We start from the raw sequence: 136,192 nt of genomic DNA, 5'->3' as shown, positions 1-136,192 counted from the left end.
AATATGTATTCAACAAATTGTACAATGTGCGAAATTAGCTATTGACCACATCTCATTAACCTCTAGAGCAGTGGTTCTCAACCTTTTGGAGCTGCGACCCCCATTATAACAGGTAAAGGGGTTCGTGACCCCCCCGCCCGGGTCACACCGTGAGAAATAGGAACATTTGCCTACATAATTCTTAAAAAACAAAGAAAAAAACAAATGGCTGAAATAAAATTCATCAAACTACGATCAAATAATGGCACTCTGGTAAAATGGCAAACACATGCTACAATAAAACATTAGATTATATGCTAATGAAATTATGTATGTTTTATCTAAATGATCTGGCGACCCCCCAAATTTGTCTTGTCTTGTCCCGACCCCCAGGTTGAGAACCACTGCTCTAGAGCAGGGGTCACCAACCTTATTTCAGCTGAGGGCGACTTTAAGAGCATCAAGTTGTTCGAGGGCTACCAGTTAAAAACCAATCCTACAGACTTAAACGTACACTGTTCACTTATAGGATATTAACCCCATATTATATTTTTTTTAAAAACTCATACTGAGTCACAAGAAAAGAAATACAACAGAAACTGTAATTTTAAGAATTAGATTCAAGAAAATGAAGTGTTTTACACTTTAGAAAAAGTCCCAAGGGCTACTGGACATGCCCCAAAGGGGCCCACGTTGGTGACCCTGCTCTAGAGGACTACAAAACAAAGAACTACATTTCCACCTTTCAGGGAAGCTAGCTAAATTCCGGTTTGGTCAAAGTTGAATTTGTTGTTTTTTTTACTTAAACATGTGAGGAGGAAAAAAATAATAATAATATATAAATAAATATGTGAGGAAAATTATATATGTAAATGAGCGCATCAAAATTTTTAAATCTTATTAATAAAATATTTTCACAATAAGTAAAAAAAAAATACTACAAAAGTATTACTAAAAAAAATGTATTCAAGAAATGTACAGTGTGTGAAACTAGCTATTTGGCGAAAAACAAAACAAAAAAGACTACATTTAATTAACCTCTTAGCCCCCACCTGAACCAAGCACATTTTCTCCAGTTCGGCTTTACTCAAATCTAAAAGCTTCTCGACTGGAGCTCACAGCCTGTAGGTAGCGCCTCATTTGAAAGCTAAGACCTACAAAACTGATCTATTTAGTTATTTTTTATTTTGTGTAACTAGACTTGGATTGTGTAACACTTCACGTAACCATATTTAAACAGGGGAAACGTGGAAGAGCTTTGCAGCATCTGTCTTCACCTAGTTTGGAGCTATAGAGGAGGAGAGGCTAAATGCTAACACTATAGAGGAGGAAAGGCTAAATGCTAACGCTATAGAGGAGGAGAGGCTAAATGCTAACACTATAGAGGAGGAAAGGCTAAATGCTAACACTATAGAGGAGGAGAGGCTAAATGCTAACGCCGTCTGTGTTTACGTGACTGAGGACACGCGTGAAGAGCAGACAGGTACACATGAACTCGTCTAAGCTCAGGTAAGAACACATCTCAGTATGGAAAAACGGTGGCCTGTTCCTTTAATACAGAACCTGCAGTTACGTGTAAGACCTGAGGTGGCAGTAGTGAGTATAAAATGCATCTAGTCCCTTTAACTGAGTTAATTTTCTTCAGTTCGGCTCTCCCCAAATCTAAAAGCTACAGAACTGACCGAAACCTTTTTTGTTGTGTTGCCGCAGCACTTTTTTTTCACTTTTTTGTCACGTTTTTGTTGCTTTGTAGTCATGATTTCGACCACATTTTTTTGACACTCTTTTGTTGGTTCTTTGTAACTTTTTTTTGTCACTTATTTGTGTCTTTTTTTTGTTGCGTTTTCATCCCCGTCACTATTTTGACACTTTTTCCAAGAAGCTTTTAGATTTGAGTAAAGCCAAACTGGTGCAGGTGGAGGTTAGTAACAGGCCTCTGTGTAAACTGAGGGCCAGAGCTTCTGCGCTGGAGGGCCGGATTTGGCCCCCGGGCCTGCCGTTGCTTCCCCCTGTCCGCGGAAAGGGGCGTGGCTAAGCGGAAAGGGGCGTGGTTAAAGAGGAACAGCGCGTCACCGCTTCACATCGTTATTATTGTACCGTTATTTTTGACACCAAAGGCAACATTTCCAAACAAACGCGCTGGTTTTGTCTTATTTCCGGTGTTTTCCCGCGTTTCCCGCGCTGCGCAGATCCGCCCGAGGCTTTTGTCATTTCGTCTCATTCTAATGTTTTTAGCATTAGCCTAGCATCCGCGTCCCTGCGCCCATGTGGACGGTGTAACGCTGCGTCTCTGCGCGGGTCTAGCGGACGTTTCGCCTGTGCTTTAGTTCGACAGACGCGAAACGACCCCGGGAGTGTCTGTGAGGGGTGAACATGTCGAAGCGAGGCGAGATCCTGAGGGCTCTGGTGACGGAGCGGCTGACTGCGGCCGCGGAGGAGATCTTCACCCTGTTCGAGAGGACAATAGCGGAGTATGAGGAGGAGCTGGGTCGGTCTAAAGAAGAGGACAGGCTGAGGGGGGGACGGCGAGACGCGGCTGGTTTGTGTTTACTGTTTAGAGAACATGGATCATGGTCAGGCCAGTGTTCTCCTGGGCCTGGATTATTTCTTTACATTTTTATTCATATCTTTTTCTGGGTTATTCACCAATTTTCCCCATTATTTCCCCCATTTTTAACCCCTTAACTCCCACCTGGACCGAGCACATTTTCTCCAGTTTTACCCCAGTCCAAAAGCTTCTGGAAAAAAGCTGTGAAAATAGCAACAAAACTGAGACGAAAACAATGATGGAAATGTGACCAAAAAGTGAGAAAACATTAACAAAAAAGTGACGAAAAAATTACAAAAATGTAACAGAAGAAATACAAAAATTTGACAAAATTAAAAAAAAAAAATGACGGACAAAATGACAAAAAAATTGATAAAAAATGTGACAAATAATGTGACAAAATGTGACAAAAAATGACAAAAATATGACAAAAATGTGACAAAAAATGACGAAAAATTGACGAAAAAATGATAAAAATGTGACAAAAAAATTACAAAAAAAATGACAAAAATGTGACAAAAAAGTGATAAAAAAATTGACAAAAAAGTTAAAAGTTACAAAAATGAGTTGAACACCCAACAAAAAAATGATGGATAAATAATCTGCTGACGTGAGGAAATAGATCCTCTCGGTTCAGGCGGGAGTTAAGAGGTTAATATTTGTGGAACTACATGCACACTTGTAGTTTCAATCTGTTTTTGCGATACAGTCCCAATCACAATTTTAACCCTAGGACACTATTGCCGATTGTTTTTCACCCGAACAAATAGATTCATGTGATTTTCCTGATGCAGAGTTAATCTGAGTGTCCTGGGTCTCTGATGGCCTGGCTGTTTTCCTCCAAGACACACACATTTCCTACAGGCACATGTTGCAATAGTGATAGAAGGAATAGGGTTAGTGTATCGAGCTCAACTGTCCCACCCACTCCCGGTCACGTGTCGGGGTCCGACATAAAAAATCTCATGTATTATTAGCAATGACTTTTCGAAAAAGTCGACTATTAAAGAAACAGTTCACAGTTCTTCCAGACTGATCTGTTCTTTGACGAGATGATCCGTCTGGTCTCTGTGCTCGTGGAAGAGCTCGGTCGCTTCTAACTTCACCCCCGTTTGGAGCCATAGGAATTAGGGCTGAAACAACTAATCGATTAATCGACGACTATTCGATTATTGAAATAGTCGACAACTATTTAAGTAATCGATTAATCGTTTTCTGGTTCACAGAATCAAATAGAGCAAAAATGACATGTAGTATTTTTGATGAAAATCTACTTTGTTTTTCATAGTTTGGGTCTGTGGTGTTTTGTACATTTAAAATTTCATGAATATCTGTTTGTGTCTCATCCAATCAGAAAGCAGAATTAGCGCTAAGAGCCTCCTACAAACATTTACTTTAAGTTTACTCCATCACCACATCCTCAAGCAGAACCACTTTAGCTTTATGTGATAAAAAAAACCTTAAAAAAAAAATTCTGACACCAGCGATTAATCGTAAAAATAATCGTTAGTTGCAGCCCTAATAGGAATATACTGGGAGAGGCCAAAGCTAACAACATCTCTGGTCGTTTTGTGTGAGCGCACACACAAAGACCAGACAGGTACACATCAACTCGTCTAAGCTCAGGTAAGAACATACCTCAGTATGAAAAAACGGTGGCCTGTTCCTTTAAATAGCAAGGAAAAAAACAGCGACAGGAAAGCCACAAAAGGACGACAAAAAGTGGCCTATAGCTGTGAGCTCCAGTCGAGAAGCTTAAAGATTTGGGTAAAGCCGAACTGGAGAAAATGTGCTCGGTTAAAGTGGGAAACGTCAGCCGCCGCTCTGAGCCGGAGGATCCGATTGGCTGGGCGATCCTCGACCCAAATGACGGCCGTCGCTGGAGCACATTTAAAACAACCATTGTAACACAGCTGTTGTTTGTCTCGCAGATGTTCAGCCGAAGAGCGAAGAGTTCTCGGCGAGTCCGGGTTTGGACCAGTCTGAGATCCGTCAGATTAAGCTGGAACAGGAGGATCTGTTTGTGAAACAGGAGGAGGAGCTGGGCTTTCCTGCGCTGGTGGTGCAAGTCGACGACGAAGAGGAGCAGAGGTCTTCACCGGCCGAGTTCAGCGCCAAAGATCATCTGAACGAGCACGAGTTCACAGCTGCAGGTCAGTGGAGGAGAACAGCTTTCCCTCTGTCAGAGTGAAAACAGACCAAACTCTCTCTTTACCAGGTTTATTCCCTGACCTTTATCCAGGAAGTGACTCCAGCATGTCTGTGTCGCTCCCTGGTCTTTCCCACGCTTATTCATTCACAAATACTATGTTTGGTATCCACGTGTAGCATGAAAGGCTGTGACCGAGATGACGCTGTAATCCAAATGTGGTCATTTGTGGGAGACAGCAGTGGCTAAAGACAGGACTAATGTACACAGGTACAGTTGTACAGTTACATGTAGTAAAAGTAACAGTATTTCCTGCTCTGTCCGCAGCCTGCAGCTCCGCACAGATCCCCGTCTCCGACCCGAGCGTGGAGGACGTGTCCAAAGCCCCGCAGAAGAGTAAGGACTTCGTGTGTGACGAGTGTGGGAAGGCGTTCAGCTGGAGGGCGACCTGGCGGCGCCACGTGGCCACGCACTCGGACTCCAGCCCGTACACCTGCTCCGTCTGCGCCAAGCGCTTCCCTCAGAAGAGCCACCTGGTCACGCACATGGTCACGCACACGGGCGAGAAGCCCTTCGGCTGCTCGCAGTGCTCCGCCCGCTTCAGCCAGAAGCAGAACCTGGCCCGGCACATGAGCGTGCACGGCGGCAACGACAAGAGCTTCGTCTGCGCAGACTGCGGGAAAGTGTTCTCGCACCGGCACTCGCTGCGGCTGCACATGCTCACGCACACGGGCGAGAAACCCGTGGGCTGCTCCCTGTGCGAGGCCCGCTTCACCAACAAGACGCACCTGAACCGCCACGTCAAGTGCTGCCACCGCGGCGAGCGGCCGTTCAGCTGCACCGTGTGCGGGAAGGGCTTCACGCAGAGGTTCGACGTGCTGCGGCACATGAAGGTGCACGAGAAGGAGGAGGAGCAACCGGTCTGACGCCCACGGGACGCAGGAAGAGGAACGCTGGGCATCACGCAGGAACAAGCAACCTCCCACCGCTTCCTGCTCCGGTTTTAGGGGTTTAAAGCAGTACTAAGTAACTTATTTACCTTAATAAATCCTTTCCGTAGTCCCTGTGGGGGTAATACAAGTGTTTATGGGATGATTGGAGGGTCTCTCATCTCCCCCTGGTGTCTCTGGCCAGAAAACCATGTTTGCAACTTGACTGCCCCGGTGCGGAGAAAGCAATACACACTAATGTAATCACGAAGAAGCAGCTAACATGCTAACGGGCAAAGCTAGCTGCGGGCTAACGTCACTTTAAACAGTATTTACAGCCAAGTTTGAGTGAAAAAAAATATTTCCATTGTATAATTGGATGCACAGTATCCCTCTCTCCCTTCGCCTTTCCCGTCAGCGTAGTATTTACTCTCCAAGACAATTAATAAATTAAAAAATCGTAACTTGCTACTACACCTGCAGTTGCGCTTATGGCCTTTAGGGGGAAGAGTTACTTAGTACTGCTTTAAAACAGAGTATCAGTCGCCGCGCCGCCATCTTTAAAGGAACAGGCCACCTTCCATACTGAGATCTGTTCTTACCTGAGCTTAGACGAGTTGATCCGTACCTGTCTGGTCTTTGTGCCCGTGGAAGAGCTTGGTCACTTCTAACTCCACCCCCGTTTGGAGCTATGGGAATACACTGGGAGAGGCCGAATGCTAACAACATCTTTGGTCGTTTTAGGTGACTGAGCGCACGCACAAAGACCAGACAGGTATGTATCAACTCATCTAAGCTCAGGTAAGAACATCAGTATGGAAAAACACTGGCCTGTTCCTTTAATGTTTTGGAAGAGTGCGGCGACGGCTCCCGCCTCTCAGTCTGTGATTGGACCGATATTGGCAAAATCAAGGAACGACAGGCAGCGAACAGACGCCCAGACGCTTCTTCTTTTCAACAGGAGAGTCTGGCCTCCGGAGCGCCCGCAGGTCTGCGAGGAGCACGTTTGAAACCTGCTCTATTTCTATGTGGGGCTGAAACCAGCACTCCAGAGACAAAACACAAAAAAGAGGACATAAAAACCCAGGAACAAACCAAAAACATAAGGCAGATTGATATAAAAAGCGAAGCCAGGGGGAAAGTGAGTGATGCTTCCTGTTATACCTTCAGCAGAGGAACTATTTGTAGCGTCTTCCAACAGCTAAAGGTGACGGGAAGCTTTCCAGTAACACAGAAAACATCAATAAAGACAAACAGCCGAGTCACTGGATTAAAGCCTGAATATTAGCGTTTTTATCTGAGATCTGAAAACATTGAGCACAGATTTCAGGCGTGTTTGTAGAAAGGCAAAAGAAAAGTCACCAAACGAAGTGAAGAGATGGAGGAGCATGAAGTCCAGGCTGGATCATGTTCCTCATCCTGAGAACTATCCCTCCTGAAGGTTTCGAACTCTCCGATCTCTGCACTGGTGTGAAATGATGACGTTTCATTGAATAAAAGTATTAAAGCTGTTGCTCAGAGTCACTTTTTACTACAGTTTGTATCATCAGCCTCGTCCTAAACGCTCCTTCACTAACGTTTCAGTAAAATCAGGTCACAAAATATAATCCAGAAAGTTACGGCACAATATTTTTTGTTGTCTCAAATGTAACAAATGAACGTATTTCATGTGTGATCCTTCGATTTTGCCCCTTTCTAGACCCTAATGTCAAAAAAATGTACAAGCCTTAAAATAACCATACATTCATATTTTTCTCTGCTTCTTTTTACAAAAATGTTCAGTGGCTTCTGGGTCATTTTGATAAACCCACTGGAGCCGCAGCCTTCGGGTCAAAATGACACTTGGATATTTGACAAATAACACCAGTCAATGGGAAATGTTTATTAATTAATGTTCAGAGTTTCCCTGAAAATGAACAATGAGACTTAAAAGTTAATGAAAAGACACAAAACTACAGGTTCCACTGTAAGATAAGCCTTTGTTGATCTCACAGTGGAGATATTCACGCACAGCAGGGATTGTGACCTAAACTGGTCGCTCATGTGCCGGTGGCGCCCCCTGCAGGAGCCATCCTTTGGTTACTGATCACTTGGTTTTGAAAGTAACTTAAGTTAGGCTTTATTGTAGCGAGGTTTCGTGCGGTGTTTAATCCTGCTATAATTAAAATAATGTACTGTAGTTTGGGTATCTGAGCACTAGAGGGCACTACATTACTGCTGTTGATCGAGTCTGATTCACTTTAATGAGGATCGAGTTTGACCTCAGATCCACCTGCATTGTTTCATTAACGCCTTTTGTTTCTGCCACTCAGGATGTTTCTTAATGTGACGTTGTGTCTTTGAATCTCGATGACACTTGTTCAGCACAGAGCGTAAAGCAAACCTTTATCTTTGTTCGGTCCTTAGGCTGAAAACGACGAGCCTGGTATCCACAGTGACCCCCCTCTGTATATTTTATATATTTACTCCACTTCCTGTTTACTCGCGTATGTTATGTAGAAATCAGGAGGATGCAGAGTGTGGTCAGTCTGGATTTATCCATACAAAGAAAAACGACAAAATAGTTACAAACAATAGTAACACTGTCACTTGGAAAAGTAATCTGATTACTGGCTACGAAATAGTAATGCGTTAGATTACTCGTAACTGAAGTAGTCAGATTAAAGTAGGGCGTTGCTGGCGTCACTGTGACTGAGTAACTAAACAATCGAGTGGCGGCCATGTTTTAGCAAAAAGGTTTGCTTGTCCAACTGAAACGTGTGCAGGAACATAAGATTATAGGGAAGAGACACGAAAGAACTGTCAGCACCGCAATAACATCAGCACCAGTGTTCTGAGCGCTCCCACTGGCACCGCTGCTGTTTACAACCCCCTCTCAGGGTCCACGGGGGTCCACGAGACAAACACACTGACGTGACACGGCATGTCACGTTTACTTTAGTTTATTTCTGACCTTCTCCTCTCGCCTCCCGTTTGGTCGTGGTAGACGGTGTTTAGACGTGTGGTTCTCCAGCTCGTACTTCCTCTTGAACGTGTCCCGTTAGCTTCAGTTTAGTGGTGGGTAGACGGTGTTTGGACGTGTGGTGTTTGGACGTGTGGTGTTTGGACGTGTGGTTCTCCAGCTCGTTCTTCCTCTTGAACGCGTCCCGTTAGCTTCAGTTTAGTCGTGGGTAGACCGTGTTTGGACGTGTGGTGTTTGGACGTGTGGTGTTTGGACATGTGGTTCTCCAGCTCGTACTTCCTCTTGAACGTGTCCCGTTAGCTTCAGTTTAGTGGTGGGTAGACGGTGTTTGGACGTGTGGTGTTTGGACGTGTGGTTCTCCAGCTCGTTCTTCCTCTTGAACGCGTCCCGTTAGCTTCAGTTTAGTGGTGGGTAGACCGTGTTTGGACGTGTGGTGTTTGGACATGTGGTTCTCCAGCTCGTACTTCCTCTTGAACGTGTCCCGTTAGCTTCAGTTTAGTCGTGGGTAGACGGTATTTGGACGTGTGGTGTTTGGACATGTGGTTCTCCAGCTCGTACTTCCTCTTGAACGCGTCCCGTTAGCTTCAGTTTAGTCGTGGGTAGACCGTGTTTGGACGTGTGGTGTTTGGACGTGTGGTGTTTGGACATGTGGTTCTCCAGCTCGTACTTCCTCTTGAACGCGTCCCGTTAGCTTCAGTTTAGTCGTGGGTAGACGGTGTTTGGACATGTGGTTCTCCAGCTCGTTCTTCCTCTTGAACGCGTCCCGTTAGCTTCAGTTTAGTCGTGGGTAGACCGTGTTTGGACGTGTGGTGTTTGGACGTGTGGTGTTTGGACATGTGGTTCTCCAGCTCGTACTTCCTCTTGAACGTGTCCCGTTAGCTTCAGTTTAGTGGTGGGTAGACGGTGTTTGGACGTGTGGTGTTTGGACGTGTGGTTCTCCAGCTCGTTCTTCCTCTTGAACGCGTCCCGTTAGCTTCAGTTTAGTGGTGGGTAGACCGTGTTTGGACGTGTGGTGTTTGGACATGTGGTTCTCCAGCTCGTACTTCCTCTTGAACGTGTCCCGTTAGCTTCAGTTTAGTCGTGGGTAGACGGTATTTGGACGTGTGGTGTTTGGACATGTGGTTCTCCAGCTCGTACTTCCTCTTGAACGTGTCCCGTTAGCTTCAGTTTAGCCGTGGGTAGACGGTGTTTGGACATGTGGTTCTCCAGCTCGTGCTTCCTCTTGAACACGTCCCGTTAGCTTCAGTTTAGTCGTGGGTAGACGGTGTTTGGACATGTGGTTCTCCAGCTCGTGCTTCCTCTTGAACACGTCCCGTTAGCTTCAGTTTAGTCGTGGGTAGACGGTGTTTGGACATGTGGTGTTTGGACATGTGGTTCTCCAGCTCGTGCTTCCTCTTGAACACGTCCCGTTAGCTTCAGTTTAGTCGTGGGTAGACCGTGTTTGGACGTGTGGTGTTTGGACATGTGGTTCTCCAGCTCGTACTTCCTCTTGAACGTGTCCCGTTAGCTTCAGTTTAGTCGTGGGTAGACGGTATTTGGACGTGTGGTGTTTGGACATGTGGTTCTCCAGCTCGTACTTCCTCTTGAACGTGTCCCGTTAGCTTCAGTTTAGTCGTGGGTAGACGGTGTTTGGACATGTGGTTCTCCAGCTCGTGCTTCCTCTTGAACACGTCCCGTTAGCTTCAGTTTAGTCGTGGGTAGACGGTGTTTGGACATGTGGTTCTCCAGCTCGTGCTTCCTCTTGAACACGTCCCGTTAGCTTCAGTTTAGTCGTGGGTAGACGGTGTTTGGACATGTGGTGTTTGGACATGTGGTTCTCCAGCTCGTGCTTCCTCTTGAACACGTCCCGTTAGCTTCAGTTTAGTGGTGGGTAGACGGTGTTTGGACGTGTGGTGTTTGGACATGTGGTTCTCCAGCTCGTACTTCCTCTTGAACGTGTCCCGTTAGCTTCAGTTTAGTCGTGGGTAGACGGTGTTTGGACGTGTGGTGTTTGGACATGTGGTTCTCCAGCTCGTTCTTCCTCTTGAACGCGTCCCGTTAGCTTCAGTTTAGTCGTGGGTAGACGGTGTTTGGACGTGTGGTTCTCCAGCTCGTACTTCCTCTTGAACGTGTCCCGTTAGCTTCAGTTTAGTGGTGGGTAGACGGTGTTTGGACGTGTGGTTCTCCAGCTCGTTCTTCCTCTTGAACGTGTCCCGTTAGCTTCAGTTTAGTGGTGGGTAGACGGTGTTTGGACATGTGGTTCTCCAGCTCGTACTTCCTCTTGAACACGTCCCGTTAGCTTCAGTTTAGCCGTGGGTAGACGGTGTTTGGACGTGTCCCGTTAGCTTCAGTTTAGCCGTGGGTAGACGGTGTTTGGACATGTGGTTCTCCAGCTCGTACTTCCTCTTGAACACGTCCCGTTAGCTTCAGTTTAGTGGTGGGTAGACGGTGTTTGGACGTGTGGTGTTTGGACGTGTGGTTCTCCAGCTCGTACTTCCTCTTGAACACGTCCCGTTAGCTTCAGTTTAGTCGTGGGTAGACGGTGTTTGGACATGTGGTTCTCCAGCTCGTACTTCCTCTTGAACACGTCCCGTTAGCTTCAGTTTAGTCGTGGGTAGACGGTGTTTGGACATGTGGTTCTCCAGCTCGTACTTCCTCTTGAACACGTCCCGTTAGCTTCAGTTTAGTGGTGGGTAGACGGTGTTTGGACGTGTGGTGTTTGGACGTGTGGTTCTCCAGCTCGTACTTCCTCTTGAACACGTCCCGTTAGCTTCAGTTTAGTCGTGGGTAGACGGTGTTTGGACGTGTGGTGTTTGGACGTGTGGTTCTCCAGCTCGTACTTCCTCTTGAACGTGTCCCGTTAGCTTCAATTTAGTCGTGGGTAGACGGTGTTTGAACGTGTCCCGTTGGCTTCAGTTTAGCGGTGGGTAGACGGTGTTTGGACGTGTGGTGTTTGGACATGTGGTTCTCCAGCTCGTACTTCCTCTTGAACGTGTCCTGGCAGAGCGAGCAGCCGAAAGCCCTCCTCCCCGTGTGCTGGTACATGTGTTGCCTCAGCAGGTGCTTGGACATGAACGCCGCGCTGCACACCGAGCATTTGAAAGGTCTGATGGACGAGTGTTTCATCTTGATGTGGTTGTTGAGGAAGCCCCTGGACCTGAACCTCTTGTCGCAGGCGGGACACTGGAACGGCTGCTCGCCCGTGTGCAGCATCATGTGGAGCTTCAGGTTCTTCTCGCTGGGGCAGATCTTCTGACAAAACGAACAGCCGTGGACGACCATGTGCTTCCTTAACTGGCAGGGCCGAGCGAACTTCACCTTGCAGAACGAGCAGACCAGCGTTTTGTTTTTGGGGAAGACGCTGAACTCGCGCTGAGCCGCTGCCTCGTCAGCCGGGTCGTCTCTCAGCGGGACCGTCCAGTCCTGAACCTCCTCCTTCACATCCCTGGTTTCATAAGCGTTCTCCTCCATGTGAGACTCTCGGGGCAGAGTGACGGGCGGCTCCTCTGGATCCTCCTCTTTGACCTTCACCTCATGGATCAGCAGATCGTCACAGTTTTCCTGCTTCAAAACGGGACGAGCCGCTTCTGGGGGATTCTCTGAAAGAAGGATTTCTGCAAACACAGAAGTAACAGAATATTGTATAACGACTTTTGAAATCACTGACCTCAAATCTGCTCAAAGCACAATGTGACAAAAACAAAAGAACGAAACGTAGTATTTCATAACTTGGGCTGGGTACCGCAAAAAAAAAAAATCGATACCAGTACTTTAACAACACTTAGTTTTCGGTACCGATACCTGAACGATACTTTTTTCGGTACCGATACTTAATTATTTTTCATTTAGAACCATAAAACAGATGAATAATGTTAATTTATTCTTTTCCTTCCATTTAATTTGTATTAGTTGTTTGAGATGAAACTTCCTTTAACAACAGGCGGAAAAAACTTTCCACGTTTCTTATTCTTTCCCCCATTTTTAACAATTTAAAAGAAAAATGTCCCCTAAATTTTTCTTCAAATTTTCCCCCAATTTTTTGTGTTTTTTCCCAATTTTCCCCCTTTTTAAAAAAAAAAAATGTCCCCATAATTTACCCCCCAATTTTTTTTCTTTTCCCTTTTTTATATTTTTGATTCCCCAAGTTTTTCCCAAATTTAACCACTACAATTTGCATTTTTTTCTTTTTAAATTTGTGTAACCAACATGAAATATAAAGATTTTATATTTCTTTTCGGTACCTGCTTTCGATACTTTTATTTTTCCGATACCGGTAGTACCTAAACCTTCATTTTCGATTCCATATTGGTATCGTTTAACGGTACCCAGCCCTATTCATAACCGTTAGTGCAGAGCGTATGGAAATATTCAGACTGCAAGAAGCCACAATATGAATCTCACCAAGTCTTTACGGCTCTTTTCTGGGAGCCAAGTTTTTGGGATCCGTTCATTTCAAAGAGCCGTTCAAAAGACTGGCTCTTTTTAATATAAAAGTTTTTTTTTTTTTAAACTCACAATATCTAAGACGCCATCAATAAACTGCACTTTTTTAATTTAAACTCAACTGGACTCTCTCTGGAGGAGGTCGTGATGTCACAGTCCTGGCTGAACACTGATTGTGTTTTCATCCAAAAGTTTACAGAAAGTTTTAATTTCTTCCTCTGTCTTTTCCTGGTGTATGTAACAGCGCCGTCTACTGGACAAACACCTGCACTGCTTTGTCAATATTCTGCATGGGTTTTGTTCAAGCCTCATCATTTTATGTCAAACCAGATCGAGGGACGACGTAACCGCCGCCTTCTCCTGGTTGACTTCGAACAGCTCCTAAAGTAAATCACCCACCTGCTCCTCGTTGGCGCCGTCTCCTCTGGCTCTCCTCCTCCATGACCTCCTGTCTCCTCTGCTTCTCCTCCTCTTTACATCGACACAGCTCCTCCTCATACTCCGCTATCGTCCTCTCCACCACCTCAAAGATCTCCTCCGCCGCCGCCGCCAGCCGCTCCGTCACCAGAGCTCTCAGCGTCTGCTCCTCTGGCTCCTCTTTCATCTGTGCAGCCTCTGGGATTTCCAGCTCATTCCCTGTGAGACACGAGGAGGATAACATTGAGGTTATGCAGATGGAATCCCAGCATCCAGCATGTTTTGGAGGTCGAGGAAACCGTAACACCTGGAGGAAACCTGGCTGCCTTCAGTCTCCTCTGACCCTCGGGAACTATAATACGTCGGATTCTCCAGTGAACAAACTTTAGCCAGAACAAGAGCAGGCACAGAAGGCATGTGTGGCTTGGCTCTGAGTCTTGCCCGGATACCTCTTCGTTTGTCCCTTCCTTATTTCCTGTAGCGCCTCCTCTGTGCTGCGGCAGGTGTTTGTTTATTTTGTATAATGACAAATAAAGCACCTTAACCTTACCGTTTATCCAGACTGAGATCTGTTCTTACCTGAGCTTAGAGGAGTTCACACGTATCTGTCTGGTCTTTGTGCCCGTGGAAGAGCTCGGTCGCTTCTAACTTCACCCCCGTTTGGAGCTTTAGGAATACATTGGGAGAGGCCGAATGCTAACAACATCTTTGGTTGTTTTGCGTGACTGAGGGCACACACAAAGACCAGACAGGTACACATCAACTCGTCTAAGCTCAGGTAAGAACATGTCTCAGTGTGGAAAAACGGTGGCCTGTTCCTTTAACCTCTTAACTCCCGCCTGAACCAAGAGGATCGTTTTCCTCACGTCATCAGATTTTTTTCCATCATTATTTGTTGGATATTCAACTCATTTTTGTAACTTTTTTGTCATTTTTTTGTCATTTTTTGTCAAATTTTTGTCAATATTTTTGTCACATTTTGTCACATTTTTGTCAATTTTTTGTCAAATTTTTGTCATTTTTTTGTCGTTTTTTTTTGTCATTTTTTGTCACATTTTGTCACATTTTTGTCAATTTTTTGTCAAATTTTTTGTCATTTTTTTGTCATATTTTTGTCATTTTTTCGTCAATATTTTTATCACATTTTTGTCAATTTTTTGTCAAATTTTTATCAAATTTTTGTCCTTTTTTGTCCTTTTTTGTCACATTTTGTCACATTTTTGTCACATTTTTGTCATTTTTTCGTCAATATTTTTATCACATTATTGTCATTTTTTTGTCACATTTTTGTCCATTTTTTGTCACATTTTGGTCACATTTCCATCATTGTTTTCGTCTCAGTTTTGTCGTCATTTTCACCTCTTTTTTCCCAAAGATTTTGGATTGGGGTAAAGCCAATCTGGAGAAAATGTGCTCGGTTCAGGTGGGAGTTAAGGGGTTAACCTTAAAAGAAAAAAGTAACTAGAGCCACTGAGTAAATCTTCAAGCGACAAATCTTCATTTTGACGTAAAATGATGTGTTTTGTCAAATACTCAAGTAACATTTTACTTTTTACTTCTACTCGAGTAACATATTTCAAAGTAACGTTACTATTTTGTCTGCTCTCCCACCTCTGCGTTTGCACTAGTTGTAAAAGTGTGAATGAAGCACAGCCTGAACCCGAATTGTGGAGTAAAACTGTTTGTTCTTTTCTGTCAGAATAACTTTAAACCCACCGGTTCTGTGCAGCTTCAGAGTCGTAAATATCTCCTCCGCAGCCGCAGTCATCCTCTCACACACCAGAGCTCTCAGCCTCTGCCTCCGGGACATCTTCACAGACTTGTTTTTAGCTTTAGCTTTAGCACAGGAGCTAACCGGAAGCTACTCCGATGGGCTGTTCATCGGTGTCGATTCCCCCAAAACTATAGATTCTCTTCGCTGCGACGAGGAACGAGCGCGTTTCATCCACGAGACTGAACTAAATCTGTGAAAATGATGAATTTGTTTGACAGGAAGTTTTAACAGGAAGTCACTCGAATCACGCAGCGTCTCGTTGGAGGCTCAAACCTCGCGTGTGTTTGGAGCTTAACTTCTTCTTCTCTAGTTTGGAACTCAACAGACACGTTTTTTTTCATTTATTATTTTCATGTGGAAATAAATAAAAATGATAAAGATAAAAATTAGAGCGTGGAAGAGATTTACATATATCGTTGACTGGACTTAGTTTTTTCTCCATCTTCCATTTTTTAAAATATTTAGCAATATGTAGAATAATGAAAGGACCACTTTTTTTTAAAAACATTTTTCCAAATTTTTTCATATCCCCCCCAAAAAAATAATTCATATTGAACAAAAAAAATCCCTATATTTTCCAAATTTTCCCCCACATTTCGATATGGTCAAATCTCGGTTTATGGGTAATATCTCTGTAACGGTTATTAATAATAATTATTATAATAATGTCTTACACTTGTATTGCACTTTACAAGCTTGTGTTACCAAGTCTCTCAAAGCGCTACAGCAAAACTCACAAATGTAGCCCAAAGTAAAGCACCTTTTTTCTACAAATATAAGTTTTGCACATAATACATGACCTAATGCGGTGTTTTGCTGGGAAATGTGAAAATATTGACAGTATTTTTCACATTTTAAAGTCCTTTTCACATATTAGGTTTCTGACAAATGTTTCTTTCTCAAAATTCTCTTGGGGCCAAAGGCTTTATGCTGGAGGGCCGAATGTGGAACCCAGGCCTGACGCTGCCTACCCCTGCGCTACACTGTCATTATTCATTCACACCATACTGATGGTAGCCACAGCTGGTTGCCAGGGTTACGGAGTCATCATGGCGGCCAGCAGAGCCAGATACACTCAGAGAAGCTAGACCCGCCTCGATTGTCGACCACCACCGAGGGCTGCTCGATTATTGAAAAAATAATAATCACGATTATTTTTGTCATAATTGAAATCACGATTATTCAAACGACTATTTGTTTCCTTTAAAAAAAAGGCTTTATTTTATTGATATATTTATTAATAAAAAAAAACGATGCTGAATATTCTGTTTTCTGAGCAGTCATAAAAGTACAAATGATTTTAAGTTTGCCTCGAATAAGGAGAGGTCTCTGTTTCACACCTGCCCCCTGCTGGCCAGCCCTCACACCTGCGCAAGCAAACTGAGCAGCGCGGCCTGATGACATCATCACACAGCGCTGTTTGTTTTTATTTCAGACAAAAGCGTGAGCCATGGCAGGTGAAAAGCAAAGAGAAAATAATCCCAGCGCCGTGAAATAATGCAAGTCTGCTTTGCCAGAAAAAAAATGAAAAAAATAAATAAATAAATAAAAATAAATCGATTATGCTAATTTTGTAATCGTTTAGTGTAATAATCGAAATCGTAATCGAATTTTGATTATTTGCACAGCCCTACCACCACCAACCATTCACTCACTCATCCTGGCCTGTTGTACATGTTTTTAGTGGTAGGGGAAACCGGAGGAAACCTACGCAGACACAAGAACCTGCAAACTCCACAGAAAGACCCCGTCCAGGTGGGAATCGAACCCACACACGAAACAAAAACTGTCCCAAAGTCCAGCGTCTTCTCTCTCAGCACAGACAAGGTCACATGACTGTTATAAAGGCTTGAACGATGAAAAGGTCGCTGTTTTATTCCATTTCTTCAAGGAACAACAATAACACCCGGGTTCACGTTGCAGAAAATCCTTATTTAATCAAAGACGTACAGAGACAAATGACTCTTAAACATGCAAACGGACACGTGCCTCACACCTCCACTACGCCGCCGCCATTAACTTCACTTCTATCGAGACGTGACTTTGAAACAGTCTTTTTGGTGGAAGCAGTTCAGATATTCAGCTCGTACTAGAACAACTACTATCTACAAACTATTCTCATTATACGTCATATTTACAGCTCGTCGAGGCTTTATTAAATCCACTAACATTCAGTACATTCACCAGGGCGTCACAGGAGACAAGTCAGCAAAAGGATTCATTTATAGACTTTCAAAGCATTAAATTAACACTCAATACGTGTGTTCAGTGGTGACGTCACAGCTCGAATTCCGGGTTCACAGATGTGCAAGAAACTACAAAAAACTCTTTAAAACCACAATCAATGTTTGTGAAACTCCACAGAGAGTTACTGAACAGACTTATTTATCAGGCCCATGAGCCAAAAATGCTGAACCTACTGCTGTAAAAGTAATATTTACTAAAATCAGTACATCCGGGTTAGCGGAGATAAATGCTAACGCAGCTACGCTAACCCCGGAAGTAGTGACTTTAGTAAATAATACTTTTTTAGCAGTAGGTGCGGCATTTTTGGCTAATGAGTCTGAGAAATAAGTAGGTTCAGTAACTCTCTGTGGAGTTTCAGAAATATTGATGGTTGTTTTTAAGAGTTTTTAATGTTTTTTTTCTCACATATTCTCCGCTCTGCTCGGACCTGGAAGTAGAGCTGTGAGATCACACTTAACAAATGTATAGTTTTACCATTCACTGTGGGGAAAGATGATTTTGAACCCAGTGTGTCCCGGTTTTTAAATCTGGTCGCCCAATACGCGCTTTAATGATGCGTTTCCTGGTATTTACGACCTCAGAGCAACAACCAGGAACCGTTTTTTCACTAATACAAGAATGAGACAAAACGTTTACAATGACCCGACTTTGACTGGGTTTTATTTGTGTGTGATAAAAATGCGAACAGTTCACCAGAAAACCTCCAAAAACAGACCAAGTGTCTCTCCCTTAACGAGCTTCTTTCCATCTCGGATCCACCACATCATCACCACAGAGAATATAAGAGAAACAGTTAGGAAGTCGTCTAGACTGGGAGACTTTTCAGAATCCATTAGCATTAGCCTGCTCAGTGTATGTTTACTATAGCCGTTAGCATTAGCCTGCTCAGTGTATTTTTCCTATAGCCGTTAGCATTAGCCTGCTCAGTGTATTTTGTCCTATAGCCGTTAGCACTAGCCTGCTCAACGTATTTTTCCTATAGCCGTTGGCATTAAGCTGCTCAGTGTATTTTTCCTATAGCCGTTAGCATTAGCCTGCTCAGTGTATTTTTCCTATAGCCGTTAGCATTAGCCTGCTCAATGTAATTTTCCTATAGCTGCTAGCATTAGCCTGCTCAATGTAATTTTCCTATAGCCGTTAGCATTAGCCTGCTCAGTGTATTTTTACTATAGCCGTTAGCATTAGCCTGCTCAGTGTATTTTTCCTATAGCCGTTAGCATTAGCCTGCTCAGTGTATTTTTCCTATAGCCGTTAGCATTAGCCTGCTCAGTGTATTTTTCCTATAGCCGTTAGAGATTTTACTTCAGATCCAGGACAAATTAGCGCCAAAAGTGTCTCTGAGCTGAAGGCTAATACACATCCAGTGGTCACATCTGCCTGGTTCGGCTTTACCCAAATCTAAAAGCTTCTTGGCTGGAGCTTACAGACCTCATAACGCCTCATAAGGAAGAAAACTGGCTGTACCTATTTTTTTTTTGGCCTGTTTTTTTTATTTTTTATTAAGCATTTTTGTGTCGATTTTTTGTTGATTTTTTGCCACGTTTTTATAACTTTTTTGTTGCGCTGTTGCTTTCCTGTTATGTTTGGGTCAAGCCTTTTTTTGGTTGTATTTTCGTCGCTATTTTGATGCTTTTTTTCAAGAAACACTTTTTTGGGTTTTTGATTTGGGTAAAGCCAAACTGTATAAAATGTGCCCAGTTCAGGTGGAGGTTAAGAGGTTAATGACAAAGGGATTCAGAGCTAAAGGCGTTTCTGTGATTTCTAATACGAGACGGTCACATGTCACACGAGATGGGCGTGGCCTCGTGAGGAAATCATACTTTTTCTGGCGAACTATAAGACACAAACAAATAAAGTCAAAACCGGGTCATAGGAATGTCTCTTCGCTTCGGATTGTCCAGCAGAAGTGAAGGAACGACACTCACAGCTAGCGGTTAGCATGTAGCATGAAGCTAACGTTAGGATTTATGGCTAGCATTGCTTGTTAAAGGAACAGGCCAGCGTTTTTCCATACTGACATATGTTCTTACCTGAGCTTAGACGATTTGATGTGTACCCGTCTGGTCTTTGTGTGTGCGCTCAGTCACGCAAAACGACCAAAGATGTTGTTAGCATTTGGCCTCTCCCAGTGTATTCCTATAGCTCCAAACAGGGTGAAATTAGAAGTGGGCCCAAAGACCAGACAGGTACGCATCAACTCGTCTAAGCTCAGGTAAGAACAGATCTCAGGATGAAAAAAAACATGGCCTGCTCCTTTAACAATGCTAACCTTAGCTTCATGCTACATGCTAACCGCTAGCTGTGAGTGTCGTTCCTTCACTTCTGCTGGACAAAAACGGTGACCTGTTCCTTTAAATGCACAAACTTGGACCTTTTTGTCCTCCTTCGTGTCTCTGGATCTTTATTTTCCAGATAATAAACCCATAATTCAGCATTAGCTAAAGGAAGTTTGGACGAACAGTCATCGGTGAAAGAGAAGTTCTTTTTCCTCTTGGATTTGGCCATTTGTGGCAGTTCCCAAAGATGTCTATAGACTCGCTGCCGTCAAGAATAAATGAAATGGTGTTGAAAAGCTCTATATAAGACTGTATGTGTAGTGAAAGAATGATGCGTTTAAAGGTCCAAGAGGGAGGCAGTTGTGTTGATGGCTCTGGTTCTGGTCCATTCATCTTCCCCACAGGCTTTTACTCACAGACTTTGATGAAATGTGTTAAGTTAAAAGTGCAGATGCTGTTCCTCAAAGCTTAGTTTAGCTTTGGGTTGAATTGAAGGTTTTGCAGTGGGCTGTGTGGAGGAGGTGCTGCTCAAGATCACAGGCAGTGAGTTACTGATGAGTCACAGCATCTTTTTAAAAACATCACAAAGGAGGAGCTAACACCAATAGAAAAATAAATAGCAAGAAGATTTTGAACGAGCTGCTAAAGAAATAATCGGCCTGTCTTCAGTATAAAGGCTTTTTAGCGGTTTAACCTCTTAAACCTCGCCTTAACCGAGTGCATTTCCTCCAGATCAGCCTCTAGGCCAGTGTAGCGTCTCATTTGAAAGCGAAGACCTATAAAACTCATCTATATGGAACTTTTTCTTCATGTTGGACTTCAGCGATGCTTTCACAGCAGCACCGATGCCGCCATTTTGCAAAAACTCCCGGCATTTGGCTTGATGGTAAAATGCTGGCCTGGATTCGTGATTATCTAAGTAATTGTCTCCAGCAGACACGAATAGGGCATTCCTTTTCTTCACCTTTACCAGTGCAATCCGGAGTACCCCAGGGAAGTGTGGTTGCTCCAACTCTGTTTATATTATTTTGAAATGACCTACTGGCTGTTTTAGAAGACTGCTCTGTGTTAATGTTATTCCAGCAGCATATGCAGACGACACAATAGTCACAGTTTCCAGTGCACATCCAGCTTTAGCTATTGCTGGTCTGAGTTCTGCCGCTGGGCTAAAACCCGGGGCATGAAGTTTAATGCCTCCGAGACGGTGTGTCTGTGCTTCACAAAGCGATAAGCCAGCCGACTAAACAACCAGGATGTGTTTGAGGGTCACACCATTCCCTTCTCACATGACTAAACATCTGGAGGTCATCCCTACGAGTGACCTCAGATTCAAGCGTCACAGCGAGCAGCCACGAGAAACAACAATTAGGGTAAAGCCAAACTGGAGAAAGTGTTCTCGGTTGCAGTGGGGTTTAAGAGGTTCATTTCTGTGGTGTTTTTTAAGCGCGTCGTTAGCTCTGAGATGAAAACAACTATAACTCCCATCAGTGTCACTGTCGGTGATGCTCTGATCGATCACATTTAAGCCTTAGCACCTGATCAAACCCTCCAGCAAATACATGAACCTGGTCAAGTCTTTAGTAGAAGCAAAGTCAATGGGAAAAACAGAGGTTCCACCTGTAGAACCAGGGGGCGCTGTTGGGCTCCATGTTCAGGTCCAGAGTTAGATGTGAGGAGCGTCTTTAAAACTGAGGTAAATTCATACTTTATACAAACTTCTTTAAATATCTCACGATCAAACGTTTCTACTTACGACGTGTCTAATCTAGGATAAAGTTTGTCCAGCTCCCAGAGCCGTGGGGGGGGGAGGGGGGCGCGGGGGGGGCGTGTTTCTCGCACCAAAACACTAAAGTCAGGCTTAGTCCTTGTTCTGCACCGTTTCTCTTGTATCCGAGTAGTAACTGTTTTATCTGGTAAACTGACAGGAGAAGGGGCGGGCACAATTCATCATGGCGCCAACTTCCAGAATAAGGTGGATATTTATCCATAAATACGAAAGTGCAGACAGACACATGAAGGACGTGAGCATTAGCATTAGCATTAGCATTAGCGATGCAACGATCCAGGTTGATCGATACTGGGGTTTGAGTATTGCCGATATCCGATATGAACCTCTTTCTTCAAAGGGTTTCCTGAGTGAATGTTCCGCTTTTCTCCGGTGTCAGATTCTCTATCAGCAGAAGTAAGTGCTTTATGTGGCCGCTCCAGCAGTGCAAGCTTTAGCATACTGATGCTAACCGCTGCATTTTGCGCTAAAATCAAAAATGCGTTTATGGAGGTAAAAACTAACAGCGCTTGAAGCTTCATATATATGGAGGTCCATATATACGGATATATATCGGTTCAGAATCGGATATTTGAAGCTGATTCCAGATCTATTTTTTCAGTATCGGCTCTGATATCCGATACCAGTATGGTATCGGTGCATCTCTATGCTGCAGCGAGTGAGGAACACGCCCACATGAGAACAAGGCAAAGCACTCCTGAAGAACACTGTAAACCCTGAGGCGCTTCAGAAACACCGGCCCCGCCTCTGGCCCCGCCTCCAGCCCCGCCTCCAGCCCCGCCTCCGGCCCCGAGTCTCAGCGCTTCATTCGTTGGAGCTGCTGCCGTAGAACAGCGCGCCGCTCGAGTCGTTGGAAGCGTCCGTGCCGCCGGCCTCGGCTCCTCGCGTGGGCTGAACTCTCCTCTTCTTGGGCTTGGTCTCGCCCGTGTGCACCGCCATGTGCAGCCGCACGTGCTCCTTGCGTGTGAAGCTCTTGTCGCAGTAGGGGCAGCTGTAGGGCCGCTCGCCCGTGTGCAGCTGCATGTGCCGCAGCAGCGTCCGCTTGATGGGGAAGCGTGCGTCGCACTCCGTGCAGCCGAAGGGCTTCTCGCCCGTGTGCTGCGCCATGTGCGAGCGCAAGTTCCCCTTCTGCGTGAAGCCCCGGCTGCACACGGGGCAGGTGAAGGGCTTCTCGTGCATGTGCATGGCCATGTGCAGCTTCAGCGAGCCGTTCCGCGTGAACGTCCGCGAGCACACGGGGCAGCTGATGGGCTTGTCCCCGCCGTGCACCTCCAGCATGTGGTTCTGCAGCTCCTCTTTGTCGTCGAACTCCTGCTCGCACTCCGGGCACTTGGGCTGCCTCATGGCGGACTTCCTGGCGTTGGCGTTGTGGTCGTTGTGGTCGAGCGCCTGCATGTAAACCTGGCTGAAGTAATCCACGTCCACCTCAGCCTCGGCGTGTCGGAACGAGCTGCTGCACGGCGGCTCCCAGTCGCCCTCGCGCTCCTCGTCGCTCTTCCGGGAGTAGAGCCTGAAGCCCTGCAGCTGCTCGTGGCCCTGCAGCTGCTCGTGGCCCTGCAGCTGCTCGTCCTGCTCCTGTTTGATGCTGGCTTCCACGTATTCCTCTTTGACGATCGTCGTCTCCGTCTCGGTGTCGTCCAGGTCCTGCTCCACCTCCTCGTCTGTGTCCTCGGCCGCGTCGTCATCGGGCGACTTCACCTTCACCTCTGCGAAAACACAAAGCACCTGTGGTCAGGGTCCTGAGCTGCCTCTGGTGTTTGCTCTTATGGAAAAGGTGAATCAATATGAGGGAAAATGGAAAGAAATGTTTTGATATTTTCTGTTTTTGTATAGAAATAAGGCGTTTTAAAGTGTGGCGTCTGATGGAGCGACTAAAGTGCAGACGTTGTTAAAGTTTGGTCTCTTTGTCTGCACATGCTCCTGTGTATATTCCTCCCGTCTTTAGCCGCCGCTGTCTCCCACACAGGAAATGACCATATTTGGATTACAGCGTCGTCTCGGGCACAGCCTTTTGTGCTACACGTGGATACCAAACATGTCAGTATTTGTGAATGAATAAGCGTGGGAAAGACCAGGGAGCGACACAGACGTGTTGGAGTCACTTCCTGGATGAATCTCCTTCTCAAAGCCGCTAAACCCTGACCTGGGGCAGACTGACAGAGACGTGGCTGCCCTTCTGCACCAACAGCCTCTCGTTTGGGGTAAATTGATTCCACTCTTTTGAAACGAGGTGTTCTCGCGTCACCTCCTGAAGGCCAGAGGGACCACAGTTTGAAACCCCCTGAAGGCCTGTGTCCCTGAGGTCACGTGGGGGGTCGGGTCAGGGCACGAGGCTCTGACACAGCCCCGGTCAGGCAGATAAGTGTCCTGTGATGGAGAGCCTGTATTGAGCCTGTCCAGAGGTGTTTGGTGAAAGTGGGTCACGCTGCACAGAAGTGGGTCAGAATGTGTGGGTTAAACGTGGCTTTGTTGGAGGAGATGGAGCTGATGGTGCAGAGGAGATGGAGCTGATGGAGCTGATGGGCAGTGAAAGTGCACGCGAGCTGATGGACGTGTTTGTTGTTGCAGATGTCGGTGCAGATGTTGTGCAGACCTGGCTCCAGTGTGCGGTACTGCGCTGCGGTCACCTCCTCCAGCAGCCGCTGCTTGCGCTGGTTCTCCTCCCGGAACCTCCTCAGCTCCTCCTCGTACTCCACCACCGTCCTCTGGAACAGGAGGAAGATCTCCTCCGCCGCCGCCGTCAGCCGCTCGTTCACCAGCGCCCGGAACATCTGGCCCTTCTCCGCCATCTCCGTCTCCTTTACCTTTAGCCTTAGCTTAGCTTAGCTTTAGCCTGGAGCTAACGCAGCCGCAGCAGCCTTTGTTTATGAGGCGCTTCCGCCGCAGACACGCGCGCGGCGCCCCCTGCTGGACACATGACCAGGGCTGGGAGATACTTCGAGATTGTAGTTACTGAATACTTGCCTTAAAATGTACTTTGTAACGTATTCCGTTACTTTGAAGAGAACTGTATTCTGAATACTTTTAGATACTTTCACATTGATTGTCATTATATTTATGTATAAATATGGCGGATAATTGGGCCATTGACAAGACCCATGTTTTTGTGTCCGAGTTTTATATTTCTTTTAAAAATAATGTGATCTTTTCATTACATGTATCACTTTATTCTACAAACCTATTGAGTTTAAACACATTTTCATCACATTTCAATAATAAATATTTTTTGTATGTTTTCAGATAGCTGATTATAGCTGATTATAGCTGATTATAGCTGATTAGCCGGCGTCGTGACATTAAACCCTTAACCTTAACTCCCACCTGAACTGAGCACATTTTCTACAGTTTGGCTTTACCCCAATCCAAAAGCTTCTGGAAAAAAGCTGTGAAAAAGCAACAAAACTGAGACGAAAACAATGATGGAAATGTGACAAAAAGTGACGAAAAATGGATGAAAAAGTGGAAAAAATGTGGAAAAAAAGACAAAAAAATGACAAAAAATTGACAAAATGTGACCAAAAAATGACCAAAAAAATGACAAAAAATGCCAAGAATGTGACAAAAAATTTGACCAAAAAATTGACAAAAATTGACAAAAAAAGGAAAAAAAAAGACAAAAAATGTGACAAAAAATGACAAAAAAATGACAAAAAAGTTACAAAAATGAGTTGAATACCCAACAAAAAAATGATGGGAAAAAAATCTGATGACGTGAGGAAAAAGATCCTCTCGGTTCAGGCGGGAGTTAAGAGGTTAACTCTTAATAATTGACTTTTTCGAAAAGTCAATGCTAAAAATACATGGGATTTTTTGTGTCGGACCCGACAGCTCCATAGAGCTCCACAGTCCCAAAGGTAAAATGTCACACTTTCGGTGTCAGGTGGTGCGACCAATGTAAATATGGGGAGGAAAAAATGTATTATAAAATGTTTCAACTAGTTTTAAAAGAATGTCCATCCTTACAAATGGTAAAGCTCATGCAAGAGTCCACATTAAAGCCAATTTAATTTTAAATTAGTCGATAATGTCAGCTGGTGCAACGGCAAAAAAAAAGGTCAAATCCATCTAAAAATGATAGAGATGCACTGATCTAATACTGGTATAAGTTTCAGAGTCAATACTAGAAAAAAAGATCAGATATTGGTTTAAAACGTCTGATACTGTGGTTTTATTGCTGATTCCAGCATCATTCAGTTACACATTACAGATGAAATGCTCAGAGGAGAAAGACTGTCTAAGTTATACTCGGCAAAGATCTGACTTTGTACACATTTTTTGAAAATATTTAAATTTTAGAAAAAACTTTTGCGCCACATTTAGACAGAGAAGCTACAGAAACATCAAAAAACAAATTTAAATACTTTTAAATGTTATTTAACAAACATAACTTAAAACAAATCGACTCAAAAATAAATGTACATTTTCAGTAAACTACAGCAGAAACTTTGACCTTTTTCCTCCTCAGCGTCAACTTCCGGTGCGAGGTTTGAGCGACTTCCTGTTCGTGTCAAATCAAATCTGTAAATTTCACAGATTTGAGATTCAGCATTTGGATAAAACACCGGTGTCCCCGTCACAGCGAGGGGGAATAAGTGTTTAAGCTGAAACTACACCGAAACTCAGCGTCATTTCTCTTTCTGTTAGCTTCCGGTTAGCTTCAGTGCTAAAGCTAACGCTAAAGCTAAAAACAAGTGTGAAAATGTCCAAGAGGAGCCGGACTCTGAGAGCTCTGGTGACGGAGCGGCTGAGCGCGGCCGCGGAGGAGATCTGTGGGCTGGTGGAGAGGACCATAGCGGAGTATGAGGAGGAACTGTGTCGCTCCAAAGAGGAGAACCAGAGGAGACAGGAGGTTCTACAGGAGGAGAACCAGAGGAGACAGGAGGAGAACCAGAGGAGGAGACAGGAGGTTCTACAGGAGGAGAACCTGAGGAGACAGGAGGTTCTACAGGAGGAGAACCAGAGGAGGAGACAGGAGGAGAACCAGAGGAGACAGATCCAGCTACACAGAACAGGTGAGTCTTGGTTGGAGACCTGTTTAACTCACTGCACTGACTCTCCATAGATCATGGGGGGAATTGTACCGAGTCAGATTGATATTTCAAAAGTAAAAACATTACACTGATGTCAGTCTGCGATTCGTATAACCCCTTAACCCCCACCTGGACCGAGCACATTGTCCCCATTCAAAAGCGACAAAAGTGTGAAAACAAACTTTCCGGAAAAGCAACAAAAAAGTAACAAAAAGGTGCCGACAATGTGACAACAAAGTTCTGATCACTTTTGTGGGTCTTAGCTTTCAAATCAGGCATTACACTGTTGCTCTCCAGTCCAAAAACCTTTAGATTTGAGTAGTACCAAACTGCGGCGGGGGTTAAGAGGTTAAACGAACTTAAACAATATATGGTCATGTATTTATCAGTCATTACAATTGAAGTTACTTGAGTTACAAGAGAATTTAAATGCATTAGCGCAAAAATGCCAAACTACCCCATATATATAATGTATCACCAAATCAAGCTTAAGCTGACAAAAATGACAAAAACTCAACAAAAAAGTGACAAAAGAGCAACAAGAAAGCGCCAAAATCCAGCAGAAAAAAGACTAAAATTCAGAAAAAAGTGACAAAAATCCAGCAAAAAAATAAATAAAAAGTGACAAAAATCCAGAAAAAAAAGTGACAAAAATCCAGCAGAAAAAAGACTAAAATTCAGAAATAGTGACAAAAATCGAGCAAAAAAAGTGACAAAAATCCATTAAAAAAATGACAAAAATCCAGCAAAAATAGTGACAAAAATCCATCAAAAAAAGACAAAAATCCAGCAGAAAAAAGACAAAAATCCATCAAAAAAAAGACAAAAATCCAGCAGAAAAAAGACAAAAATCCAGCAAAAAAAGACAAAAATCCAGCAAAAAAATGACAAAAATCCATCAAAAAAAGACAAAAATCCAGCAGAAAAAAGACAAAAATCCAGCAGAAAAAAGACAAAAATCCAGCAGAAAAAAGACAAAAATCCATTAAAAAAAAGACAAAAATCCAGCAGAAAAAAGACAAAAATCCAGCAAAAAAAAAGACAAAAATCCAGCAAAAAAAAGTGACAAAAACCCAGCAAAAAGTGACAAAAATCCAGCAAAAAAAAGACAAAAATCCAGCAGAAAAAAGACTAAAATTCAGAAAAAAGTGACAAAATTCCAGGAAATAGTGACAAAAATCGAGCAAAAAAAGTGACAAAAATCGAGCAAAAAAAAGTGACAAAAATCCAGAAAAAAGTGACAATAATCCAGCAAAAAAAAGTAACAAAAATCCAGCAAAAAAAGTGACAATCCAGCAAAAAAAAGATAAAAATACAAAAAAAAGGGACAAAAATCCAGCAAAAAAAAGTGACAATGGCAAAGAGGAGAGAATGCATTTGTTTTTGGCGTGTGGTAAGAGGTTAAGACCAGAGGCGATCGCTCCTTCCAGGTGTTCGCCCGACCTTTCCTTGCACTCACTTGACTGTGTCGAGGTTTTTAACAGCAAACTGAAAACCTACTTGTTTCAGAAAGCGTTTTAATCCCGGTGGTTTATGGTTTGTTTTATGTTTCATGTTTTCTGACCCAAAACAGAAATCCACCACTTGGAGAATCTCACAGAAGCTCCGGATGTGAAGCAGGAACAAAGTCCACAAATCCTCGAAGCTCTGCGCGTCCGGGTGAAAAGGGAGGAGTCAGACGAGCTGCCCGTGGCCCAGGACGCGAGGGTCGCTGCGGAGGTCTGGACGGTTCCCCTGAGCGAGGACGTGAGGACGGACAGTTTGGAGACAGAGGACAGGGACGAGAGAGCGGCGGCCATGATGGCTTTCAAAAAGAGCCGCAAAACTAAACCTAAAGCCTGTTCGGTTTGTAACAAGATCTTCCTCAGAGGCTGCGACCTGAACAGACACAAGAAGATCCACTCCGGGGTGAAAACGTACAGCTGCTCCGTCTGTAACCGCAGCTTCCTCGGGGAGAAGTACGTGAAGATCCACATGATGCTGCACACGGGCGAGCTGCCGTTCCAGTGCCCGCAGTGCGAGAAGCGCCTGGCCACGAAGGGCGCCCTCAACCTGCACATGAACACCACGCACTCCCAGGCCCGGCCCTTCGGCTGCTCCGTCTGCGACCGGACCTTCAAGACCAAAGGACACCTGAAGGAGCACATGCTGCGGCACACGGAGTTCAGGCCGCTCACCTGCCCCGTGTGCGGGAAGGGCTACTGGAGGAACCGCGAGCTGCTGGTGCACGTGGCCAAGCACGGCAAGCAGCACATGGGAGAACACATGGGAGAACACGGAGAGCAGCACATGGGAGAACACATGGGAGAACACATGGGAGAACACATGGGAGAACACATGGGAGAACACATGGGAGAACACATGGGAGAACACATGGGAGAACACATGGGAGAACACATGGGAGAACACGTAGACGATCCAGCCGCCACGGAAAACTCACAACTGACTGAGCATTGTCAGGATTAAAGGGGGGGTATTATGCAAAATGGACGTTATGGATGTTATTCTGTCACTCCCTCATTAAAAACATGCCTGAAGTGTTGCCTTGGCACATTCACGTATTTTTGAGTAATCTGTAAAAACTCTGACGGCGGCCATTTTAGGGATAGGTTTGCCTGAGTCCACCTAGGAACGCCCCCACCTCCTGGAGACGCCTCCGAGCTTTCGTCACCAGCCGAGTAACCAACCACTGCTCCTCAGCAGAACCCCCTCCCCACTGATGCCACAGACAGCGTGTGGAGGGGGCGTGTCTAAAGGCTCAGAGGTTCTTAAAGAGACAGAGGCCTATTTCAAGACATTCACTACAGCCATTTTGAGAGAGACATTTTATACAAGGCAGTTATTCTAATTTACTGCATTTACAGACCAACAGAAGGTTTGTCATCATTGTAGTGTGATGTAGACTGGTGCTATGGGACTGAAAAAAGCACAATACCCCCTCTTTAACATTTCAAAGGTTAACCTCTTAATCCCCGCTGTGACCAAGCTCATTTTCTCCATGGTGGCACAGCGGTTAGCCTTAAGTTCTCCAGTCTTGGTGGCAAACAAACCAAAGCTATGAGGGGGATCGTCGTCACATCCGAGGCACTGGTGGGCAACGCAAATGTGTTAAATATATATGAATAGTTCTATGGTGGGTCAAAACATGGTTCACAAACAGAGCGTTGGTGCCGTAAAAGATCTGTGATTTAAATAAACAGCTCCTCAAGCTCGGAAAAATCATCTGTTTACAAACCAGTTAAATAAAGAATAACAGCGATCCTCCTGTACTTACTGTACTCCCTGTACTGTAAATACTGAGTCTGAATGAATGAATGTTTTTGGACATGTGCATTTGTATTTGGCTTTTCAAGGGAACTGACAAGTTTGCTTTTGTCTTTTTGATTTGTAATAGCCTTTACGTTTAAAATTTGTAAAGGTGTGTTGTGTTGCTCACATGTTCAAAATAAAATAACGAATGAACGAACAAATGTTTTATAAACTTTGCGCTGTAAGTGAAAAGTGAAGTTGTTCTTCTGTTGCCTGGTTGGATCTTAAAAAGGTTCCAAGTATCTGTTTAGCAGCTGATCAAAAGTTGAAGACCACATGCCTTTGTCATTTCCTGTCAGGTTTTCCCTCAGTCATGACGTCCTGATGGAAAAGGCACAAATGTTCTCGTTTAGACCGTGGTTGGTTGTTGAGCTCGATGCTCTGCCACCAGGCTGGTTTTCATAAAAACATTTTAGAAATGTCGTACTAACGAGGGCTGTTGGCATCGGAGCTGCACAGAGAAGATCCCGCCCCTGAGGAACAGATGACTCTGAATAAGTCGTCTCCTCTGACTTTACACACGAGTTTTAACACATTTCTGTTGCATGAGTCGTGTTCCATGACTGCTCAGATCAGGTTTAGTTCAGATCCATTTATTCTGCAGTCTCACATGTTTCCAAACATAAATAATATGCAGCTTATATATAGGCCATGTAAATGCAACAGTAACCATGGAAACAGAGGATTAAACTCTTCATCTTTCAGTGTGCGATGTTGGTGAAGTCCTTCAGCCTCTGATGGTGACTGAGCTGCAGGAACGGCCTGGATGTGGGACCAGGACCTGACTGTTCCTGTGGAGGCTCCACCACCATCACGGTCAGGACACACTGAAAACCTGACAGAAAATGATCCAACTTTGATCAGCTGCTCAGTCTCATTTCTTCTTGTTGCAGAAGTTCTAGTTTTTGTATCACAAAGAGAAGTTTTAGAGTAATTTAGCAGCACTACATGTATGTGTGATTGTAAACAGTGTGAAAGGCCCAAAGTAGGAATGTGGATAAAATGTTCAAACTCAATAGGCAAGGCAACTTTATTTATACCGCGCATTTCGTACACAAGGCAACTCAATGCGCCAATAGAAAGGCAAGTAAATAGTTTAAGTGGAAAGATGCAGTAACCTCCTACAATATGCAATGATATGTGTGTGTGTTCAGTATGAAGAAAGTTACAGCGGTTTCTAGTTCAAAATCAGCATCTGTCTTTAGTCCCGCCCCTTCCATTGAAACGAATGGAGGTCAGACCAGAACTTTTTACATATTCAAGATTCTTTCATCAACATTTCAGTAAACATTGATTTAATATATTTCCATTGGTTGTACGTGTTAAAACATAATGTTATATTTTAGCTCCTTTGGTTCATTTAAACATTGGAGTTTGGTTTAATGAGGCTGTTTTCAGTTGTGTCAGTGCAGAGTAAACAAAACTAATGATCGTGGACAGAAAGTGGAGCTGAGTAACTGAATGGTGTTGGAAAGATCACACAACTTTGAGCAGCAAACGACAACAAGACCCTCTTCATGTCCAGCTCCTTCTCCACAGTGTCCACCTCCTTCTCCACAGTGTCCAGCTCCTTCTCCACAGTGTCCAGCTCCTTCTCCACAGTGTCCACCTCCTTCTCCACAGTGTCCACCTCCTCCACAGTGTCCAGCTCCTTCTCCACAGTGTCCAGCTCCTTCTCCACAGTGTCCACCTCCTTCTCCACAGTGTCCAGCTCCTTCTCCACAGTGTCCAGCTCCTTCTCCACAGCGTCCAGCTCCTTCTCCACAGCGTCCAGCTCCTTCTCCACAGTGTCCAGCTCCTTCTCCACAGTGTTTGAAAGCTGTTTATTACATTCTTGCATATTGAAGTTAAAAATGAAATGACTCGCAACTTACTCTGGGAATGACCGTCTAATTTCAGCCAAACAGGCCATTTGCCGTCCCGCTCTAACAATGATCAGGGCAAAACCCGGTCACAGATATTGGGGACAAAAATGGCGACTCCATTTAACAAATCTCCACATACCTAGTTATTGCTGGGTTATAAATGCCTAATACTATTATATAGAGGAAAAACATTTTATTTTTGAGGACAGAGAGATCATGGACCCAGTGACTGATATTAATGATGATTTTTCTAATTCATTCATTTTCTTTTTAGCTACGACTTGTGAAAGTGTAATGCTGTCAATAGGAAAAACTGGCTCCTCCCCCCGCAGTGACGTCATCACGTTGTAGGACCTGCGACCCAGCATTAACGATGTTCTCGATGATGTTCGAGAGGCCAATTGCTTCTTCTTTGTCAGTCTTTGAGACTGTTGTGGGCAAAATCTGTTTTGCCTCCAGTCCCTCCATGAGTAACAAACAAATCAGAGCTTTACTTCAGAAAGATATTGCTACTGTGCCTTATGTCATTCACTACTGGAGGCAGTTTGTACCTGACATAAAATGGATCACTGTATGGACTTTACCTTCTAAATACCTGGTTACAAACACATTTTGGGATGTGTGTTTTAAACTGCTCCACAGGTGCTTCCCAGCAAAGCAATCTCTACACAAGGACATTGACTGTAGCTGCTCCTTTTGTCATCAGGACAATGAAACTGTCATCCACCTATTTTGGAAATGCCCCTTCACTGTAGCTTTTTGGAAAGACTTTAATCGTTATATACACACTTATATCCTTAATAACCTTTCACTTACATACTCTGATGTGCTTTTTGGTTTTTACAATCCCTGTGGCTCTAAACGAAAATAATTTTATGTGATAAATCTTTTTATTATTTTTGCGAAATTTCATATTAATAAATGTAAATTTTCCGGTAAAAATCCCCTTTTTAAACTCTACTTACTCGAAATGGTGCAATATAAAGAATCAATACGTTCCTCTTCAAACCCCAAAGCTATTAAGACTCTGGATGCTTTAACCTGTTTTGGGTGCTGCTGCTAAGGGCTGCCTCTCTAATTTTTGTGTGTTTTTTAATTATTTTTTATTATTATTTTTTTTATTATTATTATTATTTCTTTATTATGTTATTTTTTTTTTGTTTAACCCCTGGCATAAATGTTTATGACATTAAAATAACTGTTCAATAAAAAAATAAATAAATAAATAAAAAAAAGCATAAACGATGTTGATATAACTACGGAGCTGCGCATCCCGTTCTTGTTTCTCATCGACCCAAATGTTTCACTGGGAATTAATAAATAAACCTTAAATGAGAAGTGACTGCTCTGGGACTGGTTTGTGAACTTTCATGTATTTACGTTTGCATCGAACTCTCGTGTGATCTGAGACGGAGGTGCCGCATGGTACTTCCGGTTTGTTTCCGCTCGAACAAAACTCGTGTATAAACGTTAAAACCGTGATAAAACCGTGTAGACCGTGATCAGCCGGTGTTAACGGAAGCAGGAGATGGACGGTCCGCGGGGCTGTCCGCCGGAATGAAGGATTTCTGGACTTCTTGTTGAATCTCCGCCGAGTTCTCGTTTTATCCTTGTGTTTTCTTCCGGTTAGCTCCCGCGGCTAAAGCTAAAGTTGTTAAAATGTCCATAAGGAGTAAAAGGAGTAAAAGGAGCATAAGGAGCCTGGCCCTGAGGGGCTTTGTGACTGCGCGGCTGTCTGCGGCTGCGGAGGAGATGTTTGCCCTGGTGGAAAGAGCTGGTAGGTCTGTGTGATCTTCTGAGAAGTTTAAAAACTCTAAGGACATTTGAGCTGAAGCGTCACAACAAAGAAACTCTGACCCGCGTCTCCTCTTTTACGGAGCATTATTATTAGTATTATTATTATTATTTTTTTAATTATTATTATTTTTATTATTATTATTTTTATTATTATTATTACTGGAACCGTTGTGACAGATCAACGTAGGGATCAGATCATCGTAGGGAAAACAAAGCGGAAGTGCGCGACGCGGACGCGCAGCAGAGACGCGCCGCGCACCAAACAAAGAATTCAAAGAATAATTCCCCTGGAATCCACACATCGTAGAAACTTTGCGTGTGGTTCTTAGACCAAGGCATCATCCACTTCACACCGATGAAGGACCTGCTGTTTAGAGTTTCATCACGGTCAAATCTTTGGCCACCCAGGCGAATCGCAATAAATTTGCTACACTTGATATTGCTTAACTCGTAAAGGCACTACACATTTTTCTACAAAACAGTCTGGGATAATGCAGCTACACATGTCATGCTCGCCTAGACACATAGGTAGAGCGTTGAACTCCCGTCCATGAGAGTATCTGTTCAATTCCTACCCGTGTTCATTTTTTATTTATTTAAACTGGGAACCCACTTGCAGTTGCCTAATATAACAACTTGTATAAAGGCAATGTCTCATCATTTCCTCATAACCACCCAAACAGCTAAGCACCGATATAAGTTCCCTTAAGTTTCATTTTAGATATCTATTTTTTAAATTTACAACTTCTTATAATTTTGATCATTGCACTTGTTAGAACAATAAAAAAAACATGCCATCCTTCTTTTTTCTTGGTAGCTTATAAATGCAGCCAGTAGATGTTTATTTTAATACTCAGTTTGTATGACACATGCAATAACAATTGGAAGCATTCTTTTCCAGTGGTTTTATTAGGCAAAAATAATGTTACAACAATATTTGTGCAAAAGCCATTTTTGTTCCATCTTTGATGGCAGGAGTCAAGATGTGTGCCACTGGAAATTACACAAACGTCCTCTGTGATCCAATGTCCAAATATTCAAAATGCTGTAGGCTTGAACAGGTAATGATGCAGCACATGTCCTCATCTGAAACGTGAAAAAGTAGAAACAAATAATATTTATTAATTCAAACTTTTATTTAACCAGGAGAGAAAAAAAAACCCTCATTGAGATAAAAAAAAAAAAAATACTGTTTTGAGTGACACTAAATATGGTTGATGACGCCTTGATGTGGTCTATGGGTCATATAGCTTGATGGGCTGTTGGCATTTCAGTGTATCATTGCGCACAAAGCTCATGTTAGATACAGTTACTTAATCCCATCATGTAGAAGCCTAAGTCTATGCCTTGCGCAATACCCACAGGATATGTGTAGTGTTTTACAGATACATAGATAGGCTATATAATCTTGCTCCATCGCACAAATGCTCGATGTACTATAGGCTATATCTTGTTGGAACATTAAATGTAGGCTCTGTTTTTGGAGATTAACTGCATATTCCTTTAACCTCCCTCCAAAGTGCTTTGAGTGACATTACCGATTTGAAGAACTGTGATGTTAGCTCTGATACCAAGCACGCGTCCAACCTTGTTTGTTTGTATGCTACTAGCATTCAACACAAGCAATGTTGTGACACGTGACACTATTGTTGATGCCTGTGTTTATCATAACACGTAAACATAGCTTACGCATGCCATTTTTCATCCTCATATGGATGTCACTTGTTCATTAAGTATGGTGTCATAACAACAATTTTAACTTGCTTACTATATCAAGGAGGCCTCATGCTGAACATCCGAAGAGTGGTTGTCACATTTCCTCGCGTGTGGTACAGTGTGGCTCAGCCACATGACATGGTCCACTCAAAGCGTTGTGAAGAACCTCTAAAGTAGATGATGCCTTGGTCTAAGAATTCCATGCAAAGTTACTCCGATGGGTTGATACCAAGCATAGAACTAATCCAAGGGAATAACCATGGGAAAAACTCGTTGATTTCATGGTTTGGTGCGCGCCGCGTCTCTGCTGCGCGTCCGCGTCGCGCACTTCTGCTTTGTTTTCCCTTCGTTGATTTGATCCCTACGTTGATCTGTCACACCGTCCGGGTCTAAATCAGTGCCTGGACAGATGTTTATGCTCATGGTTATATCAGTGTTGGCAGGGGACGTTTATTGTTAATCTATTAATCTATCAATTAATTGATTAATCACTTGGCTGTGAAGGGTTTAGGAAAATGTTGTTTTAATCACATAAAGCTAAAGTGGCGCCGCTAACTTAAGCTAAACATTTACCTAAGAGCCTCCAACAAACATTCACTTTAAGTAAATGTTTGTTCTTTGTTGGACGAGACTCAGAAATTCAGGAAATTTACATTGTAAGAAACACTACAGATATAAAACCATCAGAAATACTGCATTTTCATCTATTTGAGTCTGTGTGAACCAGAAAACGATTAATCAATTACTGAAATAGTTCAATAATCTATTAGTCGTCGATCAGTCGTTTCAGCCCTGACTGAAAGTGACTTTGGAAAGAGCTCAGTCAGAGCTTTATGATGAGTTCTCCCATCAAGGGGAAAATCGCTCATAAGTTTGTTCACCTTTATGTTGTAAACTTTCAGAACCATAAGAGACTTAGAGTCTCCTCTTTCTGGAACTATTGTCAATTTGAGAGATTCAAAAAAATTACATCAAATTAAATTACTCAAAATATCTTCCAACCCTTTTCATATCGGTCGAGCCGCAGCAGCGAGCGTGACCAGGGTTCTACTAAAGTCAGGAGGAAAACAAATCCTGGTCTCACAGAGTCTGCCTGACCAGATGATCCACCTCAAAGGAAAATGGAAATGTTCCGTGTGAAGTTTAAATGTCAGTCCTTCATTTCTAAAGTTCAGACTGAAGGATTTAAAGCAGCGCTTTGTCTCTTTGACAAATTGACAAATTCTATTTTTGTTTCTTTCAGCGAATGAGGCCAGTTTGAAGCAGGAGTTCCAAGTGACTCCACAGATTAAAGAGGAGCCAGAGGAGCCAGAGGAGCAGACGCTGAGGGCTCTGGTGACGGAGCGGCTGAGCGCGGCCGCGGAGGAGATCTGTGAGCTGGTGGAGAGGACCATCGCGGAGTATGAGGAGGAACTGTGTCGCTCCAAAGAGGAGAACCAGCAGGTCCTGGAGGAGAACCAGAGGAGACAGCAGGTCCTGGAGGAGAACCAGAGGAGACAGCAGGTCCTGGAGGAGAACCAGAGGAGACAGCAGGTCCTGGAGGAGAACCAGAGGAGACAGCAGGTCCTGGAGGAGGTGCTAAGGCTCCACACATCACGTAGGTCCTTCTCTCAGGGGTCAGGAGGGTCGTGTGAAGGGCATAAACCTCCAGTGTGGAGTCAAACCTGTCAGTGCAGAGCAGGAGTGGCCTCCTCACTCGGGTCGGTGGCACAGTGGTTGGCTCTCATGCTTCACAGCAGAAGGTCGGGGGTCGGTGTTTGCCTCTACATAGGTCAGGATGAATGTGAGTGTGGGACGGCTGATGGACATGAGCCCAAATTAACAATAACTAACAGATTTTTTTTTGCCCACCGTAAGCCCCATTTTCCCAAATTTGTGGTTCAATTCTGGTTCAATATGACAAATATTTTAGTGGTATAAAAGATGAAGTATTGTTAAAGTACTGCTCTGGACGTGTATATATCGAGTATGTGTTTTAGTTTCAGTCGGTTTTATGGATCAGTCACAGAAACTTGACGTTCTCTGTTTTTGTTTCCCTCAGAGGAATCGCTTCAGGAAAACCCCGACGCTCCTCGTGTGGAGGTGAAGGAGGAGGAGCCTGACGAGCTGCCCGTCGCCATGGAGACGGCCTCAGAGTGGCGTTTGAACGAGTACATGCGTAAATACATGGACGTGTGCGGCGGTGACGAGGCGGAGGACGAGGCTCAGACCTGGAGGCTGAACCAGGACGAGCGAGACGACTTCAGCGTTTCCCCCAAACGCAGGAGAGACGGAGCTCAGGCGAACTCCTGCCCCGCCCCTGGACTCTGGCGCTTAGAGGAACACGTGGACGCTCACACGGGCCCGTTCGGTCAGAAGGTTTTCTCTCAGAAGAAGAAACGCTCGACGCCGCACGCGGAGCAGCGGCCGATTCCGTGCGCCGCGTGCGAGAAGACGTTCCTGACGAGGAGCGGCCTCAGCGCACACCTGAAGGCGGCGCACTCACAGGTGAGACCATTCAGCTGATCACCAGTTTATTCTGATGAGGTCCAGAGGTCACATTAACCCAACATTCTCCGTCATTTACAGAATGTCATTAGCTTTTTGAAGGCCGTCCGTCATTTTGATTGAAATAAAGACTCTCCCCAAAAGCACCGCGTGGTTTCGCTTCTGCATGGAAACTAAAGCGCGTTTTAGCGCCGCGGTGGATCTGCATCGGAGCTGAGAACATAAATATGTGAAGGACTGAGAGAGAGAAGGTGTGTGGAGCTCAGACTTAAGGCTCATTCATGCTTCACGTCTTGTTCTTGCGCCCTGAGCTGCAGAACAAAATGAAGTCACTTTTGCCTTGTCGCCATGAAACTGTCGTCAGATACAAAACGTTTCCATGGCTACAAGGCAAAAGTGACGTCATTTTGTTCTGCAGCTCAGGGCGCAAGAACAAGAAGTTCTTGTGTCTTGTGAAGTATGAATAAGCCTTAAATGAAGTCTACCTGTCTAATCTGTATATTCATGTTTGTGGTCCACAGCCTGGCCAAAGTTAAAGGGGGCGGAGACTTATGCGCACACTGTAGCTCTTGAAGAACTTCCCGTGTTTTGTTTTTTATACATTGGGACGAGCTCAGTCAGAGCTTTACGAAGAGCTCTCACATATTTTACACGTTTTATGTTGTAGACTGTTGTGCATAATTTCATAAGAGACATAGGGCCAGATCTTGTGGTTCACAGCGCAGGCTGTAGAGCAGACGACTGCGCAGACGGTGGCGCTCCTTGCAATCTTCAGTGTCATACCTGGTGCAAAAAGTGGGCAGGACATGAGGGGGGACAGACTCGCATTGCGATGTTGTGGTGCCGCCCCCTCCCCATGCTTTCCCCAGACCTGCGGAAGGCGGTGGGTTACGAGGGGGGGGTTCTCTTGTACACGCGTAACATGCTGATGCAGCGCAATGTTCAATAAAGATTAAAGAAATAAAAGTGTCCCTCCACTGCTGCAGCCGCTCACTGCAGATCCAAGGTGAGCGGGCGGGACAGAGAGGCAGCAGCCTCGCGTTCAAATGCACAAAGTTCCGAAATGTCAAATGTGAGAAACTGTCATTTCAGGAGTTGCAGAGTGAAAAACTGTAGCGTATTGGAACATTTGAGCTACAGCTGCAGGATTCTTGGAGCGGCTGAATTGGAAAAAAAAAAGTTGCTCTGCTCCCTGTAAAATGTGCTTCTTTCTTTTGGACTGAGCTGTGGCTACAGGAGCATCATCAGGAGGTAAAGACTGACACACGATGGAAATGTCTCCTTAAAACTCAGATCAGACCTGGTGTTGTGGCACTTGAGGCGCGCACCACGTTGCCTTTAGAGTTGCGCACGGACTGCGCCAGTCACAAGATCTGGCCCAGAGACTTACTGTTGTTTTGTTTTGGAATCTGATGACTTTTATGTTTCCTCTGAAGAACCACCTAAACATGAATGTCCTGATTTATGCTTCTCATACAGCGCCCCCTGCTGTCCCAGTTCAACACTGCCACGTTAAAATGTAGCTGGTGCAGATCGGCCTCAGAGAAACCTCATCGACCTCTAATCGACGTATTTCTATATATTTGTTTGATTGAAATCTTTACTGTGATAATACATGGTTAGCTCGAGGCTATTTGAGAGACATTACTGCCCAACCCCGCCATGTCGTTATCGGACCCAAACGGTCGAGCTTTAGTCCATGTTTGTAATGAACATTTCTCACGTGTTGCAGATGGTCACGCCCAGAGTCTTTGTGAGAAACACGGATCGGACGACGTACCTGGAAAGCCTTAAGAAAGCGGCGGAACAGCACGAAAAACACGGAGTTTCCGTCCGAAAAGCCGCAGCTAACTTCGGCCTGTCAAACTCAACCTTACAAAGATTTCTAAAGCAGAACGAGGACGGAAGGGCGAACTTCGGGTACCAGAACTGCGTGACCGGCCTGGTGATTTCCAACCACATGGAGAAGACGTTGGCCGAGCACATCAGAGAGCTCGATCAGCGGTTTCACGGTCTCACGGCGAGGAAGTGTCGAGCTCTGGCCTACGAGTTCGCCCGACGGAATCGCCTCGATAAAACCCCGAGAGGCTGGGAGGAGAACCGGATGGCAGGTAATATCAGCAGGTACCTAAACCTCATTTACGGCACTGAACCGGTATTGCTGCAAACATATGGCTTTATCATTATCGAGAAAGTCCCAGAAAATGTAAGATGTACATGTTTGTCAGTATCGCCCAGGCCAGTGTTGATTATAAAGCAAAGATTCTGCCTTTCAGGAGAAGACTGGTTCGAGGGGTTTAAGAAGCGACATAACCTCACATGTCGGAAACCGGAGGCGAGCTCAGCGGCAAAGTCTATGGCCTTTAACAAAACTGCAGTCGGGGAATTCTTTAGAAAACTCAAGGATGTGTACGACAGGTAAGGCCGTGAAAGTGAGATGAATATTAAGCCGAGACGCTGCCGGTGAAAGCGGAAAATATTAGAATTAAGAGATATCGAGCCAGATCTCCGTCCTGTTCGAGGACAGTGAACTGATCTGACACAGGAGAAAATGCTTTCAGAAAGTCTCAGTATTGGTTAATAGTGGACATTTCCAAATCGGCCCTAGAAAACATTAAAACATTACAGTTCTTAAACGTGGCCTAAAGAATGGTTTCCTCTTGTTTCAGACATCACTTCAGTCCTCACGATGTTTATAACCTGGATGAGACTGGGTTTACCATCGAGCAGAACCCTGGAATGGTCGTCTCCACTCCTGGTAAAAGACTAGCTGGGGCTGTCACCGCGGTTTGTTCGATAAATGCGTCGGGGAACGCGCTTCCTCCGTTTTACGCCTTTCCTAGCGTCCAGATGAAGCCAGCGTTCCTCGCGGGAGCCGTCCCAGGAGCTGCTGGAGCCGCCTCGGAGTCCGGCTGGACCAGTGAGGTGTTCAGTGAGAGCTTCCTCCCGTTCTTCATCACTCAAACTCATTGTTCTTCTGAACGTCCAGTATTACTGATCATGGACAACCACGAGTCACACATTTCACTGGAAGCTGCATTTCTGGCCAAGGCCAGTGGTATTGTCATCGTCACGCTTCCCCCACATACGTCTCGTCGATTACAGCCACTCGATCGAACCGTGTACGGTCCAATGAAGACCTTCTTCAACAGAGCAACAGCCAGCTGGATGAGGATGAATAATGGTAGAACCATCTCCATCAAGGACATCGCAGCTCTTAGTGGACAAGCTCTAACTTCAGCCATGACACCATCAAACATCCTGTCTGGCTTTAAGTCCACAGGGATCTGTCCACTCAATCCAGAAGTGTTTACTGAGCAGAACTTTCTACCTGACGATGTCGGACACAGACCGACGCCTGACGATGTCAGACACAGACCGACGCCTGACGATGTCGGACACAGACCGACGCCTGACGATGTCGGACACAGACCTGTGCCTGACGATGTCGGACACAGACCTGTGCCTGACGATGTCGGACACAGACCTGTGCCTGACGATGTCGGACACAGACCTGTGCCTGACGATGTCGGACACAGACCGACGCCTGACGATGTTCGACACAGACCTGTGCCTGACGATGTCGGACACAGACCTGTGCCTGACGATGTCGGACACAGACCGGCGCCTGACGATGTCGGACACAGACCTGTGCCTGACGATGTCGGACACAGACCTGTGCCTGACGATGTCGGACACAGACCTGTGCCTGACGATGTCGGACACAGACCGGCGCCTGACGATGTCGGACACAGACCTGTGCCTGACGATGTCGGACACAGACCGGCGCCTGACGATGTCGGACACAGACCTGTGCCTGACGATGTCGGACACAGACCTGTGCCTGACGATGTCGGACACAGACCGGCGCCTGACGATGTCGGACACAGACCTGTGCCTGACGATGTCGGACACAGACCGGCGCCTGACGATGTCGGACACAGACCTGCGCCTGACGATGTCGGACACAGACCTGTGCCTGACGATGTCGGACACAGACCGGCGCCTGACGATGTCGGACACAGACCGACGCCTGACGATGTCGGACACAGACCGACGCCTGACGATGTCGGACACAGACCGACGCCTGACGATGTCGGACACAGACCTGTGCCTGACGATGTCGGACACAGACCGACGCCTGACGATGTCGGACACAGACCGACGCCTGACGATGTCGGACACAGACCGACGCCTGACGATGTTCGACACAGACCTGTGCCTGACGATGTCGGACACAGACCTGTGCCTGACGATGTCGGACACAGACCTGTGCCTGACGATGTCGGACACAGACCTGTGCCTGACGATGTCGGACACAGACCGGCGCCTGACGATGTCGGACACAGACCTGTGCCTGACGATGTCGGACACAGACCTGTGCCTGACGATGTCGGACACAGACCTGTGCCTGACGATGTCGGACACAGACCTGTGCCTGACGATGTCGGACACAGACCGGCGCCTGACGATGTCGGACACAGACCGACGCCTGACGATGTCGGACACAGACCGACGCCTGACGATGTCGGACACAGACCGACGCCTGACGATGTCGGACACAGACCTGTGCCTGACGATGTCGGACACAGACCGACGCCTGACGATGTTCGACACAGACCTGTGCCTGACGATGTCGGACACAGACCGACGCCTGACGATGTCGGACACAGACCTGTGCCTGACGATGTCGGACACAGACCGACGCCTGACGATGTCGGACACAGACCGACGCCTGACGATGTTCGACACAGACCTGTGCCTGACGATGTCGGACACAGACCGACGCCTGACGATGTCGGACACAGACCTGTGCCTGACGATGTCGGACACAGACCTGTGCCTGACGATGTCGGACACAGACCTGTGCCTGACGATGTCGGACACAGACCTGTGCCTGACGATGTCGGACACAGACCTGTGCCTGACGATGTCGGACACAGACCTGTGCCTGACGATGTCGGACACAGACCTGTGCCTGACGATGTCGGACACAGACCTGTGCCTGACGATGTCGGACACAGACCTGTGCCTGACGATGTCGGACACAGACCTGTGCCTGACGATGTCGGACACAGACCTGTGCCTGACGATGTCGGACACAGACCGACGCCTGACGATGTCGGACACAGACCTGTGCCTGACGATGTCCATGCAGACGTTGTCTCTGACTCTGACCATCTGATGGTTGTTGATAATTCACATTTCTCTTCTGATACCTTGATTCCATCCACCAGCAGCGCTTCTGCGTCAGCCCCTCAGGACAGTGACCCCACCGTGCTTTGGACTGACTCTACCCCCCACAGTCACTGGGAGGGTTGGGTCACATCATCGCAATAATTCAAATTGGTTTATTCTGTTTCTATTGAATATTAAAGCCTCATGGTTTGATCTACTCATTGTTCTGGAGAGTTTGCAGACATGGTGTCTTTGGCAAAATGTTGAAACCCTTGACTGTAAAGCAAAGACATGTTTTTATGACCCTCCCTGCTCTAGGGCTGAAACGACTAAACAAGGATTTAAATAACTGACAGAGTCTGTAGAGTGTTTTATTGTAAATGTGTCTGGGTCTCAGGACAATTCTTCAATCTGAACAAGCTCCAGATCGTAGAGTTTAAACCAGTTTGGAAATAACGGGGCAGAGGCCTTTCGGGTGTTCACTCTGTGAGAACAGCTTCATGAAGAAGCGGAGCTGCAGAGGCACTTTACATAAACATGGTTCTGGTGACGACTAAATAATTATTTATCAAGGAAATATTTCTGTGGCTCTAATTGGACTAAAACAAAATGACATTTTTCTTTTGCTGTTTTTATATCCCTCTGTGAGGCCAAACTGCTATGATTTTCTTTCTGTTCAGTCATAAATTTACACAAAAGACATTTGTGAAACTTTAATGTCTCTGTAAATGTTCACCCAGAGTCGGTTATTAATCCATAAACATTAACATGCTTCTGTTTGGGAGATGAATCCGGCCGTAGCAATTTAGGTAAAAATGACTTTTATAGCAGTAGGTTCAGCATGTTTGGCTCATGGGCCTGATGAAAAAGTCTGTTCAGTAACTCTCGAAAAACAGTTTCAAAACATTGATTATGGTTTTAAAGATTTTTTTCGGAAATCTGCGAACCCGGAAGTAAACGCATTACCCACTCTTACACATTACCCACTCTCACACATCACCTACTCTCACACATTACCCACTCTCACACATTACTCTCTCACACATTACCCACTCTCACACGTTACCTGCTCTCACACATCACCTACTCTCACACATTACCCACTCTCACACATTACTCTCTCACACATTACCCGCTCTCACACATTACCCGCTCTCACACATTACCCACTCTTACACATTACCCACTCTCACACATCACCTACTCTCACACATTACCCACTCTCACACATTACTCTCTCACACATTACCCACTCTCACACGTTACCTGCTCTCACACATCACCTACTCTCACACATTACCCACTCTCACACATTACTCTCTCACACATTACCCACTCTCACACATTACCCGCTCTCACACATTACCCGCTCTCACACATTACCCGCTCTCACACATTACCCACTCTCACACATTACCCGCTCTCACACATTACCCGCTCTCACACATTACCCACTCTCACACATTACCCACTCTCTCACATTACCCGCTCTCACACATTACCCACTCTCACACATTACCCGCTCTCACACATTACCCACTCTCACACATTACCCACTCTCTCACATTACCCGCTCTCACACATTACCCACTCTCTCACATTACCCGCTCTCACACATTACCCACTCTCACACATTACCCGCTCTCACACATTACCCACTCTCTCACATTACCCGCTCTCACACATTACCCGCTCTCACACATTACCCACTCTCACACATTAACCGCTCTCTCACATTACCCACTCTCCCACATTACCCACTCTCACACATTACCCGCTCTCACACATTACACTCTCACACATTACCCACTCTCACACATTACCCGCTCTCACACATTACCCACTCTCTCACATTACCCGCTCTCACACATTACCCACTCTCTCACATTACCCGCTCTCACACATTACCCACTCTCTCACATTACCCACTCTCACACATTACCCACTCTCACACATTACCCGCTCTCTCACATTACCCACTCTCTCACATTGCCCGCTCTCACACATTACCCACTCTCACACATTAACCGCTCTCTCACATTACCCACTCTCCCACATTACCCACTCTCTCACATTGCCCGCTCTCACACATTACCCACTCTCACACATTAACCGCTCTCTCACATTACCCACTCTCCCACATTACCCACTCTCACACATTACCCACTCTCACACATTACCCGCTCTCACACATTAACCGCTCTCTCACATTACCCACTCTCCCACATTACCCACTCTCACACATTACCCACTCTCACACATTACCCACTCTCTCACATTACCCGCTCTCTCACATTACCCACTCTCACACATTACCCTCTCTCACACATTACCCGCTCTCACACATTACCCACTCTCACACATAACCCGCTCTCTCACATTACCCTCTCTCACACATTACCCGCTCTCACACATTACCCGCTCTCACACATAACCCGCTCTCACACATAACCCGCTCTCACACATAACCCGCTCTCACACATAACCCGCTCTCACACATAACCCGCTCTCACACATTACCCACTCTCACACATAACCCGCTCTCTCACATTACCCTCTCTCACACATTACCCGCTCTCACACATTACCCGCTCTCACACATAACCCGCTCTCACACATAACCCGCTCTCACACATTACCCACTCTCACACATCACCCACTCTCACATTACCCGCTCTCCCACATCACCAACTCTCCCACATTACCCACTCTCACACATTACCCTCTCTCACACATTACCCACTCTCACACATTACCCACTCTCACACATTACCCTCTCTCACACATTACCCACTCTCACACATTACCCACTCTCACACATTACCCTCTCTCACACATTACCCACTCTCACACATAACCCGCTCTCTCACATTACACTCTCACACATTACCCGCTCTCACACATTACTTTCTGCACAATTAAGGGACCGTCAACAAATGACTAAACTAGACTCGATGGAAAAACAATATGTATTTATTTTTAAGGGTATTTTACCCAGTGATCTCAAATCACTCTACAATTAGTACTAGCTTTTTGCCAAGTGGCCCATAAGGCGTCCCAATATTCTAAAGTGGGTCAAATGCCCTAAAAACAAAGCTTCCATTGAGTTTAGCAGAGTCATTTGGTGACGGTCCCTTAATAGAGCGGTTATGAGGAAAGCCATCACCGAGCACCGCCAGCAAGTAGTAGTCACAAGCATCTCTCCCACAGGCTCCCACTAGACCATCACCCTGGCCTGTGCAGGGCTTGTTCGAAGGCTAGGCTAGTTTTTGACCAGCTAAAGCAGGGGTGTCCAAAGTGCGGCCCGGGGGCCAAATGCGGCCCTCAGACCAATTTTGGTGGCCCTCTGCCTTTTTGCTGAATCGGGACGCATCATCAGAGATGGTCCTTTTTATTTGAAATGTAATAATTCCACACAATTCTAACCAAACAACTAACCTTTTACTGTGAGACAGAGCTGGCATGAAGGTTTGGAGCAGAAATAAAGGTGTGGGGGCAATTTAAACCTCTGCTAGTCAAAGGTTTTGCGGCACTAACTACCGATCTATGGCCCCTGTGTACACTTCAGTATGCGGCCCCCCATGAAAAAAGTTTGGACACCCCTGAGCTAAAGCCATGAATAGTGTCGGATTCAGTCAACGTAATGTTGAACATCTGAATAGTCTATCTGAATGTCATCTAACTTCACCACAGGCGCACAGCACACACGACATAATGACCCTTTATCACTCATGTCACCTCCCCAGGGCTTAGGCATTTTTGGTCATAAAAACAGAAACTTTTCTCGTAAAAACAGAATCTATTCTCGTGAAAACAAAAACTTTTTTTTTTTTTAAATGAATGCAATAAGTTGCCGTAATTTTGCAACTCTTTTCAAGACGATTTAAGAAAATGTGCTCAGTTAAGAAGTGAAACAAAAACATTTAAAATATGGACTTAAACGTATTAATGTCCCTCTAATAAGAAACCCAGAGACTTTTTTTTTTTTTTTATCAATGTCGAAAGTGCTTCCGCCTGTCGCGCAGCCACGACGCGGCGTCATTAGAACGACTTCCTCTTCGTCTTCAATCATAATTCACACATATTATTTCAAACACGTGGAGAAATCGTGTGTGTTTCTTGTAACGAATAATCTTTGGTGTTTTTTGTGTGAAAACCCTGAAGTTGAGGCGCATCAGCTAAACCTGTTTCTACTTATGTTAGCTTCCGGTTAGCTTCAGTGCTAAAGCTAAAGCTAAAAACTGTTTGTGAACATGTCCAAAAGGAGCCAGACTCTGAGGGCTTTGGTGACGGAGCGGCTGAATGCGGCTGCGGAGGAGATCTTTGAGCTGGTGGAGAGGACGATATTGGAGTATGAGGAGGAACTGTGTCGCTCCAAAGAGGAGAACCGGAGGAGGCAGGAGGTCCTGGAGGAGGCGCTGAAGCTCCGCAGAGTCCACGCCACAGGTCGGTCCCACAGACACGGCGTGAGGAGAAAATAAACTTCAGTGTTGTGTAGCTTCTTAACCTCTTAACTCCCACCTGAACATGTTTTCTCCAAAAATCCAGCAAAAAAAGTGACACAAATATAGCAAAAAAGCGACAAAAATCCAGCAAAAAAGCGACAAAAATCCAGCAAAAAAGCGGCAAAAGTCCAGCAAAAAAGCGGCAAAAATCCAGCAAAAAAGTGACAATAATCCAGCAAAAAAGCAACAAAAATCCAGCAAAAAAGCAACAAAAATCCAGCAAAAAAGCGGCAAAAATCCAGCTAAAAAAAAATCCAACAAAAAGTGACAAAAGTGACATAAAAAAAAGTGACAAAAACACATAAAGGAAATAAAAAGTGACGACAATGGAAAAGAGGAGAGACTGCATTTGGTTTTGGCGGGTGGTAAGAGGTTTTAATCCACACCTGAACCGAGCGATTTTCTCCACTTTCTAAATGTAAAAGCTTCTTGAAAAAAAGCCTCTAAATAGCGATGAAAATGAGACATAAACAAGGTTGAAAATCAACAAAAAAGCGACAAAAGAAAAACAAAAGTGCAATGTAAAAAGTGACACAAATGTTACAAAAATGTGACAGTGAAGCCATTAAAGAGTGAACAAATAAGTGACAAAAATCTGCTAAAAACCCCAAAAAAAAAAAAATGCAGACAACATTTGGGTAAAGACAGCGGGTCGAATTGGTGCGGGTCAGAAAAAAAAGCCGCCCCGCGCATCTCCAGTTTACAGAAGCAGCACTACTCCAGTTTACAGAAGCAGCACTACTACAACAGTTTAAGTACATTTTGAACAGTTATTACACATAGGCTGATCTGATTTGATTTTGGACACAAGAAATGATTTAGTTTATTTACCAAAAATGATTCCAATTCATTGTTTCTGTGTATATTTTGTTTCCCTCAGGAGAAACGGTTCCTGGTGTGAAGCAGGAACAGCTCGACGGTTCACAAGTCCACAGAGCTCCACCTGTCAAGGTCAAAGAGGAGAATCCAGACCAGCTGCCCATCCCTCTGCCCCGAGAGGAGCCGGACGAGGAGCCGGGCGAGCCCTCAGAGCCGCAGTGGGAGTTACAGACCGCGGAGGAGCCGCAGTGGGAGTTACAGACCGCGGAGGAGCCGCAGTGGGAGTTACAGACCGCGGAGGAGCCGCAGTGGGAGTTACTGACCGCGGAGGAGCCGCGGTGGGAGTTACAGACCTCAGAGCCGCAGTGGGAGTTACTTATGGATAAGTATGTGAACGTGAATGCATACTTTTCAGATAATAATGACATGGAGGAGGACGTTCAGGACTGGACTGTCCCGCTGAACGAGGAAGAAGACGACAATGATGGAGCAACTCCAGAGACTCAGACTCAGACTCAGACTCAGGGCAAAACACTTGTGTGCTCGTTTTGTCAGATGACTTTTGCGCGGCTTTGCCTATTGAAGAGACACATGACCCTTCACGGCTGTTCGATTTGTAAAAAGATTTGCCCCGATGAGGAGAGCCTGAGGGTTCACATGCTGCTGCACACGGAGAAAGGCAAAAAGCGAAAGAAGAACAGTGACGAGAGGCCGTTCATATGCCACGTCTGCAAGATGGCGTTTAAGGGCAGCTTGACTCTGAGTCAGCACATGTACCAGCACACGGGGAAGAGGCCCTTCCAGTGCTCGCGCTGTGACGACAGCTTCAAGAGGAAGTGGGAGCTGGACCAGCACATGGCCAAACACGGCATTCCCTACAGGCCCAAAGTCAGCAAGAAACGATACAAGTGGCCTTAGGAGCTTTCTGTTCTTTAAACATGTTCGACAGTTTAGGAGATAAAGTCCGACAAGTGGTCTTACCCCTTTGACCTGTGTGTTTTTGAAACAATCACTGCTGCTGGACCGTGGTTTGGAAGTTTTAGGTTTTGGACTTACATTCTCTTGCTCTCGTTTGGAGTTAAAGATGGTCTCTCCTTGTTGCAGATGTCCAATGCTTAAGTACTTTCTGATTTCAAAACTTCAGTCATAATTTGGAAGATAAACATTCTTCTTTTTGGGAGATGAAGTGAGATGTTTAGACTTATGTTCATGAATGTTTGAGACTGTCAATAATTATTATGTCAATTTTCTGTTCAATAAAAGATGGATGACGAAAACACTCCTTATACGTGGCCATTTTTACTGACTTAAACTTTCTGTCCTCGTTTGGAAGAGCATCCTTTCTGCAGCTCTGACACGTGCAATCCAAAGCAGAAGCAAGATCGTTGGCAAAAACCGCTATGCTCTGCTGCTAACACGTCATAACATTTATTTAAGAATCAAACATGTCTAAAATCATCATTAATGCAGTAATATATTAATAATAATACTCATTGTTAATTTGCCCCCCGAGAACTGCTACCTTAACGTGGTGGGGTTGTTTGAGTGCCCGAATGATCCTTGGAGCTATGTTGTCTCGGGCTTTATGCCCCTGGTAGGGTCTCCCATGGCAATCAGGTCAGAAAAAGAGCAGTTCAGAAGACCCATAACAATCACGGACCGTGACGTCGCCCGGTTTGGCGCTGCCAGGGCTCCACCATGGAGCCAGGCCTGGGGTTTGGGCTCGAATGCCAGCGCCTGGTGGTCGGGCCTCTGCCGGGCTCAGCCCGAAGGGACAACATGGGCCCGCCCTCTTGCGGACCCACCACCGTCAGAGGGATCCCTAGGGGTCGGGTCCCTCCATGACCTGGTCCGCATGCACAGCTTCTGGCGTTCGGGACATGGATCGTCACTTCACTGGGGGGAGGAGCCTGAGCTTGTGCGGGAGGTTGAGAGATACCGGCTAGATATAGTCGGGCTCACCTCCACGCACAGCTTGGGTTCTGGATCCCAACTCCTGGAGAGAGGCTGGACTCTCCATTTTTCTGGAGTTGCCCGCGGGGAGAGACGACGGGCCGGTGAACGAATGGGCCCAACATTGGTGCAGTGTACCCGGCCTTGGAGTCCCTGGGAGGGCCGCTAGGTGGTGCTCTGACTGGGGACTCTGTTGTTCTACTGGAGGACTTCAACGCCCACGTGGGCAACGACAGTCAGATGGGACGGGAGTGATTGGGAAGAACGGCCTCCCCGATCTGAACCCGAGTGGTGTTCTGTTATTGGACTTCTGTGCTATTCACAGTTTGTCCATAACGAACACCATGTTCGAGCACAAGGGTGTCCATAAGTGCATGTGGCACCAGGACACCCTAGGCAGGAGGTCGATGATCGACTTTGTAGTTGTGTCGTCTGACCTCCGGCCGCGTGTCTCGGACACTCGGGTGAAGAGAGGGGCTGAGCTGGTGGTGAGCTGGATCCGCTGGCAGGGGAGGAAGCCGGTCAGACCTGGCAGGCCCAAACGTGCTGTGAGAGTCTGTTGGGAACGTCTGGTGGATCCCTCTGTCAGTGGGGTCTTCAACTCCCACCTCCGGAAGAGCTTCACCCAGATTCCAAGGGAGGTCGGAGACATGGAGACACATCCGGCACCTCAGGAGGGGGAAGCAGTGCTTCACCAACACTGTTTCCAGTGCGGGTGGGGGGCTGCTGACCTCGACTGGGGATGTTGTCGGGCGGTGGAAGGAGTACTTCGAGTATCCCACCATCACGTCTTCTGATGAGGAAGCAGAGGCTGGGGACTCGGAGGGGGACTCGCCCATCGCCCAAGCTGAAGTGGCTAGAAAGCTCCTCAGTGGCTCCGGGGGTGGATGAGATTCGTCCTGAGTACCTTAAGTCTCTGGATGTTGTAGGTCTGTCGTGGCTGACACGTCTCTGCAGTATCGCGTCCCTCTCTTTAAAAAGGGGGATCGGAGGGTGTGCTCCAGCTACAGAGGGATCAGACTCCTCAGCCTCCCCGGTAAGGTCTACTCCAGGGTGGTGGAGAGGAGGAATCCAGCCGTTAGTCGAACCTCGGATCTTGGAGGAACAATGCGTTTTTTGTCATGGTCGTGGCACACTGGACCAGCTCTATACCCTTCATCGGGTGCTTGAAGGTTCAGTCACATGTGTTTTGTGGATCTGGAGAAAGCGTTTGACCGTGTCCCTCGTGGTGCCCTGTGGGGGTGCTCCGGGAGTATGGGGTCCGGGGCTCTCGTGGTGCCCTGTGGGGGGTGCTCCGGGAGTATGGGGTCCGGGGCCCTTGTGGTGCCCTATGGGGGGTGCTCCGGGAGTATGGGGTCCGGGGCCCTTGTGGTGCCCTATGGGGGGTGCTCCGGGAGTATGGGGTCCGGGGCTCTCGTGGTGCCCTGTGGGGGGTGCTCCGGGAGTATGGGGTCCGGGGCCCTTGTGGTGCCCTATGGGGGGTGCTCCGGGAGTATGGGGTCCGGGGCCCTTGTGGTGCCCTGTGGGGGGTGCTCCGGGAGTATGGGGTCCGGGGCCCTCGTGGTGCCCTGTGGGGGGTGCTCCGGGAGAATGGGGTCCGGGGCCCTCGTGGTGCCCTGTGGGGGTGCTCCGGGAGTATGGGGTCCGGGGCCCTCGTGGTGCCCTGTGGGGGTGCTCCGGGAGTATGGGGTCCGGGGCCCTCGTGGTGCCCTGTGGGGGGTGCTCCGGGAGTATGGGGTCCGGGGCCCTCTGCTAAGGGCTGTCCGTTCCCTGTATGAGCAGCAGGAGCTTGGTTCATTGCCGGCAGTAAGTCAGACCTGTTCCCGGTGCGTGTTGGTCTCCACAAGGCTGCCCTTTGTCACCGGTTCTGTTCATTACTTTTATGGACAGAATTTCTAGGCGCAGCCAGGGGCCGGAGGGTGTCCGGTTTGGGAGCCTCAGGATCTCATCTCTGCTGTTTGCGGATGATGTTGTTCTGATGGCTTCAACGAACCAGGACCTTCAGCCTGTCTGGGGCGGTTTGCAGCCGAGTGTGTAGCGGCCGGGATGGGGATCAGCACCTCCAAATCTGAGGCCATGGTTCTCCACCGGAAAAAGGTGCTTCCCCTCTTCAGGTCGGTGGGGAGTCCTTACCTCAAGTGGAGGAGTTCAAGTATCTCGGGGTCTTGTTCACGAGTGAGGGACGGATGGAGCGTGAGATGGACAGACGGATCGGTGCGGCGTCAGCAGTGATGCGGTCGCTGTATCGGTCTGTCGTGGTGAAGAGGGAGCTGAGTCAGAGGGCAAAGCTCTCGATTTATCGATCATTCTACATTCTACGTGAACCTTGTATTGTTTCTTATTGTGTAAATGAGTAAATAAAAAAGAGTAACGTTGCTTTGAAATAATTTTACTCAAGTAAGCGAAAATGTTACTTGAGTACAGTGAGTAGCACCTGTTTGAGCGAAAAAAGAAAGATTAGTTTTCATTCACAATAATAAATTGCGTGAAACAAAAGGAACAAAGTATGAAAAAACAAGGAGCACAAGACGATCTACATCTCTATCCACTACGCTGCCGTGTGCTGGGTCCGGCACATGTAACATATGCAATCAGCCCTTTGCAAACCTACGTGCAATATTCTCTGTACCAGGCTTTACCCAAATTTAAATACTTCTAGAAAAAGAGTCAAAATAGCAACATAAACAAAGCTGTTGAACAAGGAGTAAGAAGTGACCCAAAAGATTATATAAAACAGACCCCCCCAAAAAAAATCAACAAAAAATACGACAAAGAGTGACGATAACGCTTAATCCAGAAGCTTTTAGATTTGGATAAAGCCGAACTGAAGAAAATGCGCTCGGGGAAATATCATATATTTAATTTTAATTTTAAATCCGTTGTGATTGGATGATTTGAAAGTGCTTCCGGTTCTTGGCCTCGGCGTCATTACGGAGCGACTTCCTCTTCGTCTTTCACTGTAATCCGCACATTTTATTCCAAACACGTCGATAAAGCGCGTTTTTTTTATACAGTGGCCAATTTAAACGAATGATCTTCAATGTTTTTGTGAAAACGCTGAAGTTGAAGAGCGAACGGCGGCGCATCAGCTAAACCTGTTTCTACTTATGTTAGCTTCCGGTTAGCTTCAGTGCTAAAGCTAAAGCTAAAAACAGTTTGTAAACATGTCGAAAAGGAGCCAGACTCTGAGGGCTTTGGTGACGGAGCGGCTGAATGCGGCCGCGGAGGAGATCTTCGAGCTGGTGGAGAGGACGATATTGGAGTATGAGGAGGAACTGTGTCGCTCCAAAGAGGAGAACCGGAGGAGACAGGAGGTCCTGGAGGAGGCGCTGAAGCTCCGCAGAGTCCACGCCACAGGTCGGTCCCACAGACACGGCGTTAGGAGAAAATAAACTTCAGTGTTTTGTAGCTTCTTAACCTCTTAACTCCCACCTGAACATGTTTTCTCCTGTTCTCCAAATTCTCCAAATCTAAAAGCTTCTTCGAAATAGTGACAAAAACGAGAAGAAAATGAGGATGTAAATTGACCAAAATCCAGCAAAAAAAGTGACAAAAATCCAGCAAAAAAGTGACAAAATTCCAGCAAAAAAGTGACAAAAATTCAGCAAAAAGTGACAAAAATTCAGCAAAAAAGCGACAAAAATCCAGCAAAAAAAAATTCAGCAAAAAAGTGACAAAAATTCAGCAAAAAAGTGAAAAAAATCCAGCAAAAAAAAATCTAAAAATTCAGCAAAAAAGTGACAAAAATCCAGCAAAAAAGTGACAAAAATTCAGCAAAAAAGTGACAGAAATTCAGCAAAAAAGCGACAAAAATCCAGCAAAAAAAGGCAAAAATCCAGAAAAAAGTGACAAAAATCCAGCAAAAAAGCGACAAAAATCCAGCAAAAAAAAATTCAGCAAAAAGGTGACAAAAATTCAGCAAAAAAGTGACAAAAATTCCAGCAAAAAATAAAAAGACAAAAATTCAGCAAAAAATGTGACCAGTCCACGCCACAGGTCCGTCCCACAGACCTGGCGTTAGGAGAAAATAAACCTTCACCCCCACCTGAACAGAGCACATTCTCTCCACTTTCTAAATCTAAAAGCCTCTAAGTAGCGACGAGAGTGAGACGTGAGCAAGTACATAAGTGCAATGAAAAAATGACCGTAAAGCGACAAAAGAGTGAACCAAAAAGTGACGACACAGCGTTGGGAAAACACACAGACAACACAGTAACTAGATCAACTTTGTAGGTCTTAGCTTTATAATGAGGCGTTATGTTGGCCTATAGCAGGGGCAGGAACCTCAGGCCTCCCCATTAACCTCTTAACCCCCACCATTTCCTCCATTTCGGTTTTACCCAAATCTAAAAACTTCTTGACAGGAGCTGACAGCCGATATGAGTAATGCCGGATTTGAAAGCTTAGACCTTCAAAAACTAATCTACAATTTTTCCTCGTGTTTTGACATTTTTTGATGAATTTTTGACATTTTTTTCAAGAAGTTGTCAGATTTGGGTAAAGCTGAACATGACAAAATGTTGAGGTTAAGAGGTTAAAGGGATAGTTCAGGATTTTTGACATAGGCCCTCATTTCCTAGTTATCCAGAGATTCATATATTTGAAAAGTTCAGCGGTGCTAGGCTAGTGCTAGGCTAGTGCTAGGCTAGTGCTAGGCTAGTGCTAGGCTAGTGTTAGGCTAGTGCTAGGCTAGTGCATGTCTATGGTAACTAGTAGCCTGCATTAACCCGAGCACAGTGCACCTGAGGCAAATCACTTATAACACCAGACGACCCATATAAATGTCTGTGACTGAATCATTTTGTATTTAAAATAACTTATATTTGAGCTGCAGCAGCTTCCTGGTTGTAGCTCCGCAGCGGCGGAGTGATCTGCTCAGTGACCGGATCTACAGTCGTTTGTTTACTTGCGGCCGCTTTACTGCACGTGGAATTCACAAAGGAGCCTCTACAAATCAGATATGGCAACGTTTGGAGGACGAGCCCATGGTTTAGGAGAGGTTTTTAATGCAGGCTACTAGTTACCATAGACATGCACTAGCCTAGCGCTAACCTAGCACTACTAAACTCTTCAAATATAAGAACTGCATGAATTAAAAATATATATTTATCTCCTGAAATATCCCTTTAAAGGAATAGGCCACCGTTTTTACATACTAAGATATGTTCTTAGCTCACTTTAGACGTGTTAATATATCCCCGTCTGGTCTTTGTCCGCGCGCTCACACATACGCAGCCTCTCCCACATGTCACATAGCTCCGAAAAAGCTCACGATAGAAGCTACCAAGCTCTTCCACGTGTTCCCTATTTAAATAAAGTTACGTGAAGTGTTTTCATGCGAAGTATATTTACCCAGAAATGTAGCGTGTCGATTTTATAAGCAGATAAAAAGGGGGACTATATTGTGAGGCGTAATGATACGAGGAGTAAAACGTCCGCGTAGTAACTCCTAAAGACTTCCCCCGCTCACTTCCGTCAATAACCTTTAGGAGTTACTGCGCGGACGTTTTACTCCTCGTATCATTACGCCTCACAATATAGTCCCCCTTTTTATCTGCTTATAAAATCGACACGCTACATTTCTGGGTAAATATACTTCGCATGAAAACACTTCACGTAACTTTATTTAAATAGGAAACACGTGGAAGAGCTTGGTAGCTTCTATCGTGAGCTTTTTTGGAGCTATGTGACATGTGGGAGAGGCTGCGTATGTGCTCCGTTTGCGTGACAGAGCGCACGGACAAAGACCAGACGGGGATATATTAATAGGGATGGCCGATATATCGGCGCCGCCGATATTATCGGCCGATATTTGTCCTTTTTTCCCATATCGGTATCGGTCCGATATGGGAAAATATCGGCCGATATTTTTTTTTTCTTTGAAATATTTACTACACCGTAATGTCATAGCGCGCCTGAAAGCAGCAGCGGTGTAGACGGGCTGCACTGACCTGACTGGGGCAACAATTTATTCAAATTATCTCAAATAAACAGTGGCTCCTAAAAATAAAGAACCTCCAGCATAAATTCACACATCTCCAAAAGAAAATATGTTTTTACTAAGTTTAAACAAAGTGGAGCGGACACTTGGACACCACAGAGATACAGAGCCACAAGTTGCTGCTGCAACAAACTGGACTAAAACTGCCTCCATGGACATTATTCTGAGTCAGGATTAACAGGAGTCATTTTCTGATGGATTATTTGTCGCTACATCTGAGGTGAGTTTTGCAAAAGTTTCTCCGTCCTGACCGTCCTGACGCCAGATTTATAACTTTGTTTGTTAGCGCTAGCATAGCTGCTAACAGGCTAAAGGCTACGACACGTAAACATGACCTTTCTGTCATCATGTAGGTCTCACTACAGTGATGATAATGTCTGTATTGACGTTTACTCTGCCCACCTTTGTCATGTTAATGACCTGTGAAAACGAGGCGTTATGTCGCATTTTCGTGCATATTTAATTAGACGCATTTGCGATCGTTTGCGCATTTATCATTGAAAACAAAGCAGATCAAAGCTCATGCTAGTCTTGTAAATCTACTGTTTGCTTTTTGCCAGCTCTAAACCAACTCTAAATCTTCAGTCTGGCCTCATAAGTTCAGTATAAGGTGCTGTTAAAGTGACATTATGATATTTCCAACTCCAAAGCTTCATACAGAGCTGTGTGTCTTTTATCAGATTTGTTTAAAGTTAAAACATGTAGCTTAAATAACATGGTAGGCTACATGTTTAAATAAAAATGCAATAAATAGTAGCCTAGCATATTCCCAGTGTCAGTGTTTTCCATTAATAGAGGACATGGGTGAAAGTATAATAATAAGTAGGTCTGAGTAAATATTTAGCCAAAAACAAAATGACATTTCACTCCAACATTGCAATTGGTCTTTTTAGTATTTTTCTAATAAAAAGGATTGTTTCATCCTGGTGTGTGAGATGTGTCCCAGGCATAAGCATAAGACATTCCTATAATGGAACAATTTACAAACTTTACCACATTTGAGTAAGCCTTTCTATTGATTTTTAACGTTGAAATAAATATCGGCAAATATCGGATATCGGCCACACCAGAGAGGCAAATATCGGATATCGGTATCGGCAGAAAATTTTCATATCGGACCATCCCTATATATTAACACGTCTAAAGTGAGGTAAGAACATATCTTAGTATGTAAAAACGGTGGCCTATTCCTTTAAGAAATGTTTAATGTAAGATGCTTTACGCAATTATTTTAACTTTTTTTTAACATGTTACACATGAACATGGGCAGGTTTTAAAAGCCTGGTAATGGCTGTAGGCTAAAAACTCTCTCATAGTCATTCATGTTAGCAAATAAATTAGGGCTGTCAAAATTAATTGCAATTAGTTGGACAAGTATTAAAAATTAAAAACTGGGAAAAATACGAAATCGACTGTGAATATAACCAGAGCCGATACCAGTTTTGGCTCAACAGCTTAAAAACGTTTGCCACCTGAATCTGAGTGTATATGGACATAAGAACCAGGAGAATTCAACCGCTGAGTTAGTTTTAACTTAAGCTAGTGGGTGCTAAAGCTAGCGGGTGCTAAAGCTAGCGGGCGCTAATGCTAGCGAAAACTAATCAACGCTGGGACAAAAACTCAGATAGAAATACCTAAAGAAGGCTAATACAATAAAATCGACCTCTGCTGAAGCCAAGTGTTGATATTTTAGTTTAAGAAATAACTGATAAACCATATTTGTAATGATCAGACACTTCGAGTTGTTTATATTAATGTGACCTAAAGCCTGTCATTCACACAAGAATGTTTAGTGTAGAAAAGTCCAGTGATCCCTGTGTAATGTTCATCCATTAGTTTATCAATACATATAATTACTAATTGATCTGTAACATCTGTAATAAAATAAGACTGATCTTAAAATGGAGAAAAGAGTTCATTCAATATTTCACTCAGAGAAAGCTACTTTTAAGAAAGTATCCTGGTATCGGTAGATATCGGATATTGGCAGATACTCAAAGTATCAGCATCTTTAGAAAAAAAAGCTGGATCGGTGCATCTCTTTTAAGAAGTAGTTGCAACATTAACAAGTGTTAGAAAATGCAATTTTATTAAACAAAGAAGAGAAAACATGATCATGTTTTGAACTTATTACAAAACAGCCCCGTTTGTAAAGTTGATCTGATTTGTTTTCTGATGTAGGAAATTATTTACCGTATTCCCGGACTATAAGTCGTTCCGCAGTATAAGTCGCACCAGACTCGGCACTGTTGACAAGCCTCTCCCGGCAGCACGGTGTTCAAACTCTCGCTGTGGCCTGGAGCTTTTAGTCCACAATTCGCTTTATTATTTTCTTCATTGCAGTCAGAGTAACCTCAGCTTTTGCAATCTGTGGTCCTGGATCTGCAGGTTTACGAATGTGCTGCGATAAACCATGAAGCATTGCGGTGCGGTGAACCTGCAGGCTGGAGCCGCTGCAGATCCATGACCGCAGATTCACGGCCGTCTTGTATCTGACCCGTCCAGTCATTAAAGCCGATCCAATCCGATACTCTCAAAATGCCCGGATCGGCTACCAGCGCCGATGCTAAATGTTGGATCTGTACATCCCTAATTCATTGTTTCTGTGTTTGTTGTTTTGTTTCCCTCAGAAGGAACGGTTCCTGATTTGAAGCAGGAACAGCTCGACGGTTCACAAATCCATGAAGCTCCACGTGTCACGGTCAAAGAGGAGGATCCGGACGAGCTGCCCATCCCTCTGCCCGGAGAGGAGCCGGGCGAGGAGCCGGGCGAGGAGCCGGGCGAGGAGCCGGGCGAGGAGCCGGGCGAGGAGCCGGGCGAGGAGCCGGGCGAGCCCTCAGAGCCGCGGTGGGAGTTACAGAACTCAGAGCCGCGGTGGGAGTTACATATGGATCAGTACGTGAACGTGAATGCATACTTTTCAGATAATAATGACATGGAAGAGGATGTTCAGGACTGGACTGTCCCGCTGAACGAGGAAGAAGAAAACGACGACGATGGAGCGACTCCCGAGACTCAGGCCAGAACACTCGTGTGCTCGTTTTGTCACATGACTTTTGCGCGGCTGTGCCAGTTGAAGAGTCACATGACCCTTCACGGCTGTTCGTTTTGTAGTAAGATTTGCCCCAATGAGGAGAAGCTTCGGGTTCACATGATGCTGCACACGGGGGAGCGGACGCTTCAGGGCGACGCCGCCGCAGCCAATCCCGGCACTAAGACCCCGGGGAAAAGCAAAACGCAGAAGAAGAAAAATGATGAGAGGTTCAAATGCCCCGTCTGCAAGATGTTTTTCAAGAGCGCCTACAACCTGAGGAAGCACATGTACCAGCACACGGGGAAGAGGACCTACCAGTGCTCGCGCTGTGACGACAGCTTCAAGAGGAAGTGGGAGCTGGACTGGCACATGTCCAACCACACCGGCATTCCCTACAGGCCCAAAGGACAAATCACGAAGACGCGATACAAGTGGACGTAGGAGGTTTCTGTTCTTGAACCTCTTAAAGGGATATTTCAGGATTTTTGACATGTGGCTGATTTCCTAGTTATCCAGAGTGTTGTTGATTTCTGGAGATATATATATTTTAATTCATGCAATCCTTATATTTGAAGAGTTAAGTGACGGTAGGCTAGTGCTAGGCTAGTGCTAGGCTAGTGCTAGGCTAGTGCATGTCTATGGTAACTAGTAGCCTGCATTAAAAACCTCTTCAAAATCGTGGGGTAGTGGAGAGTGGGGCAAGATGAACCACCCTTATATTTTGAAAATATATTTTTTTCTCAATGTGAGATTATAGATTTAATATTTACACGATTTGAATTTGACAGAAATAAAAATTTTCTCACTTTTTAGAGTACGTTTTTGGCCTGATCCCAAAACAATAGTCACAAACAAACAAAAACATGCAGGTCAAGTTTTTTCCCTGACGTTGGTTGGTTTTTAACCTCTTAACTCCCGCCTGAACCGAGAGGATCTTTTTCCTCACGTCATCAGATTTTTTTTTCCATCATTTTTTTGTTGGGTATTCAACTCATTTTTGTAACTTTTTTGTCAATTTTTTTTTAATTTTTTCGTTCATTTTTTGTCACATTTTTGTCATTTTTCATCCATTTTTTCTTAATTTCTTGTGACATTTTTGCCACTTTTTCATCCATTTTTCGTCACTTTTTGTCACATTTCCATCACTGTTTTCGTCTCAGTTTTGTTGCTATTTTCACAGCTTTTCTCCAGAAGCTTTTGGATTGGGGTAAAGCCAAACTGGAGAAAATGTGCTCGGTTCAGGTGGGAGTTAAGGGGTTAAGTTAAAAGCATAAGATTTCTTCTAAAAGGAATGGGCCACCGTTTTTACATACTGACATATGTAAAAACTAGCTTAGACGAGTTCATTTGTACCTGTCTGGTCTTCCCTCTTTAGTTCCCTCTTTATCCGCTTAGAAAATCCACATGGTTTAATTGTGTGTAATTATACTTTATCGTGTAACACTTCACGTAACCATATTTAAATAGGGAAAACGTGGAAGAGCTTGGTAGCTTCTATCTTCACCTGGTTTGGAGCTATAGAGGAGGAGAGGCTAAATGCTAACGCCGTCTGTGCTGTGTTTACGTGACTGAGGACACGCGTGAAAACCAGATACACATGAACTCGTCTAAGCTCAGGTAAGAACAGATCTCAGTATGGAAAAACGGTGGCCTGTTCCTTTAAATAAACGCAACTCTCTCTAATGGGGTAAATTGACCCAAAAACGTGAATTGAACCTCTGCCCCATAAGAAACAATGAATGACAAATTACAGAACATTTGAAGGCACAATTCTATAGTTTTTGTTTCTTGGTGGCTTTGGGTCTAGTAGAGACAAGCAAAGTAAAGTTAGATATTACATTCAATTATTTGGGATTTTTTTAGATACAAAATGTCATAATCTGCAGAAGGAGCACATGAAAAGAAAATGACTTGTTATAACATTTTTTTGGAATAAAATTGCTAATGGGAAACACTTAATTGTAAAAAAAAAAAAAAAGAGGCTTCATGATAAGTATTAATTTCACCTTTAAATCTGATGGTTCAATTTACCCCAAGATCTGGTTCAACTTCCCCGACTCTGGGGGTAAAATGAGCCGCTGTTTTTAATGCAGGCTATAGTTACCACAGACAATAATGATACGGTCATGCACGAAATAGTTAAGCATCTTTTAAAGGATTTTGTTATTTTTACTACTATTATTATTATTATTATTATTATTAGAATATTCAGACTTAGATGTTCATGAAATGTTCGTTTTTCATCCTATGTTGAAAATCTTGATTAGATTTAGTTTGATTTGTCATGTAAACAATGCAATGATATTGTTAATTCTGTCCTTTGCATGCCTGTCACGATCAGAGGTCGACCGACATATCGGATTTTACAATATTGGCCGATCTATCGCTGATAAAAGCAGATATCTCCAGGACGTCCCATGTTTGTTTGGAAAGAGCTCAGTCAGGGCTTTAAAACGAGTCCTCCCACAACTTCCTGGGCCTCAGGGGGCAGAGTTAGCTACAAGTTTGACTAACGTTCGTTAGATCCACTAAACCCACGTGAATAGAGTTGGGGAATGTGATGTCATACCGCTAAGCATCATGGGATTAGCACCAATAATAAACTAATGGAGATTTTAAAAGTTATAAGAGTTAGTAAGAGTTATTGTTCACTTTTAAACATTTGGACACCACAGTGAGTTAGATGTATTTACTAGCAGTGACTCAGCAGCTAACGGAGCTGTTCACGGCTTTTTATACTGTTTTTAGCTAATGTTAGTCAATGGAAATGTATGCTAACAGCTGCAAAGATGGCGGTTCTCCATGGTAACTGTGGAATTTCCTGAACTCTATATGGGCATGCTGTATGCCATTTTGAAGCACAAAACCTGGGGAATTCCATCGCTACGTTAGTTTTAACCTCCGCTATTGTATTTTTGATCGCCGCGCAAAATGCCACAATTAGCAACAGCATGCTAATGCTAACAGCAGTTTGCTCTAATGCTAACGGCAACCAATCAAGGCTGGGACAGAAACTATGATTGAATGAAATATATGAGCGGAGCATATCGGCATCAGTCCTTAAAGCAGTACTAAGTAACTCTTGCACCTAGAGGCCATAAGTGCAACTGCAGGTGTCGTAGCAAGTTATTAATTGTCTTGGAGAGTAAATACTACACTGACAGGAAAGGCGAAGGGAGAGAGGGATAATGTACATCCAATTATACAATGGAAATAATTGTTTTCACTCAAACTTGGCTGTAAATACTGTTTAAAGTGACGTTAGCCCGCAGTTAGCTTTGCCCGTTAGCATGTTAGCTTCTTCTTCGTGATTCCATTAGTGTGTATTGGTGGCTCCGGACTGGTGGCAGTCAAGTTGCAAACATGTTTTTTACTGGCCAGAGACACCAGGGGGAGATGAAAGACCCTCCAATCATCCCATAAACACTTGTATTACCCCCACAGGGACGACGGAGAGGATTTATTAAGGTAAACACGTCACTTAGTGCTGCTTTAAACATCCCTAAAAATCGGCATTGGCGTCGGCCTTAGAAAAACCCATATTAGTCGACCTCTAGTCACGACACTTGTCCTTGATTTACGGCGATCGACGGCGGAGAAACCGAGACGAGTGAACCGGAGACGAGCTCCAGTTTCTGTTGGTCCAGTTTTTCTTCATTCTTTTTGTGCTTTTGGGAAAGTTCAGTGAGATTTGAAAGAAAAGGTTCTCAACAATAACATGTCACATCAGTTTTTGTAAATATGATTTGAGATTTCAGACTTTTGGTTTTGTCTTTATTTTCTGCTGTTACTGTTCACAGATTAAATGAAATAAACTGTTCTTCCAAACTATGAGCTTTATTTATTTATCCTTGGACACAGTGGGCTGCACAAGTATCTGCCCCTTAATCTTTTCAACATTGTGCCTCGTTTTGGACCAGAAACTAGGGCTGCTCGATTATTGAAAAAATAATAATCACGATTATTTTTGTCATAATTGAAATCACGATTATTAAAACGATTATTTGTTGCCTTTAAAAAAAAGTCTTTACTTTATTTATATATTTATTAATAAAAAAAACTGCTGAATATTTTCTGTTTTCTGTACAGTCATAAAAGTACAAATGATTTCAGGTTTGCCTCGATTAAGGAGAGGTCTCTGTTTCACACCTGCTCCCTGCTGGCCAGCCCTCACACCTGCGCAAGCAAACTGAGCAGCGCGGCCTGATGACATCATCACACAGCGCTGTTTGTTTTTATGTCAGGCAAAAGCAAGCGAAGGGAAAATAATCCCAGCGCCGTGAAATAATGCAAGAAAAAAAAAAGCTTTTTTTTTTTATTATGCTAATTTTTTAATCGTTTAGTGTAATCAAAATCGTAATCGAATTTCGATTAATTGCACAGCCCTACCAGAAACATGAATATATTTAATTTAAACTTCATGTGTATGGTGAAATGTCTAAAAGTTATGTCGCTGTTAAATCACGTGACAAGAACCATTATGAAAGAGTAAATATACATAATTATCTGTCCTGGGAAAGCGCGGTAGATAATCTGGATTCTGCTTAAATGACCCGTGTGCGATTTCCGCTGAGGCTCCTCTCAGTCCGGGATGAGAAAAACTGATAATGCACGTAGAAAGAAAATAATAAAAACATGTTTACGACACATCAGCCGTGCTGGAGAGAGTTCACCTTCACGGGCCTGAACTGGGCTTGGGTTCAATGATACAGTTTGGATCCACAAAAAAAAAGAATCTTATCTTTAGATCCAAGTTTGAATTCTGTCTTCTCCAGTTCAGCTTTACCCAAATCCATAAGGTCCCAGCCAATAGGTCAGAGCAGCGCCTCATTTGAAAGCTAAGACCAACAAAGCTGATCTAAATGGAGCTTTTTCCTCACGTTGTTGCCGCGTTATCGTCCCTTGAGTGACATTTTTTTCCACAGCTTATTTTCAGCGCTTTTTGTCGCTCTTTCGTTGTGTTTTAATCCCTTGTTTTGGCCTAATTCGTGTTGCTATTTGGACATTTTTTTCAGAAGGGATTAAGAGGTTAAAGCAATAAAAACAAATCTCTTCATTTTCGCCCATTTTTTTTACTTATTTTATAGCCCAATGTTTTCCCCTTTTTCTTCCAATTTAAAAAAAAAACAATAACAAATGTTTTTGCCCCAATTATTTCTCATTTTCCCCCTGCATTGTTGCTCATTTTTTTACTATTAATATTTTCCCTGTTCCACCTTGTTTTTATTCCAATTTTTTGCCCAATTTATTTACCATTTTCCCCCAATTTTCCCGCATTTTCCCCCAAATTATCCCCCATTTTTCACACGTATCTTGACACTGGAGATGAACGTGATGTAAATGTGCAGATCAGTTCTGTTTTCTGGTTCTAGATGACGATCGTTTCATTAATATAGGATCGAAAAAGAAGCATCGTTCAAGTATCGATATCGAAAACCAAGTATCGATGTTAAAGTACCAGTATTGAAGAAAATGTCACGTTACCCAGAACTAACCCTGAAGGAGTTTTGACCTCCACGAACAGTAACTCAGTCATAGTGTTCATAAAAACAGGTGAAACTGGGGACAGACCATAACTTTATTGATCTCACAATAAAAACATTCACTTGTTAAGAAACACTCAGGACAAATGTGTAATCAAAGAAGAAGAGAAAAAGGATCATGTACAAACAACTAAGAGAACATAACATCTTTCATTTGCAGTTTAATAGACTGGACTTTGTGGACTGGTTATATTTTTACGATTAAATAAAGATCCAGAGAAATGGAGAGTCATTCAACAGCCCATAAATACTTAAAAACTAACATTAGCTTCATGCTACTTATGCTAGCGTTAGCTTAAGTGCAGGTTGGTTTGGTTTTTTCGCTTCTACTGAACAATCTACTGTGAAAAAAACATCCACATGGACCCGATTTTGACTTGACTTTATTTGTGTGTGATGAAGTATGTTTAAAGTCAGAAAACGGCTAAAAAGAGGGAAAAGGGGAGGAGTGTTGAACAGTTTTCCCCTCGGCCGTCAGACTCATGAACAATAACAAGAGCCAGTAACTCTTCATCACTATGTGTCTGTCCACACTTAGATCCACTGCTGACACTGAACACACCTGCACATCTGTGAACACCATCACGCTGTTGTTTTATGTCAAATTGTTGATCATATTTTACCTTTTATTTTGTTGGTTTTTTCATCTAAATTCTATGTCATATATTTTCTGTTGCACGATTGTCTTGAGAAAAAGGTCTCGTTTGTGAACCTGTTCTCAAACCATGGCAATAAAACCTATTTTAAATCTGATGGATTAAAACCACATGCGATTACACGAGGGGTCAGCCGTGTCGGCCCTGGACTCTGCGCCTGCTCCGTATAGTCTTCTATCATAAATCGTGCCTGCAGACCCTGAGTGGCCGTGGTGCCTGTGCAGTACTCAAAGGTATCGTAATCACCAGAGTCTGGGCCTTTGTTAAACTTCGTTACCCACTGCCACTGCCTGGATAAGTAATCTGTTGTTGATGCCTCACTATCTGCGTACAGCCCAACCCAGGATTTATCAAAAGCATGATCAAAGTGATAAGCTCCAGTTTCTGTACGAGGTTTAAGCAGCCGAAAACAAGCGTAGCCATCTTTTACAAACAGCTGCAGCTTAGTGCCGCCTTTGACTGAAACAGGCTCTGAGATTTTAAATTCTTTGCCTCTGCAAATTTCATCCCCATATCCTCGTAAAGGCGAATTAGCTTTGCGCAGCCTGACCTGAAGGCCCTCATTCAGCAGCACCGCGGTGTCGTAACTGCCTTGACGGCTCCAAATGTTCTTATATTCGAGAGCGTTACCTATGTCGTTCTCATTTCTATAAAGTCCAAGAACGATCCCAGCGTTTATCTGCTCCTCAGTAACATCTCTCCAGGAAATCCTGGCATTTCCGTTATCTCCTGCTTGCACTTCAAGTCCACAATTCTGCCACTCACATCTGATTCTCAAGGCTAAATCCCTTTTCATACGAGCGTTTTCCCTGCGGCAATTCAATAATTTACTGGAAGCTTCTGGGTAAGATTCTGGCATTACAATCAAGTAGAGCAGGCCGAGGCGCGCGTCGCCTCCCAGTGTGTTTCTGAGGTTACTGAGCTGACTGTCCTCAATGTTGTTGTTGAACTGGTCTCGAAGCTGCTCCAGCCTTGGTGAGTTATAGTCGGATGAAAACATTCTGAGCTGCTGGAGCAGGTTGTTGGTTATGATGTAGGTGTGGTCAGGGTCATACTCCGTGCCCAGACTCTTGTTTTGGCTGAAGTGTTGGGTGAGAAACACTTGGCTGACGGGTCGTGAAGTAGAGTTCTGTGTTTTCTCTTCACGGACACACATAATGATGCGATCCATGTTTGGTTCGTCCACCTCAAACTGCATCTCACGAATGGAAACTGGAAATCTCCCAGCAGTCTTCGTATAAAGATTGCCCACGGTAAAGTATTTGGAAAACTCAGGAACTGTGCGCAGCAAACCGTCAAAGTTTCCGTAGGGATGAGAGCCGTACTGCCTCCTCGGGTTAAAGCCGATACACAAAGCATCGTTGTTGTCGAGGGTGACTTCGTTGGCAAACCAGAACAGCAGGATGAGGGCGTGTCGAGGCACGGACTGGTCTTTAAAAACCTCTTTTAAGTCATTGATTGAATTGAGCTCTTTAAAGACTCGCTCACAGCTCACTGAGAGAACGGTCAGCAGACAGAAGACGATGACTCCTCTGGACGTCTTCATCATCTGTGGAGAGAGTCAGACTGTGAGCGACTGGGAGAGTTTCACTTCATCGTCAGAACTGCACGAGCGACAGAAAGCACGTGAACTCAGCATCAGCGACAGGACAGAGTGGACACAGAAGGTCATCTGTCTGAATATGGAGCCGGGGCGGATTCTGGGAGAGAAGCTCTCTCCTCTATAGCTCCAAAACTGGTCAAGATAGAAGCTACCAAGCTCTTCCACGTGTTCCCTATTTAAATAAAGTTACGTGAAGTGTTTTCATGCAAAGTATATTTACACAGAAATGTAACATGTCGATTTTATAAGCAGATAAAAAGGGGGACTATATTGTGAGGCGTAATGATACAGGAGCAAAACGTCCGCGCAGTAACTCCTAAAGACTTCCCCACGCTCACTTCCGTCAATAGAAGCTTGTTTAATTGTGTGTAATTATACTTTGTAGTCGAACACTTCATGTAACCATATTTAAATAGGGAAAACGTAGAAGAGCTTGGTAGCTTCTATCTTGACCTGTTTTGGAGCTATAGAGGAGAGAGGGAGAGGCTAAATGCTAACGCCGTCTGCGCTGTGTTTACGTGATTGAAGGCACGGGGGAAGATCAGACAGGTCCTAAAGAACTCGTCACAGCTCAGGTAAGAACATATCTCAGTATGGAAAAACGGTGGCCTGTTCCTTTAAGTTTCAGGGAAACCAATCTTTTCACCCGCACATTGCTGTAACAATACCACATTTCTTGCTCTAGAATTCTTTTGCTCAAACCTGTGGAGACGTTCGGTGCCCTCACCGGAGCTGTGAAAAATAACTCCATATAAGGCGACAGGAAGGACCTGCTGACCTCGGCCCGAGCTCATCTTCTATCTCTTTGTGAACGTCACATTTTTTCTGATATATGTTTGTAAGAGCGCAGTGAGACGGTGCCGTTTCCCCGGGACGCCCCGTTCGAGCACCGTGTGTATATTGTTAGTAAAGTACAGGGACTTTAGCATTCAGATAACCTGTGTTTAGAAATTGTAATTGTTATAGGGAATAAATCTTCTTTGACTAAAGCTCCTGAATTCTGGCGGTTTCTCCTCAGACCTTGGGATCAACGAACACGCTGGCGAGACCTTTTTGATACTTTAATATTTTAAACTTAACTGTTTAACTGTGTTTAAATTGATCTTACGGAGTCAGACTCTATGTAAACTTAGAGTTTTAATATTTCCTGTGAAATCGCCCACAGCACTCATGACACTCCAGACATTTCCCACCGAAACACAGGACTGGATGAAGATAGAGACATCGAGTGCGTGCAGATTAAGTTAACCAAAAACATATTCTTAATGATTTACAAGTTAAAGTGACCACCAGAAGTGGGTACAGGCAGACTCACCGTTGGATCAGTAGAAGCCGGTTTGGAGACGAGATCTGCAGATGTTCCTCAGTCACAGGCTGAAGATCAGGTGAAATGAAGAGAGAAGAGACCTCTGATCTTATAAGGAAGGGGTCTGCAGCTGTGGGAGGAGCAGGAGGAGCAGGAGGAGGAGGAGGAGGAGGAGCAGGAGGAGGAGCAGGAGCAGGAGGAGCAGGAGGAGGAGCAGGAGGAGCAGGAGCAGGAGGAGGAGCAGGAGGAGGAGCAGGAGGAGCAGGAGCAGGAGCAGGAGCAGGAGGAGGAGGAACTTGGAGTTACTCGCTGTGTTCGAGCTGAGCCAGACAGACGCAGGTTTACAGCCGACTGCAGACTCTCGGTGCCGGCCGACCTGATCAGCCGCTGCATCTCTCCACGGCCCAAGTGCATGATGGGAAACGCCCACCTGTCCTCACGCTCAGGTGATTGGATACGAGTCTGCCCCCTCCTCCTCTCTCCTCTTTAGATCTGAACAAATAAACTATGACTGAAACTATTAAAGTTCTGTATCGCCCCTAAAATAGAGCTCATGTTTGATGCTCTCACAGAACAACTCATGATTTAAAAGGACGTGTTTTATCTCACAAAACAAACAAGTGGGAAAGTTTCCTCTGGTGAAGAATGATGTCTCTGGAGAAAAGGAAACAGAGCAGGAGGTGAAGGACTTTTATTTAGGATAAACTTTAAATGAACGATATCTGAACGAGACGCTGCTGATCTGAGGCTCTCGTTGTCTGCAGGTGGAGGATGGGCTTCAGACTTTTGTCTCCGCCCCCGTTGATCAATAGAAAAGAGAAGTGAAATGAGGAAAGACACTGAATATTTGTCTGAAGAATCAGGATTATGAAGAAATGTTTAACTGTCGTGTCCGTGTGACGTGTTTCACTTAAGAGACGAGGAAAACAACACAGTCAGTACAATTAAGTAACTCCAGTTATAAATGCATTTACATGTTTAAATGAAACATTTTCTCCAGTTTGGCTTTACCCACATGAGAGACAATAGACTAAATGTAACAGAATGACACGAAAATACGAAAGTTCCCGGATCGTCACAAAGGTTTTTGACCGTAGTTCCATTTTAAAGGTACACTGCGAACATTTTGGACTATACTGTTGCCATCAGTACAAAACATGCTCCTGTGTGTTTGCTGTTTCTGCAGTGAGAAATCAAAGAATGGATTTGAATGGGAACCGAACCTGCTTCAGGCAAAACTCATTATTTTCAGTTTTCAGGTTTTGGGCCAAATTAGTCTCTGAAACATACAAGTTTTCACCCGGAAACAGAAAATATGCCTAATCTTCACAAAAACATGTGTAAATATTGCGCTGATTCAATGTTCCCCCATAGACTTATATGGGAGAACACAATTTCAAGGGCCTTTTACTCAAAACACATTTTTCTGTCATTGTGGCGACACTATGTCCACGTCAGTCGGCCTTGGACTGAACATTACTTGGAAGATTTTTTATTATTTAACCCGAACCCGAACCGAGCACATTTTCTCCAGCTTTACCCCAATCCAAAAGCTTCTGGAAAAAAGGTGTGAAAATAGCAACAAAACTGAAACGAAAACAAGGATGAAAATGTGAAAAAAAGTGAGAAAAAATTGACGAAAAAGTGACAAAAAATGTACAAAAAAAATGGCAAAAGTGGACAGAAATTTGACAAAAAAGTGAGAAAAATTTGACGAAAAATTGAGAACAAATGGACGAAAAAGTGATAAGAATTTGACAAAAAAATGCAAAGATTTGACGAAAAAGTGACAAAAAGTCACGGAAATTTGACAAAAATGAGACGACTGCCCAACAAAAAAAGTGATGAAAAACAATCTGATGACGTGAGGAAAAAGATCAATTTAGGTTTGTAGGTCTTAGCTTTCAAATGAGGTGTTACACTGGCCTACAGGATTTGGGTAAAGCTGAACTGGAGAAAATGCTCTCGTTCAGGCGGGAGTTAAGAGGTTAATCCCCATTTATTGAGTTTTGAATGTCAAAAAATAAAAAATAAAAATACATTTTTACAAATTTTTCCACTAAAAAACAGTTTATTTTAAAACTAAAAAAGGAATCCAAAATCCCCTCTGAAAACGTCTTGGTAACTCATTCATCAATAAAATGAAACCATGAATTTGAATGTAGCTCTATCCATTATTCAGATTTCGTCGCCGAAAAGATGGGAAATTTGGGGCATTTTTAGGCATAAAACACCTTGTTCTTATATGAAAAGATAAAATGACAGAAAACTTGCGATGTATTTTTTTTTCTCACATTTATGCCACAGCAACAGTTTCAAATTGATATCTGTACATTTAAATTGTTTCCCTATTCGCCTGCAGTGTCTCGCCTTAACCTCTTAACTCCCGCCTGAACCGAGAGGATCTTTTTCCTCACGTCAGATTTTTTTTCCATCATTTTTTTGTTGGGTATTCAACTCATTTTTGTAACTTTTTTGTCATTTTTTTGTCAAATTTTTATCATATTTTTGTTATTTTTTGTCACATTTTGTCACATTTCTGTCAATTTTTTATCAAATTTTTATCACATTTTTGTCATTTTTTTGCCAATTTTTTATCATTTTTTCGACCATTTTTTGTCAATTTCTTGTAACATTTTTTTGACATTTTTGCCACTTTTTCATCCATTTCTCGTCACTTTTTTGTCACATTTCCATCATTGTTTTTCGTCTCAGTTTTGTCGCTATTTTCCAAAAGCTTTTGGATTGGGGTAAAGCTAAACTGGAGAAAATGTGCTCGGTTCAGGTGGGAGTTAAGGGGTTAAATCTATAATTCTGCTGACTTTAGTCGACATCTCCATGGAGACGAGCTGGAGACGTCCCCACTCCCGGTAAAGTCATGTCATGTCTTAGGAGAGCTGAGCCGCTCACAGAGAAATCACATGTTTGTTTGAGGTATTTTTCAATGCTGAAAATATCTGTCGTAAAATAAAAGCTTGAATTTCAATTTTATTTTTGGGGTAAAATTCTACGCAGTGTAGCTTCAACGAGTGGCAATGATTAACAACATAAATAAATAAAGCCCACAGTTCTGATCTGTGTTTGTGGACCGTCCACAGTTTGTGTATCGATGTGTCCGCACTGGAGACTCTGACGCTTCAATGGAAACATCTCCAGCAGAACTCGAGTCACGACTTCTGGGACAGTTTCTGCAGTAACACTCGTATACCAACACTTTGTACTGTTCAAGATGGAAGGATTGTTGTTGCTACATTTTGCTGCAATTTTCTGGCTGCAATTGTCAGATTTTTCGAGCTCCTCTGGTCGGCTCTGCTGGAGATGTTTCCACTGAAGCGTCAGAGTCTCCAGTGCGGACACATCGACACACAAACTGTGGACGGTCGACAAACACAGGTTATACCAGGGGCGGACTGGCCATGTGTCCATTCTGGAAGAGCACAGAGGGGCCACCGGTCCCGCCTCAACCCAGCTTTACCCAAATCTAAAAGCTAAAAAGAAAAGCATCAAAATAGCAAGAAAAAGGATGAAAAGTCAACAAAAACATGAGAAAAACACGGAAAAAAACCCTACAAAACGTGAGAAAAACACAACAAAAAATGATAGAAAAAATGATTAAAAAAACAACAAAAATATGACAAAAATGTGGCGACGTGACGAAAAGTTTCCATCACTTTTGTAGGTCTTAGCTTTCAAATGAGGCGTTACATTGTTGCTCTCCAGTCGAGAAGCTTTTAGATTTGGGTAAAGCCCAGTATAAAAAAACATGAATCTAAAAGGAGTTCCGTGGAGTATGGTGTGCCACAAGGTTCAATTTTGGGACCATTATTATTTATTATTTATATTCACGATTTTGCTTCTGTTTCCACGACCGCCTTTCCCGCTCTTTTTGCTGATGATGCCAATCAAAAAAACAATAATAAAAAGTCGACCTGAGGGAAAAAGCACTCGTTATTGTTAAGGCGGGGGGTCAGAGGTTAAAATATGTATTTGTGGAAGTCACAATTACGCTGATTTGGGCCAGGCTGGTCAGAGTCCAGGGCTGGTTTTCAGTCCCAGTCCGGCCCTGGATCAGAACTGTGGGTTTTGTTTATTTATGTTGTTAATCATTGCCACTCGTTAAAATGGAACTACGGTCAAAAACCTTTGAGCAAAAGCACCTTTATGACATTATTAACGTTGGTGGGACGTTGTAGGTTTTATCTGATCTTCTACTGATGGTCTCTCATGATGCTGTGCTTCCTTTGGGACAGTAATAAAGTTGGACCTTGATTTTGTTCAACTAAAACTAGGCTTTTGACAAACCCAGTTTCAGTAGACATATTGACAAATATATTAAAAGTGAATGAGAGAACATCACACTAATGTAACCTTTTGTTGACGATGGGGTCATGTGTTCGTGTAGCAGGACTGAGTCAGATGTATTTTGAAGATACGGTAAGATAAGCCTTTATTGATCTCACAATGGAGAAATGTACTGGTTACATTCAGCTCAGGGGGAGCAAATAGGCAGGAAATGTGAGGAAAAATAAACAAAAAACAAAGAAATAGTAAAATGGTGGTTTCTTATGTACGATGACTACCAAGGACTCTGTGGGGACAAAACGTATAAACAGTAAATAATAAATAAACAGACTATAACAAAAAAAGCTATAGTCAGTGTTAGCAGTGCAGGTTTAATCATAGAGCAAGTGCTGATAAAGTGACGCAGGGAAGTGATTTAAACACAGGGATTATTGTGTGTGTTTTGTAAAGGGGTTATTGCACATGTGACTTTCCAGTCTTGTTGACTGACAGCAGTGGGGATGAAGGCCTTAAATTAAACAAATGTTGATTAAATATGAAAAAATACATTTAAAGCATAGAAGGAATGTTGAGTCACACAGCACTGCAAAAAAAAAGTGTAACATTAGAGGCCGGGACGCTTCACTTTTACTACTATTGCAGTCGTTTAGACAGAATTAATACAATTTTCAATCATATATCCTACATTTGCAAATAGGTCAACGTGTGCTTAACCTCTGAACTCCCGCCTGAACCGAGAGGATCTTTTTCCTCACGTCATCAGATTTTTTTTTCCATCATTTTTTTGTTGGGTATTCAACTCATTTTTGTAACTTTTTTGTCACATTTTTGTCCTTTTTTCGTCAATTTTTTTTGACAAATTTTGGTCATTTTTTTGTCAATTTTTAGTTAATTTTTTGTCTTTTTTTTTGTCATTTTGTCACATTTTGTCATTTTTTTGGTCAAATTTTTATCAATTTTTTATCAAATTTTCGTCAAATTTTTTTATCACTTTTTGTCATTTTTTATCACTTTTTTGTCTTTTTTTGGTCACTTTTTTGTCTTTTTTTGGTCACATTTTTGTCATTTTTTGTCACATTTTTGTCATTTTTTGTCACTTTTTTGTCATTTTTTTGTAACATTTTTGTCATTTTTTTGTCACATTTTTGTCATTTTTTGTCACATTTTTATCACTTTTTTTTTATCACATTTTTGTCTAATTTTTGTAATTTTTTTGTCATATTTTGTCAAATTTTTTGTCAATTTCTTGTGACATTTTTTGTGACTTTTTTGCCACTTTTTCATCAATTCTTCGTCACTTTTTTGTCAACGTTTTCTCACTTTTTTGTCACATTTCCATCATTGTTTTCGTCTCAGTTTTGTTGCTATTTTCACAGCTTTTCCCCCCAGAAGCTTTTGGATTGGGGTAAAGCCAAACTGGAGAAAATGTGCTCGGTTCAGGTGGGAGTTAAGGGGTTAATGAGAAAATGTATTCCCAGTTTAATTTGAATGCTTTTACATAAAATTCCCTTGGGACATGAGGTTAAAATGTGCCGCATTCATTCGGGTCGGGCTGGTCAGAGTCAGGGCCGTTTTTCAGTCCCGGTCCAGACCTGGGGGAAAAGGGGTCCAAAAAAAGGCATTTCTGTCATTTCTTTGGTCTGCCTACTGGACCCCGGCTCGTGACCGGAAGTGGGCGTGACTGTTGAGCTCTTGCTTCTTTACTTACTCGTCATAACAATCATTTAACGAGCGACAGTTGTTCTTACATCACTTCAACTCGGGTTATGGATGTTAAACACGTCTGAGTTTGTTGAAAAACGGAGCGACGGCGTTTCACGGACGGATTTCACTTCCGCATCGGATCGTGCGGCGACAAGAAGTTTGTGCCTTTGTTTGTTTCCGGGTTGTAGCTCGACGGGGCTAAAGCTAACGCGGGCTGTGAACATGTCCAGAAGCAGCGGGAGACTGAGGGCTCTGGTGACGGAGCGGCTGAGCGCGGCGGCGGAGGAGATCTTCCGCCTGGTGGAGAGGACCATAGCGGAGTACGAGGAGGAGCTGTGCCGCTCCAAAGAGGAGAACCAGAGGAGGCAGCAGCTCCTGGAGGAGGTGCTGAGTCCGCAGGTCCGGCTCCACAGATTAGGTGAGAGCGCCTCATCTATTTACCTCTACATATTAACTGCTTCAGATGCCCTTCCCTCCTGCAGAGCTCCTGGGGGGGTTTGGCTGAGCAGCCGCGGGGCAGGTTCACTGGTCCTCGCGTGAAAACGAAGGCCTCAAATGTCTTTAACTTCTTAACCCCTTAACTCCCACCTGAACCGAGCACATTTTCCCCAGTTTGGCTTTACCCCAATCCAAAAGCTTCAAAAAAAAGGTGTGAAAATAGTGACAGAACTGAGACAAAAACAATGATGAAGATGTGATAAAAAAGTGAGAAAACTTTGACCAAAAATGTGACGGAAAAATGACAAAAATGCGACAAAAATGTGACGAAAAAATGACAAAATTGTGACGAAAAAATGACAAAATTGTGACGAAAAAATGACAAAAATGCGACAAAAATGTGACGAAAAAATGACAAAAATGTGACGAAAAAATGACAAAAATGTGACGAAAAAATGACAAAATTGTGACGAAAAAATGACAAAAATGCGACAAAAATGTGACGAAAAAATGACAAAAATGTGACGAAAAAATGACAAAATTGTGACAAAAATGCGACGAAAAAATGACAAAAATGTGACGAAAAAATGACAAATGTGACAAAAATGAAATTAAAAAAGACAAAAAATTACAATAAAATGACAAAAAAGCTACAAAATGAGTTGAATACCCCCCCCCCCCCCAAAATAAAGATGGAAAAAATCTGATGACGTGAGGAAAAAGATCCATTTAGATGAGTTTTGTAGATCTTAGCTTTCAAATGAGGTGTTACACTGGCCTACAGGATTTGGGTAAATCCAAACTGGTGAAAATGCTCTCGGTTCAGGCGGGAGTTAAGATGTCGACCCCCGCCGGAACCGAGCACATTTTCTCCAGTTCGGCTTTACCTAAATCTAAAAGCTTCTTGATCAAAGCGTCAAAACAGTGACGAAAACGAGGGTGAAAATACAACAGAAGAGCGACAACAAAAGGACGACAAAAACACGATTGAAAAGAGATGAGGAGGCAAAAAAAGAGCCACAAAAGAGCCACAGAAACAGCAACAATACCTTTTAGATTTGGGTGAAGCTGAACTGGGGAAAATGTGCTCTGTTAAAGGGGAGGTTAAAAGGTTGACTACATTTATTTTCCGAATCTAGAAGATCTTTGATCAAACTAGCTTGGATTTCTCAGGAACCAAGAATAAAAGTGTCTCAGCTTTCAAACGAGCCACAGCCTGTGTCCATGGCTATAACATTGAATACGCTGTGGTGCTACAAACATCATGAAAAATGGCCTGGATTGTTAAACATTGATTGAAGACTTTAACAGGATGTTTCTCAGTCGTCCTTGGACCGATTTTAACCGTTTAAAAACTCAGAGAAATGTTCAAATCTCAACTGTTTCGATCTTTCCATGGGAAGGTTTTCCGTTTTTGACACTCGATGTGTTAACGACGTCAATGTTAAAACATGATCCAGAAGTTTTGTTGAAATTTGTATTTTATTTTAATTGTTTCAGAAACGTTTTTGTCCAATAATTGTAGTAAATATCGGCTGCAGCTCAGTGAAATAAAGTAACAATATTAAATGGGCTCCTCCCTCATCAGGCCTATGTAGTAAACTGTTTACTTTGTTTTCACCCTCAGATTTAAAGCCTCCTGCAGCAGATCCAGGTGATGATGATGATGACGGTGGTGATGACGATGCTGATAAGGAAGAAGAAGAGAAGGAGGAAGAGGAAGCTCCGGCAGTGAAGCAGGAACCCGCCGACTGCCCCAGAATCTGCCCTGAAATCAAAGAAGAGCCCAACCTGTGGGCGCCGGAGTTGGCGCTCACTCCTGATCTGGGATTCTCCCAAATCAAACCCGAGATGTTCATGGCAAACTTCAGCTGGCAGCCGCCCATTGACGACGAGCCAGAGGCCGAGCACGCAGACTCTCACCAGGAGGTGAAGACCGTGGAAAACCCTTCACAGGAAAGTCCGGTGGTCCAGGGTTTGGATCTGCAGAGAGGCGTCCCTGCTCCGGCAGCAGACGGCGAGGGCTCGGCGATGATCCCCTGTCAGATCTGTGGGAAGCTATGGCGCAGTTACTCAGCCTTACGGCGCCACATGAACATCCACTTCCTGAGGAAGGTCTACGAGTGTCCGATCTGCGAGCGCAGGTTCCCGCGCGAGGACTCGCTGAAGTGCCACCTGGCCCTGCACACGGGGGAGGTGTCGGCCCAGTGTCGGATCTGCCGGAAGGGCTTCGCGCGGAAGAGTTCGCTAACGCTGCACATGGCCACGCACAACAAGGTCAAACCATTCAGGTGCTCCGTCTGCAGCAAGCGCTTCACGCAGAAGGGCAACCTGAAGGTGCACATGATGTCACACACCGGGGAGAGGCCTTTCAGGTGTCCACACTGCGCCTGCGCATACATGCGGAGGGAGCGGCTGCAGAAGCACCTGCTGGAGCACGCAGATGCAAGGCTGATGCACGCAGACCTCACGCTAATGCATGCAGATGCCAGGCTGACACACGCAGACCTCACGCTACCACACGCAGACCTCACGCTGATGCACGCAGACGGCAGGCTGACACACGCAGACCTCACGCTACCACACGCAGACAGCCGGCTGATGAACGCAAACACCATGCTTCCACATGCAGACGCCACGCTGACGCACGCAGACAGCCGGCTGATGCACGCAAACACCAGGCTTCCACCCACAGACGGCAGGCTGATGAACGCAGACCTCACGCTACCACACGCAGACGGCAGGCTGATGCACGCAAACACCAGGCTTCCACACGCAGACACCAGGCTTCCACACGCAGATGCCAGGCTTCCACACGCAGACGCCAGGCTGACACACGCAGACGGCAGGCTTCCACACGCAGACGGCGCGCTGACACACGCAGACGGCAGGCTTCCACACGCAGACGGCAGGCTTCCACACGCAGACGCCAGGCTTCCACACGCAGACGCCAGGCTTCCACACGCAGACGCCAGGCTTCCACACGCAGACGCCAGGCTTCCATACGCAGACGCCAGGCTTCCACACGCAGACGCCAGGCTTCCACACGCAGACACCAGACTTCCACACGCAAACACCACGCTGACACACGCAGACACCAGGCTTCCACACGCAGATGCCACGCTGACACACGCAGACAGCAGGCTGATGCACGCAGACGCCAGGATTCCACACGCAGACACCAGACTTCCACACGCAGATGCCACGCTGACACACGCAGACAGCAGGCTGATGCACGCAGACGCCAGGATTCCACACGCAGACACCAGACTTCCACACGCAAACACCCCGCTGACACACGCAGACACCAGGCTTCCACACGCAGATGCCACGCTGACACATGCAGACACCACGCTGACACACGCAGACGCCACGCTGACACACGCAGACAGCAGGCTGACGCACGCAGACGCCAGGCTTCCACACGCAGACGCCAGGCTTCCACACGCAGACGCCAGGCTTCCACACGCAGACGCCAGGCTTCCACACGCAGACGCCAGGCTTCCACACGCAGACGCCAGGCTTCCACACGCAGACGCCAGGCTTCCACACGCAGACGCCAGGCTTCCACACGCAGACAGCAGGCTTCCACACGCAGACGCCACGCTGACACACGCAGACCTCACGCTACCACACGCAGACACCACGCTATACACAAACGCCAACCTGTCGCATGTAAACGCCACACTATACACAAATGTCACGCACTCACACACAAACGCACTAGAGCCACAAATGTGACGGTGAAACAACGGAAAAACCAAGAACATGTTTACAATCGGGAAACGAACAATGACCAACACCGGTGGGTAAAGTTAAAGGGGCTGTAGCTGTGTGTACGCACAGTGACTGGGCCTTTAACGGTTGGATATGTATCGTTTATTTGTGGGGACTGTAAAGTGTGAGTGAGTGGCTGGTGATGGTCGGAGGACGTGTTGCCAGGTTCAAACCCGCCCCCAAAAAGTCATTATCGGACGTTATTATCGGACTTCTGGGCCCCTGGTTGAACTTCACAGAGCCCACGTGCTCCTGCGATGCTGAGAACCCGCCCTCTCTGCCTCTCTGACTGAAAACGCTGCTTTACTCGCCTTGGATTTGAGATCTTGTCTTTCGAAATAGTGATGTTTACCAAGAAATAAGCTAAAAAAAAAAACTGGACTGAATGAATAATGGCATGAAATTGTAAAGTGACTTTGAGCTGTATGTTTTATTATTGTTTTTATTACCATTATACAGCTGTGCAACATTGTTTGTCGTCTGCTTCTGGCGCCCGGGGCCGTCTCCAGATGTGGGTGTGGGGGTTTTTCTACAATTTCCGATGGCCGTGATTGAAGGGCAAAAATTCCGCACCTGCTGCTAAAAAAAACGATTATTTACTAAAGTCGGTTCTTCCGGGGTTAGCATAGCTGCGTTAGCATTTATCTCCTCTAACCCGGACGTAACGATTTTGCTAAATCTGACTTTTATAGCAGTAGGTTCAGCATGTTTGGCTCATGGCTCTGATAAATAAGTCTGTTCAGTAACTCTCTGTTGAGTTTCACAAATACTGATTGTGGTTTTAAAGAGTTTTTTGTCGTTTCTCGCACATCTGTGAACCCGGAAGTCGAGCTGTGACGTCACCGCTGAACACACGTATTTTGTAAAAAGGAAGATCGTGGTTTTCCGAAGAGCGGAGACAAAGACCGAAGGAACAAGGCGTCATTAGCAACTGCTCCCATTGTTTCACCGAGTACGGCGTGAATGAATGATGACGACAGTGCAGCGCGTGAGAAACTTGGTAACACAGGCTTGTAAAGCGCAATACAAGTGTAAAGCATTATCATTATTATCATTATTATTATTATTAATTAGAGGTTGACCCATGTAACAGCTGATGTAATGCCGAAAAAAGCCAATATCTCTGTTTATTTTATTTAGAAGCCTTTTTCAACAAGTTCATATACTCTGGTAATGCCAAACTGGAGAAAATGTGCTCAGTTATCGCGGGAGTTAAGAGGGTAAGATAGTTTTATGACTTGAGTCCAAGTTTACGAGACTAAACAATGAATAAATTCGTACATTAGACTTCTCATGAGAGCATCAGAGAGTACATAGTATTACTTTTATTATTATCATATTTTTTACTATTATTATTTTATATTATTATTATTATTGTTATTATTATTTTTATTATTATTATGATTATTGTTATTAACTAATTTATTTATTTTGATTTCTACTTGAATAAAATGATTTACGTTTGTTTCGCTTCCGGAAGTGTAGTGGCCGCTCTGGTCCACACGGGGTGCACGCGCAGCGGGACTAACGTCTGTCCGCCTCACGTTCGTTTCGCTTTTTCAACCCTTTGTGAATAAATATCGACATTTATCACTGAAACTGAAGGAGAGCGGGATCTGTTCACCGCCTGAGAGGAGTTTCACTGGATTAAAGCTCCTAAAACCCGCGCTTCAGGCGGAGAGTTCCCCCGGCGTTAGCTTCCGGTTAGCTCCGGTGCTAAAGCTAAAGCTAATGCTAAAAACAAGACTGAAAATGTCCAGAAGGAGCCAGACTCTGAGAGCTCTGGTGACGGAGCGGCTGAGCGCGGCCGCGGAGGAGATCTTTGAGCTGGTGGAGAGGACCATAGCGGAGTATGAGGAGGAACTGTGCCGCTCCAAAGAGGAGAACCAGAGGAGACAGGAGGTCCTGGAGGAGGCGCTGAAGCCGCGCACCGGAGCAGGAGAGACGGGTCTGGGTTCGTAAATGACGCTTTCTTTGTTTAAAAGTTAAAACATGTACAATGTGGGTTGGTCTGATCCACTGATTCCCAAATGTGGCCCCAGACCCATCAAAGCGTGTCTGCTAAAAGAGTTTTGACTTTTAATACTAAAAGCAAAAACTATATTATTATTATCATTTTTTTACTACTATTATCATTCCTATTTTTTCTTTTTCCACATTTTTTTCTGCAATTTCCCCCAAAATTCTTCCTGATTTCCCACTTTTTTGGTGAACAAGAAAGAGGGACATTTTTATTGATATAGTTTTCCAACAGGAAGTCACTTGGAAAGTGTTAAATTAAAAACATTAAAGGGATATTTCAGGATTTTGACGTAGGGCCTAGAGCTGGGCGATTTCCCCCCAAAAAGGGATATTTCAGAATTTCAGAATCTGCATTTCACCCCCGCATTTAAAGGAATAGGCCACCGTTTTTCCATACTGAGATCTGTTCTTATCTAGACGAGTTCATGTGTACCTGTCTGGTCTTCACGTGTGTCCTCAGTCACGTAAACACAGACGGCGTTAGCATTTAGCCTCTCCTCCTCTCTAGCTCCAAACCAGGTGAAGATAGAAGCTACCAAGCTCGTTACTAGACCAATACCAAACCCTTTCTCTAACTGAAAAGTCACTGAGCAACAAAGATTGTTAAACATCCAAATTATTTATACTGTTTTTGGATTAAGCAATAAAACAACAACAAATCCTGAGGTACATTTGTACAGCAGGACCTTCTTCCTCTTAAGAGAGGGCAGAGAGGTAAAATACAAATAAATACATACATTAAAAAAAAATTGGGGGGGGAAAATATGAATCGATTTGACCAACTCAATTTTTAAATCAAATATATTTGACATTTCCTAGTTCTCCAGAGTGTTGCTGATTTCTGGAGATATTTATTTTTTGTAATTCATGCAGTTCTTATGTTTGAAGAGTTTCGTGGCGCTAGGCTAGTGCTAGGCTAGTGCATTTCTATGGTATCAGCTAGCCTGCATTAAAAACAGTGTGACCCGCTCCACAGAGCACCTGAGGCAAATCACTTATAACACCAGACTAACCATATAAATGTCTGTGTCCATAGAATCATGTTTGGAAAATAACTGACCTGCATCACATGAATGATCGCAACTACAAAGAAAAAAAAATCTCCAGAAATCAGCAACACTCTGGATAACGAGGAAACGAGGCCCTATGTCAAAAATCCTGAAATATCCCTTTAAAGCATTAAAAACAGATAATTCATCATTCACAGTATTTACAAAGTTTTAATGATGTGTTTGTGTCTTTAGGTGTTAAGACAAAAGAGGAGGAAGAAGAAGAGGAGGCTGCCCTCAGTCTGAAACAGGAGAGCGAGGAGTTTATCTTAGTCAAAAGTCCGTGCTCTTCGTGGGAACATCAGCACTTTTCAGATCCTGACGACCATAAACCAGGACTCGGCGAGAGCTTCTTCGACGCTGAAAACTCTGACGAGGCGGATCCGCCCGACTTTTACCCACAGAATGAGCTGCGATGTTTGGAAACGTCCGGAGACAAACTTTCACCTGGAAGCAGCGACATAACTGGAGGTGAGCAATATATCGACTACATCAGAGTCCTGAATTAAACTTATGAGGATTTTTAAGCCTTTGTTAAATCCAATAATAATGTAACACTGTATATGTTTGTGCGCTAGATTAGGGTTATGAGTTTATGACTGTACTCAGAAGATGAGGTTGTTCATGGAGCTTGTGGAGTATGAGTGACAAAAGACCAATATGGTTTCAATAAAGTATATTAATCATGTAAAGGAACAGGATATGAAGAAGAAGATTTTAATTTTTTATATTATTTTATATATTTTTATAGCACCTTTCACAGACATCACAAAGTTACAAAGTGCTTTTTACATTCATTCATTCTCAAAAGTTCAATTCATCTTAAATTTAGTGGACTAAATCTCGGCTAAAGTTAAATTACATTTACGTGAAAACACTAAGGTCTCATTCACAGCCCCTTCTTGATCCGTTCGTTTGAGGTGTTGTGAACGCGCAGATGGACTCTGATCCGGGCCAAAGAAACGAACCCTGGTCCGGCTGAAAACGTGGGTCTCGGTTCAAACGAACTCTGAAGCGGATCAGCCAGAGAGCGGAACAAAAGCAGGAAGTGAAAGTTGTAGGACGTTGTGCGTTACAAACAAGTAACACAAAGACAGAACAGAGCGGAGACGATCACCACATTCATTACTGAATGTAAATGAAAACACTTGTGCAGAGACGTTAGAGCGAACAGTTAACGACTCGTAAATATGAGACATGAGCAGCGCCAGAGTCAGAGAGCAAAGCCCTGATCAGATCATGTTTACTACCTTTACTACCTTTACTACCTTCACTACCTTCACTACCTTCACTACCTTTACTACCTTTACTACCTTCACTACCTTCACTACCTTCACTACCTTCACTACCTTCACTACCTTTACTACCTTTACTACCTTTACTACCTTCACTACCTTCACTACCTTCACTACCTTCACTACCTTTACTACCTTTACTACCTTTACTACCTTTACTACCTTTACTACCTTCACTACCTTTACTACCTTCACTACCTTCACTACCTTCACTACCTTCACTACCTTCACTACCTTCACTACCTTTACTACCTTTACTACCTTCACTACCTTCACTACCTTTACTACCTTTACTACCTTTACTACCTTCATTACCTTTACTACCTTCACTACCTTCACTACCTTCACTACCTTCACTACCTTTACTACCTTCACTACCTTCACTACCTTCACTACCTTTACTACCTTTACTACCTTCACTACCTTCACTACCTTTACTACCTTTACTACCTTCACTACCTTCACTACCTTTACTACCTTTACTACCTTAATACCTTCACTACCTTTACTACCTTAATACCTTTGCTACCTTGGCTACCTTGACCACCTTGACCACCTTGGCTACCTTGACTACCTTCGCTACCTTGACTACCTTGACTACCTTGGCTACCTTGGCTACCTTGGCTACCTTGACTACCTTGGCTACCTTGGCTACCTTCGCTACCTTGACCACCTTGGCTACCTTGACTACCTTGGCTACCTTGGCTACCTTGACCACCTTGGCTACCTTCGCTACCTTGGCTACCTTGGCTACCTTGGCTACCTTGGCTACCTTGGCTACCTTGACTACCTTGGCTACCTTGGCTACCTTGGCTACCTTGGCTACCTTGACTACCTTGGCTACCTTGGCTACCTTGGCTACCTTGACTACCTTGGCTACCTTGGCTACCTTGACTACCTTGACCACCTTGGCTACCTTGGCTACCTTGGCTACCTTGACTACCTTGACTACCTTGACCACCTTGGCTACCTTGGCTACCTTGACTACCTTCACTACCTTTACTACCTTTACTACCTTTTCTACCTTTACTACCTTTGATACCTTCGCTACCTTGGCTACCTTGACCACCTTGGCCACCTTGGCTACCTTCACTACCTTTACTACCTTTACTACCTTTGCTACCTTCGCTACCTTGACTACCTTGACTACCTTGACTACCTTGGCTACCTTGACTACCTTGGCTACCTTGGCTACCTTGACTACCTTGGCTACCTTGGCTACCTTGACTACCTTGACTACCTTGACTACCTTGGCTACCTTGACTACCTTGACTACCTTGGCTACCTTGGCTACCTTCACTACCTTTGCTACCTTTACTACCTTTGATACCTTCGCTACCTTCGCTACCTTGACTACCTTGGCTACCTTGGCTACCTTGACTACCTTGACTACCTTGGCTACCTTGACTACCTTGGCTACCTTGGCTACCTTGGCTACCTTGGCTACCTTGGCTACCTTGGCTACCTTTACTACCTTCACTACCTTCACTACCTTCACTACCTTCACTACCTTCACTACCTTGACTACATTGGCTACCTTGACTACCTTGACTACCTTGGCTACCTTGACTACCTTGGCTACCTTGGCTACCTTGGCTACCTTGGCTACCTTGGCTACCTTGGCTACCTTGGCTACCTTTACTACCTTTACTACCTTCACTACCTTCACTACCTTCACTACCTTGACTACATTGGCTACCTTGACTACCTTTACTACCTTTACTACCTTCACTACCTTTACTACCTTTACTACCTTCACTACCTTCACTACCTTTACTACCTTAATACCTTGGCTACCTTGGCTACCTTCACTACCTTCACTACCTTCACTACCTTTACTACCTTTACTACTACTGTTCTGAGCGTAGTCAGTCACTGTCATATTAAAGGGACTATACGGAGTTTAGAAATGTTAAGATCATGTATTTTCCTCCCCCTACATGTTCCTACATGTCAGGGTTGCCAGGTCTGGGCAGCCAAACCCGCCCAAAAATATCTGAAAACCGCGGAAAACCCGCGGACATACGGCGCGGCTGGAATTTTCAATATTGTTTACTAGTGAACAGAGCCCATGTGCTCCTACGATGACCCTACTCCCCTCCCTTATTGAAAGAGCAGCTTACAGAGCCTTGGATTTGCCTTCGAAATAGTGATTTTGATCAATTCAACATTGATTACAGAAAGGCAAAAAAACGCGGACAGTTTTTTTCACCCGCGGAATGGCTTTAAAAAACGCCCAATTCCGCGGTTTAACCGCGGACCTGGCAACCCTGCTACATGTCCTCATGTGTAGAATGAGCTCAGACCTGTTCACCACAACTGCCTCTAAAACCCTGCACTGTCACTCAGAAACTTGTTCAGGTCAGAAGTGCCGTCATGCACGAGCTTAATATAGAAACTGCAGTTACACGTATGACCTGAGGTGGCAGTAGTGAGTATAAAATGGCCAACTTTCATCTAGCCCCTTTAAAAAGTGCGTAAAGAAAAACCAACACAGTCACAGTCTGATCCAGGTCTGATCCAGCTCCATTTTGTAAACAAAAGACGGAACAGGAAGTGGAGTTTAATCGACCAGTCAGAGAAGCGTGTTTCTTGCTCACTGTTTTTCCTGTAGAAGGTTTTCATACAGCGCCCCCACAGGCTGCAGAGGAGCTCTGCATGTAGAATGTTGTTTAGATAAAAGAGGTGTGAACGTGAACCGCACCATATTTCTGACGTTCGTCATCGAGAAAGTCCCAAAAACATTGCAACGTAAATTTGTGTCTTTTTTGCCCAGGCTTAGACGTGACGCAAAGAGGCGCCCGCCCGCTGAAACAATGTGCCGTCTGCGGGAAGATCTTCGGCGACTTGAAGAGGCACATGGTCGTCCACACGGGGGAGAAACCTTTCAGCTGCTCCGTGTGCGGGAAGCGCTTCACCCGAAAGGGCTCGCTGCAGAGCCACACGGCCGTGCACCGCGGAGACACGCCCTACAGGTGCTCCGTGTGCGGGAAGATGTTCTCGCAGAGGGGCCACCTGCTCACGCACGCCGCCATGCACTCGGGCGAGAAACCCTTCAGCTGCTCCGTGTGCCACGCCCACTTCTCCTCCAAGGCACAGCTGGTCAGGCACACGCGAGTGCACACGGGCGTCCGGCCTTTCAGCTGCCCCCTCTGCACCAGGGGCTTCACGAGGAGCGAGCACCTGAAGAGGCACGTCCAGACTCACACCGAGGTCCAGGCTCTCACCGAGGTCCAGGCTCACACCGAGGTCCAGGCTCACACCGAGGTCCAGAGTCACACCGAGGTCCAGGACGGAGCGCTGAGTCAGGGAAACGCTTCAGAATAAAAGACTTTAGCATCTGAAGAGGCACGTCCAGGCTCTCACCGAGGTCCAGGCTCTCACCGAGGTCCAGACTCACACCGAGGTCCAGACTCACACCGAGGTCCAGACTCACACCGAGGTCCAGACTCACACCGAGGTCCAGAGTCACACCGAGGTCCAGAGTCACACCGAGGTCCAGAGTCACACCGAGGTCCAGACTCACACCGAGGTCCAGGCTCTCACCGAGGTCCAGGCTCACACCGAGGTCCAGGACGGAGCGCTGAGTCAGGGAAACGCTTCAGAATAAAAGACTTTCGACATTTGAACTGTTCCCTCTTCACTGTGTTTTGAGCCGTTTACATTTGTGATCTTTGAATCAGGTTTTGTTGATTCCATTTTAGAACTTGTGTCTCCCAAAGTGAAGACAATATTCCGATGAAAGGACTTTCAGCCGTCAGATGAACGTGGCAGGTGTGTGAATCCACTCACTTCCAAATAATGGTCAGAGAAACCATTTGGACGTTTCTTTCCAGGGTGGCGTCTGTCCTGGTGAGTTGAATCGGCTGTCAGGGGAGAGTGGAGCCAGTCGTTAAGCTGAACCACCCATTATCATTCAAAAAGAAAGGTTCAGGTTTGAGCACATCTGTAATTGAAGCCGCCATTTTGTTTGCACACCTTGTTTTGCAGATCGAGGTTCAATAAGTTTAACTCCTCCCCACTCAGTTTCAAGCATCGTTGTACAAGTTATTCTTACTATTGTGCACTCTTTGTTTTGTTCTGCTCTGTTTGCTCGAAATAAAATGAATGAATGAATCCACGTGTAGCAGGAAAGGCTGTGACCGAGACGACGCTGTAATCCAAATATGGTCATTTCCTGTGTGGGAGACGCAGCGGCTAAAGACGGGACAAACATACACAGGGCTGTGCAGACAAAGGGACTAAACTTTAACAACGTCTGACCTTTAGGGCGGGACAATTCAAGGCGCCGCCCACGCGAACCTCCGGAATGAGGTGAACACTAACTTTTTTCAATACTTGGTCTATCTAAAATCCCTCTCAGCAAATCTTTGGAACTAATATGTCACAAAATAAAACCAAACATTTAAACCGGTCTCTGAACATTGTTTAGATTTTATCACTGAAAATATATGAAAACACATTTATGTCACCTCTACTGTGTGAGTTTCCCTGTGGCTGATGAAGGAACTGCTGCATGGTGTCTCTGCTGTGTGAGTTTCCCTGTGGCTGAAGGAGGAACTGCTGCATGGTGTCTCTGCTGTGTGAGTTTCCCTGTGGCTGAAGGAGGAACTGCTGCATGGTGTCTCTGCTGTGTGAGTTTCCCTGTGGCTGAAGGAGGAACTGCTGCATGGTGCCTCTGCTGTGTGAGTTTCTCTGATGAAGGAACTGCTGAAGGAACTGCTGCATGGTGTCTCTGCTGTGTGAGTTTCCCTGTGGCTGATGAAGGAACTGCTGCATGGTGCCTCTGCTGTGTGAGTTTCTCTGATGAAGGAACTGCTGCATGGTGTCTCTGCTGTGAGTTTCCCTGTGGCTGAAGGAACTGCTGCATGGTGCCTCTGCTGTGTGAGTTTCCCTGTGGCTGATGAAGGAACTGCTGCATGGTGCCTCTGCTGTGTGAGTTTCTCTGATGAAGGAACTGCTGCATGGTGCCTCTGCTGTGTGAGTTTCTCTGATGAAGGAACTGCTGCATGGTGCCTCTGCTGTGTGAGTTTCTCTGATGAAGGAACTGCTGCATGGTGTCTCTGCTGTGTGAGTTTCCCTGATGAAGGAACTGCTGCATGGTGTCTCTGCTGTGTGAGTTTCATTGTGGCTGATGAAGGAACTGCTGCATGGTGTCTCTGCTGTGTGAGTTTCCTTGTGGCTGATGAAGGAACTGCTGCATGGTGTCTCTGCTGTGTGAGTTTCATTGTGGCTGATGAAGGAACTGCTGCATGGTGTCTCTGCTGTGTGAGTTTCTCTGATGAAGGAACTGCTGCATGGTGTCTCTGCTGTGTGAGTTTCTCTGATGAAGGAACGGCTGCATGGAGTCTCCTCTGTGTGAGTTTCCCTGTGGCTGAAGAAACTGCTGCATGGTGTCTCTGCTGTGTGAGTTTCTCTGATGAAGGAACTGCTGCATGGTGTCTCTGCTGAGTGAGTTTCCCTGATGAAGGAACTGCTGCATGGTGTCTCTGCTGTGTGAGTTTCCCTGATGAAGGAACTGCTGCATGGTGTCTGCTGAGTGAGTTTCCCTGTGGCTGAAGGAACTGCTGCATGGTGTCTCTGCTGTGTGAGTTTCCCTGTGGCTGAAGGAACTGCTGCATGGTGCCTCTGCTGTGTGAGTTTCTCTGATGAAGGAACTGCTGCATGGTGTCTCTGCTGAGTGAGTTTCCTTGTGGCTGCTGAAGGAACTGCTGCATGGTGTCTCTGCTGAGTGAGTTTCCTTGTGGCTGCTGAAGGAACTGCTGCATGGTGTCTGCTGTGTGAGTTTCCCTGTGGCTGATGAAGGAACTGCTGCATGGTGTCTCTGCTGTGTGAGTTTCTCTGATGAAGGAACTGCTGCATGGTGTCTCTGCTGAGTGAGTTTCCCTGATGAAGGAACTGCTGCATGGTGTCTCTGCTGTGTGAGTTTCCCTGATGAAGGAACTGCTGCATGGTGTCTGCTGAGTGAGTTTCCCTGTGGCTGAAGGAACTGCTGCATGGTGTCTCTGCTGTGTGAGTTTCCCTGTGGCTGAAGGAACTGCTGCATGGTGCCTCTGCTGTGTGAGTTTCTCTGATGAAGGAACTGCTGCATGGTGTCTCTGCTGAGTGAGTTTCCTTGTGGCTGCTGAAGGAACTGCTGCATGGTGTCTCTGCTGAGTGAGTTTCCTTGTGGCTGCTGAAGGAACTGCTGCATGGTGTCTGCTGTGTGAGTTTCCCTGTGGCTGATGAAGGAACTGCTGCATGGTGTCTCTGCTGAGTGAGTTTCCCTGATGAAGGAACTGCTGCATGGTGTCTCTGCTGTGTGAGTTTCCCTGATGAAGGAACTGCTGCATGGTGTCTCTGCTGTGTGAGTTTCCCTGATGAAGGAACTGCTGCATGGTGTCTCTGCTGTGTGAGTTCCCTGTGGCTGATGAAGGAACTGCTGCATGGTGTCTCTGCTGTGTGAGTTTCCCTGATGGAGGAACTGCTGCATGGTGTCTCTGCTGAGTGAGTTCATTTCGTGAACCTGTCTGGTCTTCACGCGTGCCTTCAAAAAAAGGGGGACTATATTCTAAGGTGTAATAATATCAGCAGTGCTTCGGCGTCCGCGCAGTAAAGTGAAGATATTACTGCGCTGATGTCGAACTACTCCTGGTGTTATTACGCCTTACAATAGAGTTCCTTTTTAATCCTCTTAGAAAATAAACATGGTTTAATTTAGTGTAATTATACTTTATCCTGTAACACTTCATGTAACCATATTTAACCCCTTAACTCCCACCTGAACAAGCACATTTTCTCCAGTTTGGCTTTACCCCAATCCAAAAGCTTCTGGAAAGCTTGAAAATAGCTTGAAAATAGCAACAAAACTGAGACGAAAACAATGATGGAAATGTGACAAAAAAGTGACGAAAAATTGATGAAAAAGTGGCAAAAATGTCACAAAAATGTGACAGGAAAAAACTGGAAAAAAAATGACAAAAAAGTTACAAAAATGAGTTGAAAACCCAACAAAAAAATGATGGAAAAAAATTCTGATGATGTGAGGAAAAAGATCCTCTCGGCGGGAGTTAAGAGGTTAAATATTCAAACTGTGGAAGAGCTCGGTCGCTTCTGTCTTCACCTGGTTTGGAGCTATAGAGGAGAGAGGGAGAGGCTAAATGCTAACGCTATAGAGGAGGAGAGGCTAAATGCTAACGCTATAGAGGAGGAGAGGCTAAATGCTAACGCTATAGAGGAGAGAGGCTAAATGCTAACGCTATAGAGGAGAGAGGCTAAATGCTAACGCTATAGAGGAGAGAGGCTAAATGCTAACGCTATAGAGGAGAGAGGCTAAATGCTAACGCTATAGAGGAGAGAGGCTAAATGCTAACGCTATAGAGGAGGAGAGGCTAAATGCTAACGCTATAGAGGAGGAGAGGCTAAATGCTGAAGGTCACGTGGGCTCATCACGCCAAAAACCCAGCAGGACGAGGCCTTTCTGTGGAGTCTGCAGCTTCTCCTCATGTCCCCGACCAGTAAAAACATGTACAATAGGCCAGGGTGAATGAGAGTGCGCATGGGGGATGGAAATACAGTCCGGTGTGGCTTGTTTACTTGCATGAGACCCATGGGAACTGACCAAATACTTTTGTCCCGCTGTTCTTGAACATCTGTCCCAACGAAACAAACCAGTAAATAAAACTTTCAAGAGTTTTCATGTCACTGTTTTGATTTTTGTGGCGTTTTCATCCTTGTTCTTGCTGCAATTTTGATGCTATTTTCAAGAAGCTTTTAGATTTGGGTAAAGCCGTAGAAAATGTGCTCGGTTCAGGCGGGTTTTAACAGATTGTTTGCTCACCTCAGGGTGGACTGGCCGTGTGTCCATTCTGGAAGAGCACAGAGGGGCCACCGGTCCCGCCTCAACCCAGCTTTACCCAAATCTAAAAGCTGAAAAGAAAAGCATCAAAATAGCGACAAAAAAAGGATGAAAAGTCGACAAAAACACGAGAAAAACACAGAAAAAATATGACAAAAATGTGGCGACGTGACGAAAAGTTTCCATCACTTTTGTAGGTCTTAGCTTTCAAATGAGGCGTTACATTGTTGCTCTCCAGTCGAGAAGCTTTTAGATTTGGGTAAAGCCCAGTATAAAAAAACATGAATCTAAAAGGAATTCCGTGGAGTATGGTGCGCCACAAGGTTCAGTTTTGGGACCGTTATTATTTATTATTTATATGAATGATTTTGCTTCTGTTTCTACGACCACCTTTCCCGCTCTTTTTGCTGATGATAACGATCAAAAAAATAATAATAAAAAGTCGACCTGGGGAAAAAGCACTCGTCAATGTTAAGGCGGGGGGTCAGAGGTTAAAATATGTATTTGTGGAAGTGTCACAATTACGCTCATTTGGGCCAGACTGGTCAGAGTCCAGGGCTGGTTTTCAGTCCCAGTCCGGCCCTGGATCACCTGGTCTGTGCTGCCGGGCTCTGGGGCTCAGGGCGGACTCCAGGAGCCGCTGTCTCTTCTGGTTCTCCTCCTGGAGCTGCTGTCTCTTCTGGTTCTCCTCCTGGAGCTGCTGTCTCCTCTGGTTCTCCTCCAGGAGCTGCTGTCTCCTCTGGTTCTCCTCCAGGAGCTGCTGTCTCCTCTGGTTCTCCTCCAGGAGCTGCTGTCTCCTCTGGTTCTCCTCCAGGAGCTGCTGTCTCCTCTGGTTCTCCTCCAGGAGCTGCTGTCTCCTCTGGTTCTCCTCCTGGAGCTGCTGTCTCCTCTGGTTCTCCTCCAGGAGCTGCTGTCTCCTCTGGTTCTCCTCCAGGAGCTGCTGTCTCCTCTGGTTCTCCTCCAGGAGCTGCTGTCTCCTCTGGTTCTCCTCCAGGAGCTGCTGTCTCCTCTGGTTCTCCTCCAGGAGCTGCTGTCTCCTCTGGTTCTCCTCCAGGAGCTGCTGTCTCCTCTGGTTCTCCTCCAGGAGCTGTTGTCTCCTCTGGTTCTCCTCCTGGAGCTGCTGTCTCCTCTGGTTCTCCAGGAGCTGCTGTCTCCTCTGGTTCTCCTCCTCAGAGTCTGTCTCTTCTTGGACATGTTTACAAACTGTTCTCCTCTTTAGCGCCGCGGCTAACTCCAGCTAAAGCTAACAACACAGCCGTAAACAGCTCGGACTGTCGTGACTCTTCTTCTTGTGTTTTACCTGCGGCTGGTGCTTGTTCAGTAGCACATTACCGCCCCCTGCTGTGTCTCTTTGACTCTGCACTTGTTCAGCAGCACATTACCGCCCCCTGCTGTATCTCTTTGACTCTGCGCTTGTTCTCCCGCAGTGTTCGTCAACTAAAACTCATCTTCTTGTGACTAAAATCGGACAAAACTAAATTCAAAGTTGTTCCAGTAGCATGCTAAACTCACTGGTTTCTTCTTCTTCTTCTCATTTGAAATACCACAGGTGTTGCATTTATTTTTTATTTTCAAATAAAACTGTGTAATGTGAACTGCTTACACTTGTATTGCGCTTTACGAGTCTGTGTCACAAGTTTCTCAAAGTAAAAAGTAAAACTGTCGCCATTACTCATTCACTCCACACTCTGTGCTGAGCTTCTCTCATGTCAGTGCCCCCTGCTGGACACGTGTGGAATTCTTTATTCATTTACTTAAATTGCCCCCTAGTGGCTGGAAAGAGTAAACTGGTTATTTGTTGGAATGGGCTCGAGACTTCACCACAACTGCCTCTAAAATCAGGTCTGCAGTGCCGTCACGCACGAGCTTAATATAGAAGCTGCAGTTAAACGTATGGCCTGAGGTGGCAGTAGTGAGAATCAAAGTGACCAACTTGCATCTAGTAGGTATGTGAAGATTTCTAAAATGGAGCTTTTTGGCTGAAACTAGACGGTCATTTCCACAGTGAGTCTCTCGTCACGTCGTCAGGATAATTGTCTTCAGTCTCGTGTAGAAACGGAGAGAATCGCTCTTCATTTACTCCCACAGCAGCAAATTCAAAATGTAAGAATGTAATAAACACCTTTCAGACATTGTGGACACTGTGGAGAAGGAGGTGGACACTGTGGAGAAGGAGCTGGACACTGTGGAGAAGGAGGTGGACGCTGTGGAGAAGGAGCAGGACACTGTGGAGAAGGAGGTGGACACTGTGGAGAAGGAGCAGGACACTGTGGAGAAGGAGGTGGACACTGTGGAGAAGGAGCTGGACACTGTGGAGAAGGAGGTGGACACTGTGAAGAAGGAGCTGGACATGAAGAGGGCCTTGTTGTCGTTTGCTGCTCAAAGTTTTGTGATCTTTCCAACACCATTCAGTTACTCAGCTCCACTTTTGTTGCTCGTTTTTCCCACTTTCTGCCTCTGCCCACTGACACAACTGAAAACAGCCTCATTAAACCAAACTCCAATGTTTAACCCCTTAACTCCCGCCTGAACCGAGCACATTCTCTCCAGTTTGGCTTTACCCCAATCCAAAAGCTTCTGGGAAAAAGCTGTGAAAATAGCGACAAAACTGAGACAAAAACAATGATGGAAATGTGACAAAAAATGGACGAAAAAATGACAAAAATGTGACAAAAAATGACAAAAATTTGATTAAAAATGACAAAAAAATGACGAAAATTTGATTAAAAAATGACGAAAAATTGAGAAAAATTTGATTAAAAAATGACAAAAAAATGACAAGAAAAGTGGCAAAAATGTCACAGGAAATTGACAAAAAATTCACACAAAAAATGACAAAAATGTGATTAAAATTGACGAAAAAATGACCAAAATGTGACACAAAAATGACAAAAATTTGATAAAAAATTGATTAAAAATGACGAAAAATGTGACAAAAAAAATGACAAAAGATATTGACAAAAAATCCACAAAAAAATGACAAATATGTGATAAAAAAATTGACGGTTCAGGCGGGAGTTAAGAGGTTAAATGAACTAAAGGAGCTAAAATCTAAAATTATGTTTTAACACGTGCAACCAATGGAAATATGTTAAATCAATGTTTACTGAAATGTTGATGAAAGAATCTTGAATATGTAAAAAGTTCTGGTCACTTCTCTTTTTAGGTCACACTGACCTCCATTCGCTTCAATGGAAGGGGCGGGACTAAAGACAGATGCTGATTTTGAACTAGAAACCGCTGTAACTTTCTTCATACTGAACATATACACACATTTCACTGCATATTGTTGGGAGTTACTGCATCTTTACACTTAAACTATTTACTTGCCTTTCTATCGAGTCTGAACATTTATCCACATACTTACATCTAGTCTCTTTAAATGTAATCTTCTTTCGCGTGTCCTTTTAGTCTTATTGTCTAAAGTTTTATTATTTATCTAAGTTATGTGATATATGTTTAATATTTCCTGATTCTGACTCTTTGCTGTTCGAGGTTATGTTTTCTGTATCAATCAACATCTCGTTGCATTTCTCTAATGTGTTCATACGGTCTGATCCAGCAGGGGGCGCACCATCGCTGTGATCTTCTGCAGCTTTCCCCTGGACTTGCAGTACACCGCTCAGTCCACACGGGGGCGCAGCGGAGTCGACCAGCGCGACATTTCCCCTCACTTTACGGCTGTGTTTTGACTCTCGTTGTGCGGTGGTTAGCTCGGCGCTAAAGCTAACAGAAGTTCGAGGGGGAAAATGTCGAAGAGGAGCCGGACTCTGAGGGCTCTGGTGACGGAGCGGCTGAGCGCGGCCGCGGAGGAGATCTTCCAGCTGGTGGAGAGGACCATAGCGGAGTATGAGGAGGAACTGTGTCGCTCCAAAGAGGAGAACCAGAGGAGGCAGCAGCTCCTGGAGGCTCTGCAAACTCCGCCTCGCATCAAAGGTTTCACGCCTCATCCTTTTCCCTCTGTTTGCATCGTTTTTCTCCTTTTAGCTTCTGTCTTTATCTGATAAAAAAAACAAAGTCTCGTTTCATAATCAGGTCGGTGGTTAAAAGGCCTCCTGGAGGGATCGTTCATATAAAAGCACTAAGAGTTCAAATCAAGGCTAAAAACAGGACAAACATATTAACTATGTTACCGGAAGAAGCCACGATCTATCGCAAAATCACAACCTCTTAACTCCCGCCTGAACCGAGAGGATCTTTTTCCTCACGTCATCTGATTTTTTTTCCATCATCTTTTCGTTGGGTGTTACACTCATTCTTGTCACATTTCTTGTCATTTTTTGTCACATTTTTTCGTCAATTTTTTGTCCATTTTTTTTTCATTTTTTTGTCACATTTTATCACATTTTTATCAATTTTTTGTCACATTTTATCAAATTTTAGTCATTTTTTTGTCACATTTTTGTCACATTGTCATTTTTTTGTCACATTTTTGTCATTTTTTCATCATAATCTTTTACATTTTTGTCATTTTTTTTGTCACATTTTCATCACATTTTTGTCACATTTTTGTCAAATTTTTGTCCTTTTTTTGTCATTTTTTGGTCACTTTTTTTTTTACATTTTTGTCATTTTTTTATCAATTTTTTTCACATTTTTGTCATTTTTTGTCACATTTTTTTAAATTTTTGTCATTTTTTTATCACATTTTTTCACATTTTTGTCATTTTTTGTCACATTTTTGTCATTTTTTTATCACATTTTTTAACATTTTTGTCACATTTTTGTCATTTTTGTCACTTTTTTTGTAATTTTTTGTCACATTTTTTTAAATTTTTGTCATTTTTTTATCACATTTTTTAACATTTTTGTCATTTTTTTATCACATTTTTTAACATTTTTTAACATTTTTGTCATTTTTGTCACTTTTTTTTACATTTTTGTCATTTTTTGTCACATTTTTGTCACATTTTTGTCATTTTTTTGTCACATTTTTGTCACATTTTTGTCATTTTTTTGTCACATTTTTGTCACATTTTTGTCACATTTCTGTCGTTTTTTCATCAAAATCTTTTACATTTTTGTCATTTTTTTTGTCACATTTTCATCAAATTTTTGTCAATTTCCTGTGACATTTTTGCCACTTTTTTGTCACATTTCCATCATTGTTTTCGTCTCAGTTTTGTTGCTATTTTCACAGCATTTTCCCAGAAGCTTTTGGATTGGGGTAAAGCCAAACTGGAGAAAATGTGCTCGGTTCAGGTGGGAGTTAAGGGTTTAAATGGTTCTATGGACACAGACATTTATATGGTGAGTCTGGTGTTATAAGTGATTTGCCTCAGGTGCTCTGTGGAGCGGGTCACACTGTTTTTAATGCAGGCTAGCTGATACCATAGACATGCACTAGCCTTGCACTAGCCTAGCGCCACGAAACTCTTCAAATATAAGAACTGCATGAATTACAAAAAAAATATCTCCAGAAATCAGCAACACTCTGGATAACGTGGAAATGAGGCCTAATGTCAAACATCCTGAAATATCCCTTTAACATTAATGTTCGAGATGAGGCTCGTTAATGTTGCTTGTGTCTCTCGCAGATGTTCCTCCGGCGAGAGAAGAGTCCGTTCTGGACCGAGAGGATCCGCCGAGCAGCCGCCGAGACCCGGAGTGTTTTTCCTTCATCGCAGACTCCTCGGTCAAAGTCGAAGACCAGGCTGAGCTCGGAGAGGAGACGCCGGACGAGCGAGAGCTGGACCTTCAGCCGCTCAAATCAGAGACAGTGGAACAGATCGACATCTCCTCGGACTCGGACGGCGGCTGGGAGAGCACGGCGGGCTGCTCGAGCCGGCGCATGGAGACCGAGGAGGAGGAGGAGCGCTACGTCCAAGGTAACGCTACGACCACAGGTAACACTACGACCACAGGTAACGCTACGTCCAAGGTAACGCTACGACCACAGGTAACACTACGACCACAGGTAACGCTACGTCCAAGGTAACGCTACGACCACAGGTAACACTACGACCACAGGTAACGCTACGTCCAAGGTAACGCTACGCCCAAGGTAACGCTACGACCACAGGTAACACTACGACCACAGGTAACGCTACGTCCACAGGTAACGCTACGACCAAGGTAACGCTACGTCCACAGGTAACGCTACGTCCAAGGTAGCGCTACGACCAAGGTAACGCTACGTCCACAGGTAACGCTACGTCCAAGGTAACGCTACGACCAAGGTAACGCTACGTCCAAGGTAACGCTACGTCCACAGGTAACGCTACGTCCAAGGTAACGCTACGTCCACAGGTAACGCTACGACCAAGGTAACGCTACGACCACAGGTAACGCTACGTCCAAGGTAACGCTACGACCACAGGTAACGCTACGACCACAGGTAACGCTACGACCACAGGTAACACTACGACCAAGGTAACGCTACGACCAAGGTAACGCTACGACCACAGGTAACGCTACGACCACAGGTAACGCTACGTCCAAGGTAACGCTACGTCCACAGGTAACGCTACGTCCAAGGTAACGCTACGTCCACAGGTAACGCTACGACCACAGGTAACGCTACGACCACAGGTAACGCTACGTCCAAGGTAACACTACGACCAAGGTAACGCTACGTCCAAGGTAACGCTACGACCACAGGTAACGCTACGTCCAAGGTAACGCTACGTCCACAGGTAACGCTACGACCAAGGTAACGCTACGACCACAGGTAACGCTACGACCACAGGTAACGCTACGTCCAAGGTAACGCTACGACCACAGGTAACGCTACGTCCAAGGTAACGCTACGTCCACAGGTAACGCTACGACCACAGGTAACGCTACGACCACAGGTAACGCTACGTCCAAGGTAACGCTACGTCCAAGGTAGCGCTACGACCACAGGTAACGCTACGACCACAGGTAACGCTACGTCCAAGGTAACGCTACGACCACAGGTAACGCTACGACCACAGGTAACACTACGACCAAGGTAACGCTACGACCAAGGTAACGCTACGACCACAGGTAACGCTACGTCCAAGGTAACGCTACGTCCACAGGTAACGCTACGACCAAGGTAACGCTACGACCACAGGTAACGCTACGTCCAAGGTAACGCTACGTCCAAGGTAACGCTACGACCAAGGTAACGCTACGTCCACAGGTAACGCTACGACCACAGGTAACGCTACGACCACAGGTAACGCTACGACCAAGGTAACGCTACGACCACAGGTAACGCTACGACCACAGGTAACGCTACGACCACAGGTAACGCTACGACCAAGGTAACGCTACGACCAAGGTAACGCTACATCCACAGGTAACGCTACGAACACAGGCAACGCTACGACCAAGGTAACGCTACGACCACAGGTAACGCTACGACCACAGGTAACGCTACGTCCAAGGTAACGCTACGAACACAGGCAACGCTACGTCCACAGGTAACGCTACGACCACAGGTAACGCTACGACCACAGGTAACGCTACGACCACAGGTAACGCTACGACCAAGGTAACGCTACGTCCAAGGTAACGCTACGACCACAGGTAACGCTACGTCCACAGGTAACGCTACGACCACAGGTAACGCTACGACCACAGGTAACGCTACGTCCACAGGTAACGCTACGACCAAGGTAACGCTACGACCAAGGTAACGCTACGTCCAAGGTAACGCTACGACCACAGGTAACGCTACGTCCAAGGTAACGCTACGACCACAGGTAACGCTACGACCACAGGTAACGCTACGACCACAGGTAACGCTACGTCCAAGGTAACGCTACGTCCACAGGTAACGCTACGACCACAGGTAACGCTACGACCACAGGTAACGCTACGACCACAGGTAACGCTACGTCCAAGGTAACGCTACGAACACAGGCAACGCTACGACCACAGGTAACGCTACGTCCACAGGTAACGCTACGTCCACAGGTAACGCTACGACCACAGGTAACGCTACGACCACAGGTAACGCTACGACCAAGGTAACGCTACGTCCAAGGTAACGCTACGACCACAGGTAACGCTACGTCCACAGGTAACGCTACGACCACAGGTAACGCTACGACCACAGGTAACGCTACGTCCACAGGTAACGCTACGACCAAGGTAACGCTACGACCACAGGTAACGCTACGTCCAAGGTAACGCTACGACCACAGGTAACGCTACGTCCAAGGTAACGCTACGACCACAGGTAACGCTACGACCACAGGTAACGCTACGACCACAGGTAACGCTACGTCCAAGGTAACGCTACGTCCACAGGTAACGCTACGACCACAGGTAACGCTACGACCACAGGTAACGCTACGACCACAGGTAACGCTACGACCACAGGTAACACTACGACCAAGGTAACGCTACGACCACAGGTAACGCTACGTCCAAGGTAACGCTACGTCCACAGGTAACGCTACGTCCACAGGTAACGCTACGTCCACAGGTAACGCTACGACCAAGGTAACGCTACGTCCACAGGTAACGCTACGTCCAAGGTAACGCTACGACCAAGGTAACGCTACGTCCAAGGTAACGCTACGTCCACAGGTAACGCTACGTCCAAGGTAACGCTACGACCACAGGTAACGCTACGTCCAAGGTAACGCTACGACCACAGGTAACGCTACGTCCAAGGTAACGCTACGTCCAAGGTAACGCTACGACCACAGGTAACGCTACGTCCAAGGTAACGCTACGTCCAAGGTAACGCTACGACCACAGGTAACGCTACGTCCAAGGTAACGCTACGACCACAGGTAACGCTACGTCCAAGGTAACGCTACGACCACAGGCAACGCTACGTCCAAGGTAACGCTACGTCCAAGGTAACGCTACCACCACAGGCAGGGCTGCTCGATTTTTGAAAAAATAATAATCACGATTATTTTTGTCATAATTGAAATCACGATTATTCAAACGATTATTTGTTGCCTTTAAAAAATTCATCAAAAAAGTGACAAAAATCCAGCACAAAAAGTGACAAAAATCCAGCACAAAAGTGACAAAAATCCATCAAAAAAAAGACAAAAATCCAGCAGAAAAAAAAAAAAAATCCATCAAAAAAAAGACAAAAATCCAGCAGAAAAAGACAAAAATCCAGCAGAAAAAAGACAAAAATCCATAAAAAAAAAGACAAAAATCCAGCAGAAAAAAGACAAAAATCCAACAGAAAAAAGACAAAAATCCATCAAAAAAAAGACAAAAATCCAGCACAAAAGTGACAAAAATCCAGCAGAAAAAAGACAAAAATCCAGCAGAAAAAGACAAAAATCCAGCACAAAAGTGACAAAAATCCATCAAAAAAAAAGACAAAAATCCAGCAGAAAAAAGACAAAAATCCATCAAAAAAAAGACAAAAATCCAGCAGAAAAAAGACAAAAATCCATCAAAAAAAGACAAAAATCCATTAAAAAAAAAGACAAATATCCATAAAAAAAAAAGACAAAAATCCCAAAATTAAAAATTAGAAAAATAGAAGTGAAAAAAAAAATTGAAAAGAAAGAAAAGAAAAAAAAAGAAAAAAAAAAGAAACGCTACAAAAAATTATAATCGATTTTTTGCGATTATGCTAATTTTTTAATCGTTTACTGTTGTAATCGAAATCGTAATCGAATTTCGATTAATTGCACAGCCCTAACCACAGGTAACGCTACGTCCAAGGTAATGCTACGACCGCGACGTCCAAGGTAGCACTAGAGCTGCTACGACCGCGCCATTCCCTGCTACAGTTTGGGAAGGAAGCACAAGCCCCGAACTTTCCACGTACCTACTACGGCCGCCGCTAATGCGCGTTTACTCGACAAACGTGCGACGGAATGAGTCGATATATAGAACAATATCTTAAGAAATCGCAAAATCCTGGAGGGACTGAAATAGGTGAACAAACTTGGGACCAATGTTTCCCGCTCCACTAAGGACGGGAACATCGGTCAGATATATCGGACAGTCGATATATTGGTCCCAGGTTCGATTCCCACCTGGACGGGGTCTTTCTGTGTGGAGTTTGCATGATCTCCTCGTGTCAGCCATCTTGTTTGAGTCAGTAAAGCTCACCTCATGTTCAGTGTGTGGTTTCAGTCGTGATTATAACAAAGTGATGATGTTCTGTTTCTCCCGCGCTCAGGGAACTCTCCAGAAACGCCGCTGAACGACTTCTCGAGCGACTTCTCGGGCGACTGCGGCGGTAAAGTCCAAACCCACGAGTGCCTGGCGTGCGGAGAGACGTTTGGCACGAGCGCGGAGCTGCAGCAGCACATGGCCTCGCACGTGGGGGCCAAACCTTTCAGCTGTCCAGTCTGCGGCAAAGACTTCACGCGCAGGAACGACTTCCAGCTGCACCTGACGGTCCACACGGGCGACGCCGCGTTCAAGTGCCCGGAGTGCGAGGCGCGCTTCGCCCTGAAGAGCCACCTGGACAGTCACATGAAGGGCCACCGGGCGGCGCCGCTGTGCTGCCCCGTCTGCAAGAAGAGCTTCACCAGGAAGTACCGGCTGCACTCGCACATGGCGTCGCACACGGGCGAGCGGCCGTTCAGCTGCCCCGTCTGCGGCCGCGGCTTCACCAGGAAGGACAACCTGGGCACGCACATGGCCATGCACAACGGGAAGCCCTTCATCTGCGCCATCTGCAACCGCTGCTTCGTGAGGAAGGACCGGCTGAGCGCGCACATGGCGTCGCACGCGGGAGAGACGCTCTGCAAATGAGAGGCGCCAACGGGAGAGACGCTCTGCAAATGAGAGGCGCACGCGGGAGAGACGCTCTGCAAATGAGAGGCGCACGCGGGAGAGACGCTCTGCAAATGAGAGGCGCACACGGGAGAGACGCTCTGCACAGGGAATAGGACCAAGAACAGATGAAGCACATTAAAAGAACAGGCCAGCGTTTTCCCAGACTGAGAGCTGTTCTCACCGGAGCTTTGACGAGTTCATGTGTACCTGTCTGGTCTTTACGCGTGCGCTCAGTCACACAAACAGACCAAGGTGTTGTTAGCATTTAGCCTCTCCTCCTCTCGTCTCTGGGGCCAAATGCAGTAATATCTTCACTTCACTGCACGCATGTCGAAGTGCCCTTAAGGTTATTACGCCTCACAATATAGTTCCTCTTTTTATCCACTTAGAAAATCCACATGTTTCATTTTGTGTAGCTGCTCACATAACCGTGGTTAAATCAGGAAGAGCTCGGTCAGTTCTAACTTCACCCCCGTTTCACCCATAGAGGAGAGGAGGCTAAATGCTAACAACATAAGATTTAATTAAGATTTACCCAAATCTAAAAGCTTCAGGAACAAAGTGCCAGAATAGCAACAAAAACGAGGATGAAACATTGACAAAAATGCCATGGGGGAAAAAACGTCAAAAGTGACAACCTGGCAACACATGAGGAGAAAGATCAGGTTAGATCAGTTTTGTAGATCTTTGGTGAATATCAGTAATGACTGAGCAGTGATGTTTATAAAGAGTTGTTTATTTAAACCTGTCCAGGACTCATTTTCCTCTTTATCCGGGGCCGGGTCACGGGGGCAGCAGCCTCAGCAGACTTCCCGATCCACACACACCTCACCCAGCTGTTCTGACCCCGAGGCCACAGAGACTATGGCTGTTTCTCAATTGCGAGGATCCGTCCTCTATTTGGCCACTTCATTGACGTCCTCGGTGGCGGCTCCTCCAAAATGGAGCGGAGTGTCCTCTCCCCGCCGCCTCTGAGCTCAAAGGGAACGACCTCCGGAGCGAGCGGCTGCGTCAGGTCACGTGTCGATCTATGCTCATTAAAACAACTGTTTTATGAATAACAGAGGCCACTTTTTTTAAAGTGAGTTCAAACTAATAAAGTTTTGCGAGAGAAGAAAAAAGAAACTATGCTGCAGTGCATCATGGGTAATTTCAGCGGAGGATCCACAGGTGAACCCTTCGTAAATGAGCCAAACGGAGGAGTCGAGCTGCGAGGGGGCGAGTGGTCCAGGTGAAATGGAACCACTTGTCGGCGCCGTGATGACGCGAATGACGTCCGAAGTGGTCGAGACGCCGAGGATCCTGGCAATTGGGAAACAGCCATTGTCCCACCAGCGTGTCCTGGGCCTTGTCCTTTCATACAGGATTTAGGCATTTTAGGCCTCACGTCGGCCTCATGTCGGCCTCATGTCGGCCTCATGTCGGCCTCATGTCGGCCTCATGTCGGCCTCATGTCGGCCTCATGTCAGCTTCATGTCAGCTTCATGTCAGCTTCATGTTAGCCTCATGTTAGCCTCATGTTAGCCTCATGTCGGCCTCATGTTAGCCTCATGTCGGCCTCATGTCAGCTTCATGTCAGCTTCATGTTAGCCACATGTTAGCCTCATGTTAGCTTCATGTTAGCCACATGTTAGCCTCACATTAGCTTCATGTTAGCTTCATGTTGGCTTCATGTTAGCCTCATGTTAGCCTCACATTAGCTTCATGTTAGCTTCATGTTGGCCTCATGTTAGCCTCATGTTAGCCTCATGTCGGCCTCATGTTAGCCTCATGTCGGCCTCATGTCAGCTTCATGTCAGCTTCATGTTAGCCACATGTTAGCCTCATGTTAGCTTCATGTTAGCCTCATGTTAGCCTCATGTTAGCCTCATGTCGGCCTCATGTTAGCCTCATGTCGGCCTCATGTTAGCCTCATGTCGGCCTCATGTTAGCCTCATGTCGGCCTCATGTCAGCTTCATGTCAGCTTCATGTTAGCCACATGTTAGCCTCATGTTAGCTTCATGTTAGCCACATGTTAGCCTCACATTAGCTTCATGTTAGCTTCATGTTGGCTTCATGTTAGCCACATGTTAGCCTCATGTTAGCCTCATGTTAGCTTCATGTTAGCCTCATGTCGGCCTCATGTTAGCCTCATGTCGGCCTCATGTCAGCTTCATGTCAGCTTCATGTTAGCCACATGTTAGCCTCATGTTAGCTTCATGTTAGCCACATGTTAGCCTCACATTAGCTTCATGTTAGCTTCATGTTGGCTTCATGTTAGCCACATGTTAGCCTCATGTTAGCCTCATGTTAGCTTCATGTTAGCCACATGTTAGCCTCACATTAGCTTCATGTTAGCTTCATGTTGGCTTCATGTTAGCCACATGTTAGCCTCATGTTAGCCTCATGTTAGCCACATGTTAGCCTCATGTTAGCCTCATGTTGGCCTCACATTAGCTTCATGTTAGCCACATGTTAGCCTCATGTTAGCCTCATGTTAGCCTCATGTTAGCCTCATGTTGGCCTCATGTTGGCTTCATGTTAGCCACATGTTAGCCTCATGTTAGCCTCATGTTAGCCACATGTTAGCCTCATGTTAGCCTCATGTTAGCCTCATGTTAGCCTCATGTTGGCCTCATGTTGGCTTCATGTTGGCCTCATGTTAGCCTCATGTTAGCTTCATGTTAGCCTCACATTAGCTTCATGTTAGCTTCATGTTAGCCACATGTTAGCCTCATGTTGGCCTCATGTTGGCCTCATGTTAGCCTCATGTTAGCCACATGTTAGCCTCATTAGCATTTAGGCACAAACATCAGTGGTACATCTGAGCAGAGGTCCACAGTGAATGAAGACGTGTAAAGGCTGTTTTCTGAGTAAACAAGGCGGCCATTTTGTTTCGGGGGGAGGGTGTGGCTGACGCACCTTTGTACTTCATTTTTCTTTGATTGAGTCCATATTTGGAGGTTTGTTGTTTCTGCTGCACTTTGTTTCACACATTTATGAAAATATGTTTGCTTTTATAACATTTGTCATTTTGGAGAAGTTTGTGCTCATGCTAATGAGATAAAGCACCAAAACATGTCCAAGTTTACAAATCCCACATACTTGGACCGAGACTTCTGAAGTGTTGCACACGTTCTGAGTACTCGGTTTGGAGTGAGTGCTATGAAGTATCATTTCAGGAAAGACATTTCAGTTTATGTAATTTTCGACATATATAAACTGCAGAACCTTTTTACATGTTTTTGCCACAATGTCTAGAAGTTATTTTTTGTTCTAATTCCAATGATGGTTCACATGAGCAGTTTGGACAAATATGTTTGAACAGTAATTCTAATCTGGAGAAGTGACAGTTTCATTAACAGTTCCTCATAACAGGTGGTCCTTGAACACATCACTCTGACATGTGTGCAGATTATATTTGTACGGTTGGTAATAACATTAAACTAGTTCCAGGAGGATGTGGAGCGTTTATCGTAGGGCTGGGCGATAAATCGAATAAATAAATCAATTAATGCTTTAAAAAAAGACCATGTGGAAAATGGCTAAAAGGTCAAATTGGCAGTTTTTGAAAATGACCCCAGACTTTATAACGATCTCTTTACAAAGGCCACACGTGAAACTAAACACAGTTTACCCTGGTCTCCTTCTCTCACGCTGAGCCGCTGCATTAGCCCCGCCCCTTTCCCCTCGAGTCTCCATGGAGACGGCTGTCAATCCCAGCTGAGCTCGAGGCTAAAGGCTTATTAAGTTTCACTTTTGAGAGCAGACAAACAGAAATAACCTTTTTGATGGGCCTTTTTGTCGGTTATATTCTGGATCTTAAATATTTCACCCAAAAAACAAAATTGAAATAGAAGCATTTATTTTATGAAAGATATTTTCACCACTGAAAAATACCTCAAACAAACGTGCTTTTGCGGCTCAGCTCTGCTAAAACATGAATAACTTTACAGGGAGCGGGTGCGTCTCCAGCTCGTCTCCATGGAGATGTGACTAAAGTCAGAGAGTTACAGGCTAAGCCCTCGTCCAGATCCACTCTTTCATTACCCGCTGCAAAAACAGTGTCGAGCTGGTCATCGAGAGCGTGTTTTGTGTTGATGGTTCAGCATCGCCCAAAATGTTACGCAGTGTGCCTTTAATATTCATGAGCAGGACTCTGAGTCTGAGCAGCTTTCTTCAAAATCAGGAAACCTTTTTAAGTTTATTCCCCCCAAAAGTTTGATTTTATTTTTCTCGCCCAGCCCTGCGATGCTGCATGATGTCACTTCCTGGTTGTTCCTCCTCTGGTCAGGGAGGTTCAGGTCGACCTCATGACGTCGCCTCTTTTCAGTGCGTTCATCACTTGTTCACTTTGTCATGTTTGTCTTTGTACAAAACGGAAAACTCAAGTAAATCGACTAAAAAAGCTTGATTGAAAATATTCTTTATTTGGATTAAAGTAACTGTTCAAACAAACGTTTCCTAATCAGAGGTTCGCGACTCGCCTGGTTCGATTCTACGATGGTCATACTGAGTCTGCTTCATGAACAGATCACTCACATCCAGAACATTCCACTTACTCCCACGCGTCACTGATGATCTTTAAATGTCGATTTAAAGTGATACTCTGGAAGTCTAAACGTTTGACAGATTTTATAAAATGTGCAAAATCGACCCGGTCTTGCATTTTGATGTGAAGTAATAATATATTATTCTTTGTAAAGCCCCTCCTTCCCAGATCTCAGCGACCAATCAGAGTCGAGTATCCTCCCGCGCCGACCAATGAGACGAGCTTTTCCTGCGAACCGGCCGGTCAGGTCCAATCAGGAGGAGGGGGCGGAGCTTCATCATTTACTTTTCAACATTCTGTTCCTGCTCCTCATTTCAGAACTAAGAGGGCAAAGATGTTCAATAACACTCTGGGATAGGGCATCGCCATAGCAACACGTTGGAACCAATGGCAGTTCTGGCGGCCATCTTGAGCAGGGGTGTCAAACAGCTCCCACAGCGGCCGCAGACAAGAGAGAAAACTTTCCAATAAATTAATAATAATAAGCAGTGATTTGGTCATTATTCCTTCACTTCAACTGTTATTGAAGCCACAGCCGCCCTGGGGCAGACTGTCCATTTACCGCGTGGCTATATAATGTGTTACTGCCAGAGGTGGGAGTAAGTCACTAAATGCAAGTCTCGAGTCAAGTCCAAGTCGTGAAGGTCCAAGTCTTGGGTAAGTCCAAGTCAATCAGTCCTGGGCTCAAGTCAAGTCTTGCTTTCGTCGGCGAGTCGCCTCAAGTCACAAACGCCAGCGTGTCGACTTCTCAAACTGTGTTTCATCTTGAAAATAACTATAAATAACTAAGTGCTTTCTCAAGATACTGTCATTTTGAAATTTTAGGCTAAAATCAAACTTTTAAAATCTCATGGATTTGGATTTAAAGTTTACTTAATATTTAATCACCAAAAAATTCAAACTATATATATTTTAAATAAACAGTCTATGTACAAAATGACTGGGACGGCGTTTTAAGGAAGGGGGCCCGGGGGGGCGACTTAAAAAAAAATGGTCTTTTTAACATGAGCTGATTTTCCTTGTAGTGTGAAATATAAATATAAAATAATATTTTATTGTTGTTTCTGGCAGTTTTTCTGTCAGTGGTTCCCCTGTACTGCCCCAGCCCCTGTATACTCGGATTCGCCCCTGCTCTGAGGCCTTCAGTCCCGCTGTCACTGGGCTGTGGCGGATGCGCAAAATAACCACTAAATGCTGTAAACTTTGTGTGAACGCCTTAAAACATCGGAAACCCCAAGATTCCTGTAGATTAATCAGCTCTTACGTCGTTGTTCTGGAGGCTCCGTCTGCGCTGTAGGTCCAGCCCATTGTTTCAAACGTTTTCCTGTCCGTAAATCTCCACCTCTTCACTCTGTTTAGAAAACTTTTAATGCATCCAGAGAAACACGTATTTCCTCCTGCTCCTCGCGCTGTATTGATTAGACCAGTGGTAGGCAACGTCAGGCTCGGGGGCCAAATCCGGCCCTGCATCATCAAACCTCTGGCCCTCAAGATGATATTGAGAAATGACATTTTAGAAATCAGAGATCAAATGCTTGCTTAAGCACTCAGAAATGTGAACAAATACTGTCAATTCCTTTAAAATGTCGTAGCAAAACACCAAATTAAGCCTTTTATGATAAACAACACTGGCATTTGGTGAAATTAGTGCTTTACTTCAAGCTTCTATTGGAGGTTCAGCCCTTAGTCTTTTGGTGATGAAGAATAATGGCCCTTCACAAAGCAAACTTGCCTACCCCTGGATCAGACGCTCCGTGGGGAAACCGAACACGCATGTGGATAATTACCAAATGTAAACACGCGCCGCTTTAACAAAATTAATCCTGAGCTTTTGCGAGTTTCACTCAAATAATAACTATAAAGTCATTGGCCTCAAGTCCAAGTTAAGTCTCGAGTCACAAACAGCAAGTCCCAAGTCAAGTCTTTTTGCAGCTTTGGTCAAGTCTCAAGTCCCGAAAATTGTGACTCGAGTCTCCCACCTCTGGCTACTGCTGGTCCGTTTTTCAAAACTGAAGACAAAGCGTTGAGTTCAGGCGGAGGGAAACCATCTGGAGGAATGTCGTTCACTCTCCCTCATGTCCAAACCTCCAGAGCGTCGCTTTAAAAGTGCAGGCTGTCGTGCAGGTTGTACAGCTGTAAACTGGCGCTCGTCCCGTGGCTCTTCAGGTGGGCGCTGAGCTGACTCTTCCGGGGAAAGCCTTTGTTGCAGACTGAGCAGCTGAAGGGCCTCTCGTCCGTGTAGATCCTCATGTGGGCCACCAGGTTGCCCTTCCTGGAGAAGGTCTTGCTGCAGTGCGGGCAGCTGTAGGGCTTCTCGCTCGAGTGCGTCTTCATGTGCGCGTTCAGGCTGTAGTTCTGAGGAAAGGTCTTCCCGCAGACGGCGCAGCTGTAGAGCTTCCTCCCCGCGGGGCTGCTCACGTGGCTGGTCACGTGGGCCCGGAGGCTCCAGGCGTCGGGGAAGCCCTCCTCACAGACGGGGCAGCTGTAGGGCTTCTCTCCGCTGTGGACCCTCAGGTGTGCCTCGAAGCTCTGTTTGGTGGTGAATCTCTTCTGACAGAAAGCGCACTCGTGTTTCTTCTTCTGACTCTGGACGTCCCGGTGTCCGTCAGCTCCCGTCGACGCCCCGGCTGGAGGTTCCCAGTCGTCGTCAGAGTTCCCGGTCATCGAAGAGTTGTCCGTTTGCTCCTCGGCCTCTGAGCGCGTCTCCTCTCGGTGCTCGGTTTGTCTCGGCTCTTCGCTCTTCACGCAGGCAGCGGTGACCTGCGGGAGCTCCTCCTGTTGGACGCTCTGCTCCTCCGGTTCCTCTTTAACGTGAGGGAGTTCCTGCTTCAGACGGGGCCCAGGGCTCTGACTCTGACTCTGGACGTCTGCAGGAGACCAGGGAAAAACACGTTAGATTTGAAAGGATCAGGCTGGAAAAGCAGAAGGTTAAACTATGAAGCTGGAAAAGCAGAAGGTCAAACTACGAAGCTGGAAAAGCAGAAGGTTAAACTACGAAGCTGGAAAAGCAGAAGGTTAAACTATGGAGCTGGAAAAGCAGAAGGTTAAACTATGAAGCTGGAAAAGCAGAAGGTTAAACTATGGAGCTGGAAAAGCAGAAGGTTAAACTATGGAGCTGGAAAAGCAGAAGGTTAAACTACGGAGCTGGAAAAGCAGAAGGTTAAACTACGGAGCTGGAAAAGCAGAAGGTTAAACTACGGAGCTGGAAAAGCAGAAGGTTAAACTATGAAGCTGGAAAAGCAGAAGGTTAAACTACGGAGCTGGAAAAGCAGAAGGTCAAACTACGGAGCTGGAAAAGCAGAAGGTCAAACTATGAAGCTGGAGAAGCAGAAGGTTAAACTATGAAGCTGGATAAACGGACAGAGAGTGGGTGATCAGTCGGTTTAGCTTCTCTGAGGAGGAGGAGGAGTCAGCACCGAGCGGCCAATCACAGCAGAGACACAGACACAGTTCATCTGAATATGGAAATCTAATCACTAAACTGATGACGAGTATGTTGACCTCTGAACCCCCGCCTGAACCCAGCACAGTCTCTCCGGTGCGGCTTTACCCAAATCTGAAAGCTTCTTGAAAAAAAAAGAGTTAAAATAGTGACAAAAACAGGGATGAAAACGCCACAAAAATCATCAAAACAATGTGACAGAAATGCAACAACAAAGCCACACAAACATGAAGAAAAGAATGGACTTAAAAAGAATCAAAAACAGAAGAAAAAAGCAACATAAACGGAAACGGGGGAGAAGTTTCTCAGGTCTTGTTCTGGCCTTTAGTCTGAGCTCCAGTCCAGAAGCTTCAAGATTTGGGTAAAGTTGAACTGGAGAAAAGGTGCTCAGTTAAAACAGGGGGAAAGAGATTATCTGAGTGTCCTGGGTCTCTGTCTTGGACGTCTCTGATGTTCTGGGTGTTTCTCCTACAGCCTCATGTTTCCACAGTGATGAAGGTCGGGGAGGGTCAGTGTATTTGTGTCTCTGGCCTCACAGTAAGTGAGAAACACAGAGTTATTTACATTTAGTTTCTCTCTCCTGAAGGACACGGAGCTTCACCAGAGACGTCTCACACATCCAGGAAACTACGTCACATCTTCAGTATCACAGTTTTATCAGATCCACTCATGAGGCTTTTCTTTCATGTTATTAGACATGACACGGTTTCATAAAAAAGACTCACATGTGTCGTGTTTGTCATGTTTCTTTATCGGGTGTTTTATCTCGGGTAAAACTCACCCGGCGTGAGTGACGTGTTGTGGATCTGAGCCATAGTGTTCTAGGGTTAAAGGTATATTTTAATGCAGGGGCGGACTGGGACTGAAACACAGCCCTGGACTCTGACCAGCCTGGCCCAAATGAGCGTAATTGTGACACTTCCACAAATACATATGTTCTCCTCTTCCCACCCGCTTAACAGTAACGAGTGCATTTTCCCCAGTTCGGTTTTTTATTCTTCTTTTTTTGATCGGTATCATCAGCAAAAAGAGCGGGAAAGGTGGTCGTAGAAACAGAAGCAAAATCCTTAATATAAATAATAAATAATAATGGTCCCAACATTGAACCTTGTGGTACACCATACTCCACGGAATTCCTTTTAGATTCATGTTTTTTTATACTGGGCTTTACCCAAATCTAAAAGCTTCTCGACTGGAGAGCAACAATGTAACGCCTCATTTGAAAGCTAAGACCTACAAAAGTGACGGAAACTTTTCGTCACGTCGCCACATTTTTGTCATAATTTTGTTGTTTTTTTAATCATTTTTTGTTGCGTTTTTCTCACGTTTTTGTCGACTTTTCATCCTCTTTTCCTCCGTATTTTGATGCTTTTCTTTTTAGCTTTTAGATTTGGGTAAAGCTGGGTTGAGGCGGGACCGGTGGCCCTTCTGTGCTCTTCCAGAATGGACACATGGCCGGTTCGCCCCTGTTTTAATGTAAGTGTTAACGGTAACACGAGCCCCTCCCCCCTCGGCAAATACAAGGAAATATTGTGGGGGGAAAACAGTCGGAAAATGAAAAAAAAAAAAAAATGGTGGGAAATAAGGAAAATATTCCAGACGGAGTCAGTCCCCAGCCCTAATAATAACCACCGACACACGGACGATAATGAAACGTGTGAATTCTACAGTTATTATTGTAGAAAAAACAAAGTCAGTAAGTTTGTTTTTGGAAATATTTATGACGTGGATTTGAAACAAAACCACAGAATCATCACAAACACTTTACAGAGAACAGGAAAAACCGGAGAAGTCTCTATTTCTCACATTTTAAAAGGTCAAACACAGGTTAGACCAGAGGGAAAAGTTCTTCACAAAAATACGTTTCAAATATTGCACTGATTTCACATTTTCCTAAAGACTGAATGAGTCTTTTTCTTCCCTTTTCAAACTAAACGTTTCTTGTTTTGAAACAAACCTTGAAACTTCATCCTGTACTTTGATCGTTTCAATATCTTTGAAAAACCGCCTGATTTATTGAGCTTTGAATCACAAAAAGAAAGATTTGAGTTTGTGCAGATCAGAAATGTCCCGATTTCACAGTTTTGAAACACGATTATCGAGAGAAAATCAGATTCTTCACGATCATCGACCCAATGTTTTTGTATTTAAAATACACTGAATAACAAATCAATAAACTTTACTAACGAACTATTATTAAAGTCATAATTATGGTATGTTATTAGGCCACAGTCAAAGGCGTTTTGATGAACAAACTGTTTTCACACGAGCCGAGTCCGCCCTCGTTCCCACTGCATTTACTTAAAGTTAGTTCAGTCCGTGTTCGCGCGGCTGTCCCGTGTTCACAGGGCTGTGCCGTGTTCACAGGGCTGTCCCGTGTTCTGTCTGGTCTTCACGCGTGTCCTCAGTCACGTTAGCACAGACAGCGTTAGCATTTAGCCTCTCCCCCTCTATAGCACCAGGTGAAGATAGAAGCTACCGAGCTCTTCCACAGTAAAGTGAAGATATTACTGCGCAGACATCGAACTACTCCTGGTATTATTACGCCTCACAATATAGTTCCTTTTTATCCACTTAGAAAATCCACATTTTTTAAGGGGAGACACTACAGGCAAAACTCATTTTTTTCAGTTTTCAGGTTTTTGGGCCAAATTAGTCTCTGAACATATAAGCTTTCACCCGGAAACAGAAAATATGCCTAATCTTCACAATAACATGTTTAAATATTGCACTGATTCAAAGTTCCCCCATAGACTTATATGGGAGAACACAATTTCAAGGGCCTTTTTCTCAAACACATTTTTCTGTCATTGCGGCGACACTATGTCCACGTCAGTCGGACCTAAAGACTTCACATTTTCCAGCCTTGGACTGAACAATATTTGGAAGATTTTTTCAGAGGGATTTTTTATTATTTAATCCCTTAAGCCCCATTTATTGAGTTTTGAATGTCAAAAAATGAGGCTAAACAAACTAAACAAGAAATCCAAAATCCCCTCTGAGAAGGTCTTGGTAACTCATTCATCAATCAAATGAAACCATAGATTTGAATGTAGCTCTGTCCATTATTCAGATTTTGTCGCCGAAGAGATGGGAAATTTGGGGCATTTTTAGGCATAAAACACCTTGTTCTTATATGAAAAGATAAAATGACAGAAAACTTGCCATGTATTTTATCGTGTAACTCTTCACGTAACCATATTTAAATCGGGGAAACGTGAAGAGCTCGGTAGCTTCTACTTCACCTGGTTTGGAGCTATAGAGGGGGAGAGGCTAAATGCTAACGCCATCTGTGCTAACGTGACTGAGGACACGCGTGAAGACCAGACAGGTACACATGAACTCGTCTAAGGTAAGCACAGATCTCAGTGTGTGAGAAAACGCCCTCAGACTTTCCTTTTCTTTTCTGCCTGTCACATCCTGAGCCAGTTGTTGCAGCTTGAACAAACTTCATTGGGAATTACAGTTAGTTTCCTTGACTTGGACGTTTACAGTGAAGGATTAGCTCCATGATGTTGTTCCCTCCATTGAAACCAGTCTTTGAGCTGCTCTCGGCGTCTCTCATCTGTGCACCCTCATGTGCAGGTCGCAGTAGTCCTTCCTGGAAAAGGCCCTCTGACAGATCAAACAGCTGTAAGGCTTGAGCCCGGCGTGTCCCGTCATGTGCTTCTTCAGCGTGGAGCAGTGCGTGAAGGCCTTCTTGCAGATGGAGCAGCCGTAGGGTCTCTCCCCCGTGTGGATCCTCAGGTGGACGTCCAGGTTGCACTTGACGGAGAAGGCTCTCTGGCAGACTGGACAGCTGTAGGGTTTCTCTCCGGTGTGGACCCGCACGTGCGTGTCCAGCCTGTGCCTCGTCGTGAATCTCCTCTGGCAAACGGGGCAGTCGTGTTTCTCCCCGGCCCCCCTCCTGTCGACGACCCCCCCCCGTGCGTCTGGACAGCTGAAGGGTTCCGCTGGAAGGCCGTGTGTGACGTCGCGCAGACTCAGCACTTCGGTGATGATGATGTTGTCAGAGTTTGTTGGGAGCGGAACTTCCTCCTGTCGCTTTGTTTCCTCTCGGCGCTCAGTTTGCCTCCGCTCCTCGCTCTTCACGCCCACAGCGGTGACGCTCTGCTCCTCCGGTTCCTCTTTAATCTGCGGCTCCGGACTCCAGCGGGTCTGGACGTCTGCAGGAGACAATGGGAAATCAGGAGAGCGCTTTTTAGTTTGTATTGGTGTAGCACAAAACCATTCCCTCCCGGGTTTCTGACGGGGTCTGTGTGGTCTTCTTCTGTTCACACTGTGGAGGTTCTATGGTCCTTCACGTCAGGGGTAGGCAAGTTTGCTTGGTGGAGGGACGACTTTCCTCATTGTAAAAAGACCTGTTAATTTTAAGGGGGGGAAAAATACTGTTTTGATGTTGTTGGTCAAGGGACAGCATTAAAGGAAGTGACTTGGTTGTTTTCCCCAGAATATTTTGTATTCCCCATTTATTTTTGTCGCATTTCTTCACACAATTTTTCCTTTTTTTGAGCCACATTTTCCCCCAAATTATTCCCCATTTTTCACACATTTCTTGCCATTGGAGATGAACCCGATATTGTTTCGTTTTCTGTTTCTAAACGACAGATATATTTGTTTTTCCATTGTAGCTGCTGTCATAGTAACAATAAACAAATGTTTAACTGTTTTTGGAAATATCCGATAGTTACAGACGGCATCTCTGGAACCGCCCATCATGTTTAAAAACAGTTAAGGGGGAAAACAATTTGGAGAAAAATCTAAATTTTCTCTAATTATTCAAAAACTACTTTAACAAATACAGAATTATGAAAATAGTTTCTACTAAATAAAGATACAAAGACATGGAGAGGAGCAAAGTGGTTCAACAGCCCATAAATACATACATAACGGAGAATGCGAACAGAAAGCTTCATGTTAGCATCGTGCTAATGCTAACAGCTAGCTAGCCGTAGCTACAACTGCCGTTTTTTCACTTCTACTGAACAATCTGCTGTGAGAAAATATCCATATGGGCCCGATTTACACTGGACTTTATTTATGTGATAAATAAGTTCATATTCCACCAGAATATGGCTAAAAAGAGGGAAAAGTGTGTTTCTCTAAAGATTCTATTTTCCCCCTCGGTGAAGCCACGCTCCCTTCTATGACGAGATGCCGTCTGTATCTATAGGTATCGAAAAAAGTATCATTCAGGTTCTGTTTGAAGATTTTATAGAGAATTGACTGTATTTCACACATTTTTAGAGTATTCACAGGCATTTGATAGGGATGCACCGATACCGATACCAGTATCGGGCCGATACCACATGCTTGTACTCATACTCGTACTCATTCATGAGGTCCCGATACCAGAAACCGACACCATTTGACGTGAGGCCAGCGCAGCTACGAGGCGCAGCTACGAGGTGCAGCTACGAGGCGCAGCTCTCAGCTGAGGAGAGAAGAAGCAACAAACTGTAGAATTGTTTAGTGTAAATCCAATAATCCACATAGAGCTGACTTTATTACAGACTGCGCTCTCTAAACCAGAGTCTGAGCTGGATTTAACCAGAGCTTAATGTTGTTCGTGCTGCAGCGTCTGCAGTGTTTACAACATACAGGCTAACGATGCTAACTCGCGGCTAGCAGTTTTGGCCATTCTGACGCCGTTTTAAGCCCAGGGGTTTATTCATCTGAAAAACTAACCCAGCGACTAAAAAGTCCTCAGAAAATCCAAATGAAAGACATACAGCATGTTTATATTGAGGGAAAATGAGCTGCAGCAGAACAATGAAAACACTGTAGCTACTCGCTAAGTTACTACAAACACACGAGAGAATCTACAGGAGCTAAAGTAAAGACGAAAAGAGACCATTTAAGGAACATCTCAATACTATTGTTAAATAAAAATACATTAATGAATAAAGCTCAGGCATTGGGAGCTTTTGGACATGGGCTTTTCTGTCTATGATGGACAGTGCAATAAAAATAAAAAATTATATTGAATGAAAATAAAATAAAATAAATAAATAAATGGCATCAGCACAATTCTAATATAACTGCTCTTAAATGTGTCGCCGACTTTACTTAAGGAAATGTACATGAGTAAATTAACTAATTATAAACCAATCTGCTGTGAAAAAAGTAAGAATGTTGAAGAAAATGCCTTGTACTCGTATCGGTATTCGGTATCGGCGAGTACTTAAATCAAAGTACTCGTATCGGTTTTAGAGAAAGTGGTATCGGTGCATCCCTAGTTAAAGCAGAACTAAGTAACTTGTTTATCTTAATAAAGCCTTTCCGTAGTCCCTCTGGGGGTGATAAAAGTGACGAATCACGAAGCAGAAGCTAACAGGCTAACAGGCTAAGCTAACTGTGGGCTAGCACCACTTAAACAGTATTTACAGCCAAGTCTGAGTGAAGAAAATGATCTCCATTGTGTAACTGGATGAACAATATCCCTCTGTCCCTTTGTCTTTTCTGTCAGTGTAGGATTTACTCTACGACACCTGCAGTGGCGCTGATGGCCTCTCGGGGCAAGAGTTACTTAGCACTGCTTTAAAAATAGTAATTGAGCAGCAGAAAGAAAGTTTGTCTGGACTGGAGAAAAGGGGAGGTTCCTCTGTAATGTAATGAAGAAAACAAAAGAATCTAATCGCGGCTGAAAGCTCGAGGCCACAGCCAGAGGAACGAGTTCACAAATGAGAGCTCGAACAACGCGCTGCCGGGAGAGGCCTGTCAACGGTGCAGTCACTTAAACTCCGGAGCTACTTATAGTCCAGAGATCCCAGAATCTTAGTTTAAATGTAGTTTTGTTACTAGTTTGTGATAAAGGCTTTGGAAGTCGCCAAACTCCACACAGAAAGGCCCCGTCCAGGTGGGAATCGAACCCGGGACCTTCTGGGTGTGAGGGGCGTGAGGGCTAACCACTGAGCCACCGCTGCCGTTTGAGCTGCAGAGCATTTGATTCAGGAAAACTGGAAATCTGAGTTCCATGTTTGTGGTCTATGATAATAAACATCCACGGTAACTATGGTAACTATGGCGTTCATGATGATGATGTCATACTGTCAGGTGGAGCAGGTGCCGATACAAACCTGACACTTTGTTTTTATGTTCTTTCTACTGGCCACGTTTTTGAACATTGTCTCCACTTCTGGACTTTTACCTTTATGAGGAAATAATTAGACATAAGTTTATATGAACTTTTCCCAGTAATGACTGAGACATGAGCCAAACACCTGGATGTTCAACTCTAGGCCGTTCAGAATGTTTCTATTCTGGTTAATGTAACGGCTGGACTTTTCCACATGAAACAAAAACTGTCACAAAGTCCAGCATCTTCTCGCCTCCACACGCCTGCCTCATGGCGTCTGGAAGTGGAGACCGTATTTGACATGATGAAAGGTCAGTCGGTGAGCCACCACTGCCACCAAACGTATTCATATATTTGAGATAAATAAATGATAATTTCATTATCATCAATGCTTGAATAGAATAGAATTGGGCCTAAACTCAATAGTTGTTTTATATTCAGCAGTTTAGGCTTTAGAAACGTATTAATGCTGAATAATAAAGAGCCTAATAAAAAACTAGGACGACTCTAAACCAGGATTAAACCAGGGCAAAACATGATCTATCAGGGCTAAGGCAGTACTAAATCCCATAAACCAGAGCAAAGGCCTGATACAGAATAAGAGTTACATGTGAGACCAGCTCATCTCAAACAACATGAGTAACTCCTGCTCAGCCTCTGCTCCTCAGCTGAAGGACATACACTGACCAAACCCCTGAGCCGCTGTTCTGTCCAGACCTCCAGCTTCATGATCAAAGTGAAAGAAGCTCCTCCACATATTCAGCCTCTCTTTTACCTGTTCACTTCACAAAGAGCATCTCTGCGCTTGTACTTTTCCCACAAAGACGTATTGAATGAAGTCGGGGGAGAAAGGTCAGATTCATGATTCACATGTTATGTAGTGAAGTTAGAGCCCAGAGAGCAGGTTTAGCGCTGACCAGGTGCAGGACACTGATCCAAAACTCACATCGGCCGCTTTACAAACATCCACAACTGAGCTGGTGTTTCTGACCTGACAGTCGCTGTTCAAGCCCTTTGTAACGATGAAGACGACAGGGAAACATGTGCTCATCTGCCGTGGTGGCGAAGAGAGCTGCTTCTGCGCGGGATAATCCCAACAAAAGTCCAAAAACACGCTGCACACTGTCCCTGTGCTTCGGTTTAGAAAACCTGTCAGTCCGTCCAACGATCAGCTCCTGTTCACTCAGTTTACACCGTTTTAAAGAGATATGTTTTCATTTGAGCCGCGCTGTAAGAGAGACGCTAGCAAGGCTGCAGGAGAGACGTTAGCTAGGCTGCAGGAGAGATGTTAGCTAGGCTGCAGGAGAGATGCTAGCCAGGCTGCAGGAGAGACGTTAGTGAGGCTGCAGGAGAGATGCTAGCCAAGCTGCAGGAGAGACGTTAGCGAGGTTGCAGGAGAGATGCTAGCCAAGCTGCAGGAGAGACGTTAGCGAGGCTGCAAGAGAGACGTTAGCTAGGCTGTAGGAGAGACGTTAGCTAGGCTGCAGGAGAGACGTTAGCTAGGCTGCAGGAGAGACGTTAGCTAGGCTGCAGGAGAGATGCTAGCTAGGCTGCAGGAGAGACGTTAGCTGGGCTGCAGGAGAGATGCTAGCTAGGCTGCAGGAGAGACGTTAGCTGGGCTGCAGGAGAGACGTTAGCAAGGCTGCAGGAGAGATGCTAGCTAGGCTGCAGGAGAGACGTTAGCTAGGCTGCAGGAGAGACGTTAGCGAGGCTGCAGGAGAGACGTTAGCTAGGCTGCAGGAGAGACGTTAGCGAGGCTGCAGGAGAGACGTTAGCTAGGCTGCAGGAGAGACGTTAGCTAGGCTGCAGGAGAGACGTTAGCTAGGCTGCAGGAGAGACGTTAGCTAGGCTGCAGGAGACGTTAGCTAGGCTGCAGGAGAGACGTTAGCGAGGCTGCAGGAGAGACGTTAGCTAGGCTGCAGGAGAGACGTTAGCGAGGCTGCAGGAGAGACGTTAGCTAGGCTGCAGGAGAGACGTTAGCGAGGCTGCAGGAGAGACGTTAGCTAGGCTGCAGGAGAGACGTTAGCGAGGCTGCAGGAGAGACGTTAGCTAGGCTGCAGGAGAGACGTTAGCTAGGCTGCAGGAGAGACGTTAGCGAGGCTGCAGGAGAGACGTTAGCTAGGCTGCAGGAGAGACGTTAGCTAGGCTGCAGGAGAGACGTTAGCGAGGCTGCAGGAGAGACGTTAGCGAGGCTGCAGGAGAGACGTTAGCTAGGCTGTAGGAGAGACGTTAGCTAGGCTGCAGGAGAGACGTTAGCGAGGCTGCAGGAGAGACGTTAGCTAGGCTGCAGGAGAGACGTTAGCTAGGCTGTAGGAGAGACGTTAGCTAGGCTGCAGGAGAGACGTTAGCTAGGCTGCAGGAGAGACGTTAGCGAGGCTGCAGGAGAGACGTTAGCTAGGCTGCAGGAGAGACGTTAGCTAGGCTGCAGGAGAGACGTTAGCTAGGCTGCAGGAGAGACGTTAGCGAGGCTGCAGGAGAGACGTTACCGAGGCTGCAGGAGAGACGTTAGCAAGGCTGCAGGAGAGACGTTAGCGAGGCTGCAGGAGAGACGTTAGCTAGACTGCAGGAGAGACGTTAGCTAGACTGCAGGAGAGACGTTAGCTAGACTGCAGGAGAGACGTTAGCTAGACTGCAGGAGAGACGTTAGCAAGGCTGCAGGAGAGACGTTAGCTAGACTGCAGGAGAGACGTTAGCTAGGCTGCAGGAGAGACGTTAGCTAGACTGCAGGAGAGACGTTAGCTAGGCTGCAGGAGAGACGTTAGCGAGGCTGCAGGAGAGACGTTAGCTAGACTGCAGGAGAGACGTTAGCTAGACTGCAGGAGAGACGTTAGCTAGGCTGCAGGAGAGACGTTAGCGAGGCTGCAGGAGAGACGTTAGCTAGACTGCAGGAGAGACGTTAGCTAGGCTGCAGGAGAGACGTTAGCGAGGCTGCAGGAGAGACGCTAGCGAGGCTGCAGGAGAGACGTTAGCGAGGCTGCAGGAGAGACGTTAGCGAGGCTGCAGGAGAGACGTTAGCTAGGCGGCAGGAGAGACGTTAGCGAGGCTGCAGGAGAGACGTTAGCTAGGCTGCAGGAGAGACGTTAGCTAGGCTGCAGGAGAGACGTTAGCGAGGCTGCAGGAGAGACGTTAGCTAGACTGCAGGAGAGACGTTAGCGAGGCTGCAGGAGAGACGTTAGCGAGGCTGTAGGAGAGACGTTAGCTAGGCTGCAGGAGAGACGTTAGCGAGGCTGCAGGAGAGACGTTAGCTAGGCTGCAGGAGAGACGTTAGCTAGGCTGTAGGAGAGACGTTAGCGAGGCTGCAGGAGAGACGTTAGCTAGGCTGTAGGAGAGACGTTAGCTAGGCTGCAGGAGAGACGTTAGCGAGGCTGCAGGAGAGACGTTAGCTAGGCTGCAGGAGAGACGTTAGCTAGGCTGTAGGAGAGACGTTAGCTAGGCTGCAGGAGAGACGTTAGCGAGGCTGCAGGAGAGACGTTAGCTAGGCTGCAGGAGAGACGTTAGCTAGGCTGCAGGAGAGACGTTAGCGAGGCTGCAGGAGAGACGTTAGCGAGGCTGCAGGAGAGACGTTAGCTAGGCTGCAGGAGAGACGTTAGCGAGGCTGCAGGAGAGACGTTAGCGAGGCTGCAGGAGAGACGTTAGCTAGGCTGCAGGAGAGACGTTAGCGAGGCTGCAGGAGAGACGTTAGCGAGGCTGCAGGAGAGACGTTAGCTAGGCTGTAGGAGAGACGTTAGCTAGGCTGCAGGAGAGACGTTAGCGAGGCTGCAGGAGAGACGTTAGCTAGGCTGCAGGAGAGACGTTAGCTAGGCTGTAGGAGAGACGTTAGCTAGGCTGCAGGAGAGACGTTAGCGAGGCTGCAGGAGAGACGTTAGCTAGGCTGCAGGAGAGACGTTAGCTAGGCTGCAGGAGAGACGTTAGCTAGGCTGCAGGAGAGACGTTAGCGAGGCTGCAGGAGAGACGTTACCGAGGCTGCAGGAGAGACGTTAGCAAGGCTGCAGGAGAGACGTTAGCGAGGCTGCAGGAGAGACGTTAGCTAGGCTGCAGGAGAGACGTTAGCTAGACTGCAGGAGAGACGTTAGCTAGACTGCAGGAGAGACGTTAGCTAGACTGCAGGAGAGACGTTAGCTAGACTGCAGGAGAGACGTTAGCAAGGCTGCAGGAGAGACGTTAGCTAGACTGCAGGAGAGACGTTAGCTAGGCTGCAGGAGAGACGTTAGCGAGGCTGCAGGAGAGACGTTAGCGAGGCTGCAGGAGAGACGTTAGCTAGGCTGCAGGAGAGACGTTAGCGAGGCTGCAGGAGAGACGTTAGCTAGGCTGCAGGAGAGACGTTAGCGAGGCTGCAGGAGAGACGTTAGCTAGACTGCAGGAGAGACGTTAGCTAGACTGCAGGAGAGACGTTAGCTAGGCTGCAGGAGAGACGTTAGCGAGGCTGCAGGAGAGACGTTAGCTAGACTGCAGGAGAGACGTTAGCTAGGCTGCAGGAGAGACGTTAGCGAGGCTGCAGGAGAGACGCTAGCGAGGCTGCAGGAGAGACGTTAGCGAGGCTGCAGGAGAGACGTTAGCGAGGCTGCAGGAGAGACGTTAGCACGGCTGCAGGAGAGACGTTAGCGAGGCTGCAGGAGAGACGTTAGCGAGGCTGCAGGAGAGACGTTAGCTAGGCTGCAGGAGAGACGTTAGCGAGGCTGCAGGAGAGACGTTAGCTAGGCTGCAGGAGAGACGTTAGCGAGGCTGCAGGAGAGACGTTAGCGAGGCTGCAGGAGAGACGTTAGCGAGGCTGCAGGAGAGACGTTAGCGAGGCTGCAGGAGAGACGTTAGCAAGGCTGCAGGAGAGACGTTAGCTAGGCTGTAGGCACTGCTACGCAAAGCAGTGCGATTCTGAGGAGCGACGCGATCGCGGCCCGGATGATGCCAAAAAATAGATATACTTATGGAAAATGAGGCGCGGGCCAGATTTAATTGGTTGGCGGGCCGGAGCTGGCCCGCGGGCCGCCTATTGAGTAGACCGGCTTTAGAGTGACCTACTGTACGTTCTGTAGAGGAAACAAAGGAAACATCAGACCAACTCTGAGTTCAGGAAATGTTCTAGGCGGTTTGTACATGTGCAGTGTGTCAAACCGCTGTGCCACCTGTGCTCTAACGCGGGAGAGCGAGGCTTCACCGGGTCTCAGGTCCGGGACACAAACTTCATAAACTCATGTTTGTTTTCAACCAATGGGAGCGTTGTTCCCACAGAGAAGCTCCAGGAGCTCAGAGGAACCACAGTCGAGACGGTCGGTACAGATTCAAACGCCCGGAAAGAAAAGAATGTGAATGTGTGATTTCATTCACTGGGCTGCACACAGTACACGGTCGATTACACAGTACACGGTCGATACACATTAATACACTAAGTATTTATGAGTTATATGTTTACCTTAACATACGTCAAACGTCTAGTGTCGGTTTAGAAAACAAAGGCCATGTGACAAAGTTCTGTAACTGAAAACTAAGGATAAACACGCCTCCAAACACAAGTACTTGATAAAGTATGTACGATACTTGTATTGCAGTATTGTGATCCGATCTGATATTTTGTCCCACTGTGAGGGCTTAAAGGTTTTATCCAAATGTTCAGTATTCAATACCATGAGCCTTGAGCATGAGGAGTAATGAAGGTTCTCCTCCAGACCTGGTCTATGGTCTCTGACTGGAGAAGGAGAAACTCACCTGCTCTGTGCAGCAGGACCCGGGGGCCCAGGAGCTGCTGTCCCCTCCGGTTCTCCTCCAGGAGCTGCTGTCTCCTCTGGTTCTCCTCCTGGAGCTGCTGTCTCCTCTGGTTCTCCTGCTGGAGCTGCTGTCTCCTCTGGTTCTCCTCCAGGAGCTGCTGTCTCCTCTGGTTCTCCTCCTGGAGCTGCTGTCTCCTCTGGTTCTCCTCCAGGAGCTGCTGTCTCCTCTGGTTCTCCTCCTGGAGCTGCTGTCTCCTCTGGTTCTCCTCCTGGAGCTGCTGTCTCCTCTGGTTCTCCTCCTGGAGCTGCTGTCTCCTCTGGTTCTCCTCCTGGAGCTGCTGTCTCCTCTGGTTCTCCTCCTGGAGCTGCTGTCTCCTCTGGTTCTCCTCCAGGAGCTGCTGTCTCCTCTGGTTCTCCTCCAGGAGCAGCTGGTTCTCCTCTTTGGAGCGACACAGTTCCTCCTCATACTCCGCTATGGTCCTCTCCACCAGCTCAAAGATCTCCTCTGCGGCCGCGCTCAGCCGCTCCGTCACCAGAGCTCTCAGACTCCGGCTCCTCGCGGACATGTTGTTGACAGCTTTGAGCGAACTGAAAACAGGAAGAGGACATAAAACCTAGCTCAGATCTGAAGTGCTCCACCACAGCGCGCGGCCAGAGCCAAACGTGAAGAGCCGGGGTGTGAGCGTGAAGAGCCGGGGTGTGAGCGTGAAGAGCCGGAGTGTGAGCGTGAAGAGCCGCGGTTCTTCTCCCGCTCCGGAGTGAAGGTGAAGCGTCCACAAAGTAAAGCGCGTGTTGTGTTAGAAGCGTGAGCGTGCGCCTACAGCCCGGAGCCGCCGCACATTCAGGGCCTCAGATTTAGGACCCTCGTCATTTGAAACAGCGCCACCTGCGGTTGGGAAGACTAACGGGATCTCGACAGTTTATAAAGGCGCAAATAAAGCGGTTCCCAATCCTCTCTTTCACTTTTACATGAGCAATTACTTTGGTCTACTACAAAAACACGACAAAAAGTGACAAAACCGTAAAAAAAAAACTACAAAAACATGACAAAAAGTGACAAAACTGAAAAAAATACAAAAACACGACAAAAAGTGACAAAACCGTAAAAAAAAAACCTACAAAAACATGACAAAAAGTGACAAAACCGTGAAAAAAACCCTACAAAAACACGACAAAAAGTGACAAAACCGTTAAAAAAAAAACTACAAAAACACAACAAAAAGTGACAAAACCGTGAAAAAAACCCTACAAAAACACGACAAAAAGTGACAAAACCGTGAAAAAAAAAAAAAAGCATCAAACATCAAAAACTACAAAACATGGCGACAATGCAACAAAAAAAAAGTTTTAAAAACGTTTTGTAGGTCTTAGCTTTCAAATGAGGTGTTACTCTGGCCTACAGGCTGTAAACTCCAGTCCAGAAGCTTTTAGATTTGGGTAAAACTGAACTGGGGAGATTGTGCTCGGTTAAAGTGGGGGCACGAGGTTAACCTCTTAACTCCCACCTGAACTGAGAGCATTTTCTCCAGTTCAGCTTTACCTGTGTAACACCTCATTTGAAAGCTAAGATCTACAAAACTCATCTAAATGGATCTTTTTCCTCACATCATCAGATTTTTTTCCCATCATTTTTTTGGGGGGTATTCAAGTCATTTTTGTAACTTTTTTGTAATTTTTTTTCTTCATTTTTTCTCACTTTTTGTCACATTTTTGTCATTTTTTGCCAATTTTTTTTGTCAATTTTTTTGTCACATTTTTATAATTTTTTTTTTACATTTTTTGTTACATTTTTGTCATTTTTTCGTCACTTTTTGTCAAAGTTTTCTCGCTTTTTTGTCACATTTCCATCATTGTTTTCGTCTCAGATTTGTTGCTATTTTCACACCTTTTTTCCAGAAGCTTTTGGATTGGGGTAAAGCCAAACTGGAGAAAATGTGCTCGGTTCAGGTGGGAGTTAAGGGGTTAAATAAGCTTTTCGATTTGGGTAAAGCCAAAGTGGTTCAGGTTTAGGGGTTTCTAAATCCGCCGGTGCTCCGGTCTGCGGCCGTCATCAGTGACCCCCGTCCGCCATTTTAATCCCAGCGCTTCACTTCCGGGTCCGCGGCTGTCGTGGAAGCTAACGTTAGCCCTGACGCGTGTGTTATTCTCCGGAGACTTTCGCGGTTTCGTTTCCCGCCGGAGGATGTCGAAGAGCCCGGTGCTTCGCGCGTTCGTGGCCGAGCGTCTGGCCGCGGCCGCGGAGGAGATCTTCACCCTGATCGAGAGGACGGTCCTGGAGTACGAGGAGGAACTGTGTCGCTCCAAAGAGGAGAACGAGAGGAAGCAGCAGCTCCTGGACACGGTGCTGAGCCCGCAGGTCAACAGGGCAGGTGGGTCCGCGCTGTGTGACGCCCCCCGGAGGGTTTCAACCGGTTTTATTCACAATATTCATAACAATTGTCGGTTTGTTTGTTGAAACGTTCGCTTTCCCGCTCGGACTAATCGGATCCCCCCGAACCGCCGTCCCGCGCTCGCGACCCCCGCCTAACGGACAATAACGTCTCTGTTCCGCAGTAAATAAATAAAACAGTCTTTTTCTCACGATCAGCTTCAGTTATGTCCAGTTTTACGTCGCGTTCCCTTCACGGTCTGCGCGGTTACGCAACACGCTGGAAATGTTTCGTAACGCGAGGCTGAGTTTCGTCCATGTTCCAACTTTTAGGCTGTTTTTAACCTCTGACCCCCCGCCTTAACCAGCACATACTCACCAGTTCAGCTTTACCCAAATCTAACAGCGTCTCGACCGGAGTTTACAGCCTATAAGCTAAAGGAACACCGCATTTGAAAGCTAAGACCGACAAACTCCTGAGCTTCTTTTTAGTCTTTTAGCGTTTTTAGTAAAGCTGAACCGGGAGACGGTGCTCGGTTGAAGCGGAGGGTCAGAGGTTTAATGTATTTATCACAGAGTATTTCCTATAGAACCTTTGAACTTTCCTCTAAGTTTGTTTTTAATAATGAACAATCGTTTCTGAGAAGTGTTCCCTTTAGTCGTCGCCGCCCACGCACTCACATTCTTCTGATGTTTTGTGGTCGGTGCCAACACTCACTTCACTAACAGCATCACGAGAGAAACATGTACAACGGGGTCACTCGCTGTCACTCAGCAGCTTTTACTTTGGTTATTGTAATACTTCGACACAGTTTTGGTTAAACATTACATTTTGCAAACTATAATCTCGGGCTGCTCGATTATAGAAAAAATAATAATCCCCATTATTTTAGTAATGATTGAAATCACGAATATTCAAACGATTATTTAAAGAAAAATCTTTATTTTATTATTTTTATTTTTTTAAACAGCTATGCACTAACCTGGCTAACACCAGGCTGCTGTGTGCGCTCGAATTATTTCGAACTGCACAACAGCCTGGGGACCATGGCCAAATCTCCGGTGGATTTGGGAACCAATCACAGAGCGAGGAGGGACGGCAAGACGATGACGCGCTATTCGATATATGGAAGCTTGTAGTTTATTTACGGATAATTTAAAAAAAAGTTTATTTACGGATCCAACATGACAGCAGCAGACACGATGGTATTTTTTGATCAAGCTTTAGACCTTGTTCTAAATAATTTAGCTCAAAAGTTTACAGCGGGTACGTCATACGTCATCTCATACGATGATATGATTGGCTGGGGCTACGTGCAGACGCATGAGACTTTTTTTTTTTTTTTTCCGTATCGCCCAATAAACGACTATGGACGATCGTAAACCACACCTCTCCTACGAGAAAATGAATTGGTGGTCCCCAGACTAAATATCACTTGTGATTTTAGTCTGGTGTTAGCCAGGCTAGCTATGCACAACATTTTCTTTGGACTATAAAAATATATGAATTAAATATGCTCACATTTCTAAACTAATCCTCTATTGAGAGACACCTGCCCCCTGCTGGCCAGCCCTCACACCTGTCCCACAGAGCCGCGCGGCCTGATGACATCATCACTCAGCGCTAATGTTTTTATATCAGACCAAAGCCTGAGCCTTTAGCTCGTGAAATGCGAAGGGAACAGAAACATCATCACAGCGCTGTGAGGGAATAAGATCTGCTCCTGAACAAGAGTTTTAGACATTTTCTTCTAAACAAAACCAGTGTCAGAGCAAAGGATGTCGAAGCTTCTGAACAGCTGTTCTTTCAGCTTTCTTGGTGAAGTCTCAAGCCCATTCCTGTTGATGATTTTTTTTTTTTAAAGAGGGGTTTTATGCAAAATGGACTTTTTCAAGCTTTCCATCGTGTTATTCTGTCACTCCCTCATTAAAAACATGCCTGAAGTGTTGCCTTGGCACATTCACGTATTTTTGAGTAATCTGTACAAACTCTGATGGCGGCCATTTTAGGGATAGGTTTGCCTGAGTCCTCCTAGGAACGCCCCCACCTCCTGGAGACGCCTCCGAGCTTTCGTCACCAGCCGAGTAACCAACCACTGCTCCTCAGCAGAACCCCCTCCCCACTGATGCCACAGACAGCGTGTGGAGGGGGCGTGTCTAAAGGCTCAGAGGTTCTTAAAGAGACAGAGGCCTATTTCAAGACATTCACTACAGCCATTTTGAGAGAGACATTTTATACAAGGCAGTTATTCTAATTTACTGCATTTACAGACCAACAGAAGGTTTGTCATCATTGTAGTGAGATATAGACTGGTGCTATGGGACTGAAAAAAGCAGAATACCCCTCTTTAATAATCGTGTTTTCTCGATTATGCTGCTTTTATTATCGTCTAGTAGGGCTGCAACTAACGATTATTTTGGTACTTAATTACCCGATTATTTTTGCGATTAGTCGATGAATCGCTGTGTCTGGAAACTGGATTTTTAATTGTTTTATCACATAAAGCTAAAGTGGCGCCGCTTGAGGACGTGTTGGAGTAAACTTAAAGTAAACGTTTGTAGGAGGTGCCAGTTCTGCTTTCTGATTGGACGAGACAAAAACAGATATTTATGAAATTTATAATATACAAAACACTGCAGACCCAAACTTTAAAAACAAAGAAGGTTTTCATCCGAAATACATAACTGTCATGTCTTTTTGGTCTATTTTAGTCTGAGTTTACTAGAAAAGGATTAATCGATTACTGAACTAGTTAACAACTATTCCAGTAATCGATTAATCGTTTCAGCCCTATCATCGAGTGCAATAATCGAAATCGTCATTGAATTTCAATTATTGCACAGCCCTACTATAGGAACGGGCCGAGGTTAAAGGAACGGGCCGGGGTTAAAGGAACGGGCCGAGGTTAAAGGAACGGGCCGAGGATAAAGGAACGGGCCAGGGTTAAAGGAACGGGCCGAGGTTAAAGGAACGGGCCGAGGATAAAGGAACGGGCCGAGGTTAAAGGAACGGGCCGAGGATAAAGGAACGGGCCAGGGTTAAAGGAACGGGCCGAGGTTAAAGGAACGGGCCAGGGTTAAAGGAACGGGCCGAGGATAAAGGAACGGGCCGAGGATAAAGGAACGGGCCAGGGTTAAAGGAACGGGCCGAGGATAAAGGAACGGACCGAGGTTAAAGGAACGGGCCGAGGATAAAGGAACGGGCCAGGGTTAAAGGAACGGGCCGAGGTTAAAGGAACGGGCCGAGGTTAAAGGAACGGGCCGAGGTTAAAGGAACGGGCCGAGGTTAAAGGAACGGGCCGAGGTTAAAGGAACGGGCCGAGGATAAAGGAACGGGCCGAGGTTAAAGGAACGGGCCGAGGTTAAAGGAACGGGCCGAGGTTAAAGGAACGGGCCGAGGTTAAAGGAACGGGCCGAGGTTAAAGGAACGGGCCGAGGATAAAGGAACGGGCCGAGGTTAAAGGAACGGGCCGAGGATAAAGGAACGGGCCGAGGTTAAAGGAACGGGCCGAGGTTAAAGGAACGGGCCGAGGATAAAGGAACGGGCCGAGGATAAAGGAACGGGCCGAGGTTAAAGGAACGGGCCGAGGTTAAAGGAACGGGCCGAGGTTAAAGGAACGGGCCGAGGTTAAAGGAACGGGCCGAGGATAAAGGAACGGGCCGAGGTTAAAGGAACGGGCCGAGGATAAAGGAACGGGCCGAGGTTAAAGGAACGGGCCGAGGATAAAGGAACGGGCCGAGGTTCTTCCAGACTGAGAAATCTTCTTATCTGAGCTTGGACGAGTTCATGCGAACCTGTCTGGTCTTTGGTCTCAGTCACGCTAAACGACCAAAGATGTTGTTAGCATTTGGCCTCTCCCATAGACCGGGAGCCAGACCCCCTCCTCAGGCACATTTTTGCTACCTTTTCCAAACTAGTATCTTTCAATAGAGTATATCTTGGGTCATTACCAGTGGGGACCCCCCATTGCAACTCGGCCCCGTTCGGCTGTGGGACCCCAAAAACCACTTTAACGGGACAGGCTTCAAACAGAACTTTGTGATTCTCTCCAAAGTAGTGCTGTGGTCACGTACAGAGTCACAGATTAATGAAATTTAGAACAAAGAAAGCTGACATGATGAGGAACAAAGGAATATGACAGTTTTGGGCTTTAGCTTTTTCTTTTTCCATATATTCAACTATATATCTACAAAAATGAAAAATAAATGTCAGATAGATAAGAAAAGCACTTCACAAATGAGTGCATTATTGTCTTTTGTGTTTATCTTTACCTTTTCAAATGTAAATAGAAAACTGCCCTAACTCATTAGCTTCACATTAAGCCCAAGATGAGCTCAGTACCTCAAACGGATCAGCAGCTATAACAGAAAATGTGTTCCATGTTCCCTCTCAGAGCTGTGGATCCTCATGTCTTTGTCCATATAGGCCTGTGAGACCATTCCATGGTGAAGTTACAGCTTTTAGGACAACAGTTCAACTTCACCTTTTTGGATTTGCTTTAAACTTGGCACAGTTGATGTTGATATACTAAATATTCTGTGAATAAAATTTGAGCTGCATATCTTTTTTCATTTCTGAGTTTTAGGGCTTTTCAAAAGGGGGTAGGGTTAAAATCAGGCCTTGATGCAACTAACAAGTTTCACCAACTTTGGGGACTTTGGACATTTGTGACAAACTGTTGGGAATGTTATTACTTATTTCTGCTTTTCAAAATATCTTTGACAATCAATACCGAATATGTTGCCAGTGTCATCTCTAAATAATATACACAATGGTTTAACGCAGGGGTCACCTACGAAAGTACTTTTTTTAAGGTGTAAAAGACTTATTTTTCTTGAATCAAATACAAATACAGTTGTTTCTGTTCTTGTGACTCAATACGAGGTTGAAACAAAACTATTTTGTTATAATATGGGGTCAATATCCTAAAACTACACAGAACGTCTAAGTCTTTAGGATTTGTTTTTAACTGGTAACTCTCAAACAACTTAATGCTCTTGAAATCGCCCTCGGTTGATAAAAGGTTTGGTTTAACGATATAACAAAAATACATGTGATATTATTCATATTTGATAACACCTCAGTAACTGTGGACTGTTTCTAAAAATGAATCCCATTTCTACCCTCAACAGTGGCTCAGATGGTAAAGCGGAGTCGTGATTGTGAGGTTGCCGGTTAGAATCCAAGCTTCCGCAGGTGCATACTGCCATTGTGTCCTTGGGCAAGAAACTTAGCCCACATTGTCTATATGAATGTAGTGTGTGAGTGAATGGTGCTGGTCGGAATAGTCGATGCATATACTGGCAGCCTTGCTTCCATAGCCACAGCTCCCAGGGCACCTGTGGCTACAACAGTAGCTTATCACTGCAGAGTACTGGAGACTCAAGCGTTGGTGGTATTGGTATTTGGTAATATTTCAATCATTTCAATTTGAGCTTGTCCAATCCACTTTAAATCCAATCAAAGCCCATCTAAACATCACATCTAAGTGAGTGTGAGTTGGTGGTCTAGATGTATGCAGCCACGCTTCTGTCAGTCTGCCCCAGGAGAAACTGGCTGCATATGCAGCTGGTGTGACATGAATGAAAATCCCCATTCCTTTTGAGAAGAACTTTGGGGGACTTGTGTCATGAAACGAGCTATATATATATATATAAGATTCCCTTCCCCTTTACCCAGTCTAAAGCTGACCTGAGTCTAGGGTTGCCAGGTCTCAGGAGTCAAACCTGCCCAAGGACCTGGCAACCTTGCCTGAGTCAGTCTAACTGGAGCGTGAGTTAACCCAGTGTGAGCCTGTGTTTACCTATTCAGAGCCTAAACCAGTTCTTTTAAAGGAATAGGCCACCGTTTTCACATACTGAGATATGTTCTTACCTAACCTTAGCCGAGTTAATATATCCCCGTCTGGTCTTTGTCCGCGCGCTCTGTCACGCAAACGGAGCACATACGCAGCCTCTCCCACATGTCACATAGCTCCAAAAAAGCTCACGATAGAAGCTACCAAGCTCTTCCACGTGTTCCCTATTTAAATAAAGTTACGTGAAGTGTTTTCATGCGAAGTATATTTACACAGAAATGTAACATGTCGATTTTCTAAGCAGATAAAAAGGGGGACTATATTGTGAGGCGTAATGATACGAGGAGCAAAGCGTCCGCGTAGTAACTCCTAAAGACTTCCCCGCTCGCTTCCGTCAATAACCTTTAGGAGTTACTGCGCGGACGTTTTACTCCTCGTATCATTACGCCTCACAATATAGTCCCCCTTTTTATCTGCTTATATAATCCACATGCTACATTTCTGTGTAAATATACTTCGCATGAAAACACTTCACGTAACTTTATTTAAATAGGGAACACGTGGAAGAGCTTGGTAGCTTCTATCGTGAGCTTTTTTGGAGCTATGTGACATGTGGGAGAGGCTGCGTATGTGCTCCGTTTGCCTGGCAGAGCGCACGGACAAAGACCAGACGGGGATATATTAACTCGTCTAAAGTGAGGTAAGAGCATATCTCAGTATGTAAAAACGGTGGCCTATTCCTTTAAGGTTAGACTGGGTTTAGATGTGATCCAAAATCCAGTCTAACCACACATTAACCTGGTCTAAACCGAAGATTAACCACAATAGGTGTAGATAGACTCAGACTTGGTTTAGATTGAATTTAAAAACAACACTCAGTTGTCTAGAATAGAGATAAGAATACTCTGTTTTTCAGAATAATAAATAACCAGCCATTTTACAATATAGTTGTACTGAAATTCTTTGGCCCAATGAAGAAGTGAAATGGATGATTCCTGAAACGTTGGTCTGTGTAATTAATTATTTGAATCCCCAAAACACAAGGGATTCAAGGTTCTATAAATCAGGCTAGAAATTAGATTAGCGATTATGAGTTTAGCGATTATGAGTTTAGCGATTATGAGTTTAGCGATTATGAGTTTAGCGATTATGAGTTTAGCGATTATGAGTTTGTAGAAAGTGTCGTGTGACGGGGAAACGTGTCTTTGGTCTGAGTTTATTCTCAGTAAAACCACATCAGTCCAGTTCTGCTTTACTCAAATCTAATTTTTTTAAAATATTTTAAAACGTGCCCAGAAAAGCAACAACAATACAATAAAAAAATGATGAACAAAAACACAAAAACACTTCAAAAATGTGACAATGCAAAAAATCAGTTTTGTAGGTCTTAGCTTTCAAATGAGGCCTAAAACTGAACTGGAGCTGATGCACTGCAGCGGGGTCAAAGGTCAACCACTTAAAGGCGCGGGATTCATTGAAATGAGATATTTTATGCTTAAAATGTACCAAATTGTCACATCTACATGTTCAGAGCCAGATTTAAAGGAGAGGTTTTATTTGTGTAGAGATCGGCCTGATCAGATCGGCCCGATCACGGCCTGATGTGTGTGATCGGTGATCGGTAAAATGCACCTGATCAGATCAGATCACACTTAGTTTCAGCAGATATTCCGGTGAAAAGTGTCGCCGCTCTAAACCCACTTTTTAATGTTCTTCGTGGATCCACAACAAAGTGTCGACTGTTGTTTGTGCGTGCGCGTGTGTGTGTGTGTGTGTGCGTGTGTGTGTGTGTGCGTGTGTGTGTGTGTGTGTCACCTCATGTCGCCGTCTCTTCTGTCCTCATGTTGTTACATTTACAAAACCAAAACACTCCTGATTCCACCTGGACTCGTCTCCATAACAGCCCGGACCGGGACAATTCAAAAGTCTCGTTACTTTGTTCAGTTCAAGGCTCAGTCAGATGTAAAAGAAAAGCAAACGTGTGACATTTGTGAATGAATAAGTGTGAGAAAGACCAAAGTGATTTATAACCTTTGTTCTGTCAAACTCTACAGTCCTGGTGTAAAGGCTTGGTCTAACGATGACGCCTGTTTGTGCCTTTCAGGTGTCCAGTTCCGCATGTTGAGTCGAGCTGAGGAGTCCGTGAGCATCTGTCCAGAAGCAGCTCCGACGCCTCCTCTGCTGACGGCGCTTCAGGAGTTCCCCGTGGAAGACATCAGCGACGCCGAGCCCGAGGACAGTGTGGAGGCGCCTTCCCAAACTCAGGGCAAGGTCACCGTGGAAACCCAGGAGCAGCCGGAGGAGCAACCGGAGGAGCAGCCGGAGGAACAGCCGGAGGAGCAACAGGAGGACCTACCAGAGGAGAAACCGGGGGAACTGGAGCCTCCATGCAGCAGTTCACCCCAAGAGGTGGACACAGAGGCGAGAGACAACGAGCGAGGCGAGATAAACGAGGAGCTAAACGAGGAGCTAAACGAGGAGCTAAACGAGGAGCTAAACGAGGAGCTTAACGAGGAGGCGACAGATGTTGAAGCCTCGCCTGAGGAGCCGGCGAAGCCCAAAGGCCGTAAATCCAGAAAACGTAGGGCCGGCACCAAAGCCAGCTACAAGAACAAGTGCACCGTGTGCGGGAAGGTCCTGAAGGGCCCGCCCAACAACCTGCTGCGACACATGGTGATCCACACGGGCCTGAAGCCTTACAGCTGCTCCATCTGCAAGAGGAAGTTCACCCAAAGGTGCTACTACAAGAAGCACATGGAAGGCCACGAGAAGGAGAAGGAGCAGCAGAGGCTGGCGGCCGTGCAGGAGCTGGAGACCTTCGGGTGCCCAGTCTGCCTGATGAGGTTCAAGAGACAAGTGGCTCTGAAGACGCACATGGAGAGTCACGGAGTCGCAAAGGACACGCAGAGCGGGCAGCGCAAAGAGGTCGGAGTTCAGCACGAGGCGCCCAAGATAAAGGTGCAAGAGGAGGAGGTGGAAAACCAGGCTGGAGCAAACGGAGAGGATTACACTCAAGCCACGCTGATTAAGAACGCCATGAACAGCAGCTCGCACGCGGCTCCCGGAGACTTCAAGTGTCACATCTGTCCCAGGACGTTCACCACACGGACGCGGCTGAAGAGGCACATGATCGTCCACACCGGAGCCAAGCCTTTCAGCTGCCCAGTCTGCCACAAGCTGTTCTCTCAGAAGTACAACGTGCGGCTGCACATGGCCGTGCACACGGACGAGAAGCCCTACAGCTGCCAGATCTGCCTGAAGAGCTACCGGCGCAACGACGACCTGCGCACGCACATGGCCGGGCACACGGGCCAGATCCTGTTCAGCTGCATGGTCTGCAACGCCACCTTCAAGCAGAGGAACTGTCTGACCACGCACATGCGGCTGCACACGGGAGACCGGCCATACAGGTGCTCAGTCTGCGACAAGACCTTCATCCAGAAGTCCAACCTGAACCGGCACGAGCGCAGCCACACGGGCGAGAAGCCTTTCCGCTGCCCCGTGTGTCCACAGCGCTTCCTGCAGCGCTGCGACATCCGCAAGCACATGGCCGTGCACACTTAGACACAAACATGCTTACACACGCCGGAACACACAACACACGCCGGAACACACAACACATGGCCGTGCACACTTAGACACAAACATGCTTACACACAAACACGCTTACACACGCCGGAACACACAACACATGGCCGTGCACACTTAGAACACGCCCAGGAACACGCCGGAGCACGCCGGAACACACAACACATGGCCGTGCACACTTAGAACACGCCCAGGAACACGCTGGAGCACGCCGGAACACACAACACACGGCGGAACACACAACACATGGCCGTGCACACTTAGGAACACGGCGGAACACGCTTACACACGCAGCGGTCCAAACAAAACACCCTGTGGTCCACACTTACACAGGCGGTGGTCCACACTTGGATCAGGGCTGGGACGATGGCTTTGGTCTTGAGGGTAAACTCTGAACAGTCTCTAACCCTTCAGACTCTCAGACTCTGACTGGACTCGGTCTCTCGGACTCTCGGACTCTCGGACTCTCGGACTCTTGGACTCTCGGACTCTCGGACTCTCGGACTCTCACTCTCAGACTCTCAGACTCTGACTGGACTCGGTCTCTCGGACTCTCGGACTCTCGGACTCTCGGACTCTTGGACTCTCGGACTCTCGGACTCTCGGACTCTCACACTCAGACTCTCAGACTCTCTGACTGGACTCGGTCTCTCGGACTCTCGGACTCTCGGACTCTCGGACTCTCGGACTCTCGGACTCTCACTCTCAGACTCTCAGACTCTGACTGGACTCGGTCTCTCGGACTCTCAGACTCTCAGACTCTCAGCCTCTCAGACTCTCACACTCTGACTGGACTCGGTCTCTCGGACTCTCGGACTCTCACTCTCAGACTCTGACTGGACTCGGTCTCTCGGACTCTCGGACTCTCGGTCTCTCGGACTCTCGGACTCTCGGTCTCTCGGTCTCTCGGACTCTCGGACTCTCGGACTCTGACTGGACTCTCGGTCTCTCGGACTCTCGGTCTCTCGGACTCTCGGACTCTCGGACTCTCGGACTCTCGGACTCTCGGACTGGACTCGGACTCTCGGACTCTCACACTCTCACACTCTCAGACTCTCAGACTCTGACTGGACTCGGTCTCTCGGTCTCTCGGACTCTCAGACTCTCGGACTCTGACTGGACTCGGTCTCTCGGACTCTCACACTCTCACACTCTCAGACTCTGACTGGACTCGGTCTCTCGGACTCTCACACTCTCACACTCTCAGACTCTGACTGGACTCGGTCTCTCGGTCTCTCACACTCTCACACTCTCAGACTCTGACTGGACTCGGTCTCTCGGACTCTCACACTCTCACACTCTCAGACTCTCACACTCTGACTGGACTCGGACTCTCGGACTCTCACTCTCAGACTCTGACTGGACTCGGACTCTCGGTCTCTCGGACTCTCGGACTCTCGGTCTCTCGGACTCTCGGACTCTCGGTCTCTCGGTCTCTCGGACTCTCGGACTCTCGGACTCTGACTGGACTCTCGGTCTCTCGGACTCTCGGTCTCTCGGACTCTCGGACTCTCGGACTCTCGGACTCTCGGACTCTCGGACTGGACTCGGACTCTCGGACTCTCACACTCTCACACTCTCAGACTCTCAGACTCTGACTGGACTCGGTCTCTCGGTCTCTCGGACTCTCAGACTCTCGGACTCTGACTGGACTCGGTCTCTCGGACTCTCACACTCTCACACTCTCAGACTCTGACTGGACTCGGTCTCTCGGTCTCTCACACTCTCACACTCTCAGACTCTGACTGGACTCGGTCTCTCGGACTCTCACACTCTGACTGGACTCGGACTCTCGGACTCTCACTCTCAGACTCTGACTGGACTCGGACTCTCGGTCTCTCGGACTCTCGGTCTCTCGGACTCTCGGACTCTCGGTCTCTCGGACTCTCGGTCTCTCGGACTCTCGGACTCTGACTGGACTCTCGGTCTCTCGGACTCTCGGTCTCTCGGACTCTCGGACTCTCGGACTCTCGGACTCTCGGACTCTCGGACTCTCGGACTCTGACTGGACTCGGACTCTCGGTCTCTCGGACTCTCAGACTCTCGGACTCTCGGACTCTGACTGGACTTGGACTCTCGGTCTCTCGGACTCTCGGACTCTCGGACTCTCGGACTCTGACTGGACTCGGTCTCTCGGACTCTCACACTCTCAGACTCTGACTGGACTCGGTCTCTCGGTCTCTCGGACTCTCAGACTCTCGGACTCTGACTGGACTCAGTCTCTCGGACTCTCACACTCTCACACTCTCAGACTCTCAGACTCTGACTGGACTCGGTCTCTCAGAC

General features: G+C 45.5%; 6 protein-coding genes across 11 annotated transcripts; 5 read left to right on the top strand and 1 right to left on the bottom strand.

The window, feature by feature from the left end:
* Positions 1–25,966: 25,966 nt before the first annotated feature.
* Positions 25,967–86,490, top strand: LOC306964228 (uncharacterized protein). Of its 6 annotated transcripts, none has more exons than XM_079558199.1 (6): positions 25,967–26,338; positions 36,650–36,781; positions 80,394–80,466; positions 81,779–82,054; positions 85,655–86,127; positions 86,267–86,490. In XM_079558199.1, the coding sequence occupies exons 1-6, from the start codon at positions 26,189–26,191 to the stop codon at positions 86,486–86,488; spliced, it is 1,326 nt and encodes a 441-aa protein (XP_079414325.1). In that variant the 5' UTR covers positions 25,967–26,188; the 3' UTR covers positions 86,489–86,490. The 6 variants fall into 6 exon arrangements, with proteins under 6 accessions (XP_079414325.1, XP_079414326.1, XP_079414328.1 ...); XM_079558200.1 differs by lacking the exon at positions 36,650–36,781 and adding an exon at positions 53,464–53,474 and having other exon boundaries at positions 25,967–26,372; XM_079558202.1 differs by lacking the exon at positions 36,650–36,781.
* LOC306964345 (tigger transposable element-derived protein 6-like) lies at positions 36,932–41,163 on the top strand (the record flags this gene model as incomplete). Its single annotated transcript, XM_079558337.1, has 6 exons — positions 36,932–36,977; positions 37,248–37,693; positions 39,426–39,804; positions 39,970–40,111; positions 40,363–41,086; positions 41,152–41,163. The coding sequence occupies 6 exons, from the start codon at positions 36,932–36,934 to the stop codon at positions 41,161–41,163; spliced, it is 1,749 nt and encodes a 582-aa protein (XP_079414463.1).
* Positions 65,465–68,342, bottom strand: LOC306964344 (uncharacterized protein; the record flags this gene model as incomplete). Its single annotated transcript, XM_079558336.1, has 2 exons — positions 68,301–68,342; positions 65,465–66,931 (listed from the first exon to the last, which is right to left on the bottom strand). Exon 2 carries the CDS (start codon positions 66,929–66,931, stop codon positions 65,465–65,467), a length of 1,467 nt encoding a protein of 488 aa, XP_079414462.1. The 5' UTR covers positions 68,301–68,342.
* Positions 74,319–78,476, top strand: LOC306964343 (uncharacterized protein; the record flags this gene model as incomplete). The annotated part of the gene is made up of 2 exons (XM_079558335.1): positions 74,319–74,715; positions 76,363–78,476. The coding sequence occupies exons 1-2, from the start codon at positions 74,364–74,366 to the stop codon at positions 78,474–78,476; spliced, it is 2,466 nt and encodes an 821-aa protein (XP_079414461.1). The 5' UTR covers positions 74,319–74,363.
* A 7,849-nt stretch (positions 86,491–94,339) lies between the features above and the next one.
* Positions 94,340–97,547, top strand: LOC306964342 (uncharacterized protein; the record flags this gene model as incomplete). The annotated part of the gene is made up of 3 exons (XM_079558334.1): positions 94,340–94,651; positions 96,253–96,543; positions 97,474–97,547. The coding sequence occupies exons 1-3, from the start codon at positions 94,465–94,467 to the stop codon at positions 97,545–97,547; spliced, it is 552 nt and encodes a 183-aa protein (XP_079414460.1). The 5' UTR covers positions 94,340–94,464.
* Positions 97,548–100,348: 2,801 nt separating this feature from the next.
* On the top strand, positions 100,349–101,377 carry LOC306964341 (uncharacterized protein; the record flags this gene model as incomplete). Its single annotated transcript, XM_079558333.1, has 2 exons — positions 100,349–100,359; positions 100,797–101,377. The coding sequence occupies exon 2, from the start codon at positions 100,928–100,930 to the stop codon at positions 101,375–101,377; it is 450 nt and encodes a 149-aa protein (XP_079414459.1). The 5' UTR covers positions 100,349–100,359; positions 100,797–100,927.
* Positions 101,378–136,192: the final 34,815 nt, after the last annotated feature.

This window comes from Gobius niger (genome assembly GCF_951799975.1).
Source record: "Gobius niger genome assembly, chromosome: 6".
Lineage (NCBI taxonomy): Eukaryota > Metazoa > Chordata > Actinopteri > Gobiiformes > Gobiidae > Gobius > Gobius niger.
This window is presented reverse-complemented; position numbering and strand designations above follow the sequence as displayed.

Coding starts and splice junctions, on each gene's coding strand:
- LOC306964228 (XM_079558199.1), top strand. CDS start 26,189: ATGTCCAAGAGGAGCCGGACTCTGAGAGCTCTGGTGACGGAGCGGCTG. Junction 80,467..81,778: donor AGCAGGAGAGACGGGTCTGG/GTTCGTAAATGA, acceptor TTGTGTCTTTAG/GTGTTAAGACAAAAGAGGAG. Junction 82,055..85,654: donor AAGCAGCGACATAACTGGAG/GTGAGCAATATA, acceptor TTTTTTGCCCAG/GCTTAGACGTGACGCAAAGA.